Consider the following 106,485-nt stretch of genomic DNA (forward strand, 5'->3'; position numbering starts at 1 on the left):
GTCAATTACCGCATTGGCTAATACAAAATAATAAATCAATAATGTTGTGTATACTTCAGTGAAACAGTAACCCAAAGAGACAAGTCACAAGCAAAGAGGGTCCTCATGCCCATCTAGTGAAGTTTTACACACTGACGTCATCCCTAAATCCAAGATAGTTTTACATATCACCTCTTTGGTGGTAGCGTGGTCACCTCAAGTATAACTGTTGTGGAACTTAGTTGACCCCTAGCCAGGTCAAACCAAATACTTTAAAATTGGTAGATGCTGCTTCTCTTCTGACAGCACAATTGTGAGTGAGAGCTCAAATTGAAAAGCCCATATAGATTGGTTGGTCTGTTTCTGATACTGTACAATAGCAATTTTTTTTGGCGGGGATCGGCTGTTCAAACTTCCGTTATGGACGGCCCAATAAGGCAGAACACCGAAAAATTTATATTTCCGAAATACTTTTGAACAAAATCATTATTGGTAGAGAAAATTGGTAATTGTCTTCATATAATATGTAGGACAATACCAAGCCTTCTGAAGATGAATACCGTAAAAAAAAAAAATTATACGACGGTGCATAGGTAAACTTTACATTGTATTTCGTGTATGAGAATATTTTAGGATTACATGTCAGTCTGGTATGTTTTATTTGACCGTGACTTCATTTTTAGCTTACCTGGTCCATAGGGCCAAGTGAGCTTTTCTCATCACTTGGCGTCCGTCGTTCAAAAACTTTTACAAAAATCTTCCCTGAAACTACTTGGTCAAATTGAACCAAACTTGGCCATAGTCATCATTAGAGTATCTAGTTTAAAAAATGTGTCCGGTGACCTGGCCAACCAACCAAGATGGCTGCCATGGCTAAAATAGAGCAAGGGGGAAATGTAGATTTTGGCTTATATCTCTGAAACCAAATCATTTAGAGCAAATCTTAGCATATAGTACAGCGGCTTTGTGAAAAATTGTGCACATCCTGCTACAAGCATGAAATTTGGCATAGACCTTCCTCAACTATTTCTCTTTCAATTCAGATAGGGAGGCATTTGAAAAAAATGTCTCACTTCCGGTAAAATCCAAAATGGCGGACATCATACTTAAATTTACCCAATATCGAAGGCTAGTATGTGAAAAGGTGGTATTAACATGCTACTATCATAATATTTGGTACAAACCTTTTTGTACTACTTTTGGATATATGATATAGATGCGATGTCTTCATAAACCCTACTTCCGGTAAAATCCAACATGGCGGATATACTAATAGAATAAGCTTATTTTTAGAGTGGGTAATTGAAATGGGGTCCGCTCGACAGTCCGACGGTTCAATAGTCCGACATATCACACCGGATATGATATAAATAGGTTACACTACAGACCTGAAAATGGTCCCTTCATTAAACTAAATTTTTTAGGAAATCCATTGAAGAATTAAAAAGTTAATTTAATTTTAATATATCGACACATACGGGCCCAGGTCATTTCATGTCCACTTTCAGGTCTTTGGTGTATCCCGATATGGACTACTTAGCCCTAAGAAAGACCGTATACAATAAAGATCGACTTGTTTTGGAAGAGAAAGTCGCTTAATTACACCACATTCGCCAATTAGTTGAAGCGTTAAATAAAGATGCTTATTAAACACAGGCTACATTTTATATTTTAAAAACCTTTACAGCTAGGTATATTCGACGTTCCGAATCCTCTAGTCCTATTATATAAACCTTCGTAGGTATATATTGTCTTCATTCAACGTTTTTAATCAGATCTTTTTTACTATCAATTCTGAACCACGAGACTTTTGATTGTTAAAAAAAAATTCCGATAAAAAAAAACGTCGTATAAAGACGATATGAACCTACGAAAGCTTATATTATAGGACTAAGAATTGTCAGGCGTAAGCCCTATGTGCAATTGTGCAATTTTTGTCGAGCCTGCAACTTTTGTTGCAGAAAGCTCGACATAGGGATAGTGATCCGGCGGTGTTAGCTAACTTCTTAAAAGCTTTATATTTTAGAAGATGGAAGACCTGGATGCTTCATACTTTGTATATAGATGCCTCATGTTACGAAGTTTCCGTCAGTCACATGTCCAATGTCCTTGACCTCATTTTCATGGTTCAGTGACCACTTGAAAAAAAAGTTCAAATTTTTTGTATTGTTGAATTCTCTCTTATTATAAGTAATAGGATAACTATATTTGATATGTGCGTAGCTTGCAAGGTCCTAATGTCTGTCCGACAGTTTTCACTTGACCTCGACCTCATTTCAGTGATCAGTGAACAAGGTTAAGTTTTGGTGGTCAAGTCCATATCTCAGATACTATAAGCAATAGGGCTAGTATATTCGGTGTATGGAAGGACTGTAAGGTGTACATGTCCAACTTGCAGGTGTCATCTGACCTTGACCTCATTTTCATGGTTCAGTGGTTATAGTTAAGTTTTTGTGTTTTGGTCTGTTGTTCTAATACTATATGCAATAGGTCTACTATATTTGTTGTATGGAATGATTGTAAGGTGTACATGTCTAGCGGACAGATGTCATGTGACCTTGACCTCATTTTCATGGTTCAGTGGTCAAAGTTAGTTTTTGAGTTTTGGTCTTTTTATCTAATACTATATGCCATAGGTCAACTATATTTGGTGTATGGAAATATTTAATGATCTTTATGTCAGTCGCGCAGGTTTTATTTGACCGTGACCTCATTTTCACGGTTCATTGCACAGTGTTAAGTTTTTGTGTTTTGGTCTATTTTTCTTAAACTATAAGTAATAGGTCAACTATATATGTTGTATAGAAGCATTGTTAGCTGTACATGTCTGCCTGGCATGGTTCATCTGACCTTGACCTCATTTTCAAGGTTCATTGGTCTTTGTTTAGTTATCTTGGTTAATTTTAAGTTTATGGTACAGTTGTTATAAAGCTTAGCTTTTTACTTAGGACTATTAACATAATATCAATGATTAGTATAGAAGGCGAGACATTTCAGCGTGTGCACTCTTGTTAAACTATGATAAAAAAATTAACTGATAAAGATTAATGGTTGGATTTTAACTTCATATACTTGCTTTAATACATCAAAAATGCGTCGGATATGTTTTTTAAAGATATAACTTGTTTAAAAAAAAACGAATATTGATACTTAAATTATCATAAAAGCGATTACAATTGCAGACACGTGTGCCGCGGATTCCCTTTTTTTTATTTATTTTTTGATCAGAAAATATTCTTTCATATTTCAACCTATTTTAAGCTATTCAAGAATTTCTCACTTTGCACGTGTGTAATAACGGTGATGCGCGTTACCACGTTGATGATGCAAGCACAGGAAGTGTCAAAATATGGCACTGCATTGGCCCCTATTCCTTATATAGAAATGTCAATTTTGTTTTGAAATAATGTTGGCAAAAGAAGGTGCCATTTTGGTTCCCATACTGGTACCGTCAACCTGCAAGTAGTGCTGGTCGTTGAATACAAAATTGTTGTTTTCCAGCACTAGTCTCAGCAACTGAACGAGACAGTCTGTTGGTGGATGTTTATCCTTACGATTGTTCCATACTTGTTCACAAGCGACTATTCCTTCATTTTTGGGAATATTTGTGTATAAAGAAGACACATCCATCGATACCAAAATTGTGTTGTTTGGTAAGGGATTTAATGAATCCATTTTCTTCAAATAATCTGTTGTATTTTGAATGTAAGATGACATTGTTCTAACATGTGGTCTAAGATGGTAATCCACGAATTCAGATATTTTTTCGGTTGGATGGCCATTTGCAGATACTATCGGTCTTCCCGGAATCCTTCTTTATGAAGTTTTGGGAGCAAGTCGTAATTTTATTTAATACACAATTTTTCGTTTATTCTTTAATTATTAAACATTCTTTTTTCCGGCTACTGAAGGTGTAAATGATTTGATTTATTATGTATAAAATCACGTCAGTACAAGTATGTATAGCTGTAGCGTTTGCTTCTCCGTTCCATATTACGAATTTGGTTTTATGTTTTAAGAAAATCTTAAAAAATATGAACATAAGTGCCACCAATACGTCTATATAAACATAAGAATATGTGATATGATTGCAAACGGGACAACTCTATCTAAAACCTAATTAGGTAGTAAATTTAAGCAATTTAAGCCTTGACTCACACAGCAAAGTAAACTTTCAAGGGCTACAAAATGACAAGTGTAAAACAGTCATGTCAAACACAAAGAAGTATTTAATTATGTATCACATATTTTTACTTGATATTAATCGTTTAATATTATTAATTATTATTAATATTGCAGGTTTCCACCGACTCTGGAATAACACTGTTTCGGTTAGACACCCTTCTTTGTGGACTTTCATAAGATGCTTAAAAGACCAACAAGCAACTTTGGAGAACTCCGTGGAGGTAGGGGCGATCAATTGCTTTATAGTGTTATCCGATTCTCCATGTTGAAGATCATACAGTAACCTAGCTATAATTGCTTACTTTAACGACATGTGGTCTTGGATGGAGAGTTGTGTCGTTGGCAATCACAAACACATTGTCTTATTTTAATATGAATTAAGCGTAAACCTTGATAAGTAGTAAGCAATATTAATGAATAACAAAAGTAAGGAATCACAAGAATATACAAAGAAATTATTTTTTAGTCCGACAAAATGTGTAATATAACAGGGGCGTAGCTACCCGGAGGCACGACAGCACTTGCATCCACGTCGTTTTCACAACAAAAAAAAAAAGAAAAAAGAAAGAGATGAGTTTGTCAATCGGAATCCGATAGCGTGACATGCATGTATTATCTAAGACTATTATGATTATGATATTTGTTTAACATTCGGAGACTGTTGGTGTCTTTTCCGTTTGGTTTCAAAATAAAAAAAATATTGGAGATTATGACAAAATCGGAAGGTAACTTGTATCTTTTACAAGATTTGAATTTGTAATACTCAGTCTAAGACATGTAGTTTTGGAGCACATTTAACAGTGTACAGTTCATCAGTTTGGAATGAGATGTACCAATCGGCATTAGATTTATCAGATCCCTTCGATGGTAAAAATATGCCGAGGCGATGTGGTCAACAGACTATCGGAGCCAACCACCCTGTAACGACGCCAAAACAGTATTGTAAAGTTTCATTATTTTTTGCGTTCATAGACCATATGATAAGGGAACTGTCTGGAGAGTGGAGTCGCGTCAAGTATTATCAGAAAATCACTTCTTTGCGCTGTATCTGCTTCATCGTGTTGTAGGAAATATCACAAACGAACAAATCTCGATATTGTCTGAGACATACGAAACTGACCTGGCATGTAATTTTGACGAATTCAATTGGGAGGTCGCTCGATGCCGAACACGTACACTGGTTTATTACATCTCGCGAGTGCTACCATGCCATGAAGGAGATCTTTCAGTCACGGTACTACGTATGTAATTGAAAACAAATGTACCATCAACAATGAACAACGACAGTTACTTAGCATTACTGCATATTCATCGGGATTTCAGTGTGAATATTGACAGAGTAATGGAGAAGTTTGTTTCTGCCCAGACCCGAAGAGCAGATTTTGGACAATTTTGAGTAAATTCTGTATCAAAAATATGTGTTGTTTATGTATTACTCTATTCAGAAAATTTATCAATAGTTTTACATTCATGAACTTTTATCTACATATAGCTCCTCTTTTAACAGTCCTATGACCGAAAACCGAAAAAAAAAAATTTTTCTGCAAATAGGGTCCCAAAAATTTGGCGGTAGTTGCTTCCACATCGTTCCATTCTAGCTACGCCCCTGTATAACTTAGGTGTCGTATCATACAGGTACCACTGTATTGAATATTGCATACGCACCCATATCGTGTTGGCAGTAATAAATCACTTGGAGAGATGTCTTGAACATGTAAGAAACAACAATCATAAACATGAAATAGCAATTCATAAAAGAGAGGCGAAAGATACCAGAGGGACATTCAAACTCATAAGTCAAAAATAAACTGACAACGCCATGGCTACAAAAAAAAAAAAAAAAAAAAAAACAAAAGACAAATAGACAAACAATAGTACACAAAGCACAACATAGAAAAACTGAAAACTGAAGACTTGAGAAACACGAACGCCGCCAAAAACTGGAGTGATCCCATGTGCTCCGGAAGGGTATGCACCTGCATATACATCAATCAACTTGAACCAAATAGAATGATCATAATCAATACGTCTTGCACAGGTTTATACTGAATCAATATAGCTAAGCTAAATTTATTTGGATGGTACTATAATAATATTGATTAATAAACAATAAATTTCCCTCAAATGTAGGAGCTTTTATAAGCTCCCGCAGGAAGCTATTTTGGTAGAATTGTCGATTTGTGCCATTGTGCTTATAGTAAGATGATTTCTTCAATTAGAAGTAGAAATCTAATTTCCGGTTTTGTGTAAAGACACAGAAGGCTTAAGTTTGTTCGTTCGTCCTAAGGTCCGTCTTTTCGTCACTGGATCCGTTCACAGCTGTAGTTAACTGTCCGATATTTCGTTGAATCATTTTTCATGGAAGATATGGATACACATTTCCAAATAACAATTCTTTAAAATCTCCGAGTAGTGTGAACACGTGAAAAACAGTCATTTGAGACCGGAACTGATTATTGGAGGCCTCCATCTTTCATGATGAAAAACATGAGTGACCGGAAGTCACGTTCAGCTTACCTCCGATAGATGAGTAGGATCACTTTTCATTTGGTTTGAACTATTTTCAGCGGACTACTGTTTCTTTGGTTCGTCTCAACAAACGATTCAAATGAACCGAACTTACGGTTCGTGTTCCACTTCCGGTTCGACTGCGAAGTCGGTACGAGCCTCATAATGAAAGCAGCCTTTCAAATCAATTCCTGTCATGCGACTTTCATCACATATGCGCAGTACCCTCATTCCACACGGGACTTCCGATTCAAATATAGAAGCAGAAATAACACTGAACTGTCGGACTACCGAACTGTCGGACTATTGAACTGTCGGACCATTGAACCGTCGGACCATCGAACGGTCGGATCATCGAACCGTCGGACTATTGAGCTGTCGGACTATCACTACGGCCCCGTTATAACATGTACGAGGTACTTTTGTACATGTTATAACTTGTATTTTGGCATTGTGCAAATTGTAACCTGTACAACATTTTTGTACATGTTATAACCTGTACAAAATTGCAACTTGTACACGACATATATATATACAGTCAGGTAAATCATTAATGTCGATTAAGAAAACAAGATGTACATGTAATTCAGTTCCCTGAGGAACACCTGATATAACTTGTATTGTTTTCTAGTATAAATGTGTGTGTTCGATTAATAGAAAAGATTTTATCAAGCTTTTAGCTTGTTCTTATATGCCATTACATTTGTGTTATATAATATTCTATTGTGTAAAACGTGATCAAAAGTTGTTTTTTTCGAAATCTATGATGATAAGATCGATTTGTACTTTTTATCGTTATTTAATGATAGCTGGCGAATAAATGAAAATACATGGGATTCGCAAGATCTGTTTGTCCACGGTGTTTTAAGTCGTAAAGTATGTTTTTGATTCACGGTGTTGCGTCATGTTGCTTGCAAGTATCTGTTCTAGTAATTGCAGGAAATAAATGTTAATGAGATTGGTCTATAGTTCTCAGGATGATGCTCGTCTCCTTTTTTAAAAACAGGCGTTATGTTGCTTGATTCCAATCATACAGGAGGTTTTTTTTCTGTTTGTATTGATTTCGTAAAAAATAAAGTGAGCAGGTCTTAAATCACATTCAAATGGTTTTACACTAGTCATTTTTGGGGCCGTCTATAGCTTGCTGTTCGTTTTGAAGACCATACTTTGACCTATAATGGTTTACTTTAACAAATTATGACTTTGATAGAGATTTGTCTCATTGGCACTCATACCACATCTTCTTATATCTATGTCGTTACGTTTTCTGTTAGTACTATTCCAGTAATGGTATCTGGTCATGTTGCTGGCTTATGATTTATATTTTTTAATTAATTAGATGCCTTCTGTGATGATATTTTTGTAGTCCCACGTTGGATCTGTTGATGAACTGTATAAATGCTGATTTAAATTGTTCAAGTAGGATATTTGCTTTTTTAAGTGTCTTGTATCTTTAGCGTAAACCCTCACTTTTAAAAGTACCAGTGTTTTCATTGTTTTTGCCTTCAAGGAATGCAACGAGTTTGTTTGTTTCATTGAAACTGGTTTTCGGATTCTCAGTTTATTTCAATGTCAAATATCATGTATTCAATATATTTTAAGAAAACATTTCTCATTTTTTTCTATAAATTTGTCTTATTTTTTTTTAGGTGTTTACAATCTCCTGTTTTCTTTCTTTCTGTTATGCAGGTTAAAGTATTGTCGCTCTGCTTTACATGTCTCTCCTCACAAGACGGCCCTTGTTTCTATTTATTTTTTTTTTTTTTGGGGGGGGGGGGGGTATCTTTTGATAGTCTTCATATAAAGAATGAAAAAAAGAACAGCTAGAACATGTGGAAGGTTGACACTATTGGAATCAATTGTTGTTTAATGTAATTTCGTTTCTTTAGTTTAGGGTTCAATTTAGACCAATGGAAGAGATCTGCATCTTCTAAATCTAAACATTCAATTAAAGTTGATAGTTAATATCTAAAATTCAACTAGTTGAATTCTGTCATTTAACAACAACTACAGTTATTTTTGAAATCTTAATAGTGTACGACTGAACTGCAGGCTAGGGCCATTTTCCATTTTTTGTGACAGTACTCTTAAGATTTTAAATTTTTTTCTTAAGAAAGTTAGGACTGAAAAATCTATTCAGTTTTAAATTTCTATTGATAAAGTTCCCAGTTACATCTCTCATCACAGGGATACAGGTACTAATAAAAATAACAATATGATTGATGTAAACTGTGTGAAGCTTGTTTCCAAATCCTACATTTTGAAATATTTGTAAAATTTCATGAATAAATAGGTTTAAACTACAAAATGCAACATTTGTAATTTTTTATGCCCCACCTACGATAGTAGAGGGGCATTATGTTTTCTGGTCTGTGGCTCCGTTCGTTCGTTCGTTCGTTCGTTCTTTCGTTCGTCCCACTTCAGGTTTAAGTTTTTGGTCGAGGTAGTTTTTGATGAAGTTGAAGTTCAATCAACTTGAAACTTAGTATATATGTTCCTTATTATATGATCTTTCTAATTTTAATGTCAAATTAAGAGTTCTTACCCCAATTTCACGGTCCACTGAACATAGAAAATGATAGTGCGAGTGAGGCATCCGTGTACTGGGGACACATTCTTGTTTGTAACTATTACAATGATTATGTTGGTACACAAAATTTAGTTTTAATGGACTACTTATCATATACTAAATGTCACATTTTAGTGGATAATTAGCTTATAAATTGAGGTGCTCCTGAATTGGAGGAAGATTCTCAAAACAGAGTTTTATAGAAAAAAATGGAAAAGATCGTTTCTCTCCCCAATCTCATGTAGCCCCTCGGACTTCCTGTTTACTTTAAAAGTTGTTGACCTACAAATTAAAGTATTGCATGTTGATGTTTGAATCATATACAGCAAACATCATTTTGTTTAAATTTAACAAATACTATTTTTTAATAAGTGCACAATCTTTGAGAATGATTTAGATAACCAGTGAAGGATATCCCTGCTTATGCATAGTGTGGCATTCCAACAATGACGTCACATAAAATATAATGTAGCCAGGTTGGATATATTTAGCATATCTCGTCATACTGATTTTTCCGGATTGTAAAAAAAACGTAAATAGTGTAAAGGAGAGCTCATTATACGATAATTTCGAGAGAAACAGAAGGGAAATGTGTAAAAAAGTGTTTATAGTCAATTTATTCATTTGTGTCTCCCCATCTCATCATTCTCAGTAAGATTTGTTGGGGGATTTTTCCACACTATAAAAACAAAATGAATGATGTGAGGGAATGTCACTCTGATCAACCCCATTGAGGATTGACGGCTTGAAGCCGTCTTCCCCAAAAACTACGACAATTTGGGGGGGGGGGGACTGTCGTTCTCGTTCTTTCGAGGCCTCCTGGTGAATAAACAAATGATGTCTATATGTTTATTTCTAGTCCAACCATAAGAGTAGTTTAATCAAAATACATAAATGTGAAATAAATAGTTTGATTCTTAAAATGAACTTGAATTAACAATTATCAAAATACTTTATTAATTAATTGAAACCGTTTATCACCGGATATTTATGGTAACTTTAACTTTAACCTGCAGCAAAAAAACTTTGGAACACTCTTAACTTAAACATAAGAAAATGTGAATCTCTATCATTATTCAGAAAACAAATTAGTACCCAAAATAGTAAGGTCACAATGTATTAATTATTATATAGGACATCGTTTGGGTAAAATTCGTCATGCTCGCTTTAGAATGGATTCAAGTTCATTGAATTCTCACCTTTTCGTTCGTAATTTAGTAGACTCTCCAAATTGTCGTTGTGGTGATGTAGAAACAAATACTCACTTCCTGTTATCTTGTCCTATATACACTAATTGAAGACATGAAGTATTAGATTCTATTTCAGTAAAACTTTGCTTTTTGTATCAACGGTACACTCAGATGAGCAAAATAGTATTTTATTTAGTTTGGTGCAAAAATATATTATTAAAAGTAAACGTTTTAACCCTTGATGTTAATCCTTAATCACTCAATAGGAACCCAAGCATTTCACACTGTATACATTACAATAATTCATGTTTATTTATTATTATTTTTATTTTATTTTTCTCATTAATCTCTTTTTTTTTCGTCTTTTTTCACCTTTTTCATATTCATATATTTATTACAGAGCATGCCAGTATTAATATTAATAAGTGTATTATTTTTGTAAAAAAGAGATTTGTAAAAGCAAATTGCTTGTTTCTGAATCCTTAATATTATTTCATTGTATAATATCGTTTAATGTTGAAGAAATATTGTTTAAACTAACTTAAACTTTTTACTCAGGAAATACTTTTAAGAGTTTAAGCTGTCAAACCTTATTTATATCGCTTAAGTGTCAACTAGGAAGAATTTCACATCAACTACTAATAAAGTAAAAGTTACATAACATTATAGACTCTCTAATTATATCTTTTTATACAAAAAGCTTTACACAAGAATTATTTATTTTCTGCAATTACATGTGAGATTCACTTAGTTTTATATGAAATATTAAAATTTATTTCTTTAAATAATTTACCTCAAATTACCTTCATTATATATATAATATATATATTAATTTGTTTGTCTAGTCTATAAGGTGTTTTTTTTTTCAAGTTTAAATCCATCCATGGTCGAAGAGTTTGTAAGCTATTACTTTATTTGGTATATGCTGTTGGACACTTTGTTCGCTATGAAAAGATGCATTTATAGAAGTTTGTTCTTGTTTCAAAAGAGGGCCACTCCTCATTTATTTATTTGTGCATATATAGCTACAACCACTTTCAATCTCCGAGTTAAGTCCTTTTTAACTGATGTTTATATTTAAATAAGATGATCAAATGACAAAGAAATTACAAATTGTTTTGTAATAAATTTAGACCGTTAGTTTTCTCCATTGAGTTTTTTCATACTTTTCATTTCGGGGTCTTTTATAATCGGTTATCACTGTATCGGGTTTCTGATTGTTGAAGACCGTATACGGTAGCCTTGAATTGCTTACTTCTTCTTATAAAAGTTATATTGACCTTAAAATATAGCAAATTAACGATATAAGCGTAACGACAATGTGTAACCGGGCTTTTGTCTGCACCTGTATAAGCTCATCTCTCAACAAGCATCGTGTATACAGAAGAAGTCCAAACCAGGTTTTTTGGGGTGAGTGTTACTTTATCTTTAGTTTGGTGTTGTGTCTTTAATTGGTTCATCTTTGTCCGTTGGGTAGCCTTTTTCCTTTCGGACAGTCGGAGATTTTACCTGTGAAATACAAAATATGATGTTATTTATCAAATCAAACATTTGTCACCGGACATTCAGCAGATGTTAATCTACAGCAATCGATTTTCTAAGAGTTTACTTTTCCATGACCCAGTTTTGATTAGTCGCATGACATTGCAGATCATTTTCAAATCCTGCATTTTTATTATTATTTCAAGAAAGGCGTCTTCCGTCGATATTGACGTATATTTTTATTCACCAATGAAAATTGGAATAAAAATACATTTTCATGCTCGTACACTTTGTTATTCATTTGAAATTATGTTTTTACCTTTAAAAAATACAAAGATTCATTCTTATTCATATTCTTATTAAGGAGGTGTACATTTCTATTTTTGTTTATATCTCAATTTACGTCATTTCATTCATGAAAGGTCTGGACAAAACGATGATGTAATTGGTCTATTTCAAAATAGACCGGGTCACATGACAATTACGATAGTATTGACTATAAACCGTACCGTACAGGTAATAAATATTCTCAGTTGTAGATTTACCTGCGGTGTAGTCGAGAGTGAATTAAACTTCATTAATTTAATATAAACCTAACAGGAGGATTTTCAAACTTTTTTGACAGTTTATTAAACCTGCAATAATGACTTTGGGATGTGGTGCGTCAGTTGCCAAAGTTATACTGGTTATAGTTAACACTATTTTCCTGGTAAGTTACTTTTAATTTGTTCTATCTTTTATTCAATTCTTACTTTTACGGCTGTTTTCTTTAAAAAAAAAAAAAAAAACCCGCTAGATTAGATCAGGCCCTAACTTTTGACACGCCCTTTCACTATTGGAAATATCACATTGTGCAATTATACTTTATAATTACTTTCTTTATTTATTATATGACTGAGAAAACAAAACGACAATAGTTTAAACAGAACCGCCCTTATGCGATTAAGGAACCAGTGAACCCGAATAAGGGAAAATACTAAGGAAGAGTTTAAATGAAATATGACCATCTAGTTAGTCAAGATTGCCTGGTTGAGTGATCCTTTTGTAATTGTTTATCAAACTTCTGTAAAAGTAGGGTCGTGACGGAGAAAATGGATAACCGATAATATTAAAGTTATGCATCATCACTTTTGTCCATCTGTTACCATCATCATATATGGTTTCATACCCACGTTATTTCAAGTCAATCCAAAATAAGCTAAAATCTATATATTATATCCGTTTTATTTGTTTATATGAACATGTTTACATAGCAAACCCGTTCTGTACATACAAGGACTATATCCATAACACCACAAACACAACACTCGGTGTGTAATCAAAATGGCCTTGCGGCAAAGATGTTGTAAGATAAACAATAACATGGACTATATTTTTTAATTGAAATACCTAAAAGGGAAATTATGTTCGTGGTTTCACAGTAGAGTTGATGGAAGCGGCCCTGGGGTTATTTCAGCATTATATAATCAAGTGAAGCAGATGTGTGTCCGTTTATAAAATGTTTAACTAGTAACTCTTAAAGTCATGTAGCCAGATTATCCCTTTACCAATATTCCAGAAATAGGCCTTTTTGCGGGGGGAAATATTTATTTTATTCTTATTTTAAACATAAGTATACAATAAGGATAAGAGGTATTATTGCTATTGATTGAACTATCCAAGAGAATCTAAATAACGTCAATTGAAGCAATTGTTAGTCACCGTACGACCTTCAACAATGATCAAACATAATACTGTACAGTAGTAGTCCAATGACAAACATTTCATGCCGGTTTGTAACAAAAACAAGTTAACAATTTTATACAAAAAGTCAACAGTAGTAAACCTCTGTCCAAAAGTCATAAATCAATTAAGAGGAAACAAATACGGGTTACAAACTAAAACCGAGAGCACACAGTAACATCAACCATTAGAGGAAAACAACGGCTAGCAAAACTTCCTGCTTATATGGCAATGTTAAAAAACACAAACAAACGCAAGAACATCTAGTACAAAGAAATATATAAATAAATAAATAATATTAAACGTACATTATAACATGTAAACCACATAACAACAACGGATATGAGACTCTTCCTTCGTTTTATATACAAGGGGGAAATGTACTTGACGTTACAACTTGTATTTACAGCGTCAGTTATATTATGAATGTAGCTATCGGCTTGAGATCTGACTGAACATTATTGTAGGAGTTGCTCATCATAAAATTTATATATTGTTTTTAATTACGTCTATCTGCGAAAGATATTTACAAGTATATAATGCCAATCCGTGTTAACTAAGTGAGCCTGTTTCATAATCGATACAATAGGTATGTTTTGCAACATAAGTCGAAGGCAATGGATGGTTAAGATGTCGAACTAGCAATGAGAACCAGTGCTTAATATTTACATAACTATGGTTTTGAGTTGTATATTTATTTATTTTAAACGTGTACGTGTTTATATTTAAATACCGAATTCGATTATTGATTTCAACGATTTGCCAGTTAATCCGATGTCAGTAAAAGGTGCGAAAGACAGTCTTTTGATACTCCTCGAAGTCAAACAATTGAAGCAATTATAGCTATTTTACGAAGTTTGACACGAGGACCTAAATCCGATTAATATTATATAAGATTGGACAAGAATTATAGATTATCGTTTATCATCTGAACGAGATTGATTTTCTCGCTTGAGCCGGTACGCCGAAAGCGAGAAAAGCAATCGAGTTGAGTTGACCAATGATAGTTAACCCGAATAATTCAGTCGTTATATTCCGCTTAATACATTAAAGTAGGAGATATCGATTACGGTGAGGGACTGAATTATTCGGGTTAAATGATAATCTGTTTATCGCTATTTTACCTATGACGACATGTCAATTTCGTTAGCAATGCCACGTGCCTCCTATGAAAAATTATTAAAAAAGATCAAAGGAAAAATGCGCAAAATAGTGATAATAGTAGATATTCTATAAAGAATACTTCATATGATTGATTTTGAATGAATGGATAATTGATTTTTATGTTTTGCAACTGACGCAACAAATTCAAACTGTTGCTGGCTGCTGATAGTGTTTCCCTGTATTTCTAACTGTGAACACGTTTAAATAAAAATGTACATGTTTTTATTAAACGGACTTGCCTTTAAAACGGAAACATGGTCGTTTATAGACCAATCAGGCTTTTATAGTCGACTATACGTTGAATTGTGGGGTTTTGTCATTGTCGAATGAAGCGGTTGTCTCTATTTGATTACATTAACTCATTTGAACTATTGTGTGTCATTGGCAATCATACACTATCTTCTTATCATTATATCTAATGTGGTCAACGTTATTTGGTTATACATGTACAAACAAAACACACAAACAAAATGATGAGCACTTTATTTAAGGTTTTTTTTTTTGGAACTTGATTTTACCCCAAACTTGATACGGAGTCTGAACATTTCACTATTGTTTACAGAAACAATACCAAAATATTTGCTAAAGTATTTTAAGATCGTTACAAGAAAATAATTCGACGCCTATCCTTTCTTACGTAGGCGAGTATGTGTACAACAAAGCAGAATTATTTGAAAATTTTATGTAAACAGTGAAATTCTAAATTCTTCAACAAGAATGTATACAGCTCAATGTGCGATAACTTTAAATCCCCCGTACCCGAACGAAATAAATGATTATAATAATTTAAATGTATGTATGGATTGGTGATGTTATATGCTGAGACCCTCAGTTTTTATTTCTCTGGTCACATAACTTTATCATTTAACTTTTAGGCATTGAGCATTGCTGATTAAGGCAAACCAACAAAAGCTCTTCGGAAGCATGAAATTTATTAAGTGTTGTTTTCAATTTGTGTAGGTTATTTTATTTATTGCAGCTTCATAAGATGTTGTCACATTGCCATGACAAAAATCTTTACATTTTAACATCATAATTTAGGGGTCATATCATATATACAGAAACAAGACACATTTACAGCTGTATCAGCAATATATCTTAATGTCATTTTGCCGCTGAATATATGAAATAATTACCTCTATTTTCATGCATCACTTGGAAAAAGAAAATGAGAAAAAATAATATATGTATGCAACTGGGTATGGATGTGACAAGACATGGTTGATCGCACCAGAGATATGTATGTACTATATATATGATAGACACCTGTTACATTCGTCACAACTCGGCCGATTCCGTACCTGATAGGAGAATAGCGGAGTCACCCGAGGATCGCCGATTGACACCTGTAACTATCCAGCTATCAAACGAATCTCCCTAGAACACTTTAAACGCAACCATCCTCGATGAACAAAAGACGTTTTACTACATCATCAACATGCAGCCATCAAACAGCCATTCATACCCTAAGCCGAACAGTTTATTTATCATTCTTTTTTAGTCGTTCGGTCAACTGTCTCATTGAAGTATACACCAAACATCATTTTATTCGTACAAACCGCTGATGAAAAGTATCATCTTGGGTTTTTTTTATTAACTAGAAAGCATTTTAACAATGAATAAGGAACACAAATGTTCAGCAGCCCCTGTCCATTGAGCAAGACAATGCTTCATTGCAACATGAGAAAAAAAAACCAGTTGTAACCTTCCTAGATTGTTATAGTTTGTTCTTATGTCACATTGTTGAAGTAGAACACTGTCGTAGGTTGTGGGGGGGGGGGGGGGGTTTGCGCTAACAATTATGTTTAACCCCGGCACATTCTATATGTGCCTGTCCCAAGTCAGGATCCTGTAATTCAGTGGTTGTCGTTTGTTGCTCTTTAATGTATTTGTTTTTCATTCATTGTTTGGTACATTAATCAGGCTATTAGCTTTATCCTTCAACTATTATATATTTTTCATTTCGGTGACTTTTATAGCTTACTATGCTGTATGGGTTTGCTCATTGTTGCAGGCCGCACAGTGATCTACAGTTATTAACTTATATGTCAATTGTTCTCTGGTGCAGATATGCCTCAGACATTGGCAATCATACCACATCTTCTTATATTAATATTGGTACGTTTCGCAGCAGCTACTTGCTGGATAACGAAAGCATATTACTCATTTTAGCATTTAAGCTTTTATCCAGTCTGTAAAAGGAAATAAGTAATCAACGTTGGGAAGTCATGGTTCTGTTTTATATCTAAAAATATATGGTATGAGTTACAATGAGACAACTGTCTATCCAAGTCACAGTTCGTAATAGAAAACCCACTAAAGGTCAAAGTACGGCCTTGGCTCAGACCGAACAGTAAGCTATATAGCCAAAATTACTCGTGTAATTCATTCAAACGGGAAAACCAACGGTCTAATATATACAAAAAACAGAAACGATAATTTCTGGGATCTTCCTTGTTGATTAATCTTCCATAGACAGTAGTTCTAATCTCTTCCTTCATTATCTAAACCATTGCGACATAAAATAATAACGATAAAATAAATTTAACGTTCAAGGATACATGTATAATGACATGACAAAAGGCGATAAATAATGTGTACATCTGTTACACGGTATTAAATCATATCAATAGATTATAAAGTCAACAACTTTGGTGACTGTTGAAGTGTACTTCCATTACGTGAAGGCATAAGTGGGTGATATATTCTGTCAGCACGTTGAAGTGTAATACTCTGTATTGGCATATATATTTTGGTTTAATATTGTCATCTTTTTAGTGGTAGAAGTACAGACAAGATGATCTTGACGCTTAACTATAGGGCTCAGTCCCTTTTGCCAATCAGCTTGCCATGCCAATACCGATTATCTTTTATTAGGCTTTTTGTTTGTTCCTTATTAGAAATATCGGTGCCCCGGTTGTCCTAGTGATCTAAGAGAGAATAAAGTAGGTTATTTACAGTATGTGTATAGCCTGTCAACACTGAGGTCGAAAATTGCAGTCCTGCACGCGTCAGATATTTCGATTCCAATATTAATGGACTAGGAATGCAAGTTTTCATGCCGAAGGTCGGCGGTTCTGTCCGGGCAATACCAATAAAAGTAGTTCGCCGAGAAATAGACAATAAGTACTGAAAATGGCGTTAAACACCAACAACTTATCAATCAATCACAATTAAATACGCATGTGATAGAAGTAAACCACGTGATCATAGTTCGTGGAGGTTTTTTTCATATAATAACAGGTTACTCGACTATAATTTATTGGTTGTGTCGGTTGAAAACATCACGAACCTGACATTTGTCTGTAATATTGGTATTATCTTCCGATTTGTCACATGAGAAAATTGATTGCAAAATATTGATTTGAATTTGTATTTACTACCTAGAAAGTCGTTCATGTCAGGAAATAGCGTAAATCTTCAGGTTTAAAATGTCAGCATCGATTTCCTAACAAAGGTAAAACATAGTGATGGCTATAGTTTTTAACCCAATTAAGCGTAGCTCGCTTAATATACTATTGTATACTTGTGGATGTTGTATTTCTCATTTTCAATGGTGAAGAGTATAGGTGTGAATTTATTAATAAAACATATTCTGACAAAAAAAAACCAATTAATAAAGGTGTTTATTTCATGGTATAATAGAACAAATAATTATAGTTGACATATCATCAACTCACTCATGAAATAACTATCAGCACGTGTTTCAACTCACTCATTAATTACTATCATCACTTGAGTTCCACTGTATCTAAACTACCCCGGCAAAAAATGTATGGACTCGACAATATATAATAACCGGTTCGGTGACGGACCTTCAAGAGACAGAGGAATGTATGTTTCTGATTATCCATTTGTTATTTTGTGACTTGGGGATAGAAACATAAAAAATGTGGAGGGTTTACACATGTTTGTAAGCATTTAGTGCTCTTCATCAACTATAAAATCTGTTGGAAAAGGATTTTAGTCACCAGATTGGCACTAAGCACACAAACAAACTTAACAAAAAAGACACGAATGATACCGTTCTTAGAGTGCCCACAATTTCAGAATAAAATTATTTAAAGTAATCAGTACTAAATTTAAATGGGTCAAATCTCGATAGATGGGCTCTATAAATAACTTAACGGTAATACAATTGGGTAACATTAGAACCAACTGGTTTAATACAATTTATCGATTCTTAAACCCGTTTCTGTTTAGTAACCGTACAATGTGTAAGCAATGCTATATAAATATACCCACTCCCACAACAAATTTATGCGAAAACATCAACTCGTGAAATTTAAGAATTTAGACTTCCTTGAAAGCAAGGGCGTTACAGTTAGTCTCATACACAAACACATTATTAAGTATCAAATGACAGTGGATAAATCCTAGTTTTATCTTTGAACACACCCCCGATAAGTTTATAAATATCTCTTTTATTATAATAATATACCCCAGCTGTCATATTCAAAAGTCAAATAATAGCACTAATGTGTTTATTATTCGTAATTGTATATTTGTACAAACTAAAAAGAAATAAACGTTAAGATACTCTTCATGTAGCAATACATAGTAGGTACAGTCAGTCGATTCCAGGTATTTACCCCAAAATTACAATTTTCCCATGGTCTGACACTTGCCGATTTTTTCTATGTCAAAGATATGGGTTGATACTGCCTTGTAAGCATACAATAGTTTCTGTTGCAATTGCTTTGAGATCGGGACAGTTTTAAGCTAGAATGCGTGGACTATATTCCTTGTCTTCTATAATCATAATCACCAATTACTTCGAGGTCGGACCAATTTTAAGCTAGAATGACTGGACTATATACCTTGGCTTCTATAATCAAAAGCACATGGACTATTAACTAGCCAAACCAACCGGGAAGTGGAAATAAACATTTAGGTTTATAACCGATTAAACGGTCAAAGTCATATATTTACGACAAAACTATTGTTCCATTCTTTCCGTTCTTATAATTTACAATGAATAAAGAAACAGAAATAGTATGCTTTGTTGTACATTTAACTCGTACATATTTTTTTGAAGATTGTACAAGTTCTCAATATCGAAAACTCAATAAATATTTGCACAAGTAAACAAAAACAGCCAACCTAATACAAACCAACAATTATATTACATTAAATAACTGATACCGTTGAAACTGTCGATTTATATTCAATATTCATTTTAACATCATGAACATTGTCTTATATATAAATAATTCTATTGCACATCATCTTTAAAAAATATATAATCGTAGTACACCGTACATATTTTAAGCTTCTATTATTTGAATAACATCTACTGTTAAACATTAAAGACTAGTACAGCGGGACAGTCAGTTTGATTGTCAAGATCTGTGGTCAGAACTACATCCATCAAATGAGATATGGAAATGTAGAGGAACACATGATTACGCTCTCATTACATTCTCTACAATCGAAATCGAAACCGCCTTGTTGGGCTCAGTCAAGGTAGCGTGTTTGCCTCGAGCCCGGGAGGTTGTGTGTTCAAACCCCAGCCAGGTCAAACCAAAGGCTAAAATTGTTATCTGCTGCTTCTCCGCTGAGCACGCCGCATTTAGGAGTAAGAGCAGCCCCTTGTCGGGTCGGAGTCAGAATAATGTATCCGGGTAAGGTGGCACGTCTTCATGCGGACTGTTACCTTGTAAAGTAGCATGTTAAAAATCCGGCTCAATGGGTCGGTATAGTACCAAGCAGGGTAAATATTCATATTGCATTAACATGTTCTCGTCCTGAATATTCATATTAATTTGCCGCTGCACGTTCATCAGCGATCACTCTATAATTCACTTATAGATAAGTTTTAGGGTGATTAAGGAAGCAGGATCGTTTGGGTTTATATTGAGTATTGAAGGAACATGAACTAAGTTTACAAATAGGCTTTTTACTTTGTAAATATCAGTCTGATAAAGAATGTTGTTAACGAGAGAAAAAAATGCAATTAATCTTAGTGTCGTATTAAAGAAGATTTAGTTTTGCATGTACACTACGTTTGGGGGAACACCTGTAAAAGTACATCATTCACTCATCAACGACTAATATAAAATTGAGACGGATTAAAAGAAAGAAAAATATAAAGAACATGACAAAGAATCTAAGAAGAAGTCTTTTATATGTACCTCCAATTTCTTCTGGTAAAAAACCTAATCTAATACGTAGGATGTTTATAATTCCACAAATCGATTCTTCATCCGTAGTTACACAACATTGTGAAAGGATATTTACTTGTAATGTAAACAGTATAGATGATAACGAACCTAAAGAGGAATAAACTCTCGGATTAAAGTTGACTTGGGCGAAACTGTTCATTAATTCTCAACCTTCGCTCGGTTAAGATACGGATAAATATATTTTTATACCCGTTATCTAAATGTCTGGGTATGTCGTTTAAGAATTTGTTCGTTTTCATCTTCAATTTGACCGCCAGGCTAGTGGTCTCGCGTAAGCGTGTTCTCCTCGAGAGCGGAATGTTGTGCTTTTCGAATCCAGGCCGGGATAAACCTGACCTACTTTAGAATTGATACTTGCTGCTTCTCCGCCGATACGCGGTATTGAAGAGTAAGAGCAAAGACTGGTCGTCTCGAATTCAGAATAATGTGCCCTGGTAGTGCTGCGGACTTCTGCCTTTTGAACTATTGAACAAGCAGACTAAAAAAATGACTTATCACGTTGGTCTAGTACAAACCAAGATTCATATTCTTATCGCATTAGCATCTTCTCGTCCTAAATATTCATTTTATTTGCCACTGGGTGTTAAACAGCCATCCATATTTCAAATGTACCATATGTTGTGAGCTTTACACAGAATATAATAGCTGTTATGTGCTTGTCCATCATAACCCACTTATCGGCATCTTGTTTGGTCTATATTTGAGACAATATCTAAAAAAGTATATAATTTCCATGTCCCATCGTTAACCAGCAATTATTGTTTTATTGAACCACCTATTGGAAATTTTTTAGTTACAGTATTAACTAGTGTATATAATCCACCAACTATTGCCAATTAAACACTCTTTCTTAAATTCCTTCGAATAAAATTTTATAATTTGAATGTTCACCCCCCCCCCCCCCAAAAAAAAAAATAAATAAATAAAAAAAAAATCATGTTGTCCGGTGGTGTTTTCTGACAACTAAATCATTCAAAGAGTATCCAAATTAAGCAAAAAGGCTTCATATTTTCACAAATATGATAGATCATTTAGAAAACTTGACCCCTACTGGTCTGATTTTTATTATTTGTAACTAAAGCATATGATAACATTTTGCATTTCTAAGGGTCTTTTAAATTTTGTCCCAAGGGGTAATTTGCCTCCTGTTACCACTGGTTTTTTTTTCAGTTGTGGAAATGTTTGAAAGACCCAAGATTTCATTTCTTGTAATATAATGCGAAGAGCATCATTTCCTGTATGTATGACTCCATATGTATAGGTGAATGGCAGCCAGTTCGAAGAATCCGAAATCCCCAAAGACCAGAATGTTACACACAGGCACTCGTCTCAGAAAAAAAAAATTCCTGTATACCTTTATATAACATAAAAGTATATAGGAATTTTTTTTTCTGAGACGAGTGCCTTTGCTGTTACAGCCTTTTTGTGTACCATCTGAGAATATTTCATTGTCAGCACTATAACAGTAAATGTGTTTTTATAGTATCTTATTAAATTAGTATGTAGATGGAGGCAAATTCAAACTTCCACGCAATTCGAATAAAAGGACAAAAAGTACTTTGTAATTCCTATCTGTTACGTTCTGTCATGTTACCTGATAAAAAGTAACAGCATAGCCATAATCAGTAACATGAAGGATGTAAAGACAATTTCACTGATGAATCACAAAGTTAATCTACTATATATGCCAACAATTTCATTTAATATAAGTTAATATGATCACCATATTTAATAAATCTCAACATAATATACAGGATATTAAATGAAAAGACAGTAGCCCTTTTCACAAAAAATCTTAAGATATATTTTACTCAAGTAAGAGTAATCTTAAGATTTTTAGGTTTTTCACAAAAAATCTTAAGTAAATCTTAAGAGTAAAAACTATCGTAACTTTAAGAGTGCTATTACCCACTCTTAAGTATATATTTTACACTTAAGAAAAATCTTAAGAGAAATATAAGAATTTAAAATGGCTACTATATATTTCTTTTTAATATTATAACCAGATCGAAGAGCTTTAAGAAGAGATCACGTTTTTCGGGACCGGACCGACGACCTTGATTTGTTAAATAATGGCCATTCAATTGCACGGTATCGTTTCCCAAAGCAGTCTATTTGGATGATATAGAGATGCCATTAAAAGAACTCCCAACAAATCAAATGCAATCCCTTCCCATATTCAAGATGTATAACAAGACTAACAACACAAATCAAACTTATCTTCCGTCTAGTAGTTAAATGTGCAAATTTGGTGTTCTCTATCACGTCCGCTATGGAGTGAAACATTGCAAATTATGTTACGCCAATCCCAAACACTAATTACACACAAGCAAGACTAAAGGTTGTACATATATTAAGAACGTTTAAGATCAATAAACCTATTTTCCAAAGCCTTAAATTTGTCAGTCTGATTATTGTACACACAGTTTCAGAAATGGTCATATTTGGGATGAGATATGAGGGTACTCGGAAAAAGGGGAAATTGTCCGATGACCTGTTTTTCAAACTACCTTTTTTTAACTTTTGATAACAGCAGAGACCATTGTGCAATTCTAGTATAGAAGTAGGTAACAGAAAGGAATTTATTTTAGAACTTTCATTACCTAGGCAGATTTTCATCTTGCAAATACAGTTTCAAAAGATAAATGACATTGTTTGCTGTTATCTTCCAATTGTGCCCAATTTGAAATGATGTTTTTTTTCTTAAACTATGAAACAAAGCAATTGTTTTGAAAATAATTCCTTCCTTTTACCAACTTTGTCCTGTTACTCAAGATTCTTTCATGTTACCGACATATCGGAATTTATTTTAGTATATTTCTTAACCTTTTGTATTGAAAATGCTAAAATCAATAATTGGCATTTGCATGCTATACTAGTAAACCACAAATAGTGTCTTTAACTTTATTTCTCATTCCCATTAGAAACTTTTTAAAATTGATTCATTCTGGTAACAAGAGAGAACTGGAATTGTTTCGTACCATTTTTATAATTGCAATTAATACCACATTTAACAATTGTTTGAATTGCAATCAACAGTTCCTGAATCCTTAATGTTTGTTCTTCGATCAAGTTGAGCTATATAAATACCGACTTGAAAGACATTTTTTTTGGTTTTTTCCTATTGCCAAAAATTAGACATTTTCAGATATTGTTTCATTTACATTTTCATATAGAGTAATAAAAAAAGAGCGATTAAGGTTTTTTTCTTCAAAATTCACAACTTAACATGCATCTGATTTTGATATCGGCTTAATTGTTTTCGATTTTGTGTGATACATTTTCAAAACTATTTCAAGTTTGAAATATACGGATAAAACAAATATGTTGGGCGGGTATAAACAAATAAAATATCTTAAACACTAGCAAAGAATATATCTTTCAAAGTATGCGCTTAAATCGATGTTCTATTTGATAAATTTTATTTTTTTAAATATAAAATGTATACAGTTTATCTCCGTCTACTACAAAACACATCTTTTTGAACTTTGATTTCAAACTTCTTGTTTGTGATGTCTTTTCAGACCGGTCTGTTTGCCAGATAAGATAACGCTAATTGTTAATGAGTATACTTATGTAGACGAAGCGTATGTCTGTGGTGTCCAAAATATAAGCCTTTTATTTTTGATAAATTTCTAACGTCATTGGTATACATCGTGGATATATACATTCGACTTGTTATAAATCCTTTTCAATCTTCCACAATAAAACCTCATTTAGACTTATTTCCCCATAGTATAAATACGCTGTTTGTCATATTTTGATCATTGAAAAGCTATACATACGAGTGTATAGTTACGATAGATCTGACATACACGATACCGGACTCATGTAACCGTTTTTTCCTGTTTTTCATCGTCATAGTTTATAATAAAATTGTCAACAATCACAAGGAAAACCAATCAGAAATAAAACAATTTTCTTACACGACTTTTATTGCAAAAACTAATGTACTGCTTACTAGGTTACTACTACATTTGTAGTAGTATAAATGTAAGCACAGTACAAAGACATATGGCGATAATTGTTTACATTGTTAAAAAAGTTGTAAAGGGTTTCATTCGACATAATAGAGATATGTTATTTGCATCAGCCTTCGTAATTGAATTAGCTTTCCAAATATTCAAATCGAGCGCCACTGATGAGTCTTATGAAGACGAAACGCCTGACATACAAAAGTATAAACCTTGTATTTTTTATAAGTTTTGTCATCTTTGGTATACATCGTGGTTATGCACATTCGACTTGTAAGAAATCCACTCCAATCTTCCACAATAAAACCTCATTATGGCTAACCCTGAGTAGTTGCATTTAGTCGTAGTTGTTTTTTCATTGAAATTCGAGGCATACACGTTTAGCTGTCTAACGTAGACTAGCAGCATATGTAATAATTTTCGTCTTGTGGTGATGAATAATGTGAAGTAGACAACACACATATATGCAAGGGGGACAAACAACAGCATGCCATAAAGTAAAAAGAAAAGGAAAGAATAAATAACGATAATCAAATATTTGAGCAACCCGAACTTCTAAAAAATTGGAAAAATCTCATGTCACCCGATAGAGCACGTGGTTATTGGCAGTGACGTTGTGTGGCTCATAAAAGTACAATATCGGCGATAAGTCTTGGGTTGTACATGAATGGCGAAAGAGGATGGAAATAGAAAAATAACACATAGGAACATACACGTAGTCATCTCCAAGTGGTATAGCTTCAACTTTAACATAAGCAAACCGTATTTTCTGATCAATGTAATCAATCAGGAAACACAAGCTAAGTATAAAACATGTTTTTCTTATACTTTCAGATCCTTGGTTTGGGAATAGGAATCGCTGGTCTAGTGTTTCGGTTTGGAACGGACCTGTTAGGAGATGAGTTAAAAGATGCTATGAAGAGTCTGAAGGTTGATGTAGTCGGTGGCGTAAATGTTTATGACGTCGCCGGTTCTCTTTCTTTGTTGCTCATCATTGTAGGGTTTTTCATCTTTCTCGTTGGTGGCCTGGGATGCTGTGGAGCTTGCTGTCAGAACCGAGTTCTCTTAGTTGTGGTAAGTTGACGTTTACGCAGAAATAACCAATATTCAGTATTATAGTAACTTGACATTTACAATGACCAAAAAGAAAACAAGTAAACAACCGACTAAAATGAGTCGTTAAAGAAAGAGGGGCGAAAGATACCAGAGGGACATTCAAGCTCATTGATCGAAAATAAACAGACAAAGTCGTGGCTTAAAAGAAAAAGAGAAACAGACAAAAAATAGTACATAAGACACAACATAGAAAAAATTAAAGACTTAGCAACAAGTACCCTACCAAAAACGGGGTGATATCAAAAGAAAAAGAAAGAATGCAGTATTTATTCACTTGGGATAAACTGTCGATTTCAGTTTATTGTAGTTAAAGATGTTAGAGTTTTTCTTTATAAACTGTCTCGGTGCTCAATTTTGCTATGAGTATGATGCCTATATCATTTAATACTATATTTCTGTTTACAAAATGATTCACATTTGCAGTTGAATACCTCTATTTTAAGCATGTTTTATATTTTTAATTGTAAACATTGTTTTGTACTTCTCTTTTCAGTATGCCATAATTGTTTTTATATTGCTGATTGTTCAGATCGTTGGTGTAGCACTGTTTGCTGGATTTAGATCTAAGGTATTTTTTTCTTTACCACCACATGATCATTATTAGTTCATAAAAAAGTATTACTCCCGTAATTTTCGTTGCATTTCAAGCATACTGGGTAATGATGACCTGGGAAACTTCTAATTTACCAGATATGTGGGTCAAATATTAAACGATTATATGGAATCTCTTATTGACACCGTAATATTTTCATCTACTTGACGGACAGAAGATAATGGAAACAAAATTTCTGCATGCAGTAATTTGTCGGTCAAGTTTATAGGTCCTCTAGCGACCAAGGATTTTATTTGGCACAGCAAATCGATTTTGTATTATTGATTTTAATTTTAGACAAGAATTTGGATTACAGAAAACCTTTACTATTGATTTTTTTGGCTGAAGTACTATTATTGATTGTTAGATATTAAATCATATTAACAATCGTATTTATTTTTGTGACGGATGACTTTTCGTCATAGGAAACATTTCATGGTGCATTTTGATTTTGAAAATTCAAAAAAAGTGAAAAAGTATATTTTAACAAAACGTATTTATATATATATTATAAAGTTTGCCTCAGTCCACATCTACACGCCGATAATCGCAGTTATATTTCAAAATTTATCTTGTATCGAGTGGAGAAATATCATATCACATTCGATTTAGGGATATAATTATAGGTTTCATAACGAGTGAGAATTAGATATCGATTGATATCAACTCAATTTCAATAATAATAAACGAGCCTATGGCGATATCTAATTCTCACAAGTTGTTAAACCTATTTCTCTTATGGCAAAAAGTTGTATGTGCGTGGCCTATTTGTTGAGAGTTGTGTTGCTACGGCCGTTTTTCTTTGCAACGCGTACTAGTTTAATCTATCTTATCTTTGATGAGATTAAAACATTTTCCACAGAAGATAATTTCTTACATGTTTTGTTTTACTTATCAATTTTCATATCTTAACTTATTTTACAGTTTGATGATTCAGTCAAAGATGGATTTAAGGACATACTAACTAACAGGTATAACAAGACTGGAAACGACGATTTAACCAAGTCATATAATGCACTTTTCAATTTAGTAAGTATTATCAATAATAAATTCTATCATCTGGTATCATACCGTTGACAATAGTACCGGCAACACAATTATGAAATCAACCGAATCCACTAATAATAATCCTATATTTTCTGCATTTGAACGTGTACTACAGCGTTCAGGCAATGCTAGGACATTCCAGATCTTTGAGGATAGTAATCTGTCTGTTTAACTATTAGTGTTGTAGCGCTGTCTGATCTCAAACAGTTAGGAGCCATAATCGGTACTGTGTAAACGCTGCATCAAGTCTTTGGAAAGTTACAACGGTTTTGGCCTCATGATAAAATAAATGTTCTACTCATCTTGTTGATTGTTTTGTATGTTTGTTTTATTTTTGTCTTCTTTAATTTGTATATGTATGCCTTTGATGTATGCGTACACACTTTTTGGTTACTGGCTCTCAATTATTGTCACGTTAACCATTACGTCTGTGAAGGTTGTTCACCAATTATTGTCACGTTAACCATTACGTCTATGAAGGTTGTTCACCAATTATTGTCACGTTAACCATTTCGTCTGTGAAGGTTGTTCACCAATTATGGTCATGTTTACCATTACGTCTGTGAAATTTGTTCACCAATTATTGTCACGTTAACCATTACGTATGTGAAGGTTGTTCACCAATTATGGTCACGTTAACCATTACGTCTGTGAAGGATGTTCTCCAATTATTGTCACGTTAACCATTACGTCTGTGAAGGTTGTTCACCAATTATTGTCACGTTAACCATTACGTCTGTAAAGGTTGTTCACCAATTATGGTCACGTTAACCATTACGTCTGTGAAGGTTGTTCACCAATTATGGTCACGTTAACCATTACGTCTGTGAAGGTTGTTCACCAATTATGGTCATGTGAAGGTTATTCACCAATTATGGTCACGTTAACCATTACGTCTGTGAAGATTGTTCACCAATTATGGTCACGTTAACCATTACGTCTGTGAAGGATGTTCTCCAATTATTGGCACGTTAACCATTACGTCTGTGAAGGTTGTTCACCAATTATGGTCACGTTAACCATTACGTCTGTGAAGGTTGTTCACCAATTATGGTCACGTTAACCATTACGTCTGTGAAGGTTGTTCACCAATTATGGTCACGTTAACCATTACGTCTGTGAAGGTTGTTCACCAATTATGGTCACGTTAACCATTACGTCTGTGAAGGTTGTTCACCAATTATGGTCACGTTAACCATTACGTCTGTGAAGGATGTTCTCCAATTATTGGCACGTTAACCATTACGTCTGTGAAGGTTGTTCACCAATTATTGTTTCGTTAACCATTACGTCTGTGAAGGTTGTTCACCAATTATTGTCACGTTAATCATTACGTCTGTGAAAGTTGTTCACCAATTATTGTCACGTTAACCATTACGTCTGTGAAGGTTGTTCACCAATTATTGTCACGTTAACCATTACGTCTGTGAAGGTTGTTCACCAATAATTGTCACGTTAACCATTACGTCTGTGAAGGTTGTTCACCAATTATGGTCACGTTAACCATTACGTCTGTGAAGGTTGTTCACCAATTATGGTCACGTTAACCATTACGTCTGTGAAGGTTGTTAACCAATTATTGTCACGTTAACCATTATGTCTGTGAAGGTTGTTCACCAATTATGGTCACGTTAACCATTACGTCTGTGAAGGATGTTCTCCAATTATTGTCACGTTAACCATTATGTCTGTGAAGGTTGTTCACCAATTATTGTCACGTTAACCATTACGTCTGTGAAGATTGTTCACCAATTATTGGTTGTTCACCAATTATTGTCACGTTAACCATTACGTCTGTGAAGGTTGTTCACCAATTATGGTAACGATTACGTCTGTGAAGGTTGTTCACCAATTATTGTCACGTTAACCATTATGTCTGTGAAGGTTGTTCACAATTTATTGTTGTCAAAATAAAGGAAGAATAAACAATGCCATACAAGTTGGAGATTTAGATAGCTATGAATTGAGGTTTAACCACTATTTCATTCAAATTCGCCAAGTGAGTAATCAATTCGTATGTTCTTTTTATGACACAAGCTCATATTATATTCAAATTACAGTCCATTACACTTACAGACCATAACAGATAAAAGAAACACATGTATAATAACTTATTGTACATATAGTTTGGTATTTAATCATTTAAATGCGGTTTTTGATATTAAGTTGGTATCATATTTTTGCATCAGGAGGGAAAATTTTCAAACTTATCATGGTTTTGTTGCAGAAGGTTTCCTGACCGAGCCTCAAAATTCCAACAGAAAAGTCTATTTTACCAGGCTAGAATTTGTATAATTTAATATCAGAGCCAGTGTTCAAATCATGGTAAATGATTGCATTTATAATTACAGTATGAATGTTGTGGTGTAGATTCTAAAGCTGATATGCCAGAGGATGACTTACCCAAAGAGTGCTGTGTAGCTACTAACCCATGTGACAAGACATCTTCTGATGTTCGACCGGTAAGTACATAAAATATATTAATTATGGTTGTATAGATCATTAAATTTGCAACTAATATCCCCGTAAAAACCTTAAAATTGATTGGAAAATATTGTAATCCTCGAGCAATTTTCTTGTACTTTATCTTTTGGTATTGGGTATCTAAAGATATTACTAATACATCTGTTAAACAGATATGGTCCAAAGGGCTACTTTTGGATAAATTTTATTTTTGTTTTTGTTTTTGGTTTATATTGTTTTTGTTCTTTGGTTTTTGATTATAGAGTGTTGAAGTGTTTTCTCTGTCGTACAAGCCAAATTTATTTTATTAACTTTATTTTCTAATTGATCAAAATTGTACTTCTCTTTAGAATATATTCGATGTGTAAATCTGTTTTTTTTTAGTAGCGTTGTAGGCGAAGTTTGTTATATTTTTCTTTAATTTTTGTTGGAATCTTTATTTCTCGCTTACTACCTATTTTGCTAAAGTCAATGTATGCCTTTCCAGAACTAGCGACATTTTTAGGTGTTAAATAAAAAAAAATCCAATGCTTCTTTATCAATATTTTGCAGTCTGCATACTTGTACACCCGAAGTTTTTATCTGACACGTGTCTGTTTTTTTCAAGATCAACTGACGGACTACAAATGAAAGGTTAATATCCTCAATGCTCTTCAACTTTGAACTTGTTTGGCTTTATAAATATTTTGATATGAGCGTCACTGATGAGTCTTATGTAGACGAAACGCGCGTCTGGCGTACTAAATTATAATCCTGGTACCTTTGATAACCAATTAATAAAGAGTTTTTAAACAAAGTATATCGCTTTTTTTTATCAGGGTTGTTATACAAAGCTGAAAGACCAAATAGACCAATACAACAGCGTATTTATTGGTGTTGGAGTATCTGTGTTGGTTTTCCAAGTAAGTAGAGATACGTATTTATCGGTGTTGGAGTATCTGTGTTGGTTTTCCAAGTAAGTTGAGATACGTATATACAAACATATGCTAATGCATATTCATGAATTAAAGGTGACGATACATTAAGATAAGCAAAAATCTAAACCGTTGCAAAAACAAAGATCCATTCTTTTGAAATAGAAAGCAGTAAAATAACATCTTTATTCTTTAAAAAAATAAATGATTATACACATTCATTATTGAACTGTAGCTGCTAACGTAAACCGAATAAAAATTGCATGTCGCTCTGCTATTTGTACTCAATATCATGCGACATTTTGTTTCATTTTTTTGGATCTTGTTTTTTTTGGTACAAAAAAATAATATTCCAATCGATATTTAAACTCTATTTAGCTAATCAGAATACGCCAATACAATTTTTTTTAATGGAAACAACAATTTTCTTTCAATAAATTCCATGCGTCCGAAATGCATGTCCGGTAGCTATCTTCATCATGAACACTCAAAGCCAAATATTTGAAATCCAGGGTTTATGTAAAAACCGAAACAGTTGACGAGCTATATGACAAAAAAACAACAACATTAAAGTGCTAGCTAAATCCATTTAAAGTCAACTTTACCTGAGGGAACATTTATTGCAATTTGAATTATCTGCAATGGCACAACGTCTCTTTCTTTATTTAAAAATTTATCGTGATCTAGTAAAACTTTCTTTTGTGAGTAAAAACATTTTTATTAACGGAATATATGAATTAGTAAGAAGTGAGTTCGAAACCTTAATTCAAGGTGATACCTTCGACAAATGGTTGCTCAAATATTTGTTGAAGAATTCCGACATGATAATAAAATTGTACAATATGAGTTAGGCATTTACCATGCCACCTAGATTAATCACAACTTCAATCAAAATAAGAAAAAAGCGCATTCATGACGGATTGACAATGACCAAGAAGGACAATATCGTGACAGGCAAACAAGGGCATGACCGAAAGAAATAACAATCATTCATCTATTCCTTTAAATTAACATATGTAATGAGTCATGATGTGCACGAATAATGCATGGATAAACAATTTTAAATTGAAAAGTTTAAAATTTTTATTAGTTAGTCACATTTTCAAAAGTTACTTATAAACAATTTCTAAATCAACAACGAAATTCTTTAACGTGTTTCTTTTACAGCACTGAGTTTATACTTCTGCTGGTGGACTATAAGTTCCAAGGCGTATTATCAACTCAGTAGTCAGTATTTAGAATGACATGATTTATAACAAATCTTTGTAAAAATGTCCGTTCATAAATTTTGAAATTACAAAGAAACTAAGGTTTCAACTCCCTCAGGTAAAGTTTACCTTAGATTGATTTAGCTATTCTATAGTCATATAACTCTTCAAATACATCATCGACTTTCAAATATTCGGCTGTGAGTGTTACGGATGAAGGTAAATATCAGAATAGCGCGTCGGACCCATGAAATTATTGAACGTATTCTCAGCTTTTAATGTTGTTTTAAAAGATCTTCTGATGAACGAAATAAATAGTGTTATCTTTATTTCCATAGGCTGTTCCTTTCCACGATGTCTTATGTTTCGACTCTAACCGTATACCTTTTCATGTTGACTGTATGAACTACCTTTCTGTACACACCACTTACTTACTCTGTCTATCACTATACTTCTTTTGTTTTTAAATTTCAAGAATTAAATGTGTTATCATTTGTTTTTCAGTTAATATGTGTTATCTTTGCCTTCTGTCTGTGTGCTGCTATTGGAAGAGATAGTATTGTGTGATACTGAACGTTTTCTTACATTACCTCCTTCTACGTGTATACTGTCCTGTTGATATTGTGTCTGTACTAATTCTCTGATTCCTTAACAACACTACCTATATTTTTGTATATGTACATAGAACATTTCTTGAACCATGTGGAAATCAAACTAAATATGATTGATTGTTTTCTTATATTTCCTTCTACTGTGGATTCATTATTATTCGTTGGATACCAATTTTCGTGGATTTTGTGGGTATAGGTGAACAACGAAATTAAATGTTCAACGAATAACAAATTTCTATAGGATTGTACGCAGACGTTGGCAAAACAACGAACATAAATGTCCAGAAAATACCATGACAATAAATGAATCCACTGTAAATTGGTCCCGTAGAAATTGTGTCTACTAATTCTCTTCTGATTCCCATCCATATATTTGTATATGTACATTGAACGGTTCTTGAATACTGTAGCAAACAAACTAAACATTGATATCTAATAGAATTATTTTGCTAATTTTCAGTTGTTATGTGTGCTATTTTCCTTCTGTTTGTGCGTGGCGATTGGAAGAGAGGAATAAAACTGGTACAATTTCAAGAACAAACAATCAAATCTATAGAAGACATATATATGTTAAATGTGAAGGGTAAAAGGAATCGATCAATCAGAATGAGGGGTATAAAGAGAAGAACATTTGTTCAGCTTTAAGACTTTTTCCGATTTTTTTATTGAATATATTCACATGTTTAATATCTCATTAAAGCATGCCATAGATTTCTTACTCTACCTAAAATTGTTCATTGCTTTCAAATTTTTAAAAAGTAATTCTCACATGTTTTTTCCAAAAACTATTGTTTTCAGAATCCATTTGTTTGGTCTAAAATGAATGAGGAATGGTACTGAATTGAATAGGTTTTTTTGTATTAAATTTTGGTAATTTTTAGTGAGTAATGATAACCAAATTGTCAGCAAGCTTATATCAGTACCCTCCTCATGATTGGACTAAATTTTGAGTCCCTCAGGTGGATTGATCAATTAAATAAAGTGTTCTAGTTTGTATCATGTATATATATATTATTTTTTACGTTGTATCATTTTATTTTATATATTACCATGCCAAGTGATGAAGTTAAATTATCATCATTTTATTATTTCTATCCGGATACATGTGTTCATATTATTAGCAACAAGACTATAGACATGACCTATATGGAAACATATAATTAAAGGTCAAAACTGGTCATTTGTGCTTTATGGTGTGTTTTAATAAATTATTTTAAAACATCATACAAAATTTTAAATAATAATTAAATTATTATTCTCGATGACCAACATTTACCCAGGCAGTATCATTTTGAAATTGTATTGGGATTCTTACAAATTATCAAAAAAGTACATTTTAAATTTGTTTTTTTCCTTCAATAAAAAAAAAATGAAAGAAAAAAAATCCAGGCATCCTATTCATAAATACAATGTACAAATTGTCTTACAATAGGCAAACTTCATATCAGAAAAAAATGATCTGACAGACACTATTGTCATTTGTAATTAACTCATTATTAATCATTTATTTATATTCTGATGGTTTTTGCAATTTTGAAAGTCATTTTATAAGAGAGAGAAAAAGTGATGCCAGAATATACTCTTACATGCAGTGCAAAAAAATCAACTTTTTGTTGCCCGGGTTTTAAATTTGCTGAATCCCAAAGCTGTTTTTTTTTTATATGAAACGGTCTTATATTTCTATTATTTTTAAACACCAAAGAGACTTTTAAATCATTTGATAAATGTCATTTTTTATCCACTCATTATTTTTTATCAAGATCGATTTTACCTGTTGACTTTTATCTTTGTAAAATTATTATTTTAGAATAAAAATACTTATATGCGAATAATTATGTATTTTTGTGTTATTTATATATACGTTCAGTTATTAAGAAATAGAGAAATGTGGGATATATAAATATGAGACAGAATCCCAACAAAAAGACGTCACCAAGACCTGTATATATCAACACAAGTTTTTAACAATAGATATGTGTCTTTACAGTTTGTCAAGCTCGAAATCAATCCCAGTCTGTGATAAAAATTAACACAATCAATTGAAAATCTGTCATAAGAAGAATCTGTCATCAACACCACATTCTTAATAAATAAAATGAAAGTCAAATGTGACTTACAACGACAAGCTTGGGACCGACTCGAGAAAAATGAGACTGAGCTGAACCAGTTTAGTATCGCTCTCTTTAAAAGAGTTACGAAAGATACCAGAGGGACAGTCAAACTCATAAATCGAAATTAAACTGACAACGCTATGACTAAAAATGAAATGGACAAACAGGCAAACAATAGTACACATGACACAACATACACAAAACTAAATAATAAACAACACGAATCCCACCAAAAACTAGGGGTGATCTCAGGTGCCCCGGAAGGGTAAGCAGATCATCAGTAGAGTTAATTAAACGTAGATAATAAGAACTTTAACATAAACAATTACAGAATTAAACCCATATTACTGTACCATAATGATATGATATATAACAAAATACGCCGTACTAAGAATATCAAGGATTAGAATTACTAAAAAACAAACTCAACGTACTCAACCTGTATATATTGACCAGGAAAACATCATCGTTCTGCTTAAAACTTCCAATTAGCGAATTGATAATCATGTCAAAGGTACAAGGTGCTGTTAAAAGTAAAATGACAAATATCCCAAACTTCGAGGGAAATTCTAGGGTTAAAGTCTTGAAGAAAATATGGCACAATTAAAAGCTCAAACACATAAAATGTATGGATAACAACTTTCATATTCCTGACTAGGTACAGGCATTTTTTTTTGTAGAAAATGGTGGATTTAACCTGGTTTTACAGATAGTTAAACTCTCACTTGTATGACAGTCGCATAAAATTCATTGTTATTAACAATAATGTGTGAACAAAACAAACAGACGTAAACATGTCAAAATTCGGGGTATAGTAGTCAACATTGTGTTATAATCTTAATCACTATTATATTATAAAGAATTATATCAAAGAAGAAGATTAAAGACATAACACCTAAGCAAAAACGAAAGACAAGAACAGAAAATTTTTACCATAGCAAAATAAAACGACGGTAAAAAAACCGAGCCTCGTCAAATGGATATTATCAAAAATAGACTAAACAGTAAAAGTAATGATTTCCAAAGACAAATGAAGGGAATTATAACACGATATTGAGATGATGAACAACGGCAGTACCTAGAATCTATTCTTCAAGAAAAATCTTATATTATTTGTAAAGTTAATACAAAATATTTATCTACAAGGGCTTGGTATCTTCGGATGATTTTTTTTAGAAAAACAAGGAGACGTTGTTATAGTACGGTGACCGAGTAAGGAAAAGTCGCTTATTTAAGGAGTTTAATTGTCATTCGGACTATACGGCTATAAATCACAGTATTGGTAGTTCAAAGGTTAAACTTAACATTTTGACTTGTCGTCAAAAAATCGTACGGTGCAATTTTCGTAAAATGGGCTTTGAAGTACGTTAATTAACTTGAACGAAAAATCGACTAAGAAAAGTTTTGAGGTCAACATTGTAAAATAACATCCGTGATATGATTTCTGTTATTATATACATTGTTGTTACACCTTATTCATATTATTTTAACGATTTCAAAGAAAGTTTAGCAAAATTAATTCGTTATTAAAGAGTTTTTGTAGAAGTTTAACACTACGAATACTTTGCATTTAATAGAGAACGTTCCAATTTAATTTCATGAATTTTTTTAACGCACAATGTAAAATAATTAGCGTTTATATGTTATTCCATACATTTGTACCTTTATTAATCAATAATATCAAATTCATTTGTCTCAGAAGCATTATTTCAGCAATTCAAGCCAGACAAAATTCATAACGCTCATATGACGGAGCTATTCGAAGCTCATATACAGCCTCTTATAGATCATACATACATATACGCTATTGGGATGTGATGTATTACTTACATTTACATACTGGGATATGTTCCCTGAAGCAGTAGACATTTAGCAGTCAAATATTAGAGCAGAACGAGAGGGAAATTGGTCTCTTCCTTGAGATCGTCATCTCAAATGTAAAATTATATTTTTGTAACCAACCGTACTCCACGAAGGTGGATGCCATTTTACATACTCGATATGCTTCAATTTTCTGTGAACATTTGATCACCTTTTATAGATGGCTACTTTGCTTTTTAGACAGATTCCTGGACATTTTAAAAGTACTATGACGTGGCAACAGAAAAGACCGTTATAAAAGCCTCAAGGGGATTAGGTGGCACTGTAGGCATAACAATTCAAAAGTCTGCGCTTGTTAGGTGGGCCTTTACTAGACATTTCATAGAATCCATTAGTCATGTAATACTGAAAAGGGATGGAAATGCTGAAAATTATGCAAATTCACAGTAAGAAACAAAGCCAACAGCAATGAACAGAGATGAAGAACATGTTATTGCCATTGTGAACCATCTAAATGATCCATGACTGATCCCTTTGGTGTGGAATCCCACCCTCAATATCTCTTCTTAAATGCATGCTCAAGACATATTCGAGGTTCTTTGCTCATAGTTGTCGAGGAAGGCTTGAAAATGTCTAAACATTTTATCATTAGTGCTCTTTCTTAAGATCACAAGGAGTTTTTATAGTCCAATATCAAAGTCAAACACAAACCTGAAAAATCAATCGGGGGAAATACTTTCAGGTCGAATAAATCCATAACTTGTAATTAGACGTGCACTAATTTCGGCAAAATGTAGAGATGATGTTATCATAGAACATGTGTTGTCGCATCCATTCCATTATCCCCTTTTCAAAATGACGGCACCATGAGAAAATCATGCAAGTCGGATTTTGTGAAACAATTCGAATCTTAAGTCTCTTGTGCACTTTCCCTACCTTCCTTTATATCATCGCTCACAACTTACATAAGAGATGGTATGGCATTGGTTCAATTTATTAAGGCTAAGAAAGGTAAAACATGCGGCGACCTTGCAGCTTACTATTAAAAAAATATGTCCCGATGAATTTCTATGGCGCACATAGTAGCACATGTTTTTGACCGCTACGACACGAACAACTCTATAAAGTCTGCCGAAAGGGAACGCCTCACAGAGACTACAGCTTCCATCAAAGTGTATCAGATTATAGAGCGGAAAAGTATTCCTGACTGGAAAACCTTGACAAATCCGATAAGATTCCACCTGGTGTGAGCTTTACATAGTCAGAACGTTTGAAACTTAGTTATTTATACCAACACTGTTCATGGCTGTCGTAACTTGTTCAGCATTTAAGAGAAGGCCTATACCCAATGCCTTAAACTTTGACACGGAGTTAAGGGAAATGTGAAAGTGTGGAAGAACAATCATACAGACCTCTTATACAATTGTAATTGTTTTGTGTGTTCGCCACTATAAAAATAGGACACATACAAGCAAGTTGTGGTTGCAGATGTGGAACATTAGCAGTGTAAATGATGGGCGGAGATTTTCACCCATTCAATAACTATGTGTCTGTCTTTCTCCAACAATTTGTAAACTATTGCCTGCTGCACATGTACTTACCGGATGCGACGCAACTTCGTCTCTGTTTGGAGTAGGTATACAAACTGTCTACAAGACTTCGAAGGACACGCACGACTATTTCAGTTGTGTTTAGAGTTTCGGTAATATTGACAATGATAAAGCCCTTGTTTTGGCATGAAAGATAATTTCAAAGGTTTATGATCAGAGCTATCTCTTTAAAACCACTCCATCATAATAATTATTCAAGTTTACCACAAGTAAGATGTAAGTTTAGTCAGGTTACCTTCCTGCGAGACGGCACTGAAACAGAATGTTTTACGTACTTCGTTTCAAACTAAAAATTTTAAACGCATTACACATTGCTAAAACCCTATCCGGTCACCTTTAGAATACGGTTGACGAGAGTAAAATGATTCATTACACCCCGTGTATTTTAAAAGGCATATTTCAGCAGAGTTCTTGCAGGATCTTGTGTCTTCATTGAAGGAAAATCTGCATGTGAAAGAGTCATGTGTTTGTTCACTACAAAACCTTACATGTCCGGGGCTTTGGTCCTGTAAAGGGTTAGAATTATGTAGAAATTTCAAATCATGTTCCTTGACAATTAACCAGAAGATATAATTCTGTTGTGTGGATCTCTTTGATTGGAATGTTGAATTGTTACTATTTTCGAATAATTGAGTGCTTTTTAGTTTTAATGAATTTCATGAATGGTCTTATGCAAAATATGCCTTCATGACAGAAGAATGCAGGTAAAAATAATATTCCTCATTTATTGATGAGGTTGGATGTTAGCCGGCAAGGTAACTACAGTAATTTTAACAGAATATGTGTTGATCTTGTGTAATAGAACAAATATTTGAAAAACGCCAATTTCCAGAATAAATCGATTTCTTTCTCATTTTTTTTTTAACATTTTCGAGATGATTCATTGAAAATTGATATAAGAAAATGTATGTATCTAGAATTTAACCTAAATTGTTGTATATTTCTTCAAATTTTGAAAGTATAGAAGAAGAAAAAATAAAAACAGAATTTGATCTTTGACCTCATTTTATGCAAAACTGTTACCACATTTCTTTTTGACGACATCGATATTTCAATAGTACTCATTTTTCCGAATCCAATGATATATAATATAGCCATATAGTATGTTTGACGATTAAATCTAAAAAATATTGGGTCTGGTCACCGTACTATTAATCATCTTTTTGCTAAGACATTGGTGAAATTTTACAAAGTCTTAAGTAGCAGCTATTATTGAACGATAGTATAAATATAATCTTTATCAAAATTTTCTATAAATACCAGGTTACAGATTTGAAAGACAATTTCTTAACTTGCAAGTTCTACAGACACCTGAAGTCCTGCAAGTATGCAACCATACTTCCCATGCAATAATCGATATGATTGTCATAAAACTTGGCAAACAATTTGAACAATTTATGAAATCTCTGATATTTTTATCCCTGTTGGAAAGTTTTTTAATATCGCAACATTTTTGTGTATAGTAATCATAAAATTTACTGCATACTTGTGCATATCAATCGAATTTAAAAAAGTACATTACATTAAAAAAGTCAATTAAACTGATAAAATCCAACGCTATAGATCAATGGAGCAAGTAGAATAAACAATTGCCATTTTCCTGACTTGGTACAAGCATTTTCAGAAGAAAATGATGGATTAAACATGGTTTTATAACTAGTTAAACCTCCCACTTGTACGACAGCTTTTTTCCATTCCGTTATTGACAAAATATGGGGATCAACCCAAACAGGCATACTACTAGGTTAATGTGACAAAATTTCAGATTTAGATTCAAATACTATGTAAACATGCATCACAGAATATAGTTACATCCAAATTTCTCAGATGACCATTTACTGTGAACAAATTTTATTAAAAACAAAACTTGCCCTTTTCAAAAATATACTACGGTAAATGAATAAACAAAACCTAATTTTTCAACACCTGACAACACAGTTTTTTATCAATGTGATTCATATGTGCCTTTGTCCTTTGCCTTTGTCCGGTATGGATACCTAAGAATCGATGGAATGTCCTTCATCACGTCAAATCATTACCAATACATGATATATATGGGGGAAAAATAGAAATAAAAATAACCATGAATTAATCCGTATGATTTTTAATGAATAATGACATAGATACATACAAGTTTATGACCAAGTGAACGTTAATGACTTCAATAAATCTCCATTCAGGTTTTGGAATCGAAGAACCTTCATACAAAAGAAGAAAAAATACATCATATTAACATAATAACATATCAACAGTCAGATTTGCCTTCATTATATTAAAATAATTTTCATTCATAAATAAAAGAGGGACGAAAGATACTCAAAGGGACAGTCAAACTCATAAATCTAAAACAAACTGACAACGCCATGGCTAAAAATGAAAAAGACAAAAAAACAAAAACAAAAACAACAGCACACATGATACAACATAGAAAACTAAAGAATAAACAACACGAAACCCACCAAAAAAACTAGGGGTGATCTCAGGTGCTCCGGAAGGGTAAGCAGATCCTGCTAAATGAACTCATCTGGTTTGAAATTGTGTACGCTATACGGGTGTTTCGTGTACACAGAATTTTTGTACCTCAGGAACAGATAACCTTAGCTGTATTTGGCATAACTTTAAGGAAATTTTGGTCCTCAATGCTCTTCAACTTCATACTTTATTTGGTCTTTTAAACATTTTTAGATTTGAGCGTCACTGATGAGTCTTTAGTTGACGATACGCACGTCTGGCGTAAATTTAAAATTTTAATCCTGTATCTATGATGAGTTTGTTTACAACCACTGGGTCAATGCCACTGCTGGTGAAGATTTATTTCCCCGAGGGTATCCAAGCCCAGTACTCAGCAATTCTGTGTTGACAAGAGTTATCATTGATATGTTTATAATATAAATTTTATAATATAAATTAACCGTTAACAAAACTTTGAATTTTTGAAATACTAAGACTTTTCTACCCAAGGAAAATATTACCTTAGCTGTATTTGGCAAAACTTTAAGGAATTTTTGGTCCTCAAGTGTCTTCAACTTCATACTTTATTTGGCTTATTAAACATTTTTTTATTAGAGCGTTACTGGTGAGTCTTTAGTAGACAAAACGCGCGTCTGCCCTCATAAATTTTACCATCAATTTTCATTGCTTTCTTGCAAAGTTAAGCTTACTATTTGTGTTCTATATGTGCATATTTATGTAATCAGAATCTTCCATAGATTTTATATCCAGTATGTAAAATGCTAAAATATGATTTGTTTTGGGTGTATACATGGTAACAGTCTGCATTTATTTACTATAAAACATTGCAAAAAGGGGGAGAGATTTCCCAAATATTTGGCTAAAAGTAGAATTTGAATCGCTTGAAGTAATACCTTTTCTGAAACAGTTTCCATGCTTACCCTTCCGGAGCACCTGAGATCACCCTTAGTTTTGTAATGGGGTTGGTGTTGCTTATTCTATATATTTTCTATTGTGTGTACTATTGTTTGTCTGTTTGTCTTTTTCATTTTTAACCATGGCGTTGTCAGTTTATTTTTCATTTATGAGTTTGACTGTCCCTATGGTATTTTTCGTCCCTCTTTTACATATATCTTTCAGTAAATCCAATGAAAATTATGTGTCTTTCGTCTCATTTTTTGTAAAATTGCGTCAAAAACTTCGTGTAGAAAAAAGTGTTTGTAAACATTACTTTAATTTCTGGACCTATGACTGGTCTAGCTTTGAAAATACGCGGAGTCAAACATGAAATAGCCCACAAAATATGCAAAACATAATCTTAATGTTCTTATAAATCATCTTTGAAGGCTAAATTAGTACTCAGCTGTCTATAAAAATTAATTTTATTACACAATTACTTTCATATTTGAAAAATCCACCGGGGCAAAAATGCGAAACCAAACTCCTAATTGTGTATTGCAACCTTAATTATATGTCAAAATCAAAAGCTCAAACAAATCAAACGAATTGATAACAAATTTCATATTCTGGACTTGGTGCAGACTTTTCTTACGTTGAAAATAACGGATAAAACCTGGTTAGATAGCTAGATAATCCTCTCACTTGTCAACAGTCGCAAAAATTTCATTATATTGACATCGGTGTGTGAACAAAACAAACAGATATAATTCCATCGACCTGAATTCCATGTTATGTTTGAAATGCACATCGTTAATCCTTATATGATTCAATGTATATTAGTCTACTTCATCGAGTGTTATTTTTACGAATGAGTTGCACATGGTTACCCAGGTCAACCGCAGTAAATTACGTTGTTGCAAAGTCGGTTCTTTCTGTGTTGTAAACACATCAGCATTGTTCAAAGGAAAATGTACGACATTGAAAGTAATCAAAGAGGGGGCGAAGGATACCAGAGAGACATTCCAACTCATAGATAAAAAACTGACAACGCCTTGGTTAAAATAAAGACAAACAGACAAATAATGGTACACAAGACAAAATAGAAAACGAAAGACTGAGCAACACGAACCCCATCAAACTATTTGGGAATCGATTTCGCCAGATGTTCAAATCCCGGAATGCATAGTGTACTCCACAGGTAAAGTTGACCTTGTATGGTGTTGGATATTACTGGTAGGTCCCATTTAGTCATATAGCACTTAAAGTGTACTTATGTATACATCCTAGGCTTTTAAATGTGTGGCTTTGAGCATTCTAGATGAATGCAAATCATGACAAAGGGCTTGCTAACATAGCCTCGATAAATTGTTAATTTCTTTGTTTAGGCTTGATAATAAAGGACATGTTTTTTCTCTCTATCATTATAATGTGCTAAACTTTGTTTTATGCTATTCTGTTGAAGTAAAACAGAACAAGACATATTGTAAGGAAAACGTAAATTTTGAGTTATTACCTTAGCATTACTATCGTAAGTAAAAGGAACATGGTGTCCATTGAAATTAGCTATGGTTGGTCTGGAGTGGACACCATAGATAATTACTGATCCTAGTGTCATCTTTACTGCATAGTCGTATAATACAACTGTGGATGTGAGTCGGGCCTAAAATAGTATAGAATTCGTTGTTTTTATAAGATAAGTTCTATGTTGTATTTAGAAAGAAATTGTTAATTCAAAAAATGATGTTTGACAGTCGATGATTTGCTTATTTACCTGAGACCAGAAACAGAAATATATTGTTTTTGGCGTCTTTACATTAAATCCACTGGATGTTGGATGTGTATTGATTGCTATTTTTGTCTTACATCTAGAACTTTTTTAATTAGTTGTTTTTTGCTTTGTTCTAGCTGTCAGTAACTGTATGTACTCTTAGAGCTGTACTTAGTGTCTTTTTGTTGTTGAGATGTATAAGTACCAATCCACGCCAACTCTGTTTTTTTGCTACATGTGTTTCTATTTGTATCCATCTGATGGGTTCAGACTTTTGCAACTGATTTGTATTGCTTGTTCTAATGTTGTACTATAACACCACTGTTCCACGTTTGGGGAATGGTTGGCGCCTTCTATCTAGTTTTACCCCGCCACATTCTGTTGGCGCCTGGCCTCAGTCAGTAGCCTGTATTTCAGTGGTTGTCGTTTGTTTCTGTGCTACATAGTTGTTTTTCGTTCATTCTTTTGTTCATGAATTAGGCCGTATGTTTTTTCGTTTGAATTTCTTTACCAATGGATTAATTGTAAAGACTTTATATAGTCAAAGAATAACAGGACATTGTCCAATACAAGATACATACAGGTATCGACAGATTGTAGATCCATTAAAGTGCATGCGTATAAAACAATAATATTTAGTTTGCTTTTAATTAACTGATAAGAAAGTTAATATCAATACCAATAAAACAATATTCAAAGATCTAAATATAGTGTTGAATTGGTAACCTTGTAGAATAAGTTTATTTAAAGGATCGATAAGTTTACCGGGATCGTGTCTAAATTTCATAGCACGGTAAACAATATTTCTGTACAAATGATGATGTGGTATCCCGTTTGAAATAGGTACAACAAAACTTCAACAGTAAACTTTTTTTTCTATTGAAGAATTTAGTAAAGGTGTAACTAATTGGTGGTAACGAAATCCCTGACTTAATACTTACCAGTATACATAGATGACGTTCATTGAAATTTAAAAAAAAAAATGTCTGTTTGTTTTGTTTTTGATTGTTTTTTTTTTATTTGTTTCTGTTTCTATATTTTGATGTTTTTTGTCCTTTTTTTAAACTGTGGATGAAGATGCCGATGTACTCACGTTTTTTGCCTTGAATTCAATAAAATTATTATTTTGACCACCTGTTGTGCCTGAAATTAGGAATACACATCATAAATATAATAGCTAATTTAAATTGAGAACTTTTTTCATAATTTTACTACTTAATTTGTCCATCGCTAAATTATTAATTGATTGGTGACTATGCTGAACGTAAACTTAAGAAAAAGGTTACAACATGGACGAGATGAAGCAACATTTAAGCAGCGTCTTCATATGGAGCATAGATCTTCCAGTAAATACGATTTTCCTAATCTTTCATTTCCTGTCATGATTTCCTATATAGAGGGTTGTAGCTCACAAGAAGCTTTTCAACCATGAGTTCCAAGTGGAAATCATTCTTTGGAAACATTTACATACGAATATGACCTACCGAAATACTAGTTTTCCATTTTGCTTTTATTTTCAGTATTTTGTGTTTTGGTTGTTTTAATTTTTTTCCACTTGCCTTGTCTGTTTGTTTTCAACTTTTGAGTTTGGTTATTATTCTTTGGTATCCTTCGTTTTGTCTTGTATAATCATACCTTATATTGACTGTTTATTAACTGGGAATTAATTCAGAAACTAAGGTTTGAAGTCCAATAGACAACGGATAAATTTGACTATTCTTTTTATGTCTCTTTTAGGTTTGAGTGTTGTGGATGAAGGTTAATCTAGAAAAGTGATTTGGACGCACGGCATTTTGATAAAAAGTATGATTTATTTTTCAGCAAAGCGAAAAATCCAGACTGCCTTTTTTTACCTAAAAAAATGCAATGAAGTTATAAACAAGTCTTCCATAAAAAGAAACAAAATCTAAAACAAAAAAACAAAAATAAATAAATAAAAGAAACAAAGCTCATAACTTTTTTCAAAAGAAACAGTAATATGTGTACAATATAATCATACCATAGGATTCGCCATTATCCCAGAATAACTCTCCTGATGCTAAACCTATTGTGGAGAGTGCCACCAATAAAGTAAAGTCTTTGACTCGACTAAAATATAAATATATTTGAGCATACATATACTAAGGTGACCAGAAATGTATCAGTTACTATGTATTCAGAGGCGGACGAAGAGGGCGTATAAATAAAAGGTGGCAAACGATCTGTTCAAGGCAAAGCTGAAAGATAACATACCTGTTCAAGACAACATATAATATTAATATTAATGAAATGACAAAAAAGATTTTCAGTGTATTTTCGTTAAGTTAAATACTAGTAGACAGCGTTTGGAGGTATAAGCTATGTTTGTTCATGTAAATGCATGATTTATTCATTCGCATAATTTTGTACGTGAATGTTTGGTCTTTTGTTAACCTGATTTGCTATTTGTTTTGGGGTTGGGTTTTTTTTTTTTTTTTGCTTTTGATCAATGATTTATCAGCATTTTTAAAATCAGCTTTTCTATCATTTATTTTGGTCTATTTTACTTTGTTCATCACTTAAAAAGTGAAATCACAAAAATACAAAACTCAGAAGAAAATCCTAAACGAAAAGTCCTATATAAAATGGTAAAATCAAAAGTTCAAACACACCAAACGATTGGACAACAACGTTTATAATAACCGTAACTTAATATTTTGATTTGTACGTTCTAAATGTACATGTATTTACAAGGTTTGAACATCGGTAAAGTACTGTAACCAGACATTGCAATAAGAAATATGTAACATGTGATCACCCACCTTCTAGTTGTAGTTACATCGTGGTCTTGTGTAGGTATAATGACACCCCCACGTATATGTGCATTGATTTTACTGAGGGGAGCATCAAATACATGTGTTCCTCCCATTGATTCTACACCAGTCTCTATGTCGAACCAGTTTCCTGCAGGAAGGTATGCGGTTACAGTCGTAGCTCCCTTAATGAATTATAAAATGAAATAAATTTTCAAAATAAAATCTATATACTACCTTTAATAGTAATTTTATAGCAGGTGCATTTAAAGCAAGTAAATTTTAAAACCTTTATTAAGCAGTACAAAAATATATACAAGATTATACAAAAAAAATGTATTTTTAAATTTCATTTTTATTTTAGTCGAACGCATAACAATTTATAAAGTATTAATTTCCGTAACTGGTTAACTGTTAGTCTCCAAGCCTATCATCAGCTCGGTAGCCTGTGCTGACATAATTGATATCATTAACTTATTTGGAAGCATGATATTTAGATAGTGTTTAATGCATTTTTGAAATATACAATAGACTCTCACGTCACATAATCTAAAATGTGCATTCAGTTCAATTGAGACATTTTGTTATTCAATAAAGTTTTGAGTTTGAATAATAAATATTCTGTTCAGGTGATCATTTTTTCTAATTTTATTGCGAGATAACAGAAAAATATTTACAAATTATGACTTCCATAGCTGCTTTTTATAATAATTTTATGTTGTTTGTGATAAACAAATCGCATTATGTTTTTGAAACAATGCTTGAGATATTAGGAAATTACACAAGATACAAAGTACAAAAAGTAGATGTGAATATCATACAAAATTACCTCACTTTACACCAGAAATGACTTATCAAAAAGCGAAAGAACTTTTAAATGAATACAGGCATATCTCCGTGCCTGAAGTGCATGTCCTTATATTATTATAGTTAGAGTTTTTTCTTGTGATAAAGCAGCTTAGCTGTCTATTTATTCAATTGTATAGATGATTATGCAGTTTGGGCTTTGTAATTGCCAAAGGCCGTACTGTGACCTATATTCGTTAATTTCTGTGTCATTTGGTCTCTTGTGGAGAGTTGTCTCATTGGCAATGATATCACATCTTCTATTTTATATGCTTTACTTTTAAAGCAACCGACTGCACTTTGGGTTTTCATGCAAGGTTTTTCTCTTTTACTTTTATTACTTAACTTTTTGTAAAAACAGTTGTACTTTTCTCTTAACTTGAGTTAACGATTTTGTAATATTTCCTCTCTGATTCTGATTTCTGGTTTCACTTTTGACACAGCTTGTTATAACTTACATATCATCTATCTTTTTTATCGACTTTTTTCTTAAATCAATTTTTGTTTCATTAATGATTACTTATCTTTTCACGTGTACAATGTTGTTTTTTTCACACAGAAGTTCATAATATAAATTTTCAACCCTGGTATCTATGATGAGTTTATTTATCACGTACTGTTGTACTTTAATATTAGGAAATAACTACTAGAATCCATATTTCATGTATGATTTTGACATGAAGAAACACACACCTTGACCAAAACTGGAGAAATCAAAAGTCCACTGCCCCATAAAAACTGTTTGTCGATATCATAGGTTTTTGGATCTTGTGGAAACCTGTAAAAATGATAAAAAAATCATATGTAAAAAATAGATTAAATAGAAACCCGTCGATACAAAAAAACAAAAAGAGGGTAAAATATGTTCCAATTGGAGAAACATCTTTAATTGTTATAATGTTGGTAGTCCATATCCTATTAATTTTTCGCGTATACATAAACCGTATCTCCTTTTATCTCAAAATGCTAAAATTTATTCTAACAAATGTACATATGATTTTAATAGTAGAAGTACAGCTAATACATCTATAACTAATACTTACTGGAAAAATAAAGGCCTAATAACTGGCTTTCCATCTATATGACTCCTGTAGAATAATGTATAAAGGTAAGGTAGAAGTCTGTATCTCTGTTCTAATGCTTTTTTCATTATAGGTAAGGTGCTTGTAAACAGGGAACTGGCTGGATCTTGACCCTGTAAAAATTATAAATTCTTTAAATGATTTGCTTTTATTTATTATTTGTTCACTAATCAAGTGTTTAGTTTGAATTATTTTACAATTGGCAATACGTTATGATCTTGAACAGTTAACCAGGTTTAATCTATCATTTTCTACATAAGAAAATGCCTGTACCAATTCAAGAATATAACAGTTGTCATCCATTCGGTTGATGTGTTTGAGCTTTTGATTTTGCCATATGGTAAGGGACTTTCCTTCTAGAATTTTTCTTGGAGTTCAGTATCTTTGTAATTAAACTTCTTACTATATCGAGTGTTTCGGCACGTTGTTATTGAAGGTAATACGGTGACTCTGATTGTCTCCTTTGCAATCTTTACAAATTTTATTTTTATATAACCATTAGAAAAATGCACAACATAAAAACATGTTATAAAATTGTGTTTGAAATAGACTCTACTCGTCAGATTTGCACGATGAACAGCAGCCGGATAATTTGAAAAGTACCTCGTTTCTACATTTTTCAATAGAATGTGTCAAAGAAACATCAACTTGATCAAAAATCAGAAAGCAACCCAAAGCCACCAATTGGTCTTGAACATTATGAATTCCATGTCCCCTTTTCTATGTCAAAATGATGCTGTTAGAGTTGTAAATAAATTTGTTTTTTTTCTGTAAATCTATATAATTGCCTATTTACATCTCCGTCTCTGTCTCGATGATTGCGCATAAAGGGATAAAAAGAACCCAGTTGCATCCATCTTGTACACAGTTCAACGTCAACTGTTCCAGCAAATCCGCATATATCAGCCCCAACCATTGGGATTCCAAACATGTTGAAATTGATAATACCTAAAAAAAATTAAAAATGTTTTGTAAAATTCAGTAGAAAAGGATGTTATTGTAGGAAGTGAGATTTTGTCTTCTCTTTAAAGGTTTTATCTTTTTAATTGATTATAAAACCCAAATGGGTATACAATCATAGCATTATTTTTGGCATATGAAATACAAATATACATTGAATTATATTTCTCGACAGTGTTTTTAATTAGATACATAATGACAGCTTATCTTTGTATATCATATTGATAATGCTGGTGAATAAAACATGTTTGCACCATGTTATATATACCAGAGATAGAATAAATCAGATCAGCCCAGGTACTATGGTTATCGCCAGTCCAATGCCCGGTATACTTTCCACTGCCAGCAAAGGTAGAGCGAGATATCATAAGACTTCTTTTCCCACGAATTCTCATTAAGGTTCTGAAATAAAATTTCTTCCAATATAGTATTGTTTTATCAAGCATTACTTTGAAACTATAAGGTCAATAGCAATCATCAGTTTGTTCATGATATAAGCACTTCTAAATATTCTAATTGAGAGAGTTTTTGAAATTTCTCTGTAGAATTAGAAATTTAAAGAAATGTGTATTTTAACTATGTTTATATCTGTATCAATTGATTATATACTACAGTGACTTGACTGTTAGTGTTGCTATTCACCAATTGCAACTCATTCAAAATTTTGACCCAATTGCAATTTGTTTTATTAAATCAAATTGTTCAACTGGTGAAAAATTTGAACAAACTGTTCAGCCAAAATGTGAAAGTGCAAAGTGATAAAATAAATCATACTTACAATCCTATAAGTCTGTAACTCCACTGTATTGATGTATCTCCTCAATCAGTCTATCAATCTGTATAGTTATATTATTGCCATTACCATACTAAAGGTGAACTGTTTTATTTTGAATTGCTATAAAAATGTCAAAACTAAGCTTTTATAGAGTTTTTCTTTCGAAAAGTATTCTATATTTATAAGAATCACACACTATGTGAATAAAACCATTTCATATTCAGTAAAATATTTGAAATTGCAATATGTTTGTAGGAAGGGGAGATAATCGCTTTTTGGTTTCAAAAAGTCTTTATTCAAAAGAATAGTATTTTAGGTTATCTCCCCAAGGAAGCATATTGTTATTTCATACATATTTTACTGAATATGAAATGTTTTTATTCACATAATGTGTGATACTTATAAAATGAAGGCGTTTAGAAAAAAACTCCGTATTATGGTTTGTTGCGGAATGACGGAATTACGGACGACAAGGGTAAAACTATATGGCACCGACAACTTCGTTGCGGGGCAATAAAAATAAAATGTAACGTTATATGATTTTTTTTAAAATATGTGATTACTTACTTATTGAAATATGTGTGTCTTACCCATAGCATTGCTGTTGAGTAGGAATATTCCGAATGCTTTTCCATCAGATTCTATACCTAGCAGAAAGGGATGAGAACCATATAAGTTTTTGTCTGGCTGAAATAAAAATGAGAATGGAGATGGGGATTATTCAACATGAAAGTATTCAACATGAAAAATCAACTTATCATGTTGATATGTGTAAAACTTGTTTATTCAGAATACGGTATGGTGCATTATATATGTTGAAAGGGTTGCATATAGGAGAAAATATTTTATAAATTATTTGTCTAAATTCTAGATTAAGACTTTTATTTGAAACAGTAAAAAGATTTCACAAATGTTTGCATGTGATGTTCAAAGTCAGGATTATGGTAGTTCTATCTAAAGTCCGTGTTTTTGTATGTTGGTGTTTGCTTTTTCTGTAGTTCAGTTTTCTGTTGTTCCATTGTTTTCCTTTTGTAGTTGGTGTGTGTGTCTTCCTCAGTTAAAGTCTGTTACATGGATTTGTTTTGGCTTTATCGAATAAGGACTGTTGAACAGCGGTTTACTACTTTTGCCCTTATTGAGTACTTGTTTGAAAAAATCAAACGATACGACACGAAACTGTAATTTGAAGAAATATCATAAATATTTTTAATTTATTTACATCTGGAGGTTGATCACGTGCCCAAAACGTGACTTTTGGTCCATCTTCTGGTTTCAGCTTCAAAGAACCGGTGCGTTCTCCAAGTCCATACAAGTTACTGGTTGGTACCGCTACAGTTATCTCCATGTATTGGTCTGTAAATGTCATTGGCGCAACTGTACTGTCAAAACTGAAATAACAATACTTAAGGTATATTTGAATAATAAACACAGCATAGATGACGCCCGTTTCGTCTACAAAAGACTCATCAGTGACGCTTGAATAAAAATAGTTTAAAATGCCAAATAAAGTACGAATTTGAAGAGCATTGAGGACCAAAAATGTAGTTTTGCCAAATACAGCTAATGTAATATATTCCTGAGGTAGAAAAGTCTTGGGATTTCAAGAATTCTAAGTTTTGTTCACAGTTAATTTATAATTATGACTATGTAAATGATAATTCGTCAACGCAGAAGTGCTGACTACTAGGGTGATTTATTTGGTGAGTGATATTATAAGAAAATGGTAATTGTTATATTTAGGAAACACAACGTATTATTGTAAACATTGAATTTAGGTGTATTCCAAAGAGATAACATTGAATTAATAAGGAAAATTCTAAATTCTAAATGAGTATCGACGACAGTACAATATCTTGATCAGTTGTAATCATAATCTTAATGTTCGTAATTATATGTTGTTTTAACATTACACTCTTTGTATACTTGCTCTCTTACACCACAGAAGATGATGACTTTCTTGAAACTTTCAAACCAACATATGGATTCCCTACTATTGTGTAATTGTAGAAAGTACTGGATGCTTTCGATAACACTTTTGGAGTATCTATTGGTACTTCGTATCGCTGGGATGCTGGATCATAAATCTATAGAAATACAATATATATGATGTACGAATACAACAGATTACGGCAAAATCATTAGTAGTGAGCTAAGAATGTATTTTCATTCCTTTTCAAAGTTGCTTTTTTTAAATTGGTGATATATATATAGTTATGTTGTTGATCTATTACAAATTTTAAAGGTCTTTGGAAATAACTAATTATTAAATTATGTTTTGCAAAAGGAAACCACTGAAATATTGTATTATTTCTTATAAAGGGATTACTTGCCTTCACACGAATCCTTGTTTCAGTTTCTTCTTGTACATCTACTTTCAGTTTTGATAAAGGTTTAGGAAATGGAAGTGATGATGACGAAAGTGCCTTTGATAAGCTGGCTGATTTTCCTAGGCTGGTTTCTGTGATATTTCCTAAAGTGTATCCCTTGTCGGCAGCAGGATAAAAACACCAGGAAGCTCCAGCAGCTGATGAGCTCATCCAACAGCAACCCCTAGCGGCACAAGTTGTTGGAGAAGCGCCTTGTTCCGGGTGACAATCTCCACGTGCTATGTCTGGTATACCACATGATGCAGATCTAGACTGTGGTCGAAAGCACCATGGTATACCAAGCTGGTCAACTTTATGCCAGCAACATCCTCTCGCCCGGCATGTTGTCTCTGCAGCATCTACACGAACCAAATATGTCATTAATACACTTCAAATAAAAAGACACTATATCTATAAAACAAAGTTAAAAAGTTTAATAGAAGTTAAAAATAAAACCTAGCCAAGTCAATGTTAGCTCAAAAACAAATCACTCTTTTGTTCGTAAGGATACTCACCATTCTTGACAAACCAAAAATCAAATTCCAGTGATTTAATTAAACCCTATCCACCACAATTCATCACCGGTTTAGAGAGTTTGGAAATTTTCTAATCTGATTTTTTTGTGAATTGTTTTGTCTTTTCTTTTGTTTTGATTTTAGGCAAAGGTATTGTTGTTTTTAAATTGGACTTCTGATTTTTGGTTGCCCTCTTGACATCTTCCCCATCTTTTATCGGTTAACATATAAAATCGAAATGTTCATCATTTCTTCATAATAGAATACACGGGTCTTATAATCAAACTACTCAAGAAAGGAGACCAAAGTGACTGCAACAACTGGCGTGGTATAACTTTGCTGTCAGTACCAAGCAAGATACTACTGAGAGTACTTTTAAACAGAATAGATGATGCTATAGATGAAATTCTGAGGAAAGAGCAGGCAGGGTTTAGATCAGGTAGAGGATGTATCGACCATATTTTTACACTCAGAAATATAATAGAGCAAAGTATAGAGTGGCAAAACAAACTAGTCCTAAATTTCATTGACTTTCGTAGAGCCTTTGACAGTATTTAAAGAAGTTGCTTATGGGCCATCCTTAGGGCATATGGTGTACCTTTTAAAATAATCACCTTAATACAAGCTTTCTACAACAACTATGAATGCTGTGTATTACATAACGGTCAACAGTCAGAGTGGTTCCAAGTAACATCTGGAGTACGACAAGGGTGTGTAATTTCTCCTATCTTATTCATTACAGCAATAGATTGGTGTATGAGAACAACATTGGGTAATGAAATCACAGGCATCAGATGGACCATGAATTCTTTTCTTGAGGATTTAGATTTTGCAGATGATATCTGTCTACTTCCAGCAACAGAAACAACCTGCAGAACAAAACCACCAGACTGAATGAAACAGCACAAAGTATAGGCCTGACTATTAATGAGAAGAAGACCAAGCTCATTAACATCAGCAGTAATACAATTCAACCAGTGTACTTGGGACATAACATCATAGAAGAGGTTGAGGACTTTACATATCTTGGAAGCATGCTAAGTAACACCAATGGAACAGCAAAAGATATAAGAGCCAGAATAAGCAAAGCCAGATATGCATTCTGCCAACTAAAGCCTATATGGAAGAGAAGGTCAATCAGTCTGAAGACAAAGATCAGAATATACACCAGCAATGTGAAGTCAGTCCTTCTATATGGGGCAGAATGCTGGAGAATTATCCAATCAGACATGAAAAACTTTCCTCATTCCATAACACCTGCTTGAGGAAGATCTGTAAGATATTCTGGCCCAATACTATTTCCAACAAAGACCTGTACCACAAAACCAATCAGTGTTGTATTGAAACAGATATTAAAAGGAAGAGATGGCGTTGGATTGGCCACGTATTGAGGAAAGAAAATGAGGATATCACCAAGATTGCTCTGAGATGGACACCTGATGGTAGACGAAAAAGAGGGAGGCCAAAAGAGACCTGGCGCAGAATGATAGAATCAGAGATGAAAGACCTTGGGAAAACCTGGAAGGAGATCGAGAAGAAGGCAAAAGACAGGCAAATGTGGCGAGTACTGGTTGAGGCCTTATGTGCTGACAGGCACGAAGAGGATGAGTGAGTGAGTGAGAATACACAGCTTAACATCTAACATAAGTTATGTTTTGATTAAGAATGTGTATTCAAAATTCGCCAAAATGTGGTTTTTAGATATAGCTACATTTCAGCGTTTATAACTAAGTAAACAGTTAAAGGTATCTAAAGTATTGCTAAATACTGAACTTCCAGCGAAACAAATGAATTTATGCAAGAGTTGAAAGACCTTTTGAAATTTGACCTTGTTTGAAATGTATTTAGGGGGGATTGACACAACCTTCACGTTCTTAAAAAAAAAGGACACTTGCTAAAAGCAAACATATTTTGTATTATAAGTATTCGCAGATTACGTTTTATCTTGAATAAAACTCTGACTTAAACGGAATAATGTCATATATTAGAGAGTGACGGACAAAAGTGTAATCTTAGAACAATATTTGCAGATGCAGGTAATCAGACCAAAAGATTAACGATGAGTTCTAGCTTATACCAATCCATCAACAATTGATCGATGCAGAAGGTTCTGGATTCATATATATACAATGAAGACTTTCAGAGTTAATTTTTTGTTCTTCTAATTCGAAAATTCGTTTAGATCGATTCTAAATATAAAGCAAAATTTTGAGTGATAATTAAACAAAAGAATTAACGTACTTGGTTCTGGGTGGCAATCTTCACGCGAAGCCTGATCGGTGGTGTCGCAGACATCTTGTGATGCAGCTCTAAGAATGAAAATAATGCAAAGAAGGGAAGCTATTGACAACATCTTGAAACCCAAACCATGCATTTGGTTTGTAATTTTCATTCCAAATAATGGCTTAATTCTTTTATCTTTGCACCTTATGACCTGCCTTGAAGATTTCCACGTATCAATATACCATTGACTGATTATGAACAATACAAAATTGACTATGATGGATATGTAGCGTCACTGGTGAGTCTTTTGTAGACGAAACGTTCGTCTGGCGTAAATACAAAATTTAATCCTTATATCTGTGATGAGTTTATTGATAATTCTTGGGTTGTCTTTGAAATACTTTCATTATTTTTTTTTCTATTTGCGCCATATCAAAATTTTAAAGTATGACATTATTATCATATTGGAATGTTAATGTTCGTGTTTCACATATCATACAAACAGAATGTGCGTTACTTTTCGTCTTTAATCTAAACAATTCTTGCAGATGTAGATCTATTGACTTCCTAAAATGAGGTTCTTGACATAGGGTCTTCCTATCTGTAATATCTTTAATATTTTGGGCTACTTTATTCTATTCAGTATTCATCATGCCATTCATTCTCGATTTCTTATTTATTTTTGGATAACATTGTTCTTCACCCTGATCTTTTGACTTTTTTCACTACACAGACCTTGAAATTTGAAATTGCATGAGGACATACAACGGGATAAATTTAAAAAAAACAAGAAACAAAATTCCGCAATAGACATCTAAAGACAGAGAAGAAGATCCTCAAATCCCCCAAAAGAAACCAGTTCCGAACTTTTAATGCCTTATATGAACTAATGTTTGCTCAAATGATAATCTCTCCCAACACCTTAAACGAATGCGACTAGCTGTAAAGAGACCTGGGTGTTCCTTACGGAAAAGATTGATGATCGTTTATCCTAAAAAGTGTCTGTGATACCCAACAGATTTCCACTAAGAAAGACTAACTCTTCTACCTCAGGAATAGATTACCTTAGCTGTATTTGGCAAAACTTTTAAGAATGTTTGGTTCTCAATGCTTTTCAACTTCGTACTTTATTTGGCCTTTTAAACATTTTTTGATTCGAGCGTCACTGGTGAGTCTTTTGTAGATGAAACGCGAGTCCGGCGTATATATAAAATTTTAATCTTGGTATTTATGATGAGATTATTTGAAAAAACATGAAGTTCACCACGTTTTAATTATTGGTGCTCTTAAGCTGTATGTATCATATTATATCATTAACTCGTTTTTGTGTCTTTTCGTCGTATTTCTTCTGGTTATATGGGGTTGTCGGTTTTGATTTTACTTAGGTTTTTCAATTGCCCCCTGTATTTTTATAATAAAGAAATTTTAATATATTTAAATTTGAGGTGTATTTTTACAAAAACAACTGCAGAATCATCCCTTCACAACTGATAGTGTCGCCCTTAACAAGTGATTCGTTGTCTCGACGGAGTTCGTGCTATGTTTGTCTGCGTTTCTGAAATTATGATATATAAAGTAGCTTCGAAAAACAACCTGCATCATAAGAAATTTAAAAGCAGCCTAGTATTTCGGAATTTAATGTCCATAAAAAAAACCACGGACACTCACACATGTTCTAAACAGTCTTCTCCGTTGTTTTTCGGTTATGATTCTCATGGAATGATTATGTTCTTCTTAGACGTATGGTCTTTAGCTATATCTTGATCTCCTGTCTTTTTTTTAGTTTCTATGTAACATAAGACGTGGCTTTGTACTTTGACATACCGTCACTGTGTTATGGTAAGTTTTTGTATTCTTGTCGTTCATTTTTGTCCAGATGGCTTTTTTTGTGTTTCTTTGTTACATATTTGTGTTTTGTAGTGGTTTAAAGTATAGAGTATGTTGCCTGCTGTGCCCGAGCTTTTGACATGTTTACCTGTCAATATAATAGAAATATATGTGACTGTCATACAAGTGAGAGGTTTAGCAAGCTATCAAACCAGGTTTATTTCATATCGGTTGAGAATAAGATTCTCTTATTGGATAAAAAGGGTTCACATGGCATTCATTATTCTTCAGTAATAAATTCCATCAGTCATTAACAGAAAAAACGGACCAGAAAACCGGTCGTTAACGAACTTTTACATCATAATGACCGATGGGCGTGGTTTCCGTCTGATATTGACCGTTGGGGCGTGGTTTCCGTCTGATAATGACCGCTAGAGCGTGATTTCTCTGTTAATGACCGATGGAGCCTGGTTTCTCTGTTTAGAGAGATTTACCTTTTATGAAACATGTTCCTGATTTTAATATTATATTTAAGTTGTTGAATTGTTTATTATATGTTTTCGTTAAATATAAAATTAAAGATAACTTGATTAATATTCATATACTGAAAAATTGCACTAAAATGAATGGCAGTATTACTACGACTGGTCTTCACTCTTTGTCATAGAAATCGTACAACTACTCGAGTTCGCTTTAGGCATTTTGAATTTACGAGAATTTTCCAAAACATGGTTTCTCAATGAAATAAACATAATAGTTCTTGAAAAACTAGTCATTATCGTGATACATGGACTGCCCACAGGACAGTGGTATTGACTGTGACAGCGATAATGACCTCGCCTTTGGCTCAGTCATTATCACTATCTTAGTCAATACCACTGTCCTGTGGGCAGTCCATATATCACGATAATGACCAGTTTTTCAAGAACTATTATATAATTAATCTACCATTTTCTGCATAAGGAAATACCTGTAGCATGTCAGGAAATGACATATGTTATCCATTCGTTTGATGTGTTAGAGCTTTTGAAGTTGTCATTTGACTTTCCGTTTTGAATTTTCTCGAAGTTCGGTATTTTTTGTGTGTTTACTTTTCATTGACAAACGAAACAAACGTGAACACAATGTACCCTCCCTGCCGTACCGATTGCCGTTAATAGGGCGGTGTCATGGCGGACGTTTATTAACTTCCCTTGAACACGAACGTGAGGGCCGGTGACATATAGACAACATAGAAAACATCGCATTTGGGGGTGAGATATAAACAGTAACCATGTCCATCAGGTCCTAGAAATTTCTTGTGTGATAATTTTTAATCCTGATATCTATAATGAGATGAATGCAGGTAAAAAGTCTTAGGAAAAAAGTCCCGGAGAAAAGTCATGGGCAAAAAGTCACAGGAAAAAACGTCACAGGAAAAAACGTCACAGGAAAAAAAGGCACATTGAATACATATTTTATATTGTCATATGGTCTGCATATATTTATAGGAGAAATATTCCTAATAAATATATGTATTTTTTAAAAATGGTCATATGGCCGTATGTATCTGTTTATATATGGAGTTTCGAGTAGGCAGTAATTTTTTTTTTAATTTGGGTCAAAGCATAAAATTTAGTATATGACTTGACCACATGTTATTTTGATTTTTGAACATAAGAATCCTTCAACATCTCATTGTCATTAATAATAGTTTTGTATTTCCAACCATTATTGATAGGGACTGTTGATATTGATTGGTGGCTTCTTGTGGCACCTTTCCTTTTTTGTAGACCTTTCACTTCCTGTATAGGTAGAAAGCCATACCAATGAAATACAACTTCGCATCATTATTAAATTAAAGGAAACAATTAGCTTTCCCTGTTTTTTAAAAAGTCAGTTTTGAAAAAAAAAAATATAATTGATCCGATACAAGTATATTATGACTTTTTATTACATGTATGTATATAAAAACTCCAGTTTAATTATGTTTTACGTACATTTACATAGAAACTATTTCATATGCATTCCAACATACTTCTGATAAATAATTTTACTCAAAAGAATATTGTGACTTTTTTTCTTGGGACTCTTTTTCCTGTGACTATTTTTTCCTAGGGATTTTGACTTGTTTTCGTACACCAATGATATAATGTCATGATATTATTTTAGAAATAGTAGTTCTCACCAAAATCTATCTTCATATAAAGCCCATCATCTCAACAATTGATATTATAAATGACTGAAATTTCTTGACATATGCAGAGCCCCTTTTCTCAACAAACCATTGACCTTAACTGACTAAAATCTATAATCATAAGGAGTTCCTAAACCGTATTGACCCTTAAGGACTGAAATATTTAAAAAGACAATCTATTGTTATCAAAGGTTTTAATATGTCGTTGTTCCGGCAGATAAAGCCTCCAATAATATCGTCTTCATATGTAAAAAACATTATTTGCAATGTCTCACTACAGAGCTTGGAATTGATAAAACTACTGGTAATCCTACATATTCTTTAACATCATTTACCAAGGATGAAATTTTACAAAATCATAAATCTGTCCTTCTTTCTTTTGGTATCAACATCAAAGAAAACGAAGAAAACTTGCCCTCATTATACTGGATACCTAAATTACACAAAACTCCATATAAAGAACGATACATAGCTGGGTCTTCAAAATGTTCGACTAAACACCTTTCTAAAGTATTGACTACTATTCTTTCTACAGTTAAAGACGGGCTGCAAAAATATTGTGAGGAGATATATTCTACCAGTGGTGTTAACCAGATGTGGATTCTCAAAAATTCGAAAGATCTACTGCTTAACCTTCGATCACAATCTTTGCAATTTTGCAGCAACATAAAAACTTTTGATTTTTCTACGCTATATACTACTATTCCCCATGCTCAGTTGAAAGATCGACTTCACCATCTCATAAAACAGAGCTTTTTCTATAAAAATGGGAATCGTAGATACAAATTTCTTGTTTTGGGATACAATAATTCATATTTTGTAAAGAATCACACTGAATCTTCCAGAAAATATACTGAAGATGATATTATTAAAATGCTGGACTTTTTGATCGACAATATATTTGTTGAGTTTGGAGGATTTATATTTCAACAGACAGTCGGTATTCCAATGGGTACTAATTGTGCACCCCTGCTGGCTGATTTGTTTTTGTATTCGTATGAAGCAGAATTTATTCAGAACCTTCTAAAAGACAAAAAGAAAAAGCACCTTGCGAAATTCTTTAATTTTACTTTCCGATATATTGATGATGTTTTATCATTGAACAACCCATACTTCAGCCAATACTTACATCTCATATATCCTAGTGAACTTGAAATTAAGGATACTACTGATACTAGAAGGACTGCTTCATACCTTGATCTTTTCCTCAATATTGACGTAGATGGACGACTTCACACGAAAATCTATGATAAACGGGACGATTTCAACTTCCCAATTATCAATTTCCCATTTCTTAGCAGTAACATACCCTCTGCCCCTTCGTATGGTGTTTACATATCACAATTGATACGTTATTCACGTGCTTGTTCACACTATACAGACTTCATATACAGGAGTGTGCTCCTTACGCAGAAACTGCTCCAACAAAGTTATGAGGAGGACAGATTAAAATTGACACTCCGTAAATTTTATGGACACCATCACGAATTGGTGGACCCATATGATGTCTCTTTAACCAAACTAGCTAAGGACATTTTTACCACATGGTAGATTGTGGCTTGTCATTATGTCGTCTAATCTTTTAATTACCAAACGTGACTTATTCCCGATTGTGACTGTTTTGCTGAATGTGAATTCGTATTACTATAAGACGTGTTTCTGTACTTGTTTATCCCAAATTCATGTATTTAGTTTACATGTTTAATGTTATATTTGTAATTCTCATTTTGTCAAATGTGTTGACGTCTTTTTATTATATTTAGGTGTTACGGATGGAAAAATTAATCACCGCCTTTATTTATTATATTTAATTTCGTACGATTAATTACGTTTGAAGTTGGATTCATAACAAACTGGACTTATATATATGACAGTTAATTGCTATTAATAAGTATTGCAATATGCATTTTGTTTTAATAAATTATCAGTATTTAGTTCTAATATAATCTTTAAGCAATCCTAATTCTATCTCACTTTTGAATTATAGTTTTTCATGTGTGACGTCATGCTGTTTCTAAATTTCATAAATTCAAATGTGGCATAACGTTTGCCTTTTCGCCATCGTATGTGACGTCATTTTTTTTAATTGCGTTGACGCCTGGACTGAATCGGGTGTGTCTATGCTGTATTGAACTTGGCATCATGTATTCGGGTTTAGTTTTCTGTAATAAGTTAATACTTCAGTTTCATTATGAATATATCTTTCACATTCATTTGTTCAAATTTACTGTTTGCAATACTAGTAGCATGAATCGTTCTATATAAAAGTGTTCTTATCCCGGGCATAAAAACAATGCCGTATTTGGCAAAACCTTTTCAACTTTTGATCTTCAATGCTGTACAACTTTGTACTTTTTTCAATTTCGATCTTTTATATCTGGGCGTTATGTATTCGGGTTTAGTTTTCTGTAATTAGTTAATACTTTAGTTTCATTATGTATATCTCTTTCATATTCATTTGATAAAATTTACTGTTTGCAATAGCATGAATTGTTCTATATAATAAGAATGTTCTTATCCCGGGCATACAAACAATGCCGTATTTGGCAAAACCTTTTCAACTTTTGATCTTCAGTGCTGTACAACTTTGTACTTTTTTCACTTTCGATCTTTTATATCTGGGCGTCACTATTGAGTCTTGTGTGGACTAGACGCGTTTTTGGCGTATTGAATTTTAAACCTGATGCTTTTTGTTATCTATTAATCATGCTTTTCTTTGTCTAATATGGTCTCCTTTTTATTTGTATTGTAGTCCTGTAATATTATGTTGTCATTTCAATGTTATATTTAACTTTGCCATTAAAGTGCGAGGTTTGGCATGCCATAAAACCAGGTTCAACCCACCACTTTTATTCCCCTTTAAAAGTGTCCTGTACCAAGTCAGGAAAATGGCCATTGTTATAATATTGTTCGTTTCTGTGTGTGTGTTGCATTTTAACGTTGAGTCGTTTGTGTTTTCTCTTATTTTTTAGATAAGACGTGGCACGGTACTTGTCTATCCCAAATTCATGTATTTGGTTTTGATGTTATATTTGTTATTCTCGTGGTGTTTTGTCTATTGCTTGGTCCGTTTCTGTGTGTGTTGCGTTTCGGTGTTGTGTCGTTGTTCTCCTCTTATATTTAATGCGTTTCCCTCGGTTTTAGTTTGTTGCCCTGATTTTGTTTTTTGTCCATGGATTTATGAGTTTTGAACAGCGGTATACTACTGTTGCCTTTATTTATTCCATTACAATGTATATGTAAAGTTTTGAATCTGCATTTTAAGGAAATCTTGCTCTTAAAAATACAATAAATAATGATGATGATGCAATGTTGTTCCAGTGGCAAATTGTGTATCCCAAACAAGACAAAGCTTGTGCAGTAGTGGATATTATAAACAAATACAATTTAGTTGATAGTGTAATGTTTCCTCAACATTCTTTTAAATATTAATTTCAAATAATCTGAAATTGCACATGGACAGAAGTCTCAAAGTTTCAAAGCCACTACTATAAGTATACTCTCGATGAAGCAAAGGACTAACTAAGATAAAAATAAATGTAAAATCAGACACAAGTAATCATATTTGTATACTTGTGTAAAAATCTTGAACATAATTCAGTTTATACACAAACATATCACATATCTTAGAATTGTATGTGACTATCATACAAGTGAGAGGTTTCGCTAACTATAAAACATGTTTAATCCATCATTTCCTACATAAGGAAATGCTTGTTCCAACAGAGGCGGATTTAGAGGGGGGGCCCAGGGGGCCCGGGCCCCCCCTTTTTGGGAAAAAATTTGGTTGCTTATATAGGGAATCACTGAAGCGTGACTGGAGCGGGCCCCCTCTTAGGTCAGTCAGTGGGCCCCCACTTATGAAAATTTCTGGATCCGCCACTGGTTCCAAGTAAGGTATATGACATTTGTTTGATGTGTTTGAACTTTTGAGTTAGCCTTTTGAAATATCCTTTTATTTTTGAATTTTCCTTGAAGTGGGTATAAATGAAATTGAGAATGGAAATGGGGAATGTGTCAAAGAGACAACAATCTGACCACAGAACAGACAATAACAGAAGGTCACCAATAGGTCTGTTTTTGATCACTTCTGAAACAGTTTTGACTTTTGAAGTAATTTATTTCACATATGATAGAAAGATGACATGCAACTATATTTTGTGTTAAAAACTTTGGAATTGAATAAACACAATCATGTTACGTTTTGTATGAACTTCTACAGTTGTTTATTTGAAAATGGATAAGCGTGTGGGGTATGGTGTAATTTTGTAAACAAATACAATATATGAAAAGAATGGTGTATTTTTTTCCTCAAAATTGCAAGACCCTATAAGAAACGAAAATTGCACAGTTGTCTTCTAGCAACAACAGACAAACAAAGGTGAAATACAAGAGGAATGTGTCCATGGGACACAGCTACAGTGGGACAAAAAAAAAGTAAGATGAAGACCGTACTATCACCTTTATAATTGCTGACATCCACTCCAGTTGAGTTGTCCCATTGGCAATTATACCACAGCTCCTTATTTTTATACAAATAAACACATTTGTTTACCTATGTAAATAATTTATTATATCCCTCTTGAACACATTTTAGTTAATAAACAAACACATATCACAGATCTTATAATAATATAATTCTATTTCATAAACAAAGACACTCATAGATAACAGCAAAAGTGTGTTTTTTTCTTAATCATTATTAAATGGTCTTATCTTTTGAATTTTTTCCGATTTCCTTATAGAATGAGCACATGATACAATACTCTCCAAATTAAAAGAAAGGAACAGCATTCAAGATTTTTTTTACTGATGCAATATAAAGTAAATTTAAATTTATTGTTCCTCTTTATATATGAAATTGAGCTCAAGCTTATGAATAGAATAAAATCAACACAGTAACATTATCATTTCTACGATAAAACCTAATAAATAACAAGCGTGCACACGCTGAAATGTCTCGCCTTCTAAACTAATCATTGATATTATGTTGATAGTCCTAAGTATAAAGCTAAGCTTTATCACAACTGTCACATAAACTTAACATTTACCCAGATAACTAAACAAAGACCAATGAACCTTGAAAATGAGGTCAAGGTCAGATGAACCATGCCAGGCAGACATGTACAGCTAACAATGCTTCTATACAACATATTATATAGTTGACCCATTACTTATAGTTTAAGAAAAATAGACCAAAACGCAAAAACTTAACACTGTGCAATAAACCGTGAAAATGAGGTCACAGTCAAATAAAATCTGTGCGACTGACATGAAGATCATAAAATATTTCCATACACCAAATATAGTTGACCTATGGCATATAGTATTAGATAAAAAGACCAAAACTCAAAAACTTAACTTTGACCACTGAACCATGAAAATGAGGTCAAGGTCACATGACATCTGCCCGCTAGACATGTACACCTTACAATCATTCCATACAACAAATATAGTAGACCTATTGCATATAGTATGAGAAAAACAGACCAAAACACAAAAATTTAACTATAAGACGACACCTGCCAGTTGGACATGTATACCTTACAGTCCTTCCATACACCGAATATACTAGCCCTATTGCTTATAGTATCTGAGATATGAACTTGACCACCAAAACTTAACCTTGTTCACTGATCCATGAAATGAGGTTGAGGTAAGTGAAAATTGTCTGACAGACATGAGACCTGGCAAGGTACGCACATATCAAATATAGTTATCCTATTACTTATAATAAGAGAGAATTCAACATTACAAAAAATTTGAACTTTTTTTTTCTAGTGGTAACTGAACCATGAAAATGAGGTCAAGGACATTGGACATGTGACTGACGGAAACTTCGTAACATGAAGCATCTATATAGAAAATATGCAGCATCCAGGTCTTCCACCTTCTAAAATATAAAGCTTTTAAGAAGTGAGCTAACACCGCCACCGCCGCCAGATCACTATCCCTATGTCGAGCTTTCTGCAACAAAAGTTGCAGGCTCGACAATAAAAACTTATCTTACTAAATAAAAAATCGAATTTTGACTTTCTGAGTTATTTTGATTTAAGAAGAAGTGATGAATATTATGTGACCTGTATTCATGTTTTTATGGTTATAAAAAAAAAAATGAAAAAAAAAACATAATGCAAAACTGGTGCTGAATGATTATATAATTAACTATGTAAATGCCATATTTTTTAACCTATTAGTTCAATAACTTATGAATACCATTTCATTGTACCTAGATCAAATGACACAACTGTTAGCTTCCTGCAGATACCTTTAAAGTACATGTATAAAACATATATACATGTAGGACTTTCAGCTGGTCAATCCAGGTTTCAATAACAGGACATTCTTTTAAACCTGATAGTTTACATTTGGCTTGATAACTTGCAATAAAATTGGTATAAAATATGTATGTTTTATGTTGTAATAAATATACAGATGAGATTTCATAAAACTGTTTTACTTTTATAAATCTATAGTAAAAAAAATAGTTTTCTTAATCTTTCTTATTTCAAATCACCACATTAACATCATCTCTAAACATAAAATTTACTAAACATTTCAAAATCAAAACTTGTTAATTTCAAATATAAACTACAAAAAAAAACAAGAAAAACTTTAAGCAGAACTCACTTATTCATAACCAGGCCACCTTATTTGTACAGATTTGAAATGTCTATTTTTTGGTTTTTGTTATAGGATCCTAACACCCTTAAATTAATATAAGAAAACATTTTTTTTAAAATGCCATTACATTTATATAGGTACAATTGTTTCTGTAGAGTTTAATTTTTTCCAGAATCAAGTTAAAAATGCAAAGTGGAGACGAATAAACAAACAAAAAACATGAGGACCACTATATACAACCTATTTAATATGTGGAAGTAAAATGAATGAACTTTTATATCCAAAACACAAGTCGAAGTAAAAAAATATTTTGGTTTGTATTGATAGGTTATACAATGCATGTTTCCATCTAATAGTCAAAATATCTTTATGAAGGATGATAAAGAGCAGTGAGAAGTTCTTACTGGAACGAATTCAACCAAGTCTACTGAGTGTTATAATTGCTATCTCAATGTGGTATAGATTCTATCTGAATCATGATATGATACCCTAGATGACAAAACTGCGCATAAATATTCTATAGATGAAGTATCTGTTGGATGTGACATCCTTTTAAAACCATGGTAACTGTCCCATAAACCAATGTTTGCCTCTATTATATAATGCCACCCGTAGCATACTGACTCTTATCAATGTTAGTATATCCTCTTATTACACAACCTCGTCCATCTCTAGTTCTACAGCCTCCTGCTCATCTGGTGTCATGTACATAGAGGCATGAAGCATTATGAAGAAGAATGAAGCACCTGCAAATACAATACCATTAGAACAAGAGAATTAAAAGCGTTCAAAGTTTACCACACACTAAATGAATGTCATATATTTATATCAAACTTTGCAAGGATCTAATATGTAATCTATACTATTAAACAAGAAGACCTCATTTTGTGTGTCACTTCTCTTTCTCCCACAATAAATTAATCATCATGCCTCTGTGTCCTATAGGTAACATGCATAGTCTCATTTGTCATCCATTCTTATGACTATTAAGTTTGGGTTATTTTGGGAAAAAAAGAAAATAAAGGCGTCCGGATATTCATTCCATCATCAAACCAACTTTTATGTCAGTTGAAATTGATAGTTAATAGCAAATACATTTTATTTATAGGATACGTATGTTCATAGTATACAGAAACGCAAAAATAATGGAATTCAACAGAAAAAAAAAATAACAGACTTTGGAAACAAGGGAGAGGACTGAAACTGTTTCCAAGAACCTATGAATTTTGATACCTTTTCTGAAATTCTCCAGACATGAACTCTTTTACTGAAATTCTCCAGACACAAAATACTTTATAAAATTTCTCTGTATGCATATATTCAACCAAGTTCTTAATTCCCGCGATTTCGCGGGTGTGTTCTAGTCATCTTTAAAAATAAATAACAAATTGTCATTTTTGTAACTTAAGTGCTTCAGCATGTGCTCATATCAGTAATCAATACGTTGTTGCTTGGTCTAAAGTGATAACTTTAAAAAAAAAAAATCTAGTATGATGAATTAAAGGTTATACATGTATGACATATACTACAGGTAACCGTCACTAAATACATATATTCCAATTTTAAAGATATCCTAAACTTAGTTTCTTACCAATAATCCAGAAAACAGCTGATCCTGCTCCTGCTAGCCAGAACAATGGAAATGAACACACACCAACTACTGCATACTGTTGACCTACACTTAATTCTTTACCTAAATCAATCAAAACAAATGTTCAGTATACCATGCATTTCATATTTGTTCATCATTTATTGTTTTGCACATAAATCATGCTGTTTGTTACTCGGGGGCCTTTTCCTATGTGCCGCTAGAATAGGTAACTTTTTCCAGCTTGAAAATATGGAGAAAGGTGGGGAAATCTATCAGAAATATATGATAAGGTCGATAAAGTTCTAATTACTTGTATAAGAAAAGCCCTGTCATTTTTTCACAGCCGAAAGTCTGGCCATAAGTAAACATTACACACAGATTCTTAGCTTTAAATATTTCACTTTTCCAACACACCCCAAGAAACTAAACCAATATGGGAAAAGGTTACAATTTTACCCATGCAATATATAAAAAGATATACATTCCTAAGATATATTATATGAAAAGCTACATTGTATATTAAGTCACACTGAAGTTTGTAAAAGTTGATCTTCCATCAAATTTATACCCCATCTCTAGGTATAATCAAACAAAGAAGTACAAAAAGAATTGCAATGATTAAAACGTACCTGACTTTATATTCATACTTACCTAATATTCTAAGTTTATGTTCTGCATTTTTTAAACTGATGATGTAACATGCTCCCAAACAAGCTGCAATGGCAACCAGTAACATGGGGGATGTCAATCTGTAATATAATATTTAAATTTTAGGTTTGTACAATTAAAAGTTATATGTCTATTATGGAGTGGATTTATCATTTCAAATTGTGAAGTCATTTTGTTCATGTAAAACCCAATTGCTAGTTACCAATCCAAAATGACAATGATTAGTCAGAAATGTTAACAATATTAAGTTTTATTTTATGTTATTATAGATTTCTTTATTTTCTTCTACTTTTTGTTTGCCTGCAACAACTGTGCTTGATCACCATTTGGTTAAATATAAAACTTTTTACTGGTTTTTTGTTGCTAAATGCATTCTACTTATAAGTATGTGGCAGTTAATAGTTGTTTCTCAGCCAGAATTGTGTGCTTGAGTAAGTAGCTGACAGTTACCTTGAGCTAGCATGATACAAATCTAATTCAACATGTTGGTCTAGTGAAAAGCTGGATATCTTCATATAACATTCAAATGATTTTATCCTCTTTAATATGCATGTAATATTTTGTCACAGGGCTTTAAAAAGTAACAAATTAAATTTTCATTTCTAATGTCAAGTTTCCTGTATTTTTCCTCGTATATTCATACACTGAATACCTCTGTAAGCACTTACACACAAAAAACCGCCAGACCAAGAAAAACAAACATATAATTGCTCTGGAAATGTTCTATATTTTTCATGACTCTCCCTGGTACAGGTTTGACAGACTTAGGTACTTTAAACTTGCTGGTGCTGATGAATTCTCCCCATGGTTTGATTCCTTCTCTTGTCTTTGAAATCCATTCACGGGCTGATACGTTTGATAGTGAAAGAGACATTATTCTGAAATGTAAAATTTTAACTTTTAAGTATAAAATAATTAAAAAGCATGTAAAACATGTATTAAATATAAGATATAGCTATGTTTTTAAATAAAGACTATTATCACAAGGTTAGAATACTTCTCAAAACAGACTATTATTGCAACTTGGAATTATTTTTAATTATGGAATTTGCATAAATTCTTGTGCTAGAAATTTTAAATGAATTCCATGTTTATTCAGTATTTTAATGTTATGTGCAGTGCACAACACTTTCTTTTACAAAGAAGATGGCACATTTTTAATAGAATGTACTGTGCAGCACACAACACTATCTTTAAAAAATATATTGTATGGAAAGTGATATGCGCCACTCAAAACATTATAATACAGAATAAACATGGAATTTATAAAAAAAATTCAATACAAAGAAATTTTGCAAATTCCATAATTGAAAATAATAATAAGTTGAAATAATTTCATGTTTTCCATTGTTGTGCTGTAAGGTCACCTCTGTATAGCAGGAGGGTTCAGCACTCAAACAAAAGTTAATACGAGCTTGCAGATGTGGTCAAGTGTTTATTCATATCATAATGTTCAATCTCATTGGTTAGGTCACATAAAATTGAGAAATGAGGTTGGAATTGTTGTTTGAACAAAGGGAACATATCTGTCGTCATCTGTGAAATAGATATTCCATTTCAATCAACCAACTGGTGATGGTGTCCTTAAAAATTGATAAGGGATGATTTTTTTTAAGCTTCACCACTATGATCTCTTAATTTATAAAATATTACATTAAAAATTTCTAAAGTAGAGGGAATAAAGTTTATAACTGAGTTTTTGTCAAGTGAAAATTACTCTTTATGGCTTATTGTCTCTGTTACAATAATGTATTTATTGTTAAGGTAAGGAGTATGTTTTATTTTTTTTGAAATATCAACTTAAAAATATTTGTTGCTCAATTGTATTCACTCAGAATATGTTTAATGATTTAGTAAAACTTATAAGGACATAGTATTGTTGATGTCATACAAGTAAAGAAAATTCATTAATTATACACTCATTTATGCATGCAAACAACACGATATACATGTTTATACAAATTATGAAAAAGTACCTATATATATTTACATATATATTTCGTAAATGCAAATGACACAATGTATACCACTAGCTTGTTTACGTGTAAAACATATCTACTTACAACAATAAGTCAGGCAAATCTTTTCTTTTCATTGAAGAAGGCAATAATTGCCGAAACATATGTTAACGTGTGTTATAGTTTTTATTTAATTATATATCATTATATATGTAATTCCTAATTTTTATTCTTAGATGTTTATATATGTATACACGTAAACGCATACATATTAATTTTAAAATATAACTCTACAGTACATGAGATTACGATAATATTAGGATCATTTCAAAACTTTGCTTTATCTAATCATTAATATAAGTTAAAACATTATGATAAAATCTACTCAGTAAACTTCTGAGCAAGAATTTCATGAACAAGAATGTGTCCAAAGTACACGGATGCCCCACTCGCACTATCCTTTTCCATGTTCCATGGACTGTGAAATTGGGTAATTATCTAATTTGGCATTAAAATTAGAAAGATCATATTATAAGCAACAAGTGTACTAAGTTTCAAGTTGATTGGACTTCAGCTTCATCAAAAACTACCTTGACCAAAAACTTTAACCTGAAACTCCCACTTTCATTTTCTATGTTCAGTGGACCGTGAAATTGGGGTCAAAAGTCTAATTTGGCTTAAAAATTAGAAAGATCATCTCATAAGCAACAAGTGTACTAAGTTTCAAGTTGATTGGACTTCAGCTTCATCAAAAACTACCTTGACCAAAAACTTTAACCTGGATGGACGGACGGACGAACGGAGCCACAGACCAGAAAACATAATGCCCTCTACTATCGTAGGTGGGGCATAAAAATGAGTTCATTTTGTTAGATAAGCATATTCAATTTGTACATTAAAAATACTGTAAATAAAATGTTAGGTCAGGTGTGGTATTTATTTAATACATGAGAGGCTGAAAAGTGTATATCAATAGGAAAATGGACAAATAAGTGTGCTGGACTGACAATTTACCAAGTAATTTATATAACGTCTTAGATTAATTAGTGCTTTACTGGAAAGAATTAATAAGTTTAAAGAAAAAGAAAATTTGTTATAAAGAAAATAAATCTAACACACTTATGCTTATATAATTTTGAGGTTGATTCTCTAATTGGGCCACTTGTATATACACAAATGTACATGTACAATGTATCTAAAAAGAAATCATTAAATCCAAGTTAAAGACATTTCCAAAATATTAATTCTAATGAAATTACAAACAAAATACTCAATATGTCATAAAAATTAAATGATATACGTCATGTATATGCATTAAAAAGTGTAAAACACTGTTTTTTTGCTACTATCTGTTGTCTACAGAAGATACAAAAGGGCTTGTTTCCTACATAAACCATTTTTTTGGTGCTAGCTATAGGAATTTCCTTTTATAGCGAACCCTATGATAGTTTTCCATAGATTCACCTGCAAGTTACCTGTCGATTTAAACTTTTGGCAGTTCTATTGTCCCATCTAACAAATACAACAGGTATTGTTCTCTGTATAGTTCATTCACCAAGACCTTTAAATTTCTTCTAGGAGAAATATATCACTCATTGATTAATTTACCTGACCAAAAAATTATCTGTTTTTTTATTGAAATACTTCTATAAACTCACATAAACTGTATGCAATATTGTATTTATTCAATATACTATTAATATATTTTCAATCTGTTCAATATAAAATCTGCTTTAATAATAAAAAGTATATTTTAGACACATTTTTTAGTATTTTCCAAAGAATTTGCATGTTTTTGTTGTTGTTAATTTATAGACTATGTTTATGAAGACCTTAATTTAAAAATAATAATATTCAAATTTTTATTTATCAAACACACAAAAATATTTATTGAATATTTGATCAGAAATCAACTTTTAATTTTTAAATCATTATTAATATTGAACACATTAAAAACAAGTTTTTGGTTTTGAATAAATACAACACCACATGCAGTTTTGTGAGTCCTTTCTTAGTATTGGTATAAGTATTTTTCATCATTGACAGTTCAATTTTTTGTTCAGGTAAATTAATCAATGAGTGATATATTTCTCCTAGAAGAAATTTAAAGGTCCCAGTGAATAAACTACACAGAGAACAATACCTGTTGTATTTGTTAGATGGGACAATAGAACTGCCAAAAGTTTAAATCGACAGGTAACTTGCAGGTGAATCTATGGAAAACTATCATAGGGTTCGCTATAAATTTAAAAAAAAATATATATAACAAGAATGTGTCCAAAGTACACGGATGCCCCACTCCCACTATCATTTTCCATGTTCAATGGACCGTGAAATTGGATAAAAAATATAATTAGGCATTAAAATTAGAAAGATAATATCATAGGGAACATTTGTACTAAGTTTCAAGTTGATTGGACTTCAACTTCATCAAAAACTACCTTGACCAAAAACTTTAACCTGAAACATGCACTTTCATTTTCTATGTTCAGTGGACCGTGAAATTGGGGTCAAAAAATTAGAAAGATCATCTCATAAGCAACAAGTGTACTAAGTTTCAAGTTGATTGGACTTCAGCTTCATCAAAAACTACCTTGACCAAAAACTTTAACCTGGATGGACGGACAGACGAACGGAGCCACAGACCAGAAAACATAATGCCCTCTACTATCGTAGGTGGGGCATAAAAATGAGTTCATTTTGTTAGATAAGCATATTCAATTTGTACATTAAAAATACTGTAAATAAAATGTTAGGTCAGGTGTGGTATTTATTTAATACATGAGAGGCTGAAAAGTGTATATCAATAGGAAAATGGACAAATAAGTGTGCTGGACTGACAATTTACCAAGTAATTTATATAACGTCTTAGATTAATTAGTGCTTTACTGGAAAGAATTAATAAGTTTAAAGAAAAAGAAAATTTGTTATAAAGAAAATAAATCTAACACACTTATGCTTATATAATTTTGAGGTTGATTCTCTAATTGGGCCACTTGTATATACACAAATGTACATGTACAATGTATCTAAAAAGAAATCATTAAATCCAAGTTAAAGACATTTCCAAAATATTAATTCTAATGAAATTACAAACAAAATACTCAATATGTCATAAAAATTAAATGATATACGTCATGTATATGCATTAAAAAGTGTAAAACACTGTTTTTTTGCTACTATCTGTTGTCTACAGAAGATACAAAAGGGCTTGTTTCCTACATAAACCATTTTTTTGGTGCTAGCTATAGGAATTTCCTTTTAAATTTAAAAAAAAATATATATAACAAGAATGTGTCCAAAGTACACGGATGCCCCACTCCCACTATCATTTTCCATGTTCAATGGACCGTGAAATTGGATAAAAAATATAATTAGGCATTAAAATTAGAAAGATAATATCATAGGGAACATTTGTACTAAGTTTCAAGTTGATTGGACTTCAACTTCATCAAAAACTACCTTGACCAAAAACTTTAACCTGAAACATGCACTTTCATTTTCTATGTTCAGTGGACCGTGAAATTGGGGTCAAAAGTCAAATTTGGCTTAAAAATTAGAAAGATCATCTCATAAGCAACAAGTGTACTAAGTTTCAAGTTGATTGGACTTCAGCTTCATCAAAAACTACCTTGACCAAAAACTTTAACCTGGATGGACGGACGGACGAACGGAGCCACAGACCAGAAAACATAATGCCCTCTACTGTCGTAGGTGGGGCATAAAAATGAGTTCATTTTGTTAGATAAGCATATTCAATTTGTACATTAAAAATACTGTAAATAAAATGTTAGGTCAGGTGTGGTATTTATTTAATACATGAGAGGCTGAAAAGTGTATATCAATAGGAAAATGGACAAATAAGTGTGCTGGACTGACAATTTATCAAGTAATTTATATAACGTCTTAGATTAATTAGTGCTTTACTGGAAAGAATTAATAAGTTTAAAGAAAAAGAAAATTTGTTATAAAGAAAATAAATCTAACACACTTATGCTTATATAATTTTGAGGTTGATTCTCTAATTGGGCCACTTGTATATACACAAATGTACATGTACAATGTATCTAAAAAGAAATCATTAAATCCAAGTTAAAGACATTTCCAAAATATTAATTCTAATGAAATTACAAACAAAATACTCAATATGTCATAAAAATTAAATGATATACGTCATGTATATGCATTAAAAAGTGTAAAACACTGTTTTTTTTGCTACTATCTGTTGTCTACAGAAGATACAAAAGGGCTTGTTTCCTACATAAACCATTTTTTTGGTGCTAGCTATAGGAATTTCCTTTTAAATTTAAAAAAAAATATATATAACAAGAATGTGTCCAAAGTACACGGATGCCCCACTCCCACTATCATTTTCCATGTTCAATGGACCGTGAAATTGGATAAAAAATATAATTAGGCATTAAAATTAGAAAGATAATATCATAGGGAACATTTGTACTAAGTTTCAAGTTGATTGGACTTCAACTTCATCAAAAACTACCTTGACCAAAAACTTTAACCTGAAACATGCACTTTCATTTTCTATGTTCAGTGGACCGTGAAATTGGGGTCAAAAGTTTAATTTGGCTTTAAAATTAGAAAGATCATATCATAAGGAACATGTGTACTAAGTTTCAAGTTGATTGGACTTCAACTTCATCAAAAACTACCTTGACCAAAAACTTTAACCTGAAGCGGGACAGACGGACGAACGAACGGACGAACGAACGAATGAACAGACGGACGGATGAACGAACGGACGCACAGACCAGAAAACATAATGCCCCTCTACTATCGTAGGTGGGGCATAAAAAGGATTGATCCACTTTACTTCCAAAGATATTACGTCTGATGAATATACATGGGTGACACAAATGCAATAAAATAATGGCATTTAGGTCTCAAATATTATAGTTTGGTTATACATGTATCATAATATAAGTAAATAGGATAATGCATACAAATCTATATTTTATTGCTTTTATGTACAGATGTATTTGGTAAACACAAAATTAAAGATGGGCAATACAAATCATTAAACATACATACATTTATTTCATTCACAAAATATACTTGCCAACTTTTCAAAATCTACGTGAAGGATCTTTGCTTCATTGCTGTAAGTGCTTTAAATCTACTACTATATTTTTACATTAGTGTGTATGCATATATACATGTATATGCTTGTGAATTTTGAAATTTTTTATTTTATAATAAACTGAACACCTCAAAATTGGGATGTCTGCATTCAGATTCATGACAGTTAAGTTCAGTTAAAACTCATATATTTAATCATCTAATTAAAATATATTTGGAAACTTAATATAGATGTAATATCATATTGCATTTATTTAAGACAAATTTCACAACCCTTTGGCAGGAATAAGTGTGAGACATTATATAATTAGACACAGAATTTATGAAACTTTATGAAATTTAAAAACTTTCCATACACATACATGCACATGCATGATAAATTTAGTCAGATTTAATGTTTGTTCATGCTCAATTTCCAGTTAAATTTATCAAACACCCAGTTTACATGTACATGTACCTCTAAGCTATACACTTAATATGAGCTTTACTGAATTTATTATCTCTTATAAAATTATTTCAATAAAACTTAAATATATATACAAATATTCCCATGCAGCAAGATTTTAATAAATACCATATACTGTGAAAGGTAAGAAAGGAAAGATAACTCATACAATACCTGGCTTTAAATCCTGATATACGCCTGTTTATAATACAAGCATATGTTATTGTCTTATTGATGGTCTTTTTTACTGAAGGGAGCTAAGATTTGAAATCTGAGCAATCGTCTTTCCAAATTTTATTTAGAAGCGTAGGGAACAATGAAGTCAATATAAATTTTTATGAAAAAACAGGATTATTTCCTACTTTCAAGTGAAAAAAAAAAATCCCTTTATTATCATGATCATGGTAAGACAGTAATAGGTCTGATCAGAGATCCCATGTACATGACTTTTAGTTTTGTAAGAGTCCTATATCTAGATAATTTCATTGTAAGAATAGCTCTTGTAATTTCACATGTCTCGTCTTAATTGGTTTTCCGTTTTTCACACAAAATATGAATTTGACTTTCAAGTGTCACACTTACAAAAAAACTGCCAATCCTGCATAACACTTAGACCCACTCAAGAAACAATACTGAATGATATTTTTAAACTCATCACCAATCATTATTTCAATTTATTATTGGTTAGTAAAAGGTATAAAAATTGATCAACACTCTATACATGTATATAACTTCTCAATTTGATATCATCCTTTTCTGCTACTCATGCAAGTAATTATTTCCATGAAAAAATCAAGAAAACTTACATGTTTTATCTTTATTTCCTAAAATGTCATAATTAAAACAGTCCTTAATATGAATTTGAGTCATGGTTCAGGCTGATGATTTTTTCCCTTCAAATTGCATATACATACATGTAAGTTCATGATTTGGGATTGACACACATATTTCTTATGTTTCAAAAAAAATAATTAACCTGATTAATTGTTTGTGTTTATACATCATGTACATTATTAAAAGCTGATACTTACATTTTTTTTTGTTTTTTGATATATTTTCTTCACTTCGATAAAAACCTATAAATTCTCCATAAAATAACAATGTAACCTATTACACGTATTACAGAGACTTTTCATCTAATATCCAGGATTTCCTATTTAATTTTGTTTGTACATCACTTATAACACAGAACTAGACTAAGTGTACTTTGAATTAATTACAATTATTGACAAAGATGATTAAGACCTATTGTTACAATTTTTTTACAAATTTACAAATTTATGCTGATTAAAGTAATAAATTTTATTTAAAACATTAAATTGATTAAAGAAATCTTCACCATCTGTAAATTTTATCAGATTTTTTATATATCATTCTTTGATTTTTCTACTTCAAGAAATATTTTATAAAGGTAAATACATTTTGTGTACTATTTATTTATAACTTCTCTAACATGTTCATTTCTTAATATAGGTAGCTTGAGGATATCCAAAAAGATTAATTATTACACAATCCAAACAACTTGTACAAAGTTCAAGGGTTGTAAGGATAATTTACTGTGAAATTACTTAAAATTCTTTGGTACCAAATTTCGTGGTTTAAGCAAAAGTTACATATTTATGTGTTTTTAAATTTGTCTTATGAAGATATAGGAAGATGTGATATGAGTGTCAATGAGACAACTCTCCATTCAAGTCATAATTTATAAAAGCCATTATACTTTATAGGTCAAGGTAGTCTTCAACACAGAGCCTTGGCTCACACCCAGCAGCAATCTACATTATAAAGGGCCCAAAAAATTACTACTACAGTAGTGTAAAACCATTCAAACATGAAAACCAAGGGCTTATCAATATAAAAAATGCAAAACGAGTATACAAAAGAAGAATTTTTAGACATCTTTCTTACAAACTGAAATGAAATATTAATATTCAATTTATAAGTAGTTTAGACTTTTTTCGCTAGTATTCATCAGGATCTACATGAACATCTTGATGAATTGAATTGATTGACTGCTGATGTTGAACACCACTTTCAAAACTCTAAACTATGATCAGATGATAGCAGCAACTTAGCATTTACTTGAGGAAAACCGCACAACTTGCAGACCATGATCTTGCGAAGGAAACCACACAATGGTAATCAATTAAGATTGGAACTAATATGGACCGTACAACACAGACAATGAACAGATGTGAAACAGACATGAATGGAAGGTTAACTGGTAAACAGATATGTTACGAAGGTAAAACGGATAAATGACAATTGAAAATATGTTCATTAATTTTTTTTGCATTTGTGCAATACAATATGCTATTGAGATTAGACCCTCCCCCCAAAAAAAAATAATACTGGGAGTAACTTTTGAAAATAATTTGACAGCTAATCACCTCCACACAATACAACATTTCTTTATAACTAATTTAAAAGCAGTGTAAGGGAGGTAATTCAAACTTAACATTGTACTTTAAGTAATTGTCCATTAACCAGGAAACCCTTGTTTTTCCTCCTTTTTTGGCCCTCCATTCCTACATGGTTTGAGCCATAACCCCCAAAATCAATCCCAACCATCCTTTTGCGATAATAAACCTTGAGTTGACGCTGACGACAACATGATACCAATATACAACTGCAAAACTCATTGCGGTTGTATACTAAAAAAAATCAGATAAATTGATCCATTTGTTTGGTAGGTGTGACCTTCAACTTTGTCCATCTGATCCCACTTTTGCAAAAGTAAATATAATGATAAAGGGATGGCTCATACTAGCTAATATACCATGTCCATCAGACACGCTCTCGTCATTGCTAATGACAACAGTGCCAAAACTGTTTTACAGGTCAGATTCTATCAATTGTTTGCATGTACATGTATATTCAAATTTCGAAAAGTATGTGGATGAAGTCATGCCCTTCTCAAGCACAGCAGAAGACTTGAAGCTATTTGCTGAAAGATTTATGTATCATTATTGCCACCAATAATTTTCTGCTTATCTCATTCTTAAATTTTATACTGAACGCTTCCGTTAGGTGTCCATTTTATCCTGTACGTATCCGTTAGGTGTCCATTTTATGTGGTACTTGTCAATTGAATGTACATTCCACAACCGTGTACGTCAGGCATTTGTTATCTGCTTGTTTAATTTGGTCAATACACCAATGCACTTCCAAAGGATACAAATTTGTCAACAGATTTTTTTTACATCCATTTGGCGTCCGTTCAAGCTATCCTGTAAGATTGGACCACAGCTTTTTAATTCATATAGTCTTCTGACTGGTAATTGATGTTTATATGGAGTGGGTAATTCAAAATCTTTTACTATGGAAAATTGGTAGAATGTTGGGGCAAGCTGGTCACTCACCATCAGGAGTTCTTGGCAAAAGGATGAGTTGACTGTCAAGAATTCTCAAATATATAGGAAATATAATTTTTAGGTGATCAATATTATTTGGCAATATTGTATTTCAATGAAATTGAGAATAGAAATAGGAAATGTGTCGAAGTCCTTCCAAGACTTAAATATTTTTTGAAAGAGAAACTCAGAAAGACAGAAAAATACAACCGAGTCTGAATGTTAAAATTCTGCTCGACCTTTGTAATTATTCAAACTGATTCTTACCCTTTTCCTGTTAAAGAGCTTTGTTTATCTGGAATATCAATGTCTCCTGCTATGTTCCCAAAATCTAACTTTGTATCTGTCATTTCTTGTCAAAACAACACAACAAGCTTTTTGGTATTCAGATGTTGCAGTGATGTGTCAAAATATTTTTGTCGTTCTTTGTGCTATTTGTTCTTGAAAAGGACCTTCTGAATTTAGGATGTTTTTGAATAAATAATAAGGAAAGCAAAGGGAAGATTAATTATGAACAGAAATTACAAAATGCAAATAATAAAATAGTGCTTTTTTCTTACTTAAAACTGTAAAATAGAACATGTACATAAAGCTACAAAAAAAGTCACAACCATGACGTAGATCACACTTCCGGTTCAAAATATAGGCTTCTACTTTTTTTTTTTTATCAATGATTCATTCAAATAGCAAACAGCTAATAATAGAAAGAAAGTCATCTAAGCTGTTTGTCCTGGTCTTTTTACCTAATTCATTTTGACACCGAATATTACATCTAGGTAATGTATCAAAAGTGCATATGATCAATGATGATGTTAATCTTTCCAAACTACATAATATAACAGGTATCTGGTTCGTTCGCGCCCAATACATTTTCGCACCCTACACGTTCGCACCTCGCACGTTCACACCCAAAGTCCATTCGCACCCAATCTTAGGTAAAATTCCAGTTGAATAATTAGAAAATCAAGATTGTTGTTTTTAATTTATTTGATGTAAATACTGCATGTATTTAGCTTGGTATGAGTAAAAACATTGAAGATTTTAAATGAAAAACACAAAAGATTTTGACAGCTTGGCCCCGTTGATCTGAAACAATGAAACAAAAAATCATAGCAATGCACTAACCAAAGCATGATTAAAATTTATTCAACACAAAAAAATACGTTGTCATAGTCTCACTTTATTTTGAAACAATGAAATAATAGTTAGCACTTAACCAAAACAAGATTAAGATTTATTCAACACAAAAACATGTTGTCTCACTTTAATTTAGGACAATAACAACAAATATACTTATAGGAATACACTTGCCAAAACTTGATTACAAAGTTATTAAACACAAAAACCAATAAAAATTGGGTGCGAACGTGTAGGGGGCAAAAGTGAAAGGGGGCGAACGTGATAGGGTGCGAACGTGAATGGGCGCGAACGGACCCAGATTCGTAATAACACTGCCACTGGCACTGTAGTGTAGTAAAAAAAAAATAAGTCAGACCAAGGCCTCCTTTTGCAAATTTTGACATTTTCATTTATTTTATAGCTGCATATCTTATAAGAGTTTAAAAATGTCCTTTAATGTCAGACTTATTATTTTTTTTGGCTACCTTCAGTATGATAAATGTCATTTTGGATTTTTAGAGTGGGTCTCATTGGGGAAGTATAAGCATGATGCGGGATTGACGATTTTTTGTAAGCGTGACACATGAAAGTCAAATTATTTGTGTCGCGAAAACGGGAAATGAGGTCTTGCGGGACCCGGGAAATGACAAAAAAATGAGAATTGCTTACGTACATAGTGTAAGCGGGATATGGGAATCTGACAAAACAGTAAGCAGAATCCGGGATCTGAACCCCCCAATGAGACCCCCTTTAGAAACAGTGAGCTTTTGCCATCACTTGGTGTCCATCGTTGTCTGTCATCATCTGTCTGATGAGAACTTTTTCAAAAATCTCTTCTGAAACCACTGAACCAATTCCTACCAAACTTAAACTGAATTATCCCTAGGGTAACTAGACTGAAGTTTTTGTCTTATTTTTTGTTTTGTCAAAAAATATGGCTGCCATGGCTAAAATAGAACTAGTCCGAGATTACTCTGACATCCAACGGCTGTTTGTCCCACGGCCCCAGCTTGTCTGGCAAAACAGCCCTTGGACGTCAGAGTAATCTCGGACTAAAATAGAACATAGAGGGAAAATGCATTTTTTTTTACTTAAATCTCAAAATCAAAGCATTTAGAGAAAATGCTGACATGGGGTTAAAGTGTTGCTTAGGTGAAGTTTAAATCAGCTCTGAAATTTCATAAATCCATTGTTGGGTTGCTGCCGCTAAATTGGTAATTTTAAGAAAATTTTGCAGTTTTTGGTTATTATCTTGATTATTATTAAAATGATATAGATAAACTGTTAACAGTAAAAATGTTATTTTTTCTTATTTGAAAGCATATTAATTATTAGACCTTTCTTCTGATCATTTATTTTGATTAAATTTAGAACCTAAAAGTTAGCCTCAGAGCAATGTTATGAAACTCATACATTCATACAACATGCTTATTACCACAAAATACAGATGAAGATGTGTCACTTTTACTGTTCTAGAGTAATGCTCCATTACCAATGAAAAAAATATACACATAATGACATTCCCCATTTTTTTCAATTTAGCTTCAACAAAATCTATGCTTGTGGTTGTTATATCATAGTGTTTCCCAGACTACATTTCAGTTTAAAAGATACAGTTTGTAGAATAAAGTTATTAACTATAAAACTTCTTCATTTTAGTTTTTTTTTTTTTGGCAGAATGACTGCCTCTACAGAAATAACAATGGTTGAGGCAATTCATCAAAAATATGATGATGATGTGGAAACATGTATACATATACACATACCAGCTTCAGCTCCAGGGAAAACAGGTAAACATTATTGTCATGATGGTATGCATGTACAATATACATATATACACATACTAGCTTCAGCGCCTGGGAAAACAGGTACATGTCATGATGAGTATACATGTAAGCACATGCACCAGTTAGCAAAGAAGTGGATAACTGAACAAAATATCTGATATTATACTAGTGTAATACTCAAAGACGGTGTCTGCCTAACATACTTTCTTGAATTGAGATTTGCTGTCAATTGCAAAGTTTAAGTAGTCTGTTCTGTTTGCAGTTAGTATTATTGTAGTAAAAAGTATAAATATGTTAGTTAGTCTTTCTTCCCATAATACGTAGTAACATTTTAAATTTGTTTCTCTTTAGAAGATGAGAACTTAGTAAGTTTTATCTTGTCTCTCTGTAGTGTAGTTATACTTAAGCTTCAAACCATAGAGATTTGAAAAAAGTCTGCAGTGAATTGTTTCTTCTTCTCAAAAGCAGCAAATGCATTTCAGCCAATGTGACTATCATGACTATGAAGTATAGATGTTCATTTTGTATTTACATTTTTGTAGTCACTCTATAAGTTGATTTAGGGATCCTAATTAATATATAATACACATGTATAAAAATAAGGAGATATTGTATACATGCCAATGAGGGAAAAAAAATGTACCAGGGCCTTAAATGCAGACAGGCACGAAGAGGGTAGGTGTGGTGAAGGTGAGCCAATGAGACTATTAGCCATCAAAGAATAGAAGAACAATGAAGTTGGATGCTTTAATGAATAAGGATGCATTCAATTATGGCAATTATATAAAAGTAAGAAGATGTGATATAAATGCCAATGAAAATGTATCTATCCACCAAAGTTTAAATGAATTTGATGTAAGGAATAATAGGCAAAACAATAAACTAAAAACTGCTACCACTGAAGTACAGTTTCCTGACTGAAACAAGGCGCATATAGAATGGGGCAGGGTTAAATATGTTTGAAAACACCAACCCACCCCCATACCTTGGATAGTGGTGGAACATATAAGAAGAACAACAGATTTCATTAATGACTTTAAAGTTGAAGTCAAATTGTATGATTAAACCCTTACTACATTTTTTTTGTAGTAAGGTCTTTAATCATACAATTTGACTTCAACTTTAAGGTCATTAATGAAATCTGTTGTTCTTCTTATATAAATGTACCTTTCCCTAGAGGACATCAGTGAGCTTGTCGCATATGGGGATCTTTATTTAATTGACATTTTTTATTGTATTTTATTAAAAGACCTGTCCAGAAAATCTATCTTCGTCATTTGCCAAACTTTTTATTTCTTAGTATTATGTGTGAAGGATTTAATTTCATTTAAGTTTAATTAAAAGAATGAGCTGAATGCTGGTTTCTGTATGTAGTTGAATATTATTTTATTGTAATTTTGTAGAATCTGGTAATTTAGTGATACCACCCATCTTAGCTTTGCATGACAGTAATATAAGTGGAGCAGGAGATACAGACCGTCTTGAAACACTATGTAAACAAGTCCAAGAACTAGATCTCACCAAAAACTGTATCAAGGATTGGAGTCAGGTAATGTGAACAAATTCTAAGAAACATTCTGGTGATGTTAAACATGGTTACTGTACAGTTTTGTTGATGAATGAATGAATGAAGTATTAAGTACGAGTCTTAATTACAACAGCAATTGAAATAAAGAGCTGCACTAAAAGCTCATGATATGCCCTTTGCCCTCTTAGCTTGTTTTTATGCTTTAAATGATTTTTTTTTTTGTTCATTAATTAGGCTGTTAGTTTTCTAACTTGAATTGTTTTACATTTGTCATTTCAAGATCTTTTATAGCTGACTGTGTGGTCTTGGCTTTGCTCATTGTTGAAGACCATACGGTGGCCTATAGTTGTTCATTTTCTTTTAATTTTTTAAAGGCAGCTTAAAAGTCAACAGATATAAACAATTCATCAAAGTTTCATAAAATTATGTGAAAGTATTTAAAGTGTGATTGTCCGAAAACTGGAAAATCCCCCCCTTTTTAAACATAAAAATTCATAACATGGTAAGGTAAAATCTGAAATTTATAAAAAAAAGTTTCATTAAAGTTGATGAAAGCATTTTTGAGTTATTGTCTGAAAACTGGAAAATATCCCTTTTTTTAAGGATAAAACTTCATAACATGGAAATGAAAAATCTGAAATTTATAAAAATTGAAAGGGAGCTTATAAATGTCAATAGATATAAACAATTCACCTAAGTTTTATTAAAGTTGATGAAAGCATTTTTGAGTTATTGTCTAAAAACTGGAAAATCTCCCTTTTTTTAAGGATAAAACTTCATAGCATGGAAACAAAAAATCTGAAATTTATTAAAATCGAAAGGGAGCTTACGTAAATAGATATAAACAATTCAACAAAGTTTCATAAAAGTTGGTGGAAGCGTTTTTTAGTAATTGTCCAAAGGGTGGATGACGGACAGACAGACTAAGGACAGACGGACAGACAACGGTATGCCATGATGCATCCCATCTTAGATGGGTGTATAAAAATGATGATTACATTTTACATTATAATACAGCTACCACATATCCTTTTTCTCCAATAACAAGAGTTGCCCATTATATGTTGAATTCGAAACAAACAATGCGGTTCATTAAATAAAAGACAAATATTTAAAATGCACATGAAAGAAAACTAAGCATTTTCTCATGAAGCAATTTGAAAAAAGAATTGTGTATTCAAGGGGAAGTAATTCCAGATTTAAAAGTTCACATTTAATTTTACACAATAATGACTGTCCAGGAAGATATCATGATGATATAATTCTCCTAATATTCTGTATTTTCTAGGCAGATATCATGATAATACAATGCCCCTGAAATCCTGTATCACCTGTTTCCATGGTAATTTAAATCTAGCAAAGTCTAGAGAAAGAAAAGTAGGGCATAACCTTATAAGACTGATGTAAAATATTGAAATAGAGAGAGGAAAGCATGTTAGTGAAAGATACCAAAAGGACATTCCAATTCATAAGTAGAAAATAAACTGTTGGCACCATGGCTAAAAAGGAAAAAGACAAACAGATTTTTTGTCGAGCCTGCAACTTTTGTTGCAGAAAGCTCGACATAGGGATAGTGATCCGGCGGCGGCGGCGTTAGCTAACTTCTTAAAAGCTTTATATTTTAGAAGGTGGAAGACCTGGATGCTTCATACTTTGTATAGAGATGCCTCATGTTACGAAGTTTCCGTCAGTCACATGTCCAATGACCTTGACCTCAATTTCATGGTTCAGTGACCACTTGAAAAAAAAGTTCAGATTTTTTGTAATGTTGAATTCTCTCTTATTATAAGTAATAGGATAACTATATTTGATATGTGCGTACCTTGCAAGGTCCTCATGTCTGTCAGACAGTTTTCACTTGACCTCGACCTCATTTCATGGATCAGTGAACAAGGTTAAGTTTTGGTGGTCAAGTCCATATCTCAGATACTATAAGCAATAGGGCTAGTATATTCGGTGTATGGAAGGACTGTAAGGTGTACATGTCCAACTGGCAGGTGTCATCTGACCTTGACCTCATTTTCATGGTTCAGTGGTTATAGTTAAATTTTTGTGTTTTGGTCTGTTTTTTTCATACTATATGCAATAGGTCTACTATATTTGTTGTATGGAATGATTGTAAGGTGTACATGTCTAGTGGGCAGATGTCATGTGACCTTGACCTCATTTTCATGGTTCAGTGGTTATAGTTAAATTTTTGTGTTTTGGTCTGTTTTTTTCATACTATATGCAAAAGGTCTACTATATTTGTTGTATGGAATGATTGTAAGGTGTACATGTCTAGCGGGCAGATGTCATGTGACCTTGACCTCATTTTCATGGTTCAGTGGTCAAAGTTAAGTTTTTGAGTTTTGGTCTTTTTATGCCATTGGTCAACTATATTTGGTGTATGGAAATATTTTATGATCTTTATGTCAGTAGCGCAGGTTTCTTTTGACCATGACCTCATTTTCACGGTTCATTGCACAGTGTTAAGTTTTTGTGTTTTGGTCTATTTTTCTTAGAATATAAGTAATAGGTCAACTTATATGTTGTATAGAAGCATTGTTAGCTGTACATGTCTGCCTGACATGGTTAATCTGACCTTGACCTCATTTTCATGGTTCATTGGTCTTTGTTTAGTTATCTTGGTTAATTTTAAGTTTATGAGACAGTTGTAATAAAGCTTTATACTTAGGACTATCAACATAATATCAATGATTAGTATAGAAGGCGAGACATTTCAGCGTGTGCACTCTTGTTTTAAACAAAAGTACACAAAACTCAACATCGAAAACTATAGACTGAGCAACATGAACGGTTCATTTTTTGTTGGACTGTAATTACATCTGACAAAATTCATCAAACTTTATTTAAACATTCTACCCTTCTGAACAGGCCTGGTTCATCAAACAGAGAAGCCATAAACACTGAATTTACATTCTACCCTTCTAAACAGGCCTGGTTCATCAAACAGAGAAGTCATAAACACTGAATTAAAACTAGAGGCTCTAAAGAGCCTGTGTCGCTCACCTTGGTCTTGTGCATATTAAACAATGGACACGGATAAATTCATGACATAATTGTGTTTTGGTGATAGTGATGTGTTTGTAGATCTTACTTTACTGAGCATTCTTGTTGCTACAATTATCTATTATATCTATAATGAACTTGGCCCAGTAATTACAGTGGAAAATATTTTCTAAAAATTTACAAAAATTTATGAAAAATGTTAACTAGAGGCTCTAAAGAGCCTGTGTCGCTCACCTTGGTCTTGTGCATATTAAACAATGGACACGGATAAATTCATGACATAATTGTGTTTTGGTGATAGTGATGTGTTTGTAGATCTTACTTTACTGAACATTCTTGTTGCTACAATTATCTTTATCTATAATGAACTTGGCCCAGTAATTACAGTGGAAAATATTTTCTAAAACTTAACAAAAATTTATGAAAAATGTTAAAAATTAACTATAAAGGGCAATAACTCCTTAAGGGGGTCAATTGACTATTTTGGTCATGTAAACTTATTTGTAGATCTTACTTTGCTGAACGTTATTGCTGTATACAGTTTATCTCTATCTATAATCAGGGTTCTCACTAAGGCGAGTCCATGAGTCCTGGACTCATCAAAATCTGTCTGGACTCACCATTTTCAAAACTGGTGAGTCCACAGATGCATCAAGATTGAAATATTTTATATAAACTGAACACAGTTAAACACAAATGTCATCATTTTATAGCAAAAGTTTAAAAGTGATCTGAATTTAATGTCATTTCATTGCTCTGTTAGGCCATGGAGACTAAAATATTACATTATATTGCAATAAAATATTATCTTCTTGTTGTTGAACTCATCATAGACAAAAATGATGAGTCCTTGGACTCGCCTTCAAAAATCCTTAGCGAGAACCCTGATGAACCCCATCAAACCTGGGGGTGATCTTAAACTTGTCAAACTGTCTCCACAATACATGTATTACCTACAGTTCATCACTTGATAACAAAATTAAAGTTTTCTATTTTTGCATCAGTAATATTTCTTTTACTTATATTAAACATGCATTATTAGCTTTTTAATTGTGATGAATAAATCTGTTGATTTTTCAGATAATAGAAGTTATAGAAAGACTACCAAAACTGAGATTCCTGAATTTAACCAGTAATCCAATTGAGAACCGGTTATCCTGGGAGTGTGATAAACAGTTTCCAAACATAAGCAATCTAATTCTAAATGACACCAATGTATCCTGGGAATGTTTGATGAAACTTCTACATGTCTTTCCAAGGTATATTTTATAAAAATCACAATAATTTTGAAGCTGTAAATACTGTTAAAGTGGTTGATATTTTCTACACCCCCTTAACAAAGCAAAGTCCCTTTGTTTTAACTATCAAGATCTAAGCCGTATGGGGTTGAGAGTGCTATGAAGTTTTCCTTTTTATACGACCTCAAAAATTTTTGCGATCGTATATTGGTATCACGTTGTCATCGTCGGCAGCGTCGTGCAAAGACGGATGGTTTCTGGATAATAACTTTAGTATAAGTAAATAGAAATCAATAAAATTTTAACACAATGTTAAATACCACAAAAGAAAGGTTGAAATTGATTTTGGGGGTTATTGTTTCATTGGTTTAGGAAATAGGGGCCCAAAGGGGCCCAAAACACACATTTGTCTAGTTTCAGGACAATACATGTAAGTTGCGTATAAGTATTTCAATTACTCTGAAATTGTACCACAAGTAGAAAGTTGGCATTTATTTTAAGGGTTATGGGGCAAACAGTCTAGGAATTAAGAGCCAAAAAGGTGCCAAAAACAAGCATTTTTGAAGTTTCAGGACAATAACTTATGTTTAACTGTATGGATCTCTCTGACATTGTATCACAAGATACCATACAATGGGAAAGCTTGGTGTCAGTTTGGGGTAAATATCCCTGAACATTTAGGAATAAGGGGTCAAGAAAGGGCCAAAAAGAAGCATTTTTCTAGTTTACAGACAATAAATTGTGTTTAAGTGTATGGATCTCTATGAAATTATACTACAAGGTTTCTTACTACAAAGGAAAGGCTGGAATTGAGTTTTGGGGTTTTTGCTCCAAGGGGGGTTTCAATAAGTGAGGGGCCCAAATAAGCATGTTTGTAGTTTTCAGTCAATAACTTTTGTTTAATTGTATAAATCTCTCTGAAATTATACCACAAGTTTCCATACTACTAAGGGGTGTTCATAGGAGGTAATGGATCAAATCATTAAGCAATAAGGGGCAAAAAAGGGGTGAAACAAGTTTTTTTTTTGGTTAAAGGACAATTTAGACAATTTAAAAGCAGTGTAAAGGAGGTAAACCAATTCAAATTAAAATTGAATTGAGATTTTTTTTGGAATAAGGGATTGGGGGAGGTGGAAAAAAATGGGGAGGGGTGGGAGGTGAAATTTTTCTCCTTTCAAATTTTAGAAATTAAAAAGAATTTTTCTTCAAATTTTTTTTTTGAGGGGATTAATATTCAACAGCATAGTGTATTGCTCAAAAGCAAAAGAATTTTTTTTGAGTTCATTAGACCTCATTCATTCTGTGTCAGAAACCTTTGATGTGTCAACTTTTGAATCAGAATCCAAATTCAAAGCTGTATCAAGCTTGAATGTTGTGTCCATACTTGCCCCAACTGTTCAGGGTTCAATCTCTACGGTTGTATAAAGCTGTGCTCTGCAGAGCATCTGGTTTTAGAATGCACCTTGCTTTGTTAATCTGGTGCTTTAAGTGTTATAATCAATTTCTATCAATCTGTCTTACTCTTCAATGGTATTTGAATGTCATATCTTATTTTTAATTATTTAGGAGCTGCGATATGAAAGCCTCTACTCCAAATCAATTTTTGTTTGCTGCAATTGATTACCATAGTTTCAAAAGTTTGATTGTGATTTTTGAATTGATACATGTTTCATCAACCTTTAGACAAGTTATTGTTATGTTCTCAGATTTAAAATGTAGTATGAACCCAAAGTCAATCTCAAGTGGCCTAAACTGTCTTTGCTTGAGGTGTTCACTGTCCTTCTCTTATCCACAAAGTAAGGAGGTCTTAAACTTCCTAAAGCTTGCTGAAATATAGGCACTTCTTTATAGGTTTAGAATTAAGATTAACTTGTTGAGCAACTATTTGTGTAATCAGATCCAAGTATTCCCTTACTCTTTATTTATTTTTACTGTAATAAAAATAAGTTTTAACCACTTTCCATCTGTATTTTGACAGGCAAAAAGTTGCTTCTATATATGGGGATCATATGAATAACTCACAGGTAATCAATGTGAATTGTCTAATGATGTTATGTATTTTCTGTATGTTGGGTCTCAAGAAAATATAATTTATTTATTTCTTTTATATTTTAAGGGTTGAAGAATTACATCTAAGTTTGAATGGATACAGTTCTGTGGAATTGCATGGTGATTTCAGATATCCCCCACTGACCAGGTTATATCTCAATGGAAATAAGATCCAGGATTGGACGGAAATGTGTCGTTTAGGACAGTGCTTTCCTCATTTAGAAAATTTAGTTGCTATGGAATCAGATTTGACAAGCATCATGAGTGATGTTGATTTAAAAGAAACATTTCCCTGTCTAAAATCATTAAATTTAACAAAAACCAAATTGGCAACATGGGAAGACATTGAAGTATTTAGAGAATTTCCAGTGTTAGTTGATCTTAGGATAAAAGATTTACCATTTATACAGGTAATTTTTATGCCCCTGCCATAGCAGAGGGGTATTAAATTTGCCCCTTACCCCTCTGTAAATCCTAAAGTTAATTTCTGTTCTCTAACCTGAATTATTCCCCAGCTTAATGTTATAAAACATTTTTTTGCTCTAGAATTCCTACTTTGAATTTTTTGAATTTTGTGTGATTGTTACAGTTGCAATACTTGACCAGGAAAAATGGTAACATGCTACACATTTTTGTACGTTATAAAATTTCTAGGAGATCATTGACTTTTTTTACATTTTGCCATTAATGTAGGTAAGCCACTCATTTTAAATAAATTTTGTATCAGTAAACACATGTATAAACTTTATAGGCTAATTCATCTTTTGTAGACGCTGCCTGAGAAAGAGAGAAGACAAAATATTGTATCCAGACTTCCGAACATCACCAAGTTAAATGGTAGTCCTGTACATGAACAGGAGAGAGAAGAGGCAGAAAGAGCCTATATCAGAAACTTTCTAGATGCTGAATCCAAACCTCAAAGGTACAATAAATTTAGTTTTGCATTTGCTATGGTGTATTTATGAGGATAAGAATGGCCTTAAATAATCAGGCATTAAACGGTCATTTTCGGCTATTGTAAGTTTAAATTGGTTTAAATTTTATCGTGATTCGTAAAAAAAAGTCTCAAATAATTATCCATACCGTCATTTTTGGAAAAAATTAAGTGTGATTTGTCAAAATCAGGGTATTTTTTATTGTCTTAAAGAAAGTGTAAATTTTATTGTCATGCACCATAAATTACTAAATTTGTCAAGAATTTTCACTGTTATTTGTCATGAAGGTACCTCCATTAAGACCCACATTTTTCATTATAAATCGATCGATGATTCATGACAGTGAAAACATTTGTCTCAGAGATGATACAGAATAATGGGAATTGACTCATTAGTTCTGATATTTGTTCTGGTTTAATCCTTGAGGATGTAAAATAAACCAAAGCTTCAGGTACATTGCATTTCTTGACAGCACTGTATATCTACTATACAACTCAAATAATTATATCTTTGAGGACAGATAGGAATGAAATCATGTAAGAATATAGATATATTTTTTTTTACCTTAACACATGGAAGGGCTGTACTGCATCCATCTGTTTGTTCTGTTTGTCTGTTTGTCTGTTATGTTTGTAAGTCTGTCTGTTTGTTCCTCCAACAATTTTTAAAGTACTTCTGAATAGAATGACTTGATATTTAGTCAGTAATTTGACTATGGTATATGTGGATCTATGAGACACCTCCTTGCTGATCTAATACATGTACTTAAAATTAAGAGTGAGGACACACATCAGGACACAACACATGCTTTGTTGTTGTATTTGTAATTTCTTAATTCCATTGGAATCAGTTCACTTTCCTTCTGTACTTCTTTCTTCTATTTATAATGCTGAGAGCAAATAGCAATTTTTGTTTCAAATGATGTAATTATCAACTATATATCAACATACATGTATTGTATGGTACTACATGTTGTACAAAATGCATTCCATTTACACTTTTGTCTACAATTTATAGTTTCATATCCTTTGAAACATTTTCATGAAAATCAGTTAATTAAAATTCATATTAAAACTCATTGACAAAGTGAAGTTTTATTTTTGTAGATTTTATGAATTGAAGAAAATACATGGGAAAGTAGAACACCTTGCGGATATTGATTTGGCACCCGATGACCTTCATTATCACATTAAGGTCAAATTTGAAAATAAAGAAGAAATGATGGACATTTTAAAAGAGCAAACAGTCAAAGATTTGAAGAAATTACTTCAAAACTTTTGTGGCCTCACGGTTGACAAAATGAAAATTTTTGAGTATAAATCTGATTATGATAATTTATATCTAATGAGATCAGAAATAAGGTCACTTCATTCGTATCGGTTTACAGAACTTGATGAAATACACATTTATCGTGTAGAAACTAAAGTAATTTCAAAGGGAGATTACGAAATTGTGGAGAAAAAAGATAGAAAAAAATGATGTTAAAGGTAGTATTCCAATATATATATATGTATATGTGTATATGCTTTTTTACTACCAAATGTTTTAGAATATATGATTAGTATGCCTGCCTTTCTGTCTGGACAAGTTCTTTCCCTTTGTCTAATTTATATTGAATTTTGTGCAAACTAAACGACAACAGGCAGAAGTATTGGCTTTTTTTATTTTATCTAGAATTGTATGCTTCTCTCCACTGTGAAATTATGACTCTTTTAAAAGCCCAGCAAAATTATTGAAATTTTGCATAGTTATTTGTGTTAACATAAAACTTGTTATACTGTTAGATCAAAACATGTGATAAACTTAGTTTTATAAGTGTTATTTTTTACCAGTTTCCCTAACCATGCTAACAGAGTATGCAGGTTTCATATATTTTACAATATCATGTCAAGTTTAAAAACATTTTTCAACAATTCACAATAAAAGAGATTAATTTGATCAGGTTTTAGGAATCAATGGATGTCAAACCCAGGTTGACCGATTTGATTACAATTTTCATATTTCATTTATAACATATTAAAAAAATACTTTCAAATTACCAAAAGAACCTAAAGAAAAAAGTTTTATTGTTTGTAGATTTTTTGAATTGAAGAAAATACATGGGAAAGTAGAACACCTTGCGGATATAAAGAAAAAAGTTTTATTGTTTGTAGATTTTATGAATTGAAGAAAATACATGGGAAAGTAGAACACCTTGCGGATATTGATTTGTCCCCTGACCTTCATTATCACATTAAGGTTAAATATGAAGATAAAGAAGAAATGATGGACATTTTAAAAGATCAAAAAGTCAAAGATTTGAAGAAATTACTTCAAAATTTATGCGGACTCCCTAGTAACAGAATTAAGATTTTTGAGTTTAAAGCAGATTTTTGGAGTTTTGGGGGGGGGGGTTAAATTTTTCTCATTTCAGATTTCATAAATAAAAAGAAAATTTCTTCAAACATTTTTTTGAGAGGATTAATATTCAACAGCAAAAGTCAAAGACAAAAAAATTATTTTAAGTTCATTAGACCACATTCATTCTGTGTCCAAAACCTATGCTGTGTCAACTATTTAATCACAATCCAAACTAAGAGCTGAATCCAGCTTGAATGTTGTGTCCATACTTGTCCCAACCGTTCAGGGTTCAACCTCTGCGGTCGTATAAAGCTGCGCCCTGCGGAGCATCTGGTTGTAAATTTTTGTGATTTTTTACAAAAATATTTTCCTTTGAAACTTCTTGGCCAAATGAAACCAAATTTGCCAAGTCTTGGCCTAAATCATCCTTAGGGTATTTAGTTTTAAAATGTATTGGATGACTCAGCCCATCAGCCATTTTTATTTCAGATGTTACAGATTAGCAACATAAAGTACCAGCTCAAAATGCATTCTATTAATACAATTGTCTTTCTATTAGTTTCCTCTCCTTTATGAAATTTTCATATAGATTAGTTAATTAAGTTTTATGCTAATCACTCTTTTTTAAAATTAAAGTTTTATTGATTGTAGATTTTATGAATTGGAGGAAATTCATGGAAAATTAAAACACCTTGTGGATGTTGAATTATCCCCTGAAGACCTTTATTATCACATCAAGGTCAAATATGGAGATAAGGAAGAAATGATGGACATTTTAAAAGATCAAACAGTCAAAGATTTGAAGAAATTACTTCAAAACTTTTGTGGACTCCCAAGTAAAAGAATTAAGATTTTTGAGTTTAAAGCAGATTATCATCATGATAATAATTTACATCGGCTGACTTCCAATATAAGGTCACTTCATTCTTATCGCTGGACAGAAAAGGATGAAATACACATTTACCATTCATAAACATATGTAAGTCCAGAGTGCAGTGTTCATATGTGTGAAGGGCATGCTAAAGAATAATAGACCATTAAAGAGTTATTGCCCTTTAAGTCAATTCTTCATTTTTTGTTAATTTTTGTGATTTTTTACAAAAATATTTTCCTTTGAAACTTCTTGGCCAAATGAAACCAAACTTGCCAAGTCTTGGCCTAAATCATTCTTAGGGTATTTAGTTTAAAAACGTATTGGATGGCTCAGCCCATCAGCCATTTTTATTATACGACCGCAAAATTTGAAAAATTTTTCGTCGTATATTGCTATCACGTTGGCGTCGTCGTCTGCGTCGTCGTCGTCGTCGTCGTCGTCCGAATACTTTTAGTTTTCGCACTCTAACTTTAGTAAAAGTGAATGGAAATCTATGAAATTTAAACACAAGGTTTATGACCACAAAAGGAAGGTTGGTATTGATTTTGGGAGTTTTGGTCCCAACATTTTAGGAATTAGGGGCCAAAAAGGGCCCAAATAAGCATTTTCTTGGTTTTCGCACTATAACTTTAGTTTAAGTTAATAGAAATCTATGAAATTTTGACACAAGGTTTATGACCACAAAAGGACGGTTGGGATTGATTTTGGGAGTTTTGGTTTCAACAGTTTAGGAATTAGGGGCCAAAAAAGGGCCCAAATAAGCATTATTCTTGGTTTTCGCACAATAACTTTAGTTTAAGTAAATAGAAATCAATGAAATTTAAACACAATGTTAATGACTTCAAAAGGAAGGTTGGTATTGATTTTGGGAGTTTAGGTCCCAACAGTTTAGGAATTAGGGGCCAAAAAGGGATCCAAATAAGCATTTTTCTTGGTTTTCGCACCATAACGTTAGTATAAGTAAATAGAAATCTATGAAATTTAAACACAAGGTTTATGACCATAAAAGGAAGGTTGGTATTGATTTTGGGAGTTTTGGTCCCAACAGAATAAGGGGCCCAAAGGGTCCAAAATTAAACTTTGTTTGATTTCATCAAAATTGAATAATTGGGGTTCTTTGATATGCCGAATCTAACTGTCATGACTGTGTATGTAGATTCTTAACTTTTGGTCCCGTTTTCAAATTGGTCTACATTAAGGTCCAAAGGGTCCAAAATTAAACTTAGTTTGATTTTGACAAAAAATGAATCAGTTAGGTTCTTTGATATACTGAATCTAAAAATGTACTTTGATGCTTGATTATTGGCCCAGTTTTCAAGTTGGTCCAAATCGGGGTCCAAAATTAAACTTTGTTTGATTTCATCAAAAATTGAATAAATGGGGTTCTTTGATATACCAAATCTAACTGTGTATGTAGATTCTTCATTTTTGGTCCTGTTTTCAAATTGGTCTACACTAAAGTCCAAAGGGTCCAAAATTAAACTTAGTCTGATTTTAACAAAAATTGAAATCTTGGGGTTCTTTGATATGCTGAATCCAAAAATGTACTTAGATTTTTTATTATGGGCCCAGTTTTCAAGTTGGTCCAAATCAGGATCTAGAATTATTATATTAAGTATTGTGCAATAGCAAGTCTTTTCAATTGCACAGTATTGCGCAATGGCAAGAAATATCTAATTGCACAATATTGTGAAATAGCAAATTTTTTTTTAATTAGAGATATCTTTCTTTGTCCAGAATAGTAAGCAAGAAATATCTAATTGCAAAATATTGTGCAATAGCAAGATTTTTTTTTAATTGGAGTTATCTTTCTTTGTCCAGAATCAACTTAAATCTTTGTTATATACAATATACAATGTATATTCATTTTTTACTACCAACTGATAAATTAAAATAATCTTTACCATTCAGTGATAACAAGCAGTTTTTTTACATCTTATTTCCTTATCTTATCTAAAATGTTTTTAGATAATGTATGTTGGACATTTGCCAGACATGACTATGATGTCATTTTCTATTTTTATTTGCCAATAACTTTATGTAAATAACTTCATTGGAAATTTGCCAATATAAAATGTTGCTGATGAAGTTTTTTTTATTGTTTTATACAATAAACAATGTATATTCACTTTTACTACCAACCAATCTTTACCATTCAGTGATAACAAGCACTTTATTTTACATTTTAATATTTTATGATGTATTTAAAAGAGTAGTTATTGTTGCAAACTCCATTAGAAATTTGAATTGATATCAGTTTTGGAAAAAGGGAAACGGGGATGTAAAAAAGGGGGGGGTAAATTTTTCTCATTTCAGATTTCATAAATAAAAAGAAAATTTCTTCAAACATTTTTTTGAGAGGATTAATATTCAACAGCATAGTGAATTGCTAAAAGGCAAAAACAAACTTTTAAGTTCATTAGACCACATTCATTCTGTGTCAGAAACCTATGCTGTGTCAACTATTTAATTTTAGATTTAAAAAGTTTGAAGAAGAAATCTTTAATTGTAAAATTTGTAAAATCTTGACATTTGTTTTGTGTAAAAAAAACCATGTAATGTCAAAAATTTGATCACAATCCAAATTCAGAGCTGTATCACGCTAGAATGTTTTGTCCATACTTGCCCCAACTGTTCAGGGTTTGACCTCTGCGGTCGTATAAAGCTGCGCCCTGCGGAGCACCTGGTTTCAGATGTTACAGACTAGCAACATAAAGTACCAGCTCAAAATGCATTCTCTTTTTAAAATTAAAGTTTTATTGATTGTAGATTTTATGAATTGGAGGAAATTCATGGAAAATTAAAACACCTTGTGGATGTTGATTTGTCCCCTGACCTTTATTATCACATGAAGGTCAAATATGAAGATAAAGAAGAAATGATGGACATTTTAAAAGATCAAACAGTCAGAGATTTGAAGAAATTACTTCAAAATTTTTGTGGACTCCCAAGTAACAAAATTAAAATTTTTGAGTATAAGCCAGATTATAATCAGTTAGATCAGTTGAGGTCCAATATAAGGTCACTTCATTCTTATCGTTGGACAGAAATGGATGAAATACACATTTATCCTACAGAAACTTACGTAAGTCCAAATCTCAGTGTTCATATTTGTGAGGTGCATGCTAAAGATTAAATAATCCATTACCGTACTGTAAATTTTGTGTGTAATCAATTTCAATTAATAGATCACTTGATTAAAAGTAATGACCTTACTTTTTTGTGTAAAGATTGCATGAAATGCAATCAAAACTTTATGGGACTGACTTGATATCTAAATGTTCCAAGGCTTATCACTACCTTTTTTGATACACAAAATATAGTGCATTGATCAAAACATTCTATACATCCTATCCATGAAGATTTCAAGAATTTATGGATATAATATATGCTCAGATATTCAAGGTACAAAATATTGTTACACTTGTCAAAAATTACATAACTCTTTCATGGTGCAGGAATATAATATCTGTTCTAAAAATAGAATGATGTCATTGTTAATACCATCTTCCAAAAAAAATGGAGTTATCTTCCTTTGTCTAGAATTGCTTTTAAATCAACTACAACCAATACAGTTTGTATTATGTACAATAATTAATTTTACTTCCCACTAATAAATTGAAGCAATCTTTACTGTTCAGTGCTTATAAGCACTTTGATTTATTTATGTCATTCACATGGCGCTACAAAAAGCATTCATCTATAAACATAACTAAACAATTCTGGTTTTTGGGCCAATACCTATTGTTTAAGTTTATGCATCTCTCTGAAATTGTACAGCAAGATTCTATTCCTTAAAAGCTAAGTCCATTATGATTTTTGGAGTTATGGTCCAAACTCAAAAATAATTGTTGAATTAGGGGCAAAAAAGGGACAAAATAACTAGGATTATCTGGTATCGGACATTAAAGTGAATAGATGTAGATGTATATGGATTTCAATAAAACTATACCACAAGTGTTCATGCCAAAAAAGTAAGGGTTGGATTGGTTTTAAAGGTTTTGGTCCTAACTGTTTAGGAAAAGGGGCCAAAAACAATACTTTTCCAATAAGTATTTCTTGTCCAATTTCACAGTTTTGAATTTTTGGGGTTCTTTATTATGCTGAATCTAATTGTAAATTTGGAATTTTTGGCCCTGTTATAAAAAATGTCCATATTGAGGTTCAAAGGGTCCAAAATTCAACTTTTGTTTGATATCATCCAAAAATTAGTTCTTAAATATGGTGAAATTAACCATGTATTTAGATTTTGGATATTAGACCATTAAAAGGAAAATATCCAATTTCAAATTTATAAGTTCTTAGACAACATTCATTCTGTGTTATTTGTTATTTTGTTATTTTTTTGTAATTTTTTTTAAGAACTTTGTGATAGGTTTGTTTGTTATTCTGTATATTAAGTAACCTTTAGAATGCTATATATATATGTATATATTTTGCTATTGTGTTTTGAAGCTGTGAAATGTAATTGTGATAATTTTCCCTACCATCATATAATAATAGTATGTTTGATTCATTAAAGATAGCGGTTGTGATCATTATTGTCAATTTGTGTTTTGTTCACTCAACGGAATCTTTTTATTCACTCAACGGAAATACATTTATTAAAACATTTATTTGTTTAAAATGTATAGGATGGTTTTGAAAGTATGACTTACATTTAAAATAAGGAGATGTGGCATGATTGCTGATCACACAACTTTTCACCAGTGATCAAATGACGAGGAACTGAGCATTATAGGTCACAAAACCTCCTTCAACAATGAAAAACTCATCATGCTCATACTGCATAGCCACCTATTAAAGGTCCTGACATAATAAAAAGTAAAATAATTTTAAAGAGAAAACTGACTGTCAGATTTATGTACAAAACAACAAATGAAATAGATATGATATACAGCAACAAAAGAAAACAACTGAATCACATGCTCCTGACTTCAATAATTTGCTTTTTGATTCAGATAATGTTTGAGTGATCCTGTATAGACTTGAGTCTGCACCATTGACTATTGGTATATTCCAAGAATTTTCGATCCCCACTATGGAACAAGTCAATTTTGTCACATCTTGAAAAACAAATCTGTAATTCCACTTCTAGTCAAGGCCGTAACTACCCTTGAGGCAAGTGAGGCAATTGCCTCACTAAAATTTCGACACTGATTTTTTTTATACATATTTATAAATAAAAAAGTCATTTGTTGTTCTGTCTCAACCTTAATTTCTATAACTTAATTGTCATAATTCCTTTTAAACCATTCTTCCTGGATATAACTCAGAATCTCAACGGGTGATGTTTCTCGATTACATTAACTTATTAACGATAATCATCATGTATCTCTAGTTAAAAACAGGCTCTTGCAGAAAAAGGAAAAGCGACACTGAAGGTAAAGAAGGAATAATTCTAGTAAACTAGCTTTTTTTGTGTGAGTATTGCATATAACTTCATTAGAACAATCCAAAAACGATAAGTAGACTGACAAATCAAGTACAGGCCTCACGGTCATAAAACTTTCGAGCATGATTTTTGTACTCAGACTCGAAAATCAACCAATCAAATTGCTGGATTTCATGTATTGAGCACGATTTTTGTGCTCCAAGCACTGAGCAAAGTTTTATGCCTTCAAGGCCTGGTCTTCGGAATGGGGCAGTCCTGTCTGCGTTTTCATTTCTCCGTTTTCACCAACTTTTGACAAATCAAGTACTGGGCATCGCAAGGGGGGCAGTCCTGTCTGCGTATTCATTTTATGGATGAGTTTTTATCCATGTTTCTTTAACCTTAAAAATTTAAAGAATATATCCCATATTCCAATTTGATATTATTGAGGAATGGTAGAACCTTTAACACCGGATTTTGTCTTTACTTATTCGGGACTATGGAATTTCGTTTCTTTATATTCGGGTTTTCGGAATAGGACACCCCAACCCCTAAATTTATAGATTCTGGAACTAAAATACCACCAACTATTTCTAGAAATAATTTGAAATTACGGACCTACATGTAAACGTCAAAAACTCCATTCCAATTCCCCTGTACCTATATTATATATACTTACTCTATAGATAGAATCATATACATGTATATTATCTCATTCTATCCCTAGTTTGTCTACTCTTTGTCAGCATAAAAGCGAGTTTAATATTTTGTAACTGCGACTGTATGATGGTGCTTACAGAAAAGCTTAATTCCCTTTTGCAAACAAAACTGTTACTACCGATGCTGCTACAGAATTGCTGATGGAGTAGGAATTGGAAGAAGACATGGATCATTGTGTTGATGATAATGTGCTACCTTTAGAAACACAGACTGCCCTGAAACGACTGAAAACTTGGAAAAGAGCATGCATGAGTGGCGAGAGAATGTGTGGTCTTGCCATGCTCCATGTTCATCGCGATAAGGATATCAGCAGACCAAATTATGATTCTGAAACGATTTGACTGAACCGGCCATAGAAAAATTTGGCAAACTCTACTGACTCGATGTTTGTTCTATGTTCTGGCAGCAGACTCAAATCAGTGAAAGTCGGATGATTATCTTGCATATAAATTTAAATAAAGTTGTTAAAAATTTGGTGTTAGCAAAAGTCTTTAAATATAAAAAATTTATATAAAAAGTGTCCAAATTCAAAACATTATCAAACTCTCTAAAAATGCCTAGAATGCAGGATTTTGCACCATTCATTTCATACCCTCTAAAAAAAAAATCGCCTCGCTTCGCTCGGCTCAATTATTTTGCCTCACTCAAATAAGATGCCTAGTTACGGCCTTGCAAGGACGTACAATGACTTATTTTTCAAGATGTGAGCATTTTATACATAATGTCTTCTGTGTAACAAACCAATGGGTGCAAATGGAAAGACTTTTAGATTAGGGATTATCAGTCACTTATCATATGCCCATTAGTATTTTAATGACGTAATTTTAATAAAAAAAAAAGTTGTTTTTTTCTCTCTCTCTCTCTCTGTAGATTCAAATGAAAAAAGGGGAAAAACACACCATGCATGTTTATAAGAGACAACTATTGTTCACCTAATTTAAAACTACTGAAACCTTGATTAAGATAGCGTCGACTTTAATCAAGCTTATTGTTAATTCAAAGGGAAAATCTAAAAAACAATTGCAGTTTCCCGAAAAGCCGTCATTTGTAAAAATACAGCTTAATAGCGGTTCTATGTTAGAAAATTCAATGTTTTCAAAATTGATATTAAAGAAACACTTTTCCTGTCATGTTGTTTGCGTGGGTCTTTATGCGACCTCAAAAATTAAAAAAAAAAATTGGACGTATATTGGTATCACGTCGTCGTCCAAACTCCCCGGCAGTTCCAGTTCCGTTCCGAATACGGGTCTGCATACTACTCTACACCATCTATTGATGTATGTAAAACTGAGTATAGACAATTAATCCTTTAGTTCGGTTATATAATTGCTAGTTTAAAGCAACAATATGCACAGGATTTGTTTGTATACATTGATTTAGAAGAATAACTGACATGGTTAGAAAATACAATTAATAATACCATAACTAACACAATTCTATATTAATATTCTTGTAATTGTGAGAAAATACTTCAAATAACACCATTACAAACTTTATTCTGATTTAATATTCAATTAAGTTAAAATTTACCTGTGACTTTTTGTTGCGTTGATACATTTGTGTGACGCACAGTTCATAATTCTATTATGCTGTAAATGTATACTGTCGTAAATTCATTTTAGGTGTTCGATATTATTCTGTGGTTAACATGTCGAATTGTACTATTATATGATTTATTTATGTAATTTTCTTTCCTCAGTGTTCTTACATTTAATTGTTGTCATTTTACGGCTTCAATTGTAACATTGCCATAAAAGCGTGAGGTTTGGTTAGCCATAAAACCAAGTTCATCCCACCATTTTGTCCTTAAAATGTCCTGTGCCAAGTAAGAAACATGCTAGTTGTTATCTAACTGTTCGCTTATATGTATGTTACATTGGCGTTTGTTTTTGTTGTACTTTCAGTTGTTCCGTTGTTTCCTTTGGTTTAAGTTTGTAACCCGGATTTGTATTTTCTCAAACGATTTATAACTTTGAACAACGGTATTCTACTGTTGCCTTTATTGAGCTATCCTTTTGTCAGTGATGTCATTGGTTTTTTGGACATGTGAGTTCAAGTGCATATTTCAGGGATACCCATACATTGTTACTTGCAATGACATTTCAGTAATACTGTGTTCGCTAGTTTTCTTTTCGTGCTAGTTTAAGTGCATGTGAAGGGATATCCATACCAATGTATTTGCAGTTGCGAGTCAGTTTTGTCAATAATTATTGATATTTTATTTTATTATACTTCACGTTAAAATGCCATATTTTGATTGGCTAATACGAGGGTGTCATTTTACTCTATCACATAGCTGAGAGGGTGACAATTTTTTTGAATGTTACCCTCTCATCTAAACCAATCAAAAATCGACAATTTAAAGGACAATGGATTGAATTTACATCAAGTAGTTGAATACCATGCCTAAGTTTTACGTTTTGGATCAAATTTTATTATTTAACTGTCAAAATAAAAAAAAAACATATTGTTGTTTATTTCTAACACTCGTAACGTTGTTATGTACGTGACGTCATAGAAAATCCTTTTGAAATAAAATTAATCTGAAAAAAACAAAAATGGTAGGACGTTCAGTATAATAAATTAAATAACACATAGCTGAGAGGGTGATAGAGCAGATTGGTACCCCTTGAAAAAGCATTGTCAACCTTGGCTTCGCCGCGGTTGACAATGTTTTCTCGGGGTACCAATCTGCTCTATCACCCTCTCAGCAATGTGTTATTTATATAGTGTTAAATTTTACTGCATATTCAGATAAATAATTGCTATCCCAAGTCAGATGTGTCCATTGGTTTTCGGATCTTGAGAGGTTTAGTGATTATTTAGGGATATCAACACTTGTAAACTTGTAATACAAAGTCAGATGTGTTGATTGGTTTTCTGATTTTGAGAGGTAAATTGTTTTTTCGGGGATATCAACACTTGTACACTTGTAATACGATATCAGATGTGTTCATTTTTTTCTGGTGTTGTGATGCATATTGTATATTCAGGGATATCAACACACTTGTTATACGAAGTCAGATGTGTTAATCGGTTTTCTGATGTTGTGAGGTATAGTACATATTCTTAGATACCAACACCCGTTAACTTATAATACGAAGTCAGATATGATCACTGGATTTCGTATCTTGTGGCTATAGTACATATTCAGGGCACGCATACACTAATACTTACAGAGGCAGTCAGTTTTGTTCGTTAGTTTTCATTATGGAGTTGGCTACCGTGTATATTGAGAGATACCCTGATCCATATCCTTGTCATAACAAGTCAGTTGTTTCAAATTGTTTCTGGTTCAGTGGGTTACAGTGTACATTCAAGAAAAGCAACACTCATATACTTGTCATACTAAATAGTACCAGGTTAAATATGTTCATTGCTTTTTTTTCAGATATAGTGCATAATCTGCGATACCTACACCAACCATACACAGTCAGATGTGTTTATTCGTTTTCTGACTTTGTAAATAAAGGCAACAGTAGTATACCGCTGTTCGAAAGTCATAAATCGATTGAGAAAATACAAATCCGGGTTATAAACAAAAACTGAAACAAACACATCAAATATAAGAGGAAAACAGAAACACTAAAGAGCAAAAAAAAAAAAACCCAAACAAACGACAATGTAACACACACAGAAACGAACTGTAAGACAAAAATTGCCATTTTTCTGCCTTGTTACAGGACATTTTAAGAAAAAAAGGTGGGTTGAACCTGGCTTTGTGGCAAGCCATACCTCCTGCTTTTAAGGCAATGTTAAATATAACACTAAAATGACAACATTACATGACAGGACTACAATACAAATAAATGGAAGAACATACAGGACAGAGAAATGCACAAATAAACAATACAATAGAACATTACGACATGCTAATAGTTAATAAAGGTACCGCGTGTGAAGTTCGTCTACATAAAACTCATCAGTGACGCTCAGGTTAAAATAGTAAAGAAAGCCCAGTAAGATGAAGAGCATTGATGACCCAAAATTCCACAAAGTTGTGTCAAATCCTTGTTAGGAATGGTATTTATTCAGGGATATCACTGACACACATATACCTGTTATACCAAGTCACATATGTTTTGGTTTTCTGGTCTAGCAAGGCAAAGTGTATAAACAGAGATAGCTACACCCATATACGTGTAATACCAACTCACATGTGTTTTGGTTTTGTGACATAGTTAAGCATAGTGCATATTCGCGGATACCAACACCGATTTACATTGTAAAATCAACTTCAAATATGGCTTACTGTACATCACGCCTTACAAATTACAATGAATTACTAGAATAGAACATTAGTAACATTATAGGTATTAATACGGAGTCAAAAAGCTATTTACTCTTTCTATAACAACCTAGGTTAGCGATTTTGATCTTGCATGAGCAACAAGGCAGGAGCCTCAATCATGTTGGGTAGATCTGCTAACCTTTCCATGGCACCCGAGATCTCTCATTGCTTTTGGTGAGGTAAGTGTTGTTCAATCTTTAGTTTTCTGTTATACTATGCAGACTGTTCTGATCATTGTTTGTTGTTTTAGTTTAAGCCATGACATTTGTTCGGCCTTTGATATACCCTTTTTAAATTATTTTAAAATTAATGTAGCTCAATCAAGATGCTGCGTTTAACCCTTGTGGAACACCAGAGATCACGCCCAGTATTTGGTGGGGTTTGTGTTGCTTAGTCTTTAGTTTCTATGTTGTGTCTTGTGTACTATTGTTGGTCTTTTTTTCTTTTTTAGACATGGCATTGTTAGTTTATTTTTAATTTACGAGTTTCAATGTCACTCTGGTTACCAGATTCTGGTATCTTTATTTCCGGTTTGATATGGCTATTATGATGATTCTGGATACTTATGGTTAGCATTGCTACCTTGGCAATATACCTTTTTCATGTAATTATTTAAGTAGATGAATTTTTGTATATACCTCTGGATTCAATATGATTTAAAATATTATTTTACTTCTCATTCTGTACATACAGTACAAGTAGTTAAAGCATGAGATAGCTTTCACAGTTTCACAAATAATATCGGATATGTTCCTTACGTCGTATCTACAATCCCCTCCCCTTCATGAATGTGACCTACCGAATAAGACTATTTACCGTATTTGTTATCACATAAGCAACACGATGGGTGCCACGTGGAGAAGGATCTGCTTACCCTTCCGGAGCACCTGAGATCACCCCTAGTTTTTGGTTGGTTTCGTGTTGCTTATTCTTTAGTTTTCTATGTTGTGTCATGTGTAATTGTGTTTGTCTTCTTAATTTTTAGCCATGGCGTTGTCAGTTTATTTTCGATTTATGAGTTTGACTGTCCCTCTGGTATCTTTCATCCCTCTTCTACATGAACTAAATTTGACTTGGTTAAGACTTTTCAGAACTATCCCTATTGATTTATAATTTGTTATATATGTTGAGCACTATTTTTTAATAATGCAAGCATGTGTTGGGGCTTGGAAAATGTTATTCAAAGTTTGCAATAGTTTGTAAATAAAAGGCAACAGTAGTATACTGCTGTTCGAAATTCATACTTTCTTCAAATACAAGTTACAAAAATTTAACACCTTAGTTTTATAGGTTCACATACTGTCATTTCTCACACAACTCATATTTATCTTGATGATGTTAATCTAAGAGGTATTTCTTTTCATCTGGAGTTGTCTCAATGATGCTTGTCTTCCGTCTGATAATATTGATAGGAGTGTAAGAGGGATTGCTTTCCATTTGAAGCTATCTAAATGAGCATAAGGATTTGAGTGTTAGAAAGATCATGATGATGTCAGTGTCAACTTTACACATATTTCTTTATTGGATAGAATACTTTTGGAATATTTTGAAGTGCAAAAATATCCAACTAAAAACATTCACCAGTGTGCCTCATCTGCCAAATTCCTTTAAAACAGAAGGAATGAATTTAATTTTTTTGAGTGTCTATTGTTTATAGGTTAAATGAGAGGTAACCTGTAAGTGTTATATACGCAAGTGTTATATTTAAGTTGATGTATCACTTTTTACAAAAGGACATGCATGTACCAGGTCAGGAATATGACGGTTGATTTCCATTTGTTAGGTGTGTTTGAGTTTTTGATTTTGCTATATGATAAGGGACTTTCCATTTGAATGTTCCTTGTAGTTCATTTTTGTTTGTTATTCTACTTTTTAGCTTTACAATAAACTCAAATCCTAGTAAGGTTTCTGAATAACATAACAAATTCTCTTGTTTTTAACTTTGTATTAAATTTTATTGTAATATTATATACAATATTGACTTATAACAAAGACTGGCATTAACGTCACATGACAAAGGTTTGATTTTTCATTGGCTGATACACACATTTCAACATTCATACAACCAGTCTTAACAAAATATATCATTCATAGCATAATAAATACTGACATATTTGTCGTGAATTGTGAATAAGAAAATTTCTCTGGTGATACTTATGAATTGGGTTATTTTATATGGCATTCAAATTAAAAAAAAAATGTTTTTCTGACTGAGTTCTTTGTATTTAAAAAAAAAAAAAAGATATAAAAATGTTTTAAAAAAAAAATCTAATAAAAAAGTCACATCTACCGAAAAAAAAAAATAATTTGAAACTGACCATAAGTCGCAATAGTTTTTACTAAATGATCAAGGTGTAATGATATTTCAAA

At 32.4% G+C, this 106,485-nt stretch overlaps 4 protein-coding genes across 13 annotated transcripts; 2 read left to right on the forward strand and 2 right to left on the reverse strand.

Annotated features, from left to right (window-relative positions):
* The first annotated feature begins 12,320 nt into the window (after positions 1-12,320).
* Positions 12,321-34,293, forward strand: LOC143079034 (tetraspanin-18B-like). Of its 3 annotated transcripts, none has more exons than XM_076254150.1 (7): positions 12,321-12,622; positions 25,793-26,032; positions 26,568-26,642; positions 27,591-27,695; positions 30,065-30,175; positions 30,995-31,131; positions 33,370-34,293. In XM_076254150.1, exons 1-7 carry the CDS (start codon positions 12,557-12,559, stop codon positions 33,494-33,496), a joined length of 861 nt encoding a protein of 286 aa, XP_076110265.1. In that variant the 5' UTR covers positions 12,321-12,556; the 3' UTR covers positions 33,497-34,293. The 3 variants fall into 3 exon arrangements, with proteins under 3 accessions (XP_076110265.1, XP_076110267.1, XP_076110266.1); XM_076254152.1 differs by having other exon boundaries at positions 30,995-31,078; XM_076254151.1 differs by lacking the exon at positions 33,370-34,293 and adding an exon at positions 32,803-33,040 and having other exon boundaries at positions 30,995-31,078.
* Positions 34,294-40,539: 6,246 nt separating this feature from the next.
* LOC143078516 (lysosomal alpha-glucosidase-like) lies at positions 40,540-55,299 on the reverse strand. The gene is made up of 14 exons (XM_076253377.1): positions 55,127-55,299; positions 52,335-52,729; positions 51,940-52,088; positions 51,224-51,392; positions 50,576-50,691; positions 49,498-49,631; positions 49,066-49,217; positions 48,231-48,382; positions 47,881-47,965; positions 46,351-46,526; positions 45,570-45,658; positions 44,664-44,713; positions 43,316-43,462; positions 40,540-40,649 (listed from the first exon to the last, which is right to left on the reverse strand). Exons 1-14 carry the CDS (start codon positions 55,275-55,277, stop codon positions 40,587-40,589), a joined length of 2,028 nt encoding a protein of 675 aa, XP_076109492.1. The 5' UTR covers positions 55,278-55,299; the 3' UTR covers positions 40,540-40,586.
* Positions 55,300-63,657: 8,358 nt separating this feature from the next.
* On the reverse strand, positions 63,658-79,271 carry LOC143079036 (prenylated Rab acceptor protein 1-like). 5 transcript variants are annotated; one of them, XM_076254160.1, is made up of 7 exons: positions 79,116-79,253; positions 76,302-76,319; positions 75,670-75,693; positions 68,664-68,873; positions 67,978-68,075; positions 67,327-67,428; positions 63,658-66,481 (listed from the first exon to the last, which is right to left on the reverse strand). In XM_076254160.1, coding segments are annotated over exons 2-7 (531 nt in total). In that variant the 5' UTR covers positions 76,304-76,319; positions 79,116-79,253; the 3' UTR covers positions 63,658-66,386. The 5 variants fall into 5 exon arrangements, with proteins under 5 accessions (XP_076110275.1, XP_076110272.1, XP_076110277.1 ...); XM_076254157.1 differs by lacking the exon at positions 76,302-76,319 and having other exon boundaries at positions 79,116-79,271; XM_076254162.1 differs by lacking the exon at positions 75,670-75,693 and having other exon boundaries at positions 79,116-79,252.
* A 200-nt stretch (positions 79,272-79,471) lies between these two features.
* On the forward strand, positions 79,472-98,268 carry LOC143079035 (tubulin-specific chaperone cofactor E-like protein). 4 transcript variants are annotated; one of them, XM_076254154.1, is made up of 8 exons: positions 79,472-79,624; positions 81,645-81,757; positions 83,158-83,303; positions 87,375-87,553; positions 89,649-89,991; positions 90,352-90,503; positions 91,623-92,003; positions 93,508-93,643. In XM_076254154.1, exons 2-7 carry the CDS (start codon positions 81,646-81,648, stop codon positions 91,993-91,995), a joined length of 1,305 nt encoding a protein of 434 aa, XP_076110269.1. In that variant the 5' UTR covers positions 79,472-79,624; position 81,645; the 3' UTR covers positions 91,996-92,003; positions 93,508-93,643. The 4 variants fall into 4 exon arrangements, with proteins under 4 accessions (XP_076110269.1, XP_076110271.1, XP_076110270.1 ...); XM_076254156.1 differs by lacking the exons at positions 91,623-92,003; positions 93,508-93,643 and adding an exon at positions 96,500-98,268; XM_076254155.1 differs by lacking the exon at positions 91,623-92,003 and having other exon boundaries at positions 93,508-96,631.
* The last annotated feature ends 8,217 nt before the right edge of the window (positions 98,269-106,485 follow it).

Source organism: Mytilus galloprovincialis, chromosome 6, assembly GCF_965363235.1.
Source record: "Mytilus galloprovincialis chromosome 6, xbMytGall1.hap1.1, whole genome shotgun sequence".
Taxonomy (NCBI): domain Eukaryota; kingdom Metazoa; phylum Mollusca; class Bivalvia; order Mytilida; family Mytilidae; genus Mytilus; species Mytilus galloprovincialis.

Coding starts and splice junctions, on each gene's coding strand:
- LOC143079034 (XM_076254150.1), top strand. CDS start 12,557: ATGACTTTGGGATGTGGTGCGTCAGTTGCCAAAGTTATACTGGTTATA. Junction 26,033..26,567: donor ACCGAGTTCTCTTAGTTGTG/GTAAGTTGACGT, acceptor TTCTCTTTTCAG/TATGCCATAATTGTTTTTAT. Junction 26,643..27,590: donor TTGCTGGATTTAGATCTAAG/GTATTTTTTTCT, acceptor CTTATTTTACAG/TTTGATGATTCAGTCAAAGA.
- LOC143078516 (XM_076253377.1), bottom strand. CDS start 55,277: ATGAAAATTACAAACCAAATGCATGGTTTGGGTTTCAAGATGTTGTCA. Junction 52,730..55,126: donor AGATTGCCACCCAGAACCAA/GTACGTTAATTC, acceptor TGGTTCGTGTAG/ATGCTGCAGAGACAACATGC. Junction 40,650..43,315: donor CTTACGATAGTAATGCTAAG/GTAATAACTCAA, acceptor TTTTGTATGAAG/GTTCTTCGATTCCAAAACCT.
- LOC143079036 (XM_076254157.1), bottom strand. CDS start 79,198: ATGACAGATACAAAGTTAGATTTTGGGAACATAGCAGGAGACATTGAT. Junction 67,429..67,977: donor ACATAAACTTAGAATATTAG/GTAAGTATGAAT, acceptor TGATTGATTTAG/GTAAAGAATTAAGTGTAGGT. Junction 66,482..67,326: donor AGCTGTTTTCTGGATTATTG/GTAAGAAACTAA, acceptor TTGTATTTGCAG/GTGCTTCATTCTTCTTCATA.
- LOC143079035 (XM_076254154.1), top strand. CDS start 81,646: ATGACTGCCTCTACAGAAATAACAATGGTTGAGGCAATTCATCAAAAA. Junction 83,304..87,374: donor GTATCAAGGATTGGAGTCAG/GTAATGTGAACA, acceptor TTGATTTTTCAG/ATAATAGAAGTTATAGAAAG. Junction 90,504..91,622: donor GCTGAATCCAAACCTCAAAG/GTACAATAAATT, acceptor TTATTTTTGTAG/ATTTTATGAATTGAAGAAAA.